At 35.5% G+C, this 105,412-nt stretch overlaps 2 protein-coding genes and 1 long non-coding RNA gene across 11 annotated transcripts in view; 1 reads left to right on the top strand and 2 right to left on the bottom strand.

Annotated features, from left to right (window-relative positions):
- LOC123547201 (uncharacterized) overlaps positions 1–5,584 on the bottom strand; it is an 8,312-nt gene extending 2,728 nt beyond the window's left edge. Inside the window, exons 1-2 of the mRNA XM_045334123.2 lie at positions 5,483–5,584; positions 1–2,259 (exon numbers count right to left, since the gene is read on the bottom strand). The exon at positions 1–2,259 is cut by the window's left edge and continues 78 nt beyond it. Of these exons, the coding sequence (XP_045190058.2) occupies positions 166–2,244 (2,079 nt within the window). The 5' untranslated portion in view covers positions 2,245–2,259; positions 5,483–5,584 and the 3' untranslated portion in view covers positions 1–165. The remainder of the gene's footprint in view (positions 2,260–5,482) is intronic.
- A 14,029-nt stretch (positions 5,585–19,613) lies between these two features.
- LOC123547202 (probable tRNA(His) guanylyltransferase) lies at positions 19,614–77,379 on the top strand. 9 transcript variants are annotated; one of them, XM_045334127.2, is made up of 8 exons: positions 19,614–19,776; positions 36,775–36,866; positions 38,492–38,677; positions 53,461–53,637; positions 57,482–57,651; positions 69,649–69,737; positions 71,167–71,277; positions 75,258–77,379. In XM_045334127.2, exons 3-8 carry the CDS (start codon positions 38,574–38,576, stop codon positions 75,483–75,485), a joined length of 879 nt encoding a protein of 292 aa, XP_045190062.2. In that variant the 5' UTR covers positions 19,614–19,776; positions 36,775–36,866; positions 38,492–38,573; the 3' UTR covers positions 75,486–77,379. The 9 variants fall into 9 exon arrangements, with proteins under 9 accessions (XP_045190062.2, XP_045190059.2, XP_053407447.1 ...); XM_045334124.2 differs by having other exon boundaries at positions 38,535–38,677; XM_053551468.1 differs by lacking the exon at positions 19,614–19,776 and adding an exon at positions 30,653–30,683 and having other exon boundaries at positions 38,535–38,677.
- A 17,673-nt stretch (positions 77,380–95,052) lies between these two features.
- LOC123548008 (uncharacterized) lies at positions 95,053–97,987 on the bottom strand. Its single transcript, XR_006685790.2, has 3 exons — positions 97,169–97,987; positions 96,652–96,793; positions 95,053–95,498 (listed from the first exon to the last, which is right to left on the bottom strand). It is a non-coding gene; the product is annotated as an uncharacterized LOC123548008 (long non-coding RNA).
- Between the last annotated feature and the right edge of the window lie 7,425 nt (positions 97,988–105,412).

Here is a 105,412-nt window from a genome sequence, read left to right on the forward strand (position 1 = left end):
TTTGATGATGGGGACCTTGCCCTGTCGGTTGATGTCCGCCTGACATTCGTTGATTTATTGACTTTGGTATGCTTGAAACACTTGCTGGAATATTTGAAAGATTGTTGCCAGTTGGCAAACTGAAAAGACCCCTGATATCAGTGTTTGCCCCAACGGTTATATGGCCTACTGGTTTACCAACAACACCAACAATGTCATGGCTATGACCTCCGGGTACGGTATGACCGTGTCCCCGCCGTCCGGGCATGGTATGGCCATGTCCTGCTGGCAAAACCTTCCCTGCATGAGGTATGTCGACTCCTGAATGAGTAGATGATGAAGTTGAGGAGGATTTTTGTAAAGAGTGTGATGTGAAGTAGAAGTTGATGATGCCGTATGAGACTCGGCTAATTGTGAGGCGCCTCCGTTGCCTGAGAAACCAGCAAATTCTGTCAAATGCTGAGCTTGAGCAGTATCGAGAAAATATATCTCGGGAGTAGCAGCATTTGCAATCCCAACATCAGCATTGCCGCTCGATAACGCAGATGACGTAGACCCTCCGTTCAATGCCCCAGTAGAACCAACATTGCCAAGAATAGAATCAAGTAATTGTGCATCTACAGTTTGGCCTGACTGCAAAGCTTTTTCTAATTTTGCGAAAGCATTTTTGTCTAAAGTAAGAACGTCAACATTGGGTCCGAGATTATTTAAGTTTGCTCCCGATACAGCACCTGATGTAGCTGTCAGATCAACGACACCTCCCTGCGCGTTAAAAGCTTCAGGTATTGCTTTTGCTGCTACATCTGCAAGAGTGTTCCTTTTATTCGCTGAACTGTCAATAATAACTAAATCATGAGAACTACTAACTCCTCCTAAGTTAGAAGCTGAGTTTATAGCGTTTCCATTCAAATTAGACGCAGCTGTTGCAGCATTAGCGAAAGTATTAGCATTAACATCAGTAGCTGCAGCAGAGGCAGCAGCAGCTGGCACAGCTGATCCTAGACGCCCAGCACCAGCAGAGACTAAGCTAGATGCACCGGCACCTAGTTTGACAGTTTGATTAGGATCATTGGCTCCAGTGCTTTCCCCAATATGACTTAAATCGATAAGGGACCCTCCTAACCCTGCGTCATGCTTTGATCCTGTTCCCGGTCTTGAATTTACATCAGCTTTTAAATTTGGTCGGCTATTCTTTGGCTTTTTGCCGATCGGAGTCGTTACACTTGATATATGAGAGATATTTTTTCTGCTTCTCATACTCTCTTTCCTTATGCTCAATTGTTCTGAATGAGTTCCAGTATTGCTTTTGTCCAGCAAATTTGATGACAGCGACTCCGTTCCAATGTTTTTGTTTGACGAAATGACTGTTGATTTAGAAAAGTCAATAGTTTTACCAGACAGTCCTTTAGCATTGTTTTTCTGTCCTCTTCGTTTAATTGATTGTCTTTTAACTGATCCACCTACGTTCCTCGTCCGAACTGAATTTCTCTTAATCTGACGACGTTTTCCAGAATCTATGACCTCCCGAAGACGAGGCAAATTTTCATTGTTTCTTGTATTAATACTTTTAATATTATTATTGTTATTGTAAACATCACCTCCACTGGCAATATAATCCAAACTTCCTCCGTTTAAGGCAGAACGGTCTGGGCTGTGTTGTCTCTGACCAGGAATGTTCGGAACGTTAGAATTTGATCTGTAGTAATTATTATCATATCGACTTCTTGGAACGCTTTCATAACCTGCGAGATACCGTTCGCGGTTAAATGGGCTTAATCGCCTCAATTTTCGTTCATATCCGTAGGGATTGTATACCTTTGGGAAATTAATATTATTTTGTCGTTTGATAAGGAGAACACGTCTGGGTTTTTTGTAAAGCTTTTTATGTGACAATGGTTTCATTATTGGCAGCAAACGTTTGGGATGTGGAAATGGACGAAGGACTTTTGGGGATATCGGTTGAACATATTTATGAGGAGGTAGATACTTTCGCGGATGAAATCTTTCATGCATTAACTCCGGTGGAAACATTGGGCCTGGTGGATCCAGCAGATGCGGTGAAGGCATATGGAACGGTCCATGAATCGGAGGACCATACATTGGTGGAGGCCCAAGGATCATGGGCGGTCCATGTATCGGAGGACCAAGGAAATGTGGCTTCATCGGATGTCCATGATGACTGAATGACGGGAGGAACGATGCATCGGCGTACCGCTGAATACTTAGTATTTCCAGAAATATTGCCAAGCAGGATATGATCATCATGCAGCCTTGTTCCGTCTGTAAAGGTAAAATGGAAGATAATTTTAAGGCCAGAAATCTTTTTTATTTCAATTACTGTAACTTTCATTCGTTTACAGGTACATGCATATGTTATATCGTGTTTCCTACGTTTGTATTTCTCTGTTCTAAAATATAACTTCTTGAATAAAGTCCATACAATGATTATCAAGTATTTTATGGTATTTTTAGGAAATATTTAGGTTAAACCAGTTAAAATCTGAGTTGTATTCTTATATGGATTACACTTTCATCTTGCTTTAAACCTAACAATTTATAATTTTAAAACATATAAAACTAACCAAAAGCAATAACCGTTTGTCGTATTCCGAGATCACAATTCTTTCTTATGACATTTTAAAAGAGAATCTTCATGGTAATAAAAGTCTATACGCATTTTTTATTCAAAGTATCGAAAGAAACTAAAACATAACATGCAGTGATTGCTGGTCCTTTCCGGTCAAGCAGTCAATTCAATTCACTGTATATTAGAGTTCACGTTCAGTTTAAGCGGTGCTATAATGTGTTTGTGGCGTCGCACATTTCATTACCTCTTATCAACAGTCTTAAACACACCGAGCCATTCATGTCACGGTATAATAGAGTGAGGAGTCACTTATCAACCATCTCAGACAAACTCAGACATACATTCAGGTCATTTTGTAATAGAATTCAAGTTAAACAGTGGTACGAAATGTGGGACAAGTCGCACATTTCATTACCTCATATAAGATGACTGCCAACAAAAATGCTTACAGATATCTGATATGACAAATGACAGACGTTATTCATGATTGTATGCATTATGCCCAAAATTCTCTTTTTTATTGTTATTTCTGTCATAGTTGGCATATTTCAATAAAACGCTTTTAAAAGATCATTGTCAGACATACATTCAGGTCATTTTGTAATAGAATTCAAGTTAAACAGTGGTACGAAGTGTGGGAGAAGTCGCACATTTCATTACCTCATATAAGATGACTGCCAACAAAAATGCTTACAGATATCTGATATGACAAATGACAGACGTTATTCATGATTGTATGCATTATGCACAAAATTCTCTTTTTTATTGTTATTTCCGTCATAGTTGGCATATTTCAATAAAACGCTTTTAAAAGATCATTGTATTAAAAAAAACAACAGAATAAAAATTGTACTCAGGCGTAAATAAATTGAGCCGTAATATTTAAAATAGGATAGCCTTAAATTAAAAATAACTTAAAGGAGTGCAATTTGGTGCTGGCAAATAGTGTCATCTGTAGGATAAACAAGAGCTGTCGGAGGACAGCAACGCTCGACTATTCAACAGCCTTGTCAATTGAATGAATATAAAAGTCGTAAAAGGGACATAATTTTGTAAAATTGCAAAACAGGGTTATGGAACCTGTACAATGCATATCAGCTTATGACAATGGACAAGTGTGTGAAGTTTCAATCCTTTCCCATTTGTAGGTACTGAGATATCAGCTTACATACAAACACTTAACCAAAAAAAAAAACTTAATCAATAACAGCTAAGTCGAAAAGGGGGCATAATTTTATCAAAATGCAAAGTAGAGTTATGGAACCTATGCACTGCATGTCAGATCATGACAATTAACAAATGTGTGAAGTTTCAATCTATTCCCGTTGGTGGGTACGGAAATACCAAGTCGAAAATTTCCAAGTCGAAAAAGGGGCATAATTTTGTTAAAAAGCAAAATAGAGTTATGAAACCTGTGCAGTGTAAGTCAGTTTATCACAGTTTATAATTAAGTGTGTGAAGTTTCAATCCATTCCCACAATTGTTGCTGAGATACCAGCTTATATACAAAAACTTTTTAACCAAATCGTCATTAGTGACGACACACATCTGACAAGAATTTATACATTTTATGGAACATATTGACGAAAGTTCCATTTCAGTTTAACTAAATGGAGTTGAAATGAACATACTTGGTTTGACTACCTTCGATTCAACACATTTTAGGAGTACTGCAGTCATTATGGATTTCCTGATTACGTGGCATTATTTTACTGTAACTTTTACGGCTCAGTGCATCTTCTTTCCGATTGCTTATCTTTGTTCTGTTTTAGTAAATTACTAATTAAATACACTGTGACAAAAAATAACAAGTATATATGGAGTAAGAATAATTGTTAAGTTCACCAGTGTATGAACTGTGCAATGCCAAATGAGAAAATAACGTTAGGTTATAGACATCATCAAATAAACTGGAGATAATTCTTGAGTTTTACAGTTTAAATTACCAATAGAATTTTGTAAGCACAAATTAAGATTTCAGTAATGTAAAATTACATGTAATCATATGTATTGTTTTCCGCGATTTGAAAACACATTTATATATAGGAATTGGAAACCATTTTGTACTAACGTCATTGATAATGGCCTTCAATGTACATTTACGAAGTTTCTGTAAAATTTATCCAATTTAACTTTTTGGCTCTGTATTTTTTCCTGTGTAAATTGGTACATCGCAAATATAGAATATCTATTACTGTACATGTATACATTATATCGTTCATGGTAGCGGTATTTTATGTATGATTCGTCATTATTGTACATTACTTGCGGAACCATCTAACGTTTGAGGTAGTTAATTTCATAGGACATTTTGATAAAAATATTTTCTCGGGTGTGATATCACAATTAATGAATTTCTGTATTTAATAAGTATTAATATATTGATTAAAAGACTTTTATTACATTACAATCCTAATCATAAAGTCTCCGTACATGACAATAGTTTGAGATTATGGTATGTAAATCATCATCACCGATACAGTTTACAATAATCTTAAAGTTTATTTTATAAACATTTTAGCGCTATGTCTTTTTTTAAGATTAACAACGACGTAACGGTTCAAACATACGATAAATACATGAAAACATCAACCAGATATCGATACGAACACAAACAAACACGTAACATTGAATCTCTTTACAAGGATTATGATAATAATTGTACTTTACCTATGACGAGCTGTAGTATTCCATATGATGACAAGTAATCAAATTAGAAATCATTTAAGGAATTATTCCAGTTGAAATGCTTCTTTTTAGACAATTAACGTGAAATAAGTGTAGAAATGATTGTAATATCACTAAGATTACATCATTGCAGAATATGTCTATATAAAATAGTTACATCATTTCAAAGATTTCTTTTTTTTTCTTGCAATTTACAACAATTCAAAATATTTATACTTCAGAAAATACCTTTGCAGCTTGTTATTCCAAAGCAGAAGCGCCGCCGACCCTGTATACCTGAAAAATGGCTGATGGTAAGACGCGCGTGCTGGTGTTAATTCAAGTTAGATTCCTTCAACCGTAACGTAAATTACAATTGGACAAGTAAGTTTATTTAAAACAATGGCATTGTGACCTAAACAGCCATAAATTATGTTTGTGGTTTATCATATATGAATAAGAACGCTTATTATGTTCATAGTGCGTAAGACAGCAATTAATTATCACAGCATCCGTGTCAGTTTATCAACAATATGATTCAGTATTTCAGTACAGGAGAACAGAAACAGCACTATACTTTACTCATTGACCTGCCAATTAAGTAACTTTTTATTGATTTCGCGTTCTAATTTTCGCATTTTAATTATTTTCGGTTTAACATTCAATAGTTATTAATATTTAATATTCATAATGCAAACTGTTAACACTTTCTTTAGACCTAAAACACTAAACCTTTACTTCTGAAATGTTTCAATAAAATCAGTGGAAATATCCTTTGGATGCATAGAATTCAACCAAGCAACATAATAGCACAAAAGACTCGGTTTGACTGTATCTTCTTACAGATTTTATTGACTGAGTCTGTTCGTGAGAGGTAATGAAATTTCCAACAACCCTCACGCCGCCATAGCAGCGGCTAAAGCGGAATGCTATTATAGTAAAAAGGAATGTATCCCATGATCTCAAAGGACCAGAAAAAAAATAACACCACTGAGTTCAAGAACAGGAATCAAATCAATGCTGAAGATATAATTGCTAACATTATTCAGGTTATATTTTTGCAAAAATGCTGTTGGTAACGTAGTCAGCGACGATGTTACTATTACAATTTTACTAATTTTGTTGGGCAGGAATGACGATGCAATTTTAAATGAATGTTGATATATGATAAGAGGACTGGACCCAGCATTTATCATTTCTCAGTGATATCTTGTAACCAATGAAGTTTACATATCACTAGAAAAGAAAAAGCGTCGATGTATTCAAATGCTTACTAGTATGTTGAGCAAGGGTGAATGTTGCCTATGCCTCCGCCTATTTTTGTTGACATTCAAGTACTATGTTCTTATCTTTGACGATCCAACAAATGAATAACAGTTAGTCCTTTGTGAGAGCAAAGATTCTGCAAAAACGTGTGGTTCATGAACCAAAAAATGTCGCATCTGTTTAGTGAGCCGGCGTGATAAGTCCAAAAACACAGAATTTTTATGACATTGAGGAAATCTATCGACCTCTTTGTACGGTTATTTTTTTTTTTTTTTTTTGCAATTTCATTCTGTCATCAAAAATGTTGACGGGCTTTATTGCATTGGGCCAAGCCTTTTTGTCAGGGAAGTAGGTAAATAGATTCATTCTGCCTCATACGTATCGTATACAGTCTATCATAATTTGAAATGGTAGCGTAATATTGCAGATGCCGTACGGCGGCTATAAAAGGTCACCTCGAACAATGGGCTCGGGTGTTTTACGTTTTCTGGTCCTTTTGAGTCCATTCAATTGTTCTGTAATATAAAACCGGTGCTAGGGGGTATGAAGCGATGGTAGGCTTTAGGAGTATTGCACATTTCATTATTTCTCTTGATCACACTCATTCAAACATAGTGTGCTATTATTTTGCTTGTTTGCGTTCTGTGCTTCGAATGGATTTTCTTGCAAATTTTATTAAACTCGTTTAAAGGTCCAATACTAAGGAAAGTGAACATTTTAATTTCTTTTAAAAAGCACAGAAACTATTTCATTTTATTGGAAAATGAAAGTTGGTATGTAGAAATTTAAAATATATAGCAGTATATGTACAATTATTTTTCTATGAAGTATGAAGAAAGTTAAAAAGACCTGGGGGGTCATTCTGTCGATTCATTGAAATTTCAACATAATACACATACATTTCTTTGAGATCCAAAGACCTTCTGTAAATTTTGACCTGCCAATCTTCATTATTTAGTGTCTTGCAGAAGTCTATGCACTGGCTATGAAAAAAATTGCCAACTCACTTTCTCTTAGTAATGGACCTTTAATGGCTAACTTGAGAATATTTTACATTTACAAAAATAAATTCAAATTATTTGAAAGATGATATTAATAAAAAGAGTCATGATATGATAGACTGTGCCGTTTTTAAAAGTATGTTGACTTATTTTCATGTTAAATTGTGCCGAAATAGTATGTCGACTTATTACAAAGGGGTCCCACATTATGTAAATTACAGGAAAATGTGATAAAATTATTATCAGGCCAACATCTTTATTAGATTGTATCTTCCTACTTCATAGCCTTCATTGCCTGATTGATGAAAACGCTTATATATGGCAAAAGATTCCAGTCTAAATATCCGCAATAATAAAAGTCACTTTTATAGATCGTCATTTGTACCATTATGAAGGACCAAACATCTTATAAACGTCTACGAATGTACTACAGGGCCGTAAGTCTGTTACCATTTATTAGCAAGTAATGCATGCAGTGTTTTACGGACAATCGGCCTAAATAGTACTTAGACGGGAATGACGTATTGGCCGGCGAGCAGACCGGTTTTAGGAGAAAGATCACATCTTTGTTTTAAAATGGATCTTCCGTGTTCACAGCGTATGTTAATTATCAAGTACTTTGACTTTTCTGACAAGTAAAGCTTCTTTTTAAAAAAACGGTACCGGCGGAAAAGCGTACTTCACTGTTTAGAGCACCTGTCAACATTTAATTTAATGCAATAAAGTTACGATCTGGTTTGATTGTATGATCGGACAACATTTCGAAGACAATTTTCTCTACCATCAGTAATGACTTTGCGGTTTTGAACTAAAAGGAATAAAAGTGTTCATATTGCTTTATGCGTATAACATTGTGATAATTGCTTAAACGGAAGGCGATCTGCAATGTATGTTAAACGTCTTACACGTCTGGTGTAAACGTTGGCGTGGCATCATAAAAACTGACAAATACAGGTACACACACTTCAGAAAAGGTAACATTTCATAAACTGGTCAGATATATACATTATACATTATAGAGAGTGCTGAAACCTAAAAGTACAAGGTGTTACATTTCGTTATAACGGTGATTTCTTCACAAATGCGGAGACTCTAGATAATGTTCATCAATTTAAGAAAACTAGACGGTACATTGAGAACGCCTATAGAACACCTGTCAATCAAGTCCTGTTGAAGACGAATGTAATTTTCTGATAAGCTGTACATTCTATAGGGATATAAGATTGATATATTCAATGATCAATTAAGCAATGATAACTTTATAATATTTGAATTATTGAATGAAAACTACAAGCTGGTACGTAGATCTGATATTAAACAATTTTCTTTGTAAAGTCACAGAAGAAAAGTAGTACATATAACACTAGAGATTTTTTTTCAAGAAAAACGTATGTCTCCCACAACTTAATGCGCAGAAATTGTAAAATACCGCAAAATAAGGACCATAACTCCAGTGAAAATCACTGAACCATAATATTCCAACAATACAACTAACCACCCGTGAAGCTTAGTGAAATTCAGCCTAACAGCAAGTAGTGTAAACGCTTTGAAATATAACAAATCAAGGCCAAAAGTCCACTGGAAATCACTGCTATACATATGCATTACTTTGCTTGGCACTGATAACTCTGATAAGGTTTGGTGGAAATCTGCCCAATGGTGTTAGAGAATTGCCAAATTATCATAAAATTTGACATATAAAGGGACATAACTCCGCCGAAAATCACTGAACCAGATTATGCACATGACATGCACAACTAGGCTTGGCAGTGGTCACTTCTGCGAAGTTTGGTGTAAATCAGCCTGGTAGTGTCGGAGGAGTTGCGTGTACAAACTTTGTGAAATACAGACAGACTTACAGACTAACAGACAGATGGACAACATCAAATCAATATGTCTCCCCCACTATATATTTAAACATAGATAGATGATAACGAACCGTATGATATAAATTTGAAGTAGTATTATTTTCAGTACATATGTGGGTATGTTATATGTATTAACATCTATGAATAAACTAGAGGTAATCGATTACTTTTTAGACTTTTATATACATTTACATTCATGGTCTTGTGGTTATTGATTCCATCTGTTAATAATTTGTTCCTTAACAAAAGTATGATTTGCAAATGATATCATGCATGTTTTATGTATGATGATACATTATGTATGATACTGAAAGAATTGATTATCATTGATTATTAATTAAGTAGTTTTTGAAAATAATGTTCTTTTCATGTGACATTATGTATGTTTTCTGTAGTGCACTTCCTGGAACATGCCATGAATATACTACCACTTTAGATTCCCTACAGTTTACCGGGTTGTAGTGATGAATATAGCCAGTCTATCACTCTGATCCGTGACATTCCGTGCAAAGCATGGTTGTAAATTATCTAAAACATGTATACTGCTGAATATTGTGCAAATTAAACCAACTAGAGCTAACGCGGTCTCAATCAAATCGTGTCTGCAATTTGCCTTGTCCGCGGTGCTTCCGATGTTTTGTTAATATATGATGTTATTATTAAGTTATTAAGTGGATCCACTTCAGGAATTTTACAAAAGCAGTTGATAATTTTAGGTTTTTATTTACCAATAGCATCTTTTAACGATGTTTCAGCAAATAACTTTTTTTTATTTACACTACACTTTTTTCTTTGACTTTTATGCCCCCAGAGGTTGGCATATTAAGATCGCTTTGTCCGTCCGTCCGGCCATCCGGCCGTAACTTTTTAAAATCTTGTCCGGGCTGTAACTCTGCCATCCATGAAGGAATTTTGAAATAATTTGGCATGAATATTATCCTTAATGAGATGACGTTTCACGTGTAATACTCAAACCCTTAGCTACAAGGTCAAGGTCACACTTAGAAGTCAAACGTTAATTCGGTCTGTTTCGTGTCCGGTTCGTAGCTTTGCCATTCATCAAGAGGTTTTGAAATTACTTAGCATTACTGTTTATCATAATGAGACGATGTGTCATGGGCAAGACTTATATACCTCTAGCTCCAAGGTCAATGTCAGACTTATGAGTTCAAATGTGAACATGGCATAAATATCAACCATAATCAGACAGTGTCATGTACAAGACCCAGATCCCTTTCTCAAAGGTCATACTTAGAAGTAATACGTTAACAGGATCTTTTTCGTGTCCGGTGTATAACTCTGTTATCCATGAAGGGATTGTGAAACAACTTGGCATAAATGTGTACCATAACGAGGCAATGTGTTACGTGCAAGACCTAGACCTCTAGCTCAAAGATCAAGTTTACACTTAGAAGTCAAGTCAAAGGTTAATAGGGTCTGTTTCATGTTCTGTTCGTAACTCTATCATTCATCAAGGAATTTCGAAATTACTTGGCATAATCCTCATAACGTGTCACGCATAACAACCAGACCACTACTTCTGAGGTCAAGGTCATATTTAGAGGTCAACGGTTTACCTTGTGTAATACCTATATTGAAATGACGTGTCAGACACAAGCCCAAGACCCCTAGCTTTAAAATCAAAGTCACAATTAGAAGACAAATGTTAACATTGTATGTTTCTTGTCCAGTCAATTACTCTGCAATTCATCAAAAATTACTTGTCACAATTCTTCCTTACGATGAGTTGGTGTGTCATGCTCAAGACCCAGACCCTAGCCCCAAGGTCAAGGTTACCTTCAGAGAGCCTTTTTATCTGGTCCCAAAATGAGTCATACATACACTATTCTGGCATATTTTGGGCAGACAACTGTCGCATTCATGGGCCACTTCGGGCAATTTTGTCACTAATAGTGCCAGCTCCCTTTTAAGCTTCAATTCTAAATGCTTAGCATATTTTGAGAGTTATATATATATGTATTTCCCCTACAGAATGTCAAGGTCAGTAGTGGCTATTGTCAAGTTAACTTAAAGACACGTCACAAAATAACTGTAATCATTTCTGTTTACCAATCTGGCTTAAGTACACCTCCTATTACGCTACGCTTAGGATCTGAAGACGTGCTGTTGATAGTCTCATTCTGTCAACATTTCCACTAGCCAATCAGTATACGCTTACTTACAACATTTTGTAAGCTTTAAAAATGTATATTTAGCCTATATTTTTTCATGTATAATTTAGCAACGTTTGACATGCCATATCAGGGAGTTATTAATAAATAAATAAAAACCTAAAATTATAAAATGTTTTTGTTAAAATTCACGAAATAGATATATGCTTAATAACTTAATAATAACATAATATATTAAGCCGCATTAGCTCCAATGGGTCAATACTATAACCCAGCGCTGAGTTAACAAACTGTAGGGAATCTAAAGTGGTAGTATATTCATGGCATGTTGAACTGGGATATGGAATTCAGCCCCCCCCCCCCCCCCGCCTCACCGCCTCCCCAAAGTGTTAAGTTTTCTACGGCACAAAAAAGCATTCTATTCCCTCACAATTCTAACTGAATAATACACGACTAGAACATGTTACTTCGGCAAAATACCTTTGCGTTGATATTTCAAACGATATCTCGTGGGAGAAATATGTCAACTAAAATATATCAAACCCAAGGTTTCTTTCGCAGGAATAATATAAAGGTCATCTCAAAACCTCTTAAGTCTATTGTTTGCCAACCCCTAGTCAGACCACAAAGACGGACAGCATGATAGGCTATACGTCATACTTTGGCTGCATATCCAGTGTCATTTACTCTTAAATGGCGAATGTTAGCTTTACTGTGTGTAGAGCTCTTATGTATCATTGAAGGTTATCTCACCTCCTTAACAATGGGTTCAGGAACTATCATCAACTGTCCTACAGGTTTATCACTGCAATCACTCACTATTATAAATATAAATCCTTCCTCACTAGGATTATAGTCCTAAGGAATAGTCTCTTACCTGCTTTTCCCACCATCCCATCATGTTGCTGTTACCAACATTGAAGATGCCTTATCATAACCTGGTTTTTCATTCCTTTCCTTTTTTATTACTTGTAGCAATATTTGTGGCTTGGTGCACACAAAAGTGTTTGGGTCCGTATGAATGATTGTACAGTAAAGGGAGACCGATAAGTAGATCTCGCGTAATGAAATGAAATTGTATTAGCGAATTACATTCGGTTTTCCTTAGGTTTTTTTTTTTTTTTTTAAAATGACGATAGTTCTAATTATACATTATACACAAAATACTACTATTATGTTGTTCGATCGTTTTAGATTTAGGCTGATCACTACCAAATCAAATGTAGGCCTACATTGGTCACAAGTAGTCCAAACATAAATTGTCCTAATCTGTCTTCCTTTCCTCGTGCTCGTTCTGAATAGCATCATGCTTCCTCTTGCACTTCTGAATTTTAGTATGTATGTGTAGCATCAGCACGCGTCCTTGTCGAATGCTAGATAAAATGGTGGCGTATGAACATTAAGTATCGGAAAGAGACACAGGAGAATTTTTTAGGGTTTTATTGTGAATTGTAGCTTTCTTATATTAAAGTTAACCCCCTTTTTTCTTTTTTCTTTACCTATTTTAGCTATATACATATAGGTCTTTAGGAAAATATGAGTCTCTGAAAATCTAACATACTAGAAAATGTAAAAAAAATGTGGTAAGTGGTTTTTACATGAACTACTTTTATAAAGAACAGCCAGATTTAGTGGTGTTCAGCCGTAAGAAAAACTATTCGCTCAACCGTGGACGGATAGCTCAGTGGTTTGCACACTGGCCTTCCAATCCTGAGGTCGGGGGTTCGATCCCCGGCAGCTACTCGGGAATTTTCAGAAACGCTTTTCAGTGTTTCCCACTCAACTAGAGGTGTACTGGTCAGGAACCCAGGCAATCCTTGCGTGTATCAGTGCTATACACTGGGCACGTTAAAGAACCAGGCTGTCTATTCGCAACGAGTAGGCTAAGTTAGCTGGACAAGCCTGTATCTGATTTCTGATCTCTCTGTCGTGGGGGCTTTGTCTCACTCTGTCCCTCTGGTCAGATCGCTCTGTGTCTGTACTAGTAGAGGATGAATTATGCACCCTGCATATGTGGCTGCATTTGAACTATGTAAAGCGCCTTTGAACGTGAAATTGATCATGAAAAGGGCGCTATATAAATCTGGTATAATAATAATAATAATAATAATAATAATAACAGGCATACACCACTAAATAGCTGGTTTTCTTCATTCTTTATCAAGTTGAGAAACTTCCAATGGCTTGAGCACACGCCAGGACTGTAACTTACATTTTCTTGAAGAACATTGTTACAGCTGATCAAATAAAGATCAATAGGAAAGTGGGTTTCATGTTTGATACAAGAAAAATAATTTCAGCCAAACATATACACTGTAAAATCAGCTAAAAGATGAGGGCCAAATTTGAAGTGATGGTGTCTGATCTAAGTTTCCAGGACAAATTCTCAAATGCAATTATTTCATTGTAGAAATGATACCTAACTGTTTTAGCATATATCTATCATGTGATTTCAACCCAAAATTCAATGAAAATAGGGACAATAGCTCTGTAGAGCATAAAAAATGAGAACTGTCTGAATCCACCATTATGCTAGTAATTTTTCTGTAATTCTGGTTGATGGTTGTTCTTCATTAACCTTTTTTTATAATGCAATTTTAGACTGGAACATTTTGCTGCATAAGATTAGAAACAATAAAAATGTTTGTATGAATTTCTTTAAATGGAAACAATATCGTATCTGATAAATTCTATGAAACAGAAAGAAACATCAGATTTTATATTTTATTAATTTTTGAACACTATATTATTTAAGCAATATGAATTGTTTAGAAAGTATATCTAACGACACACAATTTGGTTTTATGGATAATAGGGGTACAGTTGATTGCATTTTTATTTTTCATTGTATAATACAAAAATTTGGAATAGTAGATTGAAATTGTATTGTTGTTTTAGTGACTGTGAGAAATGTTTTGACATAATCATTTATGCACAAAAGTTAAACTTGTTAAGTTGGGAATTATCTTTAAATTTCTAAATATCATAAATCCTTGTATGCTTTTGTTTACTCTTTATAAAATTGCCATGTAGTGTTAGTAGTGGTATTTCAGATTTTTTAAGTCTTTTTTATGCAATCATTGGATCGAAACATGCCTTTTTATCCTATTTTTTAATGATATTAGCGATAGCACTGATTTTAGGAATCTTACGGAAACGGATATAAACCAGTTGTCGTTATATGTACTACTTTTTGTAGATGATATGGCAATATTTACAACAGATAAGTGTAATGTACAAGTACAATTTAATAGTATTTATATGTATTCTAGAAGATGAGTTCTGTAATTAAATGTTAATATGAAATTAGGTGCTACCTAAAAGGCAAAGCTCCCTTGAAAAATCACCAGTGCCCCGTAAAAATTAAAGAAGTGGTGTTACTGCAATGGCTGCAAATATCTCGAATTATGGATCCGTTTTATGAAGTTTATGTTCTATTATTGTCTACAATTAACTGTATTAATGATAATCCATAATTTCTGAATTCAATAAATGGTGTATAAGCTTGTTATGTCTTAGACAGCATTAAAATTAAATCTCGACATGTGAACACTTGACAAATATTCTAAACAAAAGAAAGTACGGTACACATAAAGGCCTACAGCTGCAACAATGGATGGAGAGAAAAACGTATTTGAATAATTTCCGTTATTCATATTGAAACATACTGTATCAACAATTTTACATAAATTATTATCATAGTTCTAAACCAATCACTAATAAAAAATGCTTCAAATTTAAAAGTTTGGCCTGTGAATATTTTGACCTAATAGAATCTCATTAGGCCTATAGGCATACAGACACTAAAAAGAAATATGGCGCGAAAAAAAATGGTAGTCGCATAATGGCGGATACATATAGTCCTCAGTTTTTTGCTCTGCAGAGCTATTTTCCTTATTTTCTTTGCATTTTTTTTTACTAAAATCACATGATAGATCTATGCTTGACATGTAGGTAGCATTTTCATAATGAAATAACAACATGACAAAATTTTTCATGGAAACGTAGATCATACACCACCAGTATAATTTGGGGTCTCATTTTTAGCTGATTTTGCAGTTTGTGTGTTTGACTGAAATTATTTTTCTTGCAACAAACATGACCCCCACTTTTTAGTTAGCACTGACAATATTCTTCAAGAAAATGTAAGATACAGACATTTAAAATGGGTCCTGATGTGTAAATAGGTCAGTTTTATTTAGAATAAAGAACATAACCTATAGCCTAATTAAAGAAATTGTGTCTCGTTTCTACGAAAGACCCGTGGTGACATTTCAACTTCATTATTTCACGATTTCTGCTTCATGATATCACGATTTCCACTTCATGAATTCACGAATTCACGATTTCTGCTTCCTGATTTCACGAGTTCCACTTCATGATTTCACGATTTCCATTTCATGAATTCACGATTTCACGAAAAAACTTCACGATTTCTTGATTTCAAGATTTCATGATTTCACGATTTCTTGATTTCACGATTTCCACTTCATGAATTCACGATTTCACGATTTCTGCTTCCTGAATTCACGATTTCCACTTCATGAATTCACGATTTCCAATTTCCACTTCATGAATTCACGATTTCCACTTCATGAATTCACGATTTCACGATTTCCACTTCACGAATTCACGATATCACAATGATGAAATCGTGAATTCATGAAGTTGAAATTGTGAAATCGTGAATTCGTGAAGTGGAAATCGTGAACTCGTGAAGTGGAAATCGTGAATTCGTGAAGTGGAAATCGTGAATTCGTGAAGTGGAGATCGTGAAATCGTGAAATCATGAAGTAAAATTGTGAAATCGAGAATTCGTGAAGTGGAAATCGTGAATTCATGAAGTGGAAATCGTGAAATTGTGAATTCGTGAAGTGGAAATCGTGAATTCAGGAAGCAGAAATCGTGAAATCGTGAATTCATGAAGTGGAAATCGTGAAGTTTTTTCGTGAATTCGTGAAATCGTGAATTCATGAAGCGGAAATCGTGAAATCGTGAATTCAAGAAGTGGAAATCGTGAATTCAGGAAGCAGAAATCGTGAAATCGTGAATTCATGAAGTGGAAATCGTGAAATCATGAAATCGTGAAGTTTTTTCGTGAAATCGTGAAATCGTGAATTCATGAAGTGGAAATCGTGAAATCGTGAATTCATGAAGTGGAAATCGTGAAATCAGGAAGCAGAAATCGTGAATTTGTGAATTCATGAAGTGGAAATCGTGAAATCATGAAGCAGAAATCGTGAAATAATGAAGTTGAAATGTCACCACGGGTCTTTCGTACGTTTCGGCTAAATGTTTAGAAATGAAGGCCTAATGTAAATATTTTATGTTCCAACTCCAACGTTTAAAGAAATCAGAATTTACGTAATCCTGGGATCATAGACAATACCTATTGTGATTCTTTTTAATGTCATTTTTGTCAAATTACGTTCTTTTTGGAAGGAAGAATGGGACCAAATTTCTGCCAAAAATTCTGCTATGGTCTGGTATGGGAGAATGACAAACATCCATTTACATATACAATGTTTGTTTTAAATTCAAAAGACATACCATTTATAAAAAATACTGATTAGAATTTTACTCAGACAAAAAGGACTATTTGAGGTTAATCCCCTGTTTAATTTACTGAACTGCTAAAAATCTAGGGCTTTTGGAGGTTAATCTATTAGCTCCATTTTAATGTTTATTCTCATTTGTATAGCCAACAGTTTTTTTCCAAGTGTAAAACTCTGGTCAGTGATTCTTAGAGCGTGGATGCAATATATGTTAAAGGGTAGAAGAGCAATGTGTGCTTTTCCAAAATTCGATGTCTGTTAATTTGGACCCCAAAACTTTTTTAGAGTTATATCTACTGTACAGGCAGTAAACATTGGAACCTGACAACAAAACAAAACATTTGTTTAAATTTTACATGAATGATTTTGTTACAATATTTGAAAAATTCTTGATAAATACAATAAACAAATAAAACTAGTGTAATAAAAAAAAAGGAAAAAAAGTTCGGTGCTGATAGGGAACGAACTCCCGACCTCTCGAGTGTAAGGTGGACACGTTACTTTTACGCCAAAGTGAATCTGTAACGTCATACCCGATAATTATATGTATATATAAAAAAAATTCGGTTACGGCAGCGGGATGAAAATTGTTTCACATTGAGATTTATTTATTACAGTTTTTTTCTTCTACGTAGACAATATGTTCGACGCTAATTTCTTATCATCAAACACGCTTTAACAGTGTTATTCAATGTTCATAGCTTTTATAATCCGTAAACAGCAAGTGTCTACTGACCCCGTTATATGCATAGTCTACTGGAAGAAAACCGAACAGCACCGATTCCAATAAATACCACGAGTTTTCAACTCGATAGTATACACTATATCTGTTTTCTTTTTCACACGTCTAACCGTAATGCGACGCTATCGGCGCCGCTTCGCGGCTAATAAAACCAAGATTTGCGTTTTTGTAAAACGTTGACTGAATCACAATTTTGAATGGTACAGATTAAACTTTCGCTGTTTGAAAGGCTTGTAGTCCCTATTTTGTTATATGGATCGGAAGTGTGGGAAATAATTTTAGAGACATTGATGCTCCACATATTAAGTTTTGTAAGCAAATATAAGGGGTAAGACAGCAAGCTACAATTGTTGCTGGATTTAGGTGAATTAGGGCGGTATCCTTCTCAGTTTTCTCTGCTGAAAGAGCCCTAAAATATTGGATCAAAATAAAACGAAATGAAACTTCTACATGTATATCTAGAAAATGTAGTCAAATTGATAGAAATGGATTGGAAAGGTGTATCAAGGATATACTTAATACGCTAGGTTTAAACTGTTGTTGGGTTTAACGTCGCACCTACACAATTATAGGTCATATGGCGACTTTCCAGCTTTCATGGTAGAGGAAGACCCCAGCTGCCCCTTCGTGCACTATTTCATCACGAGCGGGCACCTGGGTAGAACCACCGACCTTCCGTAAGCCAGCTTGATGGCTTCCTCACATGAAGAATTCAACGCCCCGAGTGAGGCTCGAACCCACATCGATGAGGGGCAAGTGATTTGAAGTCAGCGACCTTAACCACCCGGCCACGGAGGCCCCTTCGCTAGGTTTAAATAATTCTGATATGGATATTCGCTACAAAGAGGAATAAGGGATCAATATGTAAAAGAATGGCAAATGACCATATATAAATGCTACACTTAAAGTAAAATATTATGCAAATTACAAGAATAAATTTTAATTTGAAAGTTACTGGGTAATATAAAACGACTGTTTAAGTAAATTGTTTACTAGATTTCGTATATCAGCACATAACTTTGACATTGAAACCGGGCGTTTTTATTGTATTGAAAGGAATGGTAGAATATGCCAATTGTGTAATAATTGAAATGTTGAAACGACTTACATAGTATCATTTTTCATTTATTTATTTGTTAGATATATATGCAAATACGAAGAAAGTTTTGAATATTACTTGGCCTGCTCTTCAAATTTAATGATATTGTTAGTTAAAAAAAGAGGTAATGCAATACAAAATTGCTATGTACATAAAATGCATCCGAATTTAGACAAAATGTTCTTAACAATATGTAAGCTGTATTATTTATGAATAATAATTTATCCTTATGAATATGCTTGTGTGTCTTATGTGACTATATATGTGATGTATTACATGGTATTTAAGTTATTGTTAGTTTTGATATGCTGATTTTGTCTTTGCCATATCACACTTTTGTATCATATTTAAATGGCCAATGGCGTTGTATGTATATAGATGCCAATTGCCGAATAAAGTTGAGTTGAGTTGAGTGATACTTTTTATGTCAGTCAAACGGCAGCATGTCAATACATCGAGCAGCTGTTCGGACGGAGTAGGGGCTATGACTATCAGTTTGGAAGATATTCCATAGTGTTGACCTGTCCGACAAAAATCTACTTTTCTTGGTGTTTTTTTTGTGGTTTAAGAACATAAGGCTAGTAATCCCTGGCTATGTGTTACAGCTCTCAGAAGATCGGTAATTTTAGAACATATAGCGCACATTTTTTACTACTGCACAGCCTGGAGCTGTAACCGGATGTGTGATGATAACGAAATTTAAAACCTATTCGCTAATGGTTTTGAATGTAAACATTGCGCAAAGTTTCATGCTTCGAAGTTTATTTTATAAATTTCATCATACATTTCATACATATCTTCATTATTTCGAAATAGTATGATAACACATTAAACACAAATTCTAACAGAAATACTTTTACTTAATGTAAAGTAATGTCAGGTAAGAAATGATGATTTTTTTATATATTTTCGCGAGGCGAACAAATTATTGATAATTTATTTTGTGTGAATTATTTAAAGATGTGTTTATGCCTCGTAGATCTTTATTTTTCATAAAAAAGTATGGAGGTGTGTAGCCAGTGTGTATAAGGTTTGGACCCGAAACTCTTGACTGGTATTAGAAAAGTCCAAATAATACTAATAGGACATTTTGAGACAGCCTGATTACTTCAGACCAATATCGGGGCCCATTAGGTATCCTAGACTCTAGAGATGGGACATGGGTTGGAAATCTCCAACCGATTATCGGTTGGAATCGGTTAGCAAACCGATGCGATGTATCAGACAAATAATCGGTTGAATGTTATTTATTTTCATACTTGTTTATTCAGATAGTCATGTCTTTAAAGTGACAGTTTTACTTGCAATTCATATGCTCTTTTGAAAAATAAAGAACTACCATTGATCAGCTGTTTTAAAGCTTGTTCCTGGTAAACAGAAACTTGTTTAGTAATGACTAATTAGTTGTAGACAGGGAAACAACAATTGCAATCTGGTTTATATGTGTCATAGACTCATAGTTGTCATTTGACGGTTGACTGGTATACCTGTACCTGTAACATATCTAGCATAAGCAAGTTAGTACAAATATTTCAGTCTTTCTCTGGCTGATAAAAATAGTGATTGTAGAAAATCATTAAATGAATTCAGTTATTTTTCGGTAATACTTTTCATTTTGGTTATCATAGCCTGACACTACTGAGTGGCACCATGTTCCAACTACTTGTTGCTATGGCATATAACAATGTCATGAAGCTTGATAAAAAATGATCAGATAAAAATCAGAGTTTAATGTACACTGGTCAGCGATACTGGGTAAACGGAATTTTGGCAGAAAAAAATCATGACAACTCAATGACAACTGCAACTGCATAAAAATACCAAAGTTCTTTCCATTGAAATTACATCGTGGACACGGAAATTTGACGGCATTAGTGTCCAGTTTCAACAGATAAATTCCCTCGGACATACCGTTGTAAAATACAAAAATTTATCAAAGTTTCGCTAATTGTTTTTGCCCCACTTTTATTGACACTATGGACGCCGCCATGTTAACAGCTGATCCTAACTGTAAGATGTTAAATCCATTTTCATTGGATAACTGAAACGAAATACTAACGTTTGATTGTCGGCATACTTCTGTTTTATCCGTTATGCATGCAGGTAGTCCATATTTCGGATATTTCTAGGTAAACATAAATTCTCCCGCACCGTATTTCCCTTCGGAAACCTTCGTTCATACCCTTGTAGATTCGTACCCGCTATCGACTCTGAGAAAACATAATCGATTATTGGAATCGGTTGGACTTTTCTAGCCGTCAATCGATTATATCTGCTAATCGGCCCATCACTACGAGACTCACCTATTTAGATTCACATTACTGGCAACATGACTGCGCTTTAACATACAGTAACATACGTGACTCTGTATGATCCTGCATGTGCAATTACCTTTTATGCATTGAAGCCTACCATCAACATCTTATTCTAAACAACTGTCACTTGTCAGAAATCAAATGTTAACAACAACTAGTGTGACCGGCCATATTTTTTTTCTAACACACCTATTTCAACGCATCTTCTTACATGATATTTGTTATAAATCATTTGATTGGCTTATTATTTATGCAATCACACATTCACTGTAAGTCCTGTGCTACACCATAACTGTGATGGATGCTGCAGTAAAACTTGAAACAACAGCAGGTGCAAGTAGATAATAAATATTTAGGCCAAATGATAAATAAATCTGAAAACATTGAAACATTTATGAACATAAGTGGCCAAGAACATTTTATGATAACTCTGCTTTTTTAAGTAAACACTGTCTAATGGTTTTTTTTGTTTCATTTTTCTGGACTGCATGGTTTACAGAGGAATAATTGTCACATTTATTTTGGTATAAATTGAAGGGCATAGTATGAATGCATTGATATATAATGCGTACACCTTCCAAAACAGTGTATAAAATAGTACACAGGGCTCAAATTTTGCACTCGCTAAGATTGCGAGTAGATTAAAACGTCACATGAATTGTTTTGGGAGTACAAATAATAGTTGAAATTCCGCCATTTTTGTTAATGTTTGCAGATTCCGTTTCGTTTTAGGATGAGGCAACAGTATTAATATTAAAACACTATTTTTAAGGGTATTGTAACAATTGAAAGTCTAAATCTGCAAGTAGATTTTCAGATTAAGCAAGTAAGAGCTACTTGTTAAAATTTGCAAGTGGTCAAAAAAGTTAGAGCCCTGAGTACACATGCTTAACTTTGATAGCACCGGAGGTGGACTGCAGACGTAAAACAAGATTTTCATCATTTTTAGTTCATCTGTTTTTTGAAAAAAAAAGATGAGTTATTGTCATCATTTGATCGGCGTTGGCAGATTTCCTGGTTAAGTTTTGCGTTCAGGTTAACTTTTCTCCTTAATATACAGAGACAAAAAATTCAGATGAGCGTCTGCACCCACAAGGCGGTGCTCTTGTTTTAATCTAAGCATCCACATGGACGTTTTTATAATGGATGAAAATCTGCATTAGTAAAAACCTTAAAAATCATGTACAACTACAAGGTAAAATAAACTTGATAAATATCTTCAAATCCCGAACTTTCGAGATTGTTTCCAGGTGAAATGAACCGTGATGTTTTTCTGTCAAACCACTGTGTAACTACGTCATCAGAAAAGCCAACTAATTGAAAACGAGGTCAATAACTTATATGGTTCAGGCAATATTACGCAAGGACCATAACTCTAGCACCATTATTTCAAGAATTTTCTCCCCTTTTTACTTAGGTTAAAGTTTTGTGCACTTTCACTCTATCTCAGTTATTACTAAATGGCTTTGATTCAAACTCAAAGTAGTTGTTCCACATCATCACCCACATCATATGACACAAGGTGCATCACTCTTGCACCAATTTTTCATGAATTATGCCCCTTTTTGCTTAGAATTATACTTATTTAATGTTTTGATACACTTTATCTTTATCCCTTTTATTACTTAATACTTTTGACACAGACTCAAGCTATTGTCTAATATCTTCATCCACATTGGAGTCATTAAACACTCCAGTGACAGCTCCAGCTTCCTTAGATGTGTCCAGTTTCATTATCCAGCATCGAAATAGTCAAGCACGCTGTCTCCTGTGACAGCTCTTGTTTGTTTTCAGTCTTCACGAAAAACTTTTCAAAGTACTAGCCAGCCGGACTACTAACATAGCAGAAATTACTAGCCCGAAAGGAATTTTGGTAGTCCGAACAGTAAATTATTAAAGGTGTATTTTTTATTTGTTTGGTGTCATTTTTAAACTCTGTGTGATATTGTTTGATATTGCTTATTGCATTTTTATTATACATATGCAACATAACTGCAAAACAAGCTTCTTTTCTTTTTATTTTGGTTCATTATACATTTTATTCACAAGAGAACATTTCAAGCATCGAGTTGATATAATCCTCACTCATGTCACACTCTGACTCATCTGATGGTAAGAGTTTTATTCATGAAATGTTATTCCTTACCCATGATATTTGATTAAACATACATTTGTAAGTTTTTTTTTTATCTGACCCCTTTTATATATAATTAGATAGATGTGTATATTTTAGTTGAAACATTTGTTTACTTTACTTTTCTATTTTAGTAAAGGTCACGCTAGGTTAAACAGACTGGTTTTCCTTCTGCTTCTCGATATGGATAATTCAGCGCAAGGAACGCTCAACCAGTCTATTTCCGCTGGTGCGCGTAATATCTACACTCATCAAATACTGTGCGCTAGTAGAAAACTCAGGCTATGGATTTTTTTTTTTTTTGGTAATTTTATACGTATTCTCTCGATTTTTTTACTAGCCTCTCGGACTAGTCACCTAGAGACAAATACTAGTCCGATCTAGGTTTTTACTAGCCTCGGGCTTCGGACTAGTGGCCAAATTCGAAGACTGTGTTTTGCTGGGTAAATTTGAAAACTGTCAAAGTAAATGTACTTTTTGATGCCATGTCATCCATAACTGCAGTTTCATTAGTGATGGCACAATTTCTAGATATGAAAATTATGTGTTGATACTGAAAATATTGACGGATATTCAATTTTGACTTGACAGAGCTGAAAAATCAGTAAATAATACATTGTACTTTGAATTTGATCAATACGATAGGTGCAAACTGTACTGTTATCATTTGGGATTTACTAATATTATTCTATGTTTGTAAAACTATACTGAAAAGAAAATGACTGAAAAAAGTTGCAGATGAAGTTGTGAAAACACATTTATTCAGGGAATGCCTAAGAAGTCCAACTGTCATCTTGTAGAATAGCTGTGTTATTTCAGTATTATCAGAATGATTTGCACGTAGTTCATGTGGGAGGAAAAATTGGTCACTAGGTTGTGGTGGGTCTTTAAAGGTTACCTTTTTGAAACTGTTACGGCTAAGTGAATTTTAACTTGTTACGGCTAAGTGAATTTTAACTTCTGATTATTATCGCTGTAATGTTTTATTATAATAAAATAATTATTAAACATTGTGCCTGAATTTTGTTTAAATCTGTTAATAAAAAAAAACCAAACAGGTTTGGAGTTAGAAAAATTGTTGAGTATTGCACATAGCATCCCCATAAAACTCAGGTTTTGACATACCTCGTAACCTTGTGGCAGATGTTTCTCCAGTTAGAGTATTCATTTTCTATCTTGTTTTATGTAAACAGATCTTTGTTTCTCACTTCTGGATACTTTCAATAGTGATGCGGACTTAAAGGCATGTTACATATAATTTGATTGTCACTGAATACCACTATGGAACACACTGGTACATTATGTGAATATTCTGTCAAATTTTCATTATTAGGTATAAAATGTACTTTTGACCAGGATCATTATGTATATGGGGGAGACGTATTGTTTTTGCCTTCACCGTCTGTCCGTCCGTCCGCATTTCACAGGAGTGATCAGTACCAAGCCTAGTTGTGCATATTGCCGACACTTTCTGCTTTGCTGAACAAAATGGCCACCAGAGCTAAAGATGGAAAAAACTTGTCCGGCTTTAACAGGTCAAACTGCTGGCTGAATTTCGACGAAACTTCACAGGAATGATTAGTACCAACCCTAGTTGTGCATATTGCTGGCACGTTCTGCTTCGCTGCACAAAATGGCCACCAGAGCTAAAAATAGAAAAATCTTGTCTGGCTTTCACAGGTCAAACTGCTGGCAGGATTTCGATGAAACTTCACAGGAGTGATCAGTACTAGGGATTTTTCTAGACCTCTAAAAAGGGCAGGGTGCTGCTAAAAAGGGGCAGGGGGCATTTTGCGCGTTGCGCACCTGTATCTACAAAAATCATAAGGTAGATTTCCATGGTTTTGGTTATAATGTCTACATTGTAAGTTACTACATTGTAGGTTAAACTACAATCTTTATGCAGAACTTAACATTTTATGGTATTTCTAATCAAGAAAACTTGCAAGACAAAAATAATGTATGTAAACATAAAACAAACTGCATGTATTTATTAATGATAAGCGTGTTATATAGACAAACAGGTATAATGGTTTTTCTGACATTCAAATTCATTGCAAGTCTTTCTGGTGCAAATTTGAATATTTTAATAAATGTCATTATACATTCATTATATTACTGAACGTACCGTTGATACTCGTGTATAATGCAGAGTTTTTTTATCCCCGGGACCATCCCCCGAATCGTGGGTGCATATTATACACAGGTATAGACAATTATCCAACTTCAAAATAACTTTGTTTACAATTTTCGCCATTTCAGTAAAGGGAAACTACTCTTCGCGCTAACTGTCTACGCTAAAATCTGAGATTGCCGTTACGTTCTGTAAAAGATCGAGTGGTTTATTTTCTTTTAAACAAAATTAATTTCATATAAATTTAATAGTATTTTGATGAAAGAAATATAAAAAATCATAGATATTCTGATACTAATTAAAGATCGACTATTATCTTTAACCAAGATCAAACTGTGAACAACAAAACTGACACGAGATGTCACGCTAATTGCCGATAATTGGCCATTAATCGGCATTTAATAAGCAGCAGACTTTGTTCAAAAATATTTTTTTCTCCCTTTTTATTCTGTTTTGCAGTTTGCTTTAATTGCAGACCTATCTAATTGTTGTTTGTTACGATTCGGTCGGTCGTCTTTACATACCACATACTGCATACATGCCTCGGGCAAATACACAGCACCTGTGTATAGTCAGCGCGTGTCATAACTGTGTATCAGTTGACAGTTATTTGGGACGATATTTTGACAGATGACTGACGGGCTGTTTGTTTAGAAATAATTAATTAATGGTCAAAGGAGCGGTGCTAAAAGGGCAAAGGGGCGCTGAAGAAAGGCAAAAGGGCGGCGATTTCGGGCAGAAGGGCGGCGCTAAAAAAGGGCAGGGCGCTATGCCCTGCTATTCCGCTCTAGAAAAATCCCTACCAGTAACAAGCGTAGTTGTGCATAGCACTGACGCATTCCGCTTCGCTGCACAAAATGGCCGCCAGAGCTAAAGGTATATATAGAGGGGAGACATGTTTTTGTGACAAAAACACCTTCTAGTTTCCCTATGATGTTCAAAAATTGTTGGAAGTTATTTGTAATACATGTTTAGTGAATTATAGTCTTCAGAAGATCTCAAACAAATGTCCCAACCATAACGGTTTTTGTCCTAACCATAACGGTTTTTGTCCCAACCATAACGGTTTTTGTCCTAAGCGTAACAGTCATAATTGTTTAGTTTTAAAAATGTCTGCTTGAACTTGTAGCATACATGTAAAGGCTTAGCTTAATCAAACTTTTTTTAAAATCCCTAAATTACCAAGTTTTCAAAACAAAACAAAACTTTTGGTTGCTAATGTTCAATTTTAAGGTGATAGCTGGATTTTAATGTTTTCTTTAAGTTTCAGAAAATTTATGTTTCAAATTCATACTAAAACTGTGTCATATAATCAAGAAAATAGTTACAACTCAAAACAGGGCTGTATGTTTGCATTTATTTTCACAGAAGTAAATGTTAGAATGTAAGTAAAACTGATATTTGTGATATTTTTATTGGTTTTCTAACTCTTTTATCATAAGTTCCTTCCAAAACGTAACAGGTTGTCTATCAAAACCCTTAAATTTTTTGAAACTATAAAGTAAACTGCACAAAATGAACAAAGTTCAGTTTGAACAGATCAGCTTAATTTTTTGACAAAATGTCACATTTTATTTGCTCTAGGCCTTATATGGTTCATTCAGTTAGTAATATGGTTTAGGCAGTAAGTTGTACGGTTAAGCAATAAGTTTAATGATTTAGGCACTAAGTTGTACGGTGCAGGCAATAAGTTGTATAGTATGGGCAATAAATTATATGGTTCAGGCAATAAGTTGTATGTTTATATTGTTCAGGCAATAAGTAATATGGTTGTATTGTTCAGGCAATAAGTTAAAATATGGTTCAGGCAATAAGTAATATGGTTGTATTGTTCAGGCAGTAAGTTCTATTGTTCAGGCAGTAAGTTCTATGGTTCAGGCAATAAGTAATATGGTTGTATTTTTCAGGCAATAAGTTAAAATATGGTTCAGGCAATAAGTAATACGGTTGTATTGTTAAAACAGTAAGTTATATGATTCAGGCAATTCTTAAGGCAGTAAGTTGTATAGTTCAGACAATAAGTAATATGGTTGTATTGTTCAGGCAATAAGTTATATGGTTGTATTGTTCAGGCAATAAGTTATATGGTTAGGGCAATAAGTTGTATGGTTGTATTGTTTAGGCAATAAGTAATATGGTTGTATTCTTCAGGCAGTAAGTTATATGGTTCAGGCAATAAGTAATATGGTTGTATTGTTAAAACAGTAAGTTATATGGTTCAGGCAATTCTTAAGGCAATAAGCTATATATACTTCAGACAATAAGTAACATGGTTGTATTGTTAAGGCAATATTTTATATGGTTCAGGCAATAAGTAATGTGGTTGTATTGTTCAGGCAATAAGTTGTATGGTTCAAGTAATACCTTTATCATTGTATTGTTCAGGCAGCAAGTTATATGGTTCAGGCAATAAGTAATATGGTTGTATTGTTCAGGCAATAACTTACAGGGTGTCCACTGGGCAGTTTTTTTTTCGGCCACTTAAATTTTTTAAAGAAAATGTTGCGTGCAGCAGAGGGTCAATAATGTCGAACATTTTAGGTTTTACAACCCTGAAAAAAAACACACTTCCCGTTGTAGTGAAACAGACCGCTATACAGGTTTATCTCGTATGTTTTTCTTACACAAATTTAAAATTGTTAACTGTGGAAAAAAATTTTTTTCGCCAAAAAAGGAATTGGCAAGTAGCAGCGGAAACCGTGACTTATATGGTTCAGGCAATAAATAATATGGTTGTATTGTTCAGGCAATAAGTTATATGGTTCAGGCAATAAGTAATATGGTTGTATTGTTCAGGCAATAACTTATATGGTTGAGGCAGTAAATAATATGGTTTTATGTGCTCCACTATTCGGAGAATAGGGGGGCTATTCTACTCGCCTCGGCGTTGGCGTCGGCGTTACCTTTCTTGGTTAAAGTTTTTCGGCAACCTTTGTTTTTCTGTCATATCTCTGTTACTATTGCTTATATCTTACTGTAACTTCACATAAACATTGACCAGTATACAAACAAAGTATGTGTAGGGGCTGATCCGATTATACCCAAGGTCAAGGTCACCAGGGTGTTATACTTAGGTTATTTTTAAGGTTAAAGTTTTTCGGCAACCTTTGTTTTTCTGTCATATCTTTGTTACTATTGCTTATATCTTACTGTAACTTAACATAAAGATTGTCCAGTATACAAACAAAGTATGTGTAGGGGCTGAGCCCATTATACCCAAGGTCAAAGTCACCAAGGTGTTATACTTAGGTTATTTTTAAGGTTAAAGTTTTCCGGCAACCTTTGTTTTTCTGTCATATCTTTGTTACTATTGCTTATATCTTACTGTAACTTCACATAAACATTGTCCAGCATACAAAGTATGCGCAGGGGCTGGGCCCATTATACCCAAGGTCAAGGTCAAGGAGTTGTTATACTTGGAATTATTTTCATGGTAAATTTTTTCGAAAGCTTCGTTTATAGACATATCTTTGGTACTTTAAAAGATAATGACTTGAAATTAAAAATATTTATAATCATCATCTGCATGTGTGGTTACAAACCCCATAACTCTAATTGTATTTTTGACTGAATTATGCCCCTTTTATACTTACCGGTAAAGTGGTCTTTTTGCAATCTTCGCTTTCTGGATATAACTTCAATTCAATATAAGATAAAGACTTGAAACTTAAAATGTATCTTTATCATCATCATCTGCATGTGTGGTAACAATCCCCATAACTCTGATTTGTATTTTTGACCAAATTATGCCCCTTTCATACTTAAATTTTTAACAAACTTCATTTTCTGGACATAACTTGGGTACATGTACTATATAAGATAATGACTTGAAACTCAAAATATATCTTTACCATTATCATCTGCATGTGTGGTAACAATCCCAATAACTCTAATTTGTGTTCTTGACAGAATTTTGGAATTATGCCACTTGGTGTATCTTCCTTTTAAAGTAGAGGTCTCTTATTGACACATATATTCATTTTACTGTCAAATCCCCGAATAGTGGAGCGCGCTGTCTTAGGTACAGCTCTTGTTGTTTAGGTAATAAGTTGTATGGTTGTATTGTTCAGGCAATGATTGATATGGTTCAAGCAATGAGTGATATGGTTCAGGCAATAAGTTATATGGTTCAGGCAATAAGTAATATGGTTCAGGCAATAAATAGTATGGTTGTATTGTTCAGGCAATAAGTTATATGGTTCAGGCAATAAGTTGTATGGTTGTATTGTTCAGGCAATAAGTTATATAATGCAGGCAATGAGTGATATGTTTCGGGCAATAACTTATATTGTTCAGGCAATAAGTTGTATGGTTATATTGTTCAGGCAATAAGTTATATGGTTCAGGCAATAAGTTATATTGTTCAGGCAATAAGTTATATGGTTGTTTTGTTCAGGCAATAAGGTGTTTGGGTGTATTGTTCTGGCAATAATTTGTATGGATGTATGTTTGGGAAATAAGTTGTATGGGTGTATGTTTGGGCAATAAGTTGTATGGTTGTATTGTTCAGGCAATAAATTATATGGATATACTGTTCAGGCAGTAAGTTGTAATTAGGCAGGATAAGTGAGTATATGAGATTTCATTGCTACTAATGGTGTATGTTTTTATGCTGTTGAAATTATAAGCAGTGTAAGATTTCAAAAAATTCTGTTTTCAGCTAATTAGCCATTCATTTCTGTTATGAATAAAACATCAAGTCTTTTCAACGAAACTGGCAAATATTATTGATAATTATCAATGTGTATAGATTTTTTGGTAAGGTATTTGTAACCTTGAAGTTTTCAATATAGAACATTAAATACTTAATTAAGCTTTGACACTTTTTCAATAATAACTACAACATTTAGGATTTTGAATTATTGAGATTGCAGCCTTATAAAAGGTTGTAAAACAAATTTGGCACAAAAAGTATTACCTTTTTTTTCTTTAAGTGTATGTATTAAATATTCTGTTAGTTTGAGCTTGCCAAAAACGTTAAGGTTCTCAATATATAGTTTATGTAAAAGAAGTGCTGGAGGCTAATTAAATTTTGTAGTTTTGTGGTCGAACGCTATTTTAGATGAAATTGCGATACCCGAGATAGTCTGGCAATAAACGGATCATAGAAGTTTGATCTATCAATTAAGTCTTGAGAAATGGCCAAAAATTACAATTCAAGGTGTATATTAAAATTTTTGACAAGGAGTTGTAATTTTTTGCAGGTAGGTTAAAGAACTAATATTTGAACGCCTGTTTCTATAGGGTGCGGAAATCTTAAGTTAGCTGATATTGCAATTTTTTTTATCGTGATTTAAAACTTTTAATGTTTAAAATTTAAACATTAATGTATTGAGATAGGATATTAAAAACTTTTGTTATTTATTGTGTGTCTCACGCGTGGAGATGAATCCTTAGGTAAACACAGCTTTCGTTCTTCACTTCTACTTAATTTTCTTGTTTGATCTTTCTTACGCATTTGCTGATTTAGCCTTTTGACTTTTTATGATTTAAGACCAAAATTACTACTTTGCCTGTAGGGATTGTAAATTATAAATGTTAATAACTTAATTTGTTTTTAAATCTAAGATTTTTGTAAATAAATTGAAAGATCGGTCTGGTTAAAGTTTTTTTTAAAACAATTAGATTGGTCAATGTTTGTATGCATGCTGTGTTGACAATATTGTATCTTTTCATGTGGGTTTGCGGTTTATTAAAGGGTGAAAAAATGTTTTAACTTGATAGATTTAGGTACTCCCACAATTTCAGAAAACAATTGTGACATTAATTAACATTAAATGTCATTTTAAAAAAATCTTTGTAGGTAGTTCAACTTCTTATAATAAGAATAAGTTTACCTAATTTCAAATGTCATTTTACTGGATAAAAAGTGAAATTGAATTGGGAAAAGCTAGAAAAAATCAGATATTTAACCTTTAGCCTGTATGTCTGTGCAGGCTGATCATGGTCTGCACTGTTCGCTATTCAGTCAGAAAAAATTTTCAGTGAACACCCCTTTGAATAATAAGTAGTACTGCCCAAACTGCATGATGGATCAGTCCATTTTAGAAATTTAACAGGGTAAAGGATAAGTCTGAAATGAAGTAACAATTGAAATTAAAAATAACGAAAGTTTATGCTATTAATATTTTATTTATATAATTGAAAATATGAAGAATACTAACTTGTAAAATTTTCGTTGTTTTACATTACATGTATGGGTATTAATGGTGGGGTTTGCGGGGGTGGATATAGATTGTAACCCATGTCTGTCCACTCATAGATCTGTCCATCCGTACCAGACAGAATCTTCAGTATATATTAGTAACTATTAGACTACTGGAATATCCAGTTCATACTCGTTAAGTTAAAGGAATAAGGAAGAACAGTGTTCTTGAAGGTTTGAAAATGGTCGGATTTTTCTAAATTAAAGCTGGTCCAGATGTAACAGTCACGTGGCAAATCATTGAAACAATGGGAAATCAGGACTTAATTTAAAATTGGTTCCTGTCTCGATGTACTTAGCTGGCACCTGTGCAGATTAGTGCTCTTGTTTTATTCATTCCATTGACCACAAAGTTTTAGAAGACCACTCAAAAATGTTAGAACAATTAAGTTTAGGACGCCAGTGGGTTTTGTGCTTGCATTTTTTTCAGAGAGGGGAATGGGACTGCACTTTGCTCTAAAAACAGACAAAAGAACTCTTGACATGGATGAAATATACTGCTTCATGTTTGTCAAACTTCTTTATCATTATTAATATATAAAGTGGAATTGGCTGTAACTGTTGCAATGTTTCTTAACTGATTTGTGGAAATGCTGCACATTTTAACAAATCATTTATAATAATACTCTATTGCATAGTATAAGGGATCAGTACGCAGTAGGTTTGGAAAATTTAATTTTGCGGTCTATATTTGATATTGTGTCATATCAGAGCTGTGTATTTACCCACTTTGATATTTAAAGACATTGGTCAATATTTTATTTTCTTCAAAAAGTTTAAGAAAATATTGGAATGTTAAAATTTTGAATACTGTGGAATTAAGAGTTGATTTTACTAAGAGTGTAGGCCTGTGGTCTTTAAGATAAAGACGTTATTTACATTTAAACAGGACACGTTAATCTCATTATCTATGCTTAACTTTATGTGTAATTTTTGACCAGTAACTTTCATGCAAGCAAAATTAATGGTTTATATTTCATTATATTGTCCATTTTTGAGCTGCACTTGATTTAATGGGGATCATAAAAAGTTTTACAGTGTTCTTATATAAATCAAGTACTTGACCTAAACTAAAAAAAAAACAAATTTGAAAGTTAATTATGGTGTAAGGAGAAGGCTTGAACTACTCACAGTAAATTCTCTCAAGTTTAAAGAAAAAAAGGGCTGTAACCAAATAGAAGTTTTATAAAAGGTGAGCTTTTTACTATGTTCATTTTGCCGTTTTTTTGTTAGTTTTACTATTGCTACATTTAACAGAACTTTCTGTGTCTTAAATTAGCTTGACTGTTGGAAGAAAAGTCAGAGCAGATTCACTTACCAGAATGTGCCGTCTGTGACCTGCTGTCCATTAGCAATTTCTTGTCCACTCTGTAACACTTGAACCCCTTAAGTATTTGGAAGAAACTTGACACAAATGTTCACCACACCAAGACTACGTGCAAAGCACATGTTTTGAATGGCTCGCTTCAAGGTCAAGGTCACACTTAGGGGTCAAAGGTCTTATGACTTATTTTGTGTCCGCTCTGTAACTTTTGAACTGCTTGAAGGATTTTGAAGAAACTTGGCACAAATAATAACCACATTGAGACGATGTGCAGAGCGCATGTTTCATACGGCTCCCTTTAAGGTCAAGGTCAAACTTAGGGTCAAAGGTCATATGACTTTGTTTCATGTCCACACTGTAACTTTTGAACTGCTTGAAGGATTTTAAAGAAACTTGGCACAAATGTTCGCCACATTGAGACGACATGCAGAATGCATGTTTGGGATGGCTCGCTTCAAGATACCTTCAGCATATATTGCTCTGCATTGCGGTTATCTTGTTCTGGTCTAGACTGGTACTTGGGGAAACCATTTATTATAATAAGTAAATTAACCAGCAATGAACACAATATCAGCCTCAAAGGGGACTCAATGAACCCAGATAGCTCGCATTATAGTTCTACCTGCTGTCCACTATGCTAGTGACTTCCTGCTATTCCTGTAAACTCAAATGTCCACAGTTTCAATCCAGTTCAAAAAATGATGGTAGGGTTACATCAGCATGAAGCAGAAATGCACATAATATTGTCAGAACTTTCATGCCTACTAAATACTTTTGCAGAGTCATATATCATACAATATTGCCATCAGTCTTATAACTTGTCTGTAAGACACATTTTAAAATAGCCAGTCATGCTGCCCTTTTGACAGCTGTTGTTTAAATTTCAAAATCTTTGACAAATCTGAAGGTGTGCCTAATGTTATGCTGTTGGAAAAAGTTTCAATTTCAACCCTAAATGGAATAAAGACAGATAAACAAGGTATACATTGTCAGATGTAAGCATGTTTATGCTAATTGCGCAACCACAGAATGCATTTACAAAAACAAATCAAACTGCAGGTAACCTTAAAGATACAGGGTTGAACTTTTCTATAAACAATCAACAGTCATTCCATTGTTTACATCTAGACAATACACAAAATACATTGACATATAATTGACATATATGAAGTGAAATGAAAAAAAAAAATTTAAATTTATAGGCGATTCGTTGAAATGTGTTTTGAAAAAGGAAAGGGCATCCTTGAATGTGCAGGAAGCTAGGATCAAGAGGCCGGCGACTGACCTTTATTTGCATGCAATTTAAATGTGTGATTTGAAGTAGATTTTGACAAGAATTTATTTACCCTTGATAAATATCATATGACAATGCTCCAGGGTGAGCTTTATGTATAGGCGGATATAATTATAGAGTCTGTCATCCATTATTCGTCATTAACAGTTTAACCTAAATATCTCTACCTCCGAAACTAAAGTTCAGAAATACACTAATGGTCTGTAACATCCTGGCAAGGTCCTCTCCCATGCTTGTTCAAATGGGGGCACTTTGTTCTTAAGAGTGTCCACTAAAGCTAAAAAAAATCAAACAGGTTCTTCTCATTAACCATTTGATGGATCTTCCTAAAACTTGCTCAGTGTAGCATCATTATAAGGTCCTCTTCTTTGTGTTCAGATGGAGGTACGTAGCCCTTTCTTGGGGCCACTACAGCTAAAATTAAAAATACTTTTTAACAACTTTTTATCATGAAGCGCTTGAAGGGTTTTCATCAGATTTGGTTCTGTAGCATTCTTATAAAATCTTCTGTTAAATTATTTAAATGGGCACAATTGACCAAGGGGCCATCACAGCTAAAACAGAAATATATCTTTAATTTACATCTTATCTGGTTGAATCTGTTGCAGGATCTTCATTAAACTTAGTCTGTAGCATTTCTTGTAAGGTCCTCTCAAATTTGTTCTAATTGGGGAACCTGATCTGTTTTATGTTTTTATGCCCCCTCACCACATTTATGTGGGGGGCATATAGCGTTGCTGCTGTCTGTCAGTATGTCCTGAAATATTAGCCTGATTTGCTTCAAATTTTCACAGATGAACAAGCTTGATGTGCAGATGACCTTAAAGGAAGGATTCTTTTCTCTGACTATTTTACTGCAGTTATGGCCCTTTGATAGTTTTTGCTATATGGAATATAGAGAAAAATCTTGTTTGTCCAATTCCTCCCACACTTATAATTAGCCTGATTTGCTTCAAACTTCCACAGATGAACAAGCTTGGTGTGCAGATGACCATAAAGGACAGAATTTTTTCTGTAAATATTTTTACTACAGTTATGGCCCTTTGATAATTTTTGCTATATAGAGGATGGCACAGTATGTGGGGGCATCCGTGTCCTATAGACACAATTCTAGTTTATATTAACCAACATTTATGATTCATTGTGTCATACATATATTTAAAGTCAAATTGTTGAAGTCAGATGAGCGACTTTAAGGCCATTCATCTCAGGGCCATCATGCCCCTCTTGTTTTCCTTTTTTAGCATGTTCAGTTTCTATGAAATTGTCATGCAAATTGTGCAGTGCGACTTCTTCAAAACTGAAAGGTTCAATAATATTATAGATGATCATTATTGTAACAGTAATAAAATTCTGATTAATTAGCATAATTTATGGTTATCTTAGATCTTCAAATTGTTCATTTGTATTCACAAATGTAAAATTAATGTTATTACTTTTCGATCAAACAGTCTCCTTGAAAAGATAGTATTATTTGAAATGTGATATAGAAAAACAGAGTGTAAAATTTGTATATTGAAAAACAGATAAGAATTTGATTTGATTGAAAATGGTTTATTTATGATAATTGAGTCGTTTTTGATTTTATATGGGCCGTTTATTTTGAACTTAATGATTTGGGGGACATATACTTGAGATAAAAAAGATCAATTTTCTAATAAGGATTTTTGTGACGTTGAAGGTATTTTCTTTTAATATACATTTAGATTGAACTGTAAAATATTGAAAACCCTAAAGGTAAAGTAAAGTTTCTTGTTTAACGTGAGTAGTCAACGAAATCCCGGCATCTGGAATGGATGAACTCCCCATTATCTGAATTTTTGGATTAAAATGCCTAATAATAATATAATTTTTTCACTTTAGAAATTGTAATTTCATCTGAAAAATTCTGTTGTCATCTTAAAAATTGCAGTTTTATCATAAAAATTCAATTTGTATTTTCTTAAAAATTGATGAGAAAACCAACATAGTGGGTTTGCGACCAGCATGGATCCAGATCCGCGCAGTCTGGTCAGGATCCATGCTGTTCGCTATCAATGCCTATTCTCTTTCATCAAATCAAACATATGAGCCACGCCATGAGAAAACCAACATAGTGGCTTTGCGACCAGCATGGATCCAGACCAGCCTGCGCATCTGCGCAGTCTGGTCAGGATCCATACTGTTCGCTTTCAAAGTCTATTGCAATTAGAGAAGCCGTTAGCGAACAGCATGGATCCTGACCAGACTGCGCGAACGCGCAGGCTGGTCTGGATCCATGATGGTCGCAAAACCACTATGTTGGTTTTCCCATGGCATGGCTCATTTCATCATTGTAATTGATGTTATAGTAATTTTAAAGGTTTTATTAAACCAGTTGAAAGGTGAGTAATGTTTGCATTGGTTGAGCAGGTCATGTGGAGGATTCCTTGCCAGATATCAGTTGGTATATCAGTCTGGACCATTTTAAATTTTTGTTTTGTCTATTTTCAGTTAAGGCATTGTTTATCCCTACAAGCAGGGCAGACTAATCTGTAGGGCTGAAGGCGGATTGCAGGATTTTGACGGATAGCCAAGCAGAACAGGTTACAGAATATGTTACATGATTATATTTTATAGGCTGTTTTAATAGCTTTTTTTAAAAACTTTTTTGGCCAGCTTTATGCACACCTTGCTCAAGTTGATACATGTACCTTGTATCCATTGTCCATTGGCATCACTGTCAAATTTACATTCAGCTTGCAGGAGATCATAGATTTTGATTAATTTTTACAAAACTCAGAGTATTGTTGTAATTAATGCATATATTATGAAAAGGCTGGCTTGGAAGATTGGGTTTTACCTGAATGCGTTGTCTCTTAAAATAAAGTCTTTATTGTACCCCCCGACAACAAAGTTGTAAGGGGGGGTATACTGGTTTCAGGTTGTCTGTCTGTCCGTCTGTCCATCTGTCCTTCTGTCTGTCTGTCTGTCCGTCTGTCCGTAGACGCAATCTTGTGCGCTCCATCTCTCCTTATCCCCTTGACAGAATTTAATGAAACTTCACACAAGTGATCAGTACCAACAGTAGTTGTGCATGGGGCATGTTAGGTTCTTTTAGAAAAAAAATTTGCAGAGTTATGGGACTTTGTTTTTTTGTTACTATACTATATACATAGACACAATCTTGTGCGCACCATCTCTCCTCATCCCCTTGACACAATTTAATGAAACTTCACACAAGTGATCAGTACCAACAGTAGTTGTGCATGGGGCATGTTAGGTTCTTTTAGAAAAAAAATTTGCAGAGTTATGGGACTTTGTTTTTTTGTTACTATACTATATACATAGACACAATCTTGTGCGCACCATCTCTCCTGATCACCTTGACACAATTTAATGAAACTTCACACAAGTGATCAGTATCAACAGTAGTTGTGCATGGGGCATGTTAGGTTCTTTCATGAAAAAAATTTGCAGAGTTATGGGACTTTGATTTTTTGTTACTATACTATATACATAGACACATTCTTGTGCGCACCATCTCTCCTCATCCCCTTGACACAATTTAATGAAACTTCACACAAGTGATCAGTATCAACAGTAGTTGTGCATGGGGCATGTTAGGTTCTTTCAGCGACAAAAATTTCAGAGTTATGGGACTTTGTTTCTTGTTAACATACTATGTACATGTACATACAGTCTGCATATGCAATCTTGTGCATGCCTAATCTACCAAACCCTTACACACAATTTAATGAAACCTCACACAAGTGATCAGTACCAACCCTAGTTGTGCATGGTGCATGTTACATTCTTTTAGATAAATATTCTGCATAGTTATGGGACTTTGTTTTTTGTTACTTTACTGTATACATACAGTCTATATACATACAGTCCACATAATTATGCAATCTTGTGTGCGTCAAATTGCAATGTACTGTGTCAGTGCATGCGGGGGGTACATTCATCACCTTTAGTGATAGCTCTAGTTATTATTATTATTATTATTATTATTATTATAGTATTTCTCTCAATACAGTCTCATAAAACTTCAAAATTTGGTCATCTGGAACCCAAAGACGGTCCCTAGACTGGTCGATAGCACAAATTGTGGGGACCAGCAATTTTTATGAGGAGTCATTTAAAAAACAGATATTTACAATATTATATAATATATTATTTGTTTAGGTTTCAAGAACAAGACATCATACTATTGTCCTTATTCCAGATCACCCCACCACTTCCATATTCAGGTTTCATCCATTTTCCAGATTCAGCACACTGGTAATGCAAACTTAAGGTTATACAGCATGGCAAAGAGCAAGTTTGAGTATGTTAAGCAGTTTGAATCAGAGGACAAACTATTGCCGAACTGTTGGATCGTGGTTAGAATCGATGGAAAAGGATTTCACAGGTAACGATAAAGAAGCAAAGGGACGGCTTTTGTACTTAAATTTTCTAATAAGAATTATGAAAAAGAATTTATAGATATATTATATTACCTGTTATTCATAATGTTTGTAAGGGGGCCTCCATGGCCGAGCGGTTAAGGTCGCTGACTTAAACCACTTGCCTTTCACCAGTGTGGGTTTGAGCCTTGCTCGGGGAGTTGAAATCTTCATGTGAGGAAGCCATCCAGCTGGCTTATGGAAGGTTGGAAGCCTGCCCATAAAATGATGCAGAGGGGCAGCTGAGGATTCATGGACACAAATGCTGGACAGTCGCAATTGACCTATACTGTCTTGTGTTGTAGTGATGTTAAACCCAACAAAAAGAAAAGAATTTAGTGTGATGATCAGACTCATGTTTAAAAGTATTTGTCTGACAGATGAATTAAGTTTTCTGATTCCTAAGAGAAAGCAGGCCAAAATACTTGACATATTAGGAATATCTACCCATTTTCAGCTAAAATTACAAAAAAGAAAATTCTGTTATGATCAGGCTTAAATGACCACTATTCCTTATTGGTCATTAGGTCAAACGTCAAGGTTACATAAACTTGAGCCTGAAAATTACACACTCATTTACCTGTGCCAGGTTATCATTTGGAGATTATGTATTATACGAACAGATCTTGTTGTGCTTTTTTGGCAAATAGGGAGAACTTCCTCGGCTATTGAGACCACCTCGGTATTCTAGTGTTAGAGCGCCCTCTTCAAGTGTGGGAGGTCATGGGTTCGACTCCTGGCCACGTCATACCAAAGACGTTAAAAAAAATGGTACTAGTAGCTTCCTCCCTATTGCTCAGCATTAAGAGGATATTGCTAGGACTGGTCAGTGCGGTTTCAGTACAATGTGACTGGGTGGGGTATCGTGTCACATGTCTACGACGTGATATTCCAGTGAGGCAGCACTGTAAAGTTGGGCATTGTGCTCACTGCTACAAGTAGATACTGTCCTTTATTTGACTGAAAAATGGTTGAAAAAGATGTTAAACACACACACACACACACACACACACACACACACACTCCTCGGCTGTTGATTTGTAATTAAAGTAAACTAATAATTGGACAAGCACATTAGAGGTATTGTAATGAATCGTTAGACTATAATTTATGTAATATCTAATACTTAAATCATATTCAGAAGTAAATTAAATGTTATGATGTCTGTTACAATCAGTTATCTTCATGAATTAAATTTATTAAGTGCAAAAAGTAAGTTTTACTGTTCTTAATTGATTTTTCCCTTATTAAAGGCACATAAACATTTAAAGCTGTCAGTAATGTTAAGCTATTTGAATTAATCATGATTGTTTTTTAAGAGTGCAATGTTAAAGCAGTGTCAAATGATATATCCGATGCAGCCAAGTCATGGAGTTCAGTCTGTCAAGGTTTAAAATGTCTTGTTAACATAATTTACAACTGAATATGACTTGTCAGTAAATGTACCTTTTACACATTTACAGGACAGCTTACGATCTATTTGATAGATTGAATATCTTACCCCACATAAGTGTACTGATTGCCATAAGGAAACTAGATGACATTTTAAATTCGAAAAAGACTGATTTATGATGAAAACTGTCAAAATTTCATTACCATAAAAGTCTAATATCATTTTTGAACTGGCTTAAGAGGACATCAGATCTGTAGTTTCTATTTCATCTTTTCTGTGTCATCAGTTTTGACTGTAGAGGTCAGATTGAGTTCCTGTTCTATCTTTAAAGCTGTAGAGGTCAGCCAGAGTTTCTGTTTTATCTGTTTTGACCGAAGAGGTCAGCCAGTTTTTCTATTTCATCTTGAGTTTCTGTTTCATGTGTTCTAGCTGAAGGGGTATCTTATCTGTGAAATACCTGTAAAGGTCAGCCTGAGCAGCTTCCATAACCTGTTCAAGTTGAAGAGATCAGCCTAAGTTCCCATGTCTTCTGTGAACTGGTTAAAGGGTCAGTTTGAGCTTTCATTTCATGTCATTTGGCTGTTGAGGTCCGCCTGAGTTTTCATTTCATGTGTTTTGGCTGAAGAGGTTAGCCTGAGTTTCCATTTCATCTTTTCTGGCTCAAGAGGTTAACCGGAGTCCATTTTTAGCTTACTGGAGCACAAAGTGCTAGGGGTGAGCTGTCATGATCAATAACATGTTGGTCGCCTGTCTGTTCACAGCTTTTTTTTAGATGACATCTCTTCTGAAACTTCCAGTCAAAATTGCACCAAACTTTGTCTGTAGCATCCTTGCATGATCCTCTATCACATTTGTTCAAACGTTTTATGTTTTCCCCTTTCAGGGCCACCAGAGCTTCTTCTCATGGACCACTTCATTGATATTCATCAAACTTGGTCTGTATCATCATTGTAAGATCCTCTCCAAAGTTTTTTCAAATGGTGGTGACTTGGCCCTTTTCAGGGGACACTAGTACTAAGCATAGAAATCTGTGTGATAAGTTCTTCTTCCAATTTTGATCAAATGGTGGCAGCTGGCCTTGTTTAGGGGCCACTAAGATAAAAATAGAAATACTTTTCAACAGCTTTTCTCATGAACCGCTTGATCTTGGATCTTCATCAAACTTAATTTGTAGCATCATTGTAAGGCCTTTTTCTAAATTTGTTCAAATTGGGGAGTTTGATCTCTTTTATGGGGGTGGGGGTCACTAGTGCTAAAACTAGAAATAGTCCATTAAACTTCTTCTCATGAGGAGGCCTCCATGACCTTGCGGTTAAGGTAGCTGACCTCAAATCACTTGCCCCTCATTGATGTGGGTTCGAGCCTCACTCAAGGTGTTGAATTCTTCATGACTGTGAGGAAGCCATCCAGCTGGCTAACTGAAGGTCGGTGGTTCTACCCAGGTGCCCGCTCATGATGAAATAATGCACGGAGGGGCACTTGGGGTCTTCCTCCACCATCAAAGCTGGAAAGTCACCATAGGACCTATAATTGTGTCGGTGTGACCTTTAACCCAACAAAATGAATAAATCTTGAACCTTTCGATGGACCTTCTTCAAACTTGGTCTTTAGCATCATTGTAAGATCCACTCCAAAATTTATTCAAATGGGAGCACATGACCTATTTTAGGTGCTGCTAAAAGTAAAAATAGATTTACTTTTTAACAGCTTCTTCTCATTAATGGCTTCATATATCTTCATCGAGCTTGGTATATGACATTATTGTAAGGTCCTTCCCCAGACTTGTTCAAATGGTTGCACTGACCCTCTTTTAGGGGCCACTAGAGCTAAAGATAGAAATACCTGTAACGAAACTTCCTTTCGTTTAGCCCTGGATTCGTCTTCATCAAACTTGGTTCATAGCATCATTATAAAGTCCTCTCTCAATTTTGTTCTGACTTTTCCAAAATGGGTTAGCTTGAGCTTCCGTGACATTTGTTCTGACTGAAGAGGTTGGCCTGAGTTTCCATGACCCGTGTTTTAGCCAAAGAGGTCAGCCTGAGTTTTCATTTCATCTGTTCTAATATTTTCAAAATTGAGTTTGAGTTTCCAGGACAATGACATGTGTTCTAGCCAAAGAGGTGTTCTGACTGAAGAGGTCAATCTTTGTTTCAGTGTCATCAGTTCTGTTCAGACATTTTAAAAAATGAGCTTGATTTCCCTTGACATTTGTTTTTGTTGAAGAGGACAGTCAGTTTCCATGTCATTAGTTCTGACAGTAATTCAAAGTTATCGGTCCTGACTGAACAGGTCACTGTATACTTTTGAGTATTAAATGTCCACCTTCATTGTTGAAACTATTAACAGTGAGTTTTTGTGATTCCAGTTAATTATGCAGACTCCAAAGTCAGAGCATTCCATTGGTCATTCCAAGGGGGGTATTCGATCTACTCCTTACCACCGAAACAAAATGGCGGCCAAAACTGAAAATGTGAGTTTTTCTTACTTTTTTTCTTTTTCAAGGATATCTAGACAATAACACATGTCTATCAACCTGCTCCACTGTTTTCTCTATCAACCGGTACCTTTCACTTTGGAAACAGTGCTGTAATTTGTCTGGAATGCTGGTCATGAGATTCGAATCGATGGAAAATCCTCCGTTAAACACGGGATAAGGAATAGTGCGATTAGCAAAAATGGTCTTTGTTCCTAATATACCGCAGGTTGTAAGCTATTTTTCTGACTGAGAGGAATATTTCCACATACTTATCTAATACTGTTCGTTTTGTGCAGATCACAGTTCGTATTTTCAAAAAAAACACAATTTTTGTCCGATGGTAAGGAACAGTGTGCGAAATCAGAGGATAAGGTGCAGTGCAATTTTTTCAAACGGATTTTACAGTTTTCTTTCATCGTTTCTGAGATAACCAGTTGACATTTCTCTATCATGTAATAACTGAAGGGGTCGGATTGAGGAGAAGAACAGTAACATAATCCCCGAATGAACATATTACCAGACAAGATATGTCAGTAGGTAAGCACACTTGACTTTTTCAGTGATTATCGATTAAACAAAACTGTTGTTCTCTGTTCTTCGTGGTGTCTTATATCACTTTTGGCCTAGATATTTGGCCAATCAAACATTTTATAGGAACTTATATTTGGCCATTCAAATGCTAAATAGGTAGGGAGCAAATGTAACCGATTTTTCCATTGTTAAATATACAAAGCAACCAATTTCCTCTTCAGAAGATATACTACAAAGTTTGATTTCCACTTCAGAAGCTTTTCACGAAATATAAACAAGAACGATTCTTCTGGAAATTACAAATCGGTTAGGTCTCTTGGTAGACTTTTATGATTATTCATGACGGCTAAGAACCGTTGCTTTTTATTTCACAATCTCATTTGCATATTTAAAGTGAAACTCTGACCATCTTACTGTAATTCGTGTAGTAGCAATTTTCAGTTGCTGTGCATTTCCATGTGTAAAATGAATGATATTTCCGCATAAGTATTTGGTTGTCGTGCTTTTGAAATATATAAACCAGGCATTCGGAACAGGACAATGCTCTATTCTGTATGCTAAAACATACTAGTACGGTAATCCAATCTCATTTGAAAGACTTCCAAGTAGGATGTCTCGTTATCAGCCTGCATGAAAAAAGTGAAAAATGTAAACATTTTCATAAACATGGCTATAATTAAGGGGACTCGGATTCAGTCTTCATTTAAAAATGCAAAAGGAATTATTCACCCAAAATCACTAGTGACGCGCATGTGTATGTTACTGTTTACTATCTTATTCACAAATCAATAGAAGAGTAATTCGTCTCCATGTCATATAGCACTAAGCTTGTTTGATTTTTATACCGAATCTTTGACTGTTACCTTTGTCTGTTAGTAATTTATGAAGCTTCAAACTACCGTAAACAATACATACGTTACTGTCGCCAGCTCATTTTTATGTTTAATGAACGTTCTTGTAGTTAAAATTCATCAGTAGTCAACGAAATCACATATTTTTATGAAGTAACATAGGAAGTTATTTTATAATCAAACATAGATACAAATTTTTCCGGACTCCTTTGGTATCAGTCATCATTTAAAATGATGCCAAAGAATATGATAATGTGTTTGCCGTTTCTGGGTAGAATAAACATTCACACATGTCTGTTTGTAAATTATATAACTATTATGCTTGCTCATTCATGCTATTAATTCGGGTTACATTTTATACCATATCAGCGTGGAAAACCTTGCCCAAAAGCGTATATAACAGATTGATACATCCGTTACCGTATTGTAGAAATATCACAATTTAATTCATTTTTTTAATGCTCTTAAAGACGAAGATCATTGTCATATCTGATAGCTGATTACCCTTTAGGCAACAAATATCTATCTATGAATATTTTTTATGAGCATCAAAGAAGGAAATGATACATACGTGATCGATACATACGTTACTGTAATATTTAAAACTAACTCCTACGTCAGCATACGTCAACAGTGACGCAGGGTTTCATGTTTACAAGCTTTTTAGGTCGCCAACTTTTAATTTTGATAACCTTTTATCACGTACACATTGTAAACAAATTCAGTTTTGAGAATTGTATGCTATAGATATGATAAGAGAATAATATCACACCGTAATAAATTTTCATATCTAATAATTTTTAAATATAGAATATGTTTATTATTTTCAAATGAAATCATTACATGTATATTAATGTATATAAAAGTAAAGATACAGTGTTTACGAGTGATACATACGTATCCAATAGTAACGTATGTATAATTTCAAATAAAAAAAAACATTTCTTTTTTTGTGGCATTCGTAATGTAGTAATACAATAATTTAAATATCATGCTCGGAATATACAGGATATGAATAGATAGGAAAGTATTTTCGCATTATGTTCAAAACGGGTGCCATTATTTATCTCCAAAGTTGATTTGACAATGTAATTCAAATTCCATTTGATCTGTAATTCATTTACATCAATACTAATGCTTCAATTCAGTCGTACAGGATGGATTTTATATCGTTTCGTAGAATTTTGACAATTACATAACGCAGATTCTTACTTTTGTACAGCAGGAGGTTACATGCCAGTGTAATTGTGCAGTAACGTATGTATTTGCTTTGAAAAAAAGCTATTTGTTACCGCGATATTGTTTATTCTTCTTTTCTGCAATTCACATGATATGCATAACTGCCTTGATAGTGATTAAACATCTTAAAACATTTCCTTTATTATAGTTTTGGACCAATATACTAGAAATTTAGAACGTACATAAATTTCAGGGCAGTATCATAGATGATTGAATTCAAATGAGAATACACTATTGCCCATAAACAGTAATACAAAATTTAATGTGATCGAAACATATTCAAAGGGCATATAAAAGATTTTATTGAATTAACGAAAAGTGGTATCGGTAAATACATTGTATATGCATAATTTACTTAACTGGTACATACGTTACCTTGAGCATACTCATCGATTTGTGTTATGTATGATGAAAATATGATAGAATGTTCTCAAAGTTGTTAGAATGACTGTAAATATTCCAGGACTTTTCCTTCAGACAAAACTATTGTTTGTATTACGTTTAAATTACATAGAAAAAAAAGAAAAAACTGGTTTAGTTCACTCTGAATGTTTAAATAAAATTTGATTTCAATTCATCTTGTTAGTTTGATATACGAAGCCGGAAAAAATAAATGCAGTTTGTATAATCAGTATGTAGCTAAAATGCTGGTATATTTTCAGCTATTCTACTAAACATACCGACACAGTCAACCACGCAACTGTTCCCGAAAACAGTTTGTTTTTTAAACACTGGTGTAGTCACGTATGTATTTTGAAAACCCTCAAGGAAAAAGTGGTGATGTTTTTTAATGTATCATAACTTTCTTCAGAGAAAATTTTCATGGTTGTTTTTTTTTTGTGTTTAATCTAGGTATCTTTTATTTTGGAAATGAAAACACCTCACTTGTATACCTCATTTTTTTTCCAGATTTTTTACGACCTATATGCGCCTAATTTGTAATTTTGGGTGAATTACTTCCCCAAAAAAGCTTTTAAAATGTTTGAATTATTATATACCATTAGGAGAAAGGCTTCTGGAAAATAAGGTTTAGTCCTTTTCATAAATAGATGTCAGCAGTAGTGTTTTCAAATCATAATAGTAAGATTTAGATTCGTTTATTTATAAAGCTTATGGAACTAGATGTGTTGATAAACGTATTTTATGATACTGCTTTCACCCCTGAAATTAACATGTATGCTTTAACACATAGTGGGAACTCCAGAAACATTAGAAGCATAAGCACCACTTGCCAAAACACAAATGTAAAAGCACATAGTGTAAACACTCCTATACCAAAAAGAAATTTACAGATAGTTAAATGTTGGCAAGGGATACTATATTAAATACTTGCTAAACTTTTGGCTTTCAGTACATCACGTGTCTGATAGACAGGCAGATACCTTTTAAATCTTACTACATTGAGCAAGAAATAGTTATAAATGATCACCAAAATATTATTTTAACAGAATTTTACTTGATTGTCTCTGAAAAGAGCGAAGGAAAAAGTCGCTTGAAGAAGTGAACTGCACCTTATCCTCTTATTTTCGTACACTGTTCCTTACCATCAGACAAAAAACTGTGTAATTTAAAATTACGACTTTTAATCGGCTCCAGACTAACCATGAAGGAAATATATATTGATTTTTACTTCTAATCAAAAAAATAGCTCACAGCTGTTTGAATAATTAGGAAAAAAAGACCATTTTTGCTAATCGCACTATTCCTTATCCCGTGTTTAACGGAGGATTTTCCATCAATTCAAATCCCATGACCAGCATTCCAGACAAATTACAGCACTGTTTCCAAAGTTAAAGGTACCGATAGATAGAGAAAACAGTGGAGCAGGTTGATAGCCATGTGTAATGGTCTAGAAATCCTTAAAAAAGATAAAAAGTAAGAAAAACTCACATTTTCAGTTTTGGCCGCCATTTTGTTTCGGAGGTAAAGAGTAGATCGAATACCCCCCTTGTCATTCTGCTCTACTGTTCCTGCTTATTTACATATAACAATCAAAGCCTTGAGATGTCTGGTGGTTGCGGGTTTTGCTATAGTTATTTTCATTTTAAATGCCAATCTATAAATATACATGTATAAGAAACAAATACTAATGTGCCTCATATCTAAGATAAACTCTGCCTGACCTTACATGAACAGCTGGAAGTCAGTGATGTAACCATGGGCTGGAATACCTAATCATTGACAGATCTTATATAATCTAAATGGCCAGTGTGAATGGATAGAGGATGAATAAGAACTTCTTTATCATTGATAATTCATCCGCATTGTTCATGAATGGGACTACTTTGTGTAGCACATGAACAAATTCCTTTGGATGTGATTTGGAATCAAATAAAGATACTACATGATTGTCAGAAATACACTTAACTTTGGTAGCGGGATAAACCCACAACCAAAAATATTGTCACTATAAGATGCTTGCATTTTATTGGATGATTTTCGTGGAATGCGTGCATTGTGACTCAACATCAGAATGCTCTCTCTTCAGATTGAGAAATGTTTTGTTGTGTAAGCAGTTTATAATGTCAAATATATGCAGATCAATTATTATTAGACACTGCAAATGAGAGAGGAAACTAAAATGCAAATATTATAAGTGAGTCATGAGTTTGAAATACACGGATATATTGAAAAGTATGTGTGGGAGTCTGTCACCTCACACTTCATTGAAACTGCAAATGTTTAGAGAGGCTCGAGAGTGTACCCAAATTTTGCAGGGTACACCGATTTTACCTGATCTGTACTCCCTTCAATAGGGCTAGTTGCATGTGCATCAGTTTTGTACATCTTCTGGACAAGCTGAATAGTCGGATTGAAATATCACAGCGTATTTCAGTGCACTTATCTCTCGATCTGGATAGCCCTATGTTGTATGAATCGAGCTTACCTTTAGACATAAAATGAGAGCAATGTTATTGGAACAGTATGACATAGAAAGTGTTTTCTTTGTCTATGTCAGCGTTATTTTTATCATCAGTTGTATTGCTATATACAGGCTTATATTTTGCTTCATGTTGTAAAACATGCAAATTTTATTAAATTTTGCAGTTTTGTCCTATAAAGGGACATATTTCACTTGTAAGATATAAATAGACTGACAAGTAATTTTATTATGCTTATTTTATATGATGAACATGTTTCACTTTTAAATTAGTGACTTTTCTTTTAACTTATATTTTTTTTTGCGATTAATATATTCTGACGTTATATAGATCAAAGTCGAAACCAGCAAAGTGACTGTTTGTCTACTGCTAAATTTATGATAATGGATGCTAAGGTGTAAATGTGTAAATGAAAATACATGATAATGATTTGTTTTCATTTAATTGAATGCAAGCTTCTTCACTGTTGCCGTTTTATTATTGTCCTTAAATAATAAAAGTTATATTGGATTATACCTGCTGCATTACTTTGAAATGTCTTGCTCATACATACAGAGACTGGTAGTGACTTCTTATCTCAGAAGTAGGTCATTGGTTCAAGTCTGTTTCAGGTTATGTAGGAGTCTGTATTCATCAATGTTTCAAGTTTTAGACTGAAGAACTATAACTCTTCAGTTTGTCAGACTCAAGAACCATAACTCTTCAGTTTGTCAGACTCAAGAACCACAACTCTTCAGTTTGTCAGACTCAAGAACCATAACTCTTCAGTTTGTCATAGCATTATTGAAAGATAATTCATATTGCACACAGTATATAGCAGCAGAATGCGCAGTTTCAGTAAAATCTGTGCTACTTTAAAGGCACTCAGACCTCCAGATTTTGGCTTAAAATCTTTCTTTAAAACTAAATTTTGGTCATATTATTAACATTAGAACATCAGCTTTTGTTAGCTCGACTATTCGAAGAATAGGGGAGCTATCCTTCTCGCCCCGGCGTCGGCGTTAGCGTGAGCGTCACACAAATGTTAAAGTTTGCGTACCACCCCAAATATTTCCAAAGTCCATTGAGATATTGTTTTCATATTTTGCATACTTGTTTACCATCATGACCCCAGTCTGTAAAAAGGAGGAGGCAACTCTATCAAGCATTTTGACTGAATTATGGCCCCTTTTCGACTTAGAATAATGTTAAAGTTTGCGTACCACCCCAAATATTTTCAATATTTGAGTTGCGCCATGAGAAAACCTACATAGCAGGCTGGTCTGGATCCATGCTGGTCGCAAACCCACTATGTTGGTTTTCTTGTGGCACGGCTCAAATGTTGATGATGGATGTTTAAAGAGGTGAACAAGTGTTAGAATAATTGACTTTTAATTGTCTTTTTTATATTTTTTTCTGTCTGCAAGTTTTATTCTGCAATAAATTAACAGGGACAAACAAATAAAATTCAGTTTTTGAATGGGTTACCTGTTTGTTTGATGAATAAAGTAATAAGAAAACAATCAGACATTCATGAGCTCATTAATTTTTTTAAATTTTTTATTCTGGTTTAAAGTTGACTTGTAACTGTTATTCCAAATGCAGATCTGTAACCTGGGGGACAAGTGATTTTATTAGAAGTTGAATGTACTCATTGTGTTTTGACTTAATCAATTGTGGCAATGATGTCACTTAAATGTCTACTTAAGCATTTTTATGCCCAAAGAAATTTTTGGGGAGGCCTGCACTCAGATTTGCCCTTGTCCATAATTATGTCTTTGTGTCTGTCCGAGCCCACGGATGAACATTTGTTGGGTATAGAGAACAATAGGTAACGGTAAATTCTATTAATTCCGTAGTGTTTATTGGGTACTTTTTGTAGCATATTGGGTACTTTTTAACAAAAGAAATACCCAATAAAGGTCCATCTGTAGGAACGTCCATCAGGATGTTCTTCCATACAGATTTGTGTTGCGCAGACTTGAAAAAGGTATTTGACCTACAGTCATGAAATTGTGCAGGAAATATAATTCAACATGTGAAGTTGTGCAGTGGCACACTCCTGGTGTTTTGTTTGTGATTTCACTCCACCAAGACCAGAGTTATGGCCTTTGACTTTAGTTAAAAATATGGATGAAGGGCCTAAAAGTTTGTGTCTCAGGTATGTCTAAAAGTATTTAACCTTGAGTCATGAAACTTAATTGAGCCGTGCCATGGGAAAACCAACATAGTGGGTTTGCGACCAGCATGGATCCAGACCAGCCTGCGCATCCGCGCAGTCTGGTCAGGCTCCATGCTGTTCGCTAACAGTGTCTCCAATTCCAATAGGCTTTAAAAGCGAACAGCATGGAGCCTGACCAGACTGTGCGGATGCGCAGGCTGGTCTGGATCCATGCTGGTCGCAAACCCACTATGTTGGTTTTCTCATGGCACGGCTCAATTATGGAATGTAACAAATGTTTGGCATAATTATATCTAAAAAAAACCATTTGACCTAGGGTCATGAAAGCATAAGAATATACACAGAAGGACAGTAATTCTATACATGTGCCCTCTAAAACAATATGTCTGAAATATTGCCCACTGGGGCACCTGCATGGGGTCACCTTCCTACACCAAAAACTGGAAATTTGCCATATATTGTATTGGTGTGACTTTAAACCAAATAAAAGTAAAAAGAAATAAAGTAAAGGTCATTGAAGGTTATTGTCAACCTTGAAACATTCTTGCTTCTGAAAAAATAACCCTTTATAAAATTAAAGTATGACATAATTTTATTGTAAAAGAATTTTTGTGCAGCACTTGCACACATGGTATTAGTTCCTTGGATGTAAAACTGCAGAATTCCCATTGTTCAAGATATAGCATTTTGTATTATTGTTTAAACATAATTGAGCTGTGCCATGAGAAAACCAACATAGTGGCTTTGCGACCAGCATGGATCCAGACCAGCCTGCACATCCGCGCAGTCTGGTCAGGATCCATGCTGTTCGCTTTCAAAGCCTATTGCAATTAGAGAAACTGTTAGCAAACAGCATGGATCCTGACCAGACTGCATGGATGCGCAGGCTGGTCTGGATCCATGCTGGTCGCAAAGCCACTGTGTTGGATTTCTCATGGCACGGCACATAATGTTTTTGATATGCTATGATGAGATGCAAAATCATATCACTGGTGTTAAAGATTAAGAATGTGTAATTTAAACATGATTTAATATAAAACATGTATTATGTATAATTGATACTTCTGTCAAAATCTGTAAGAAGAGCCAATACCAAAGGTAAAATTTAGCTGAAACAAAATACTCAAAAATTTTGTCATTTCAACAAAAACTATTTCAGGCTACAAGTTAGAAAGTTTTGAAGTTAATTAATTAACCCATCTTAAACATTAAATGGAGTTTTTCTTAATTTTGACATAGAATGACAGATATGGTCATGAAAATTTAGCCAAAAGATGGTAATAACTGTGTCAAAGACTTTTAATGAGAACAAGACCGTGTAAACTGACAAATTCTGACAAGAAAATATCTGTTTACAACTTAATGTGTTTCTTTGTGTTTTTGATAATGATATTCTCTGTTTATAGTAGTGTATTTGTAGTTGATCCAGGTGTTAGATGTCTGTATTCTGTAACAACTGTATAAATAGTTGGATACTGGCATACATGTGTATGTTAACTATGTAGTTGCCGCAAGCTGCCTGCTTGGGTGACTCCTAAGAAGAAGTTTTGTGATTTTAAGAATGAGTGTAGTGCAAGATACAGAAGATGCTTTAGTTACAGAAGCATCCCTGGTCCTTGAGTGTGCCAGGTGCAAATCACTTATACATGAGATGATATATAAGATATATAAGAAAATATACAGTAAAATTCCTACTTACGACCACGCCGAAATTACGACCGCACCGCTAATACGACCGATTTTTGCAAAGAACGGAATATTTCTTTCTTAAAACCAATGGTCGTTTGTCCGAAAATGTGACCAGACCGCTAATCCACTAATGTGACCACCAGTTTCAGAACTGTTTGATTTTTTCACACTTAATTAATCACCGCAATTAGGACCACTCAAATTTTTCTGTATGTTACCGCGAATCGCCGCGGGAATTAACACGTGCCACATCGTGTTAACACGTTCAGCGTGTATATTGTGTATTTATCCGTTAATTGCTAACAAGTCTTTTAAACGTTACCAAAACAACGTATCAAACTGTTTGATTGTCTGAAATTGTTATTTAAAGATGTTTTACATCGCTATTTTAACATAAGAAATTATTGAAATAATTAATTTGTTTGTAATTAGACGAATGCCCGCTGATCGAATTGACTGGATTAAAACGGATTTAATTAGATCTAAACAGTGTTTGTTTGTTATTACTAATGTAAATACGTTTGGGATTTCAGCGGAGAATGAAGTTTGAAAAGGTTTGATATTGTTGTAATTGTCTTTAATTGAACAAAATTCAAATCATTATCAGTTAAGTGCGTCCTTAAATAATACACAGTTTGATCCGTAATTCTTTGATTAATTGTGATATTAAAAATCATGTCTTATTATTGGTTATAAGATAATAGTATATATAGAAATTAAAGAAAATAAAGCTATATATAAATTGAACACTGTGTTTGTCATTATTGCGTCTTGATTGTATTCCAGTGTGTTATTATCTGCCAGACCTTCCCTTGTCCACTAATCAGACCAGACCGCTAATAAGACCAGTTTTATAAAGAACCATGGGTGGTCTTAAGGACGTATGCTAGAATTTGGTGCGAAAATTTTCCTAATAACAGAATTTCTTCAAACTTTGGATATTGAAGGACAATCATCTAAGAAACAAAAAAATGCAATAAAAATCATAGGTCACCGGTATCGAAAAAGAGTTATCTGCCCTTGAAAATGGCATTTCCCCCAAAAATGACGTTTTCAAGGGCAGATAACTCTTTTTCAAATCCGGTGACCTATGATTTTTATTGCATTTTTTTGTTTCTTAGATGATTGTCCTTCAATATCCAAAGTTTGAAGAAATTCTGCTATTGGGAAAATTTTCGCCCATCTCATATACAGGGAATTCTAGCGTACGCCTTTAATAGCGGAATTCTACTGTATATGTTAGTAAGTTTAGTTAGAGGTGAACGGTATTGGACTTGCGGCCCCAGGTTAAGGCATCCAGCTCCTGGCAACTGAACCACTATGTTAGTAGCTCTTGCAGAGTGCAGATCTTATGGATCATGGAGTTGTGAGTTTGAGTATTAGCTCTGACGATTTGATAATTGAGAAAGTTGACAACTTTGCTCAGTAAGACTTTGTAAAGTATTTAGAAAGTCAAAAGAAATTTGTTTTGAACGGCATGTATTGTGACAGTCTAGCAATCTTGTTTACAGTTTTATTATTTTACAGGTTTTCTGATGTGCACAACTATATAAAGCCAAACGATGATCGAGCACTAGACTTGATGTCAAAAGCGGCTGAAACTGTGATGGAGGAGTTTAAAGACATTGTCCTAGCGTACGGTCAGAGTGATGAATACAGCTTTGTATTTAAAAAGACAACGAATGTCTACAATAGAAGGGCAAGGTATATTGCATCATTATTGCTTTAAGTGAAAAGTCATTTGAGTCAAATTGCTTTAAGAAATTGTGAGTAGCCAAACTCACTGCAGGAAGTACCTCTCCTTGTATGGTACATTAAACACATGATGAAAGTCAAATATCTGTCGTCAAGAAATTTAAATTTTCAAATTTAAGTTTATTGCAGAAAGAGATGTTGTCTAAATGTTGCTTATTTGTTTCCTGTTCCTTGTGAAAATCGTAGATAATATGTACATACTTGAATTGTTAGAACTTCTCTTAAATTACACAGTGCAGTCTTTAGTACACAGAAGGTGATGTTATTACACAGAGGTGATTTTTTGTACATGAAAGATTGTCTTTAGTACACAGGTGATCTTTAGTACACAGATCATGGTCTTTAGTACACAAAAGGTGTCTTTAATACACAGAAGGTGGTCTTTAGTACACCAAAGGTGATCTTTAGTACACACAGAAGGTGATCTTTAGTACACTGTGATCTTTAGTACACATAAGGTGATCTTTAGTACACAAAAGTTAATTTAACTGTTTATGATCAAAGGAATATGTTATATTTGTTTATTGGTGTGAGGTACGTTCAATGGCAGTTATTGTTTGACAGACAATTAATTGCAGCTGTTTGATAAGATTTAATTATAAATTGATATGTTTTTGACTTTCTTAGAAGGCAGCTAATTTTGGAATTCTTTATTAAGGTAAACACACAGATATTAATTGCACATTTTTGATGAGGTTTAATTAAACATTGATATGCTTTTAACTTTCCAAGAAGGTAGCTATTTTGACATCCTTTATATAGGTGAACGGTTATTTCACATTATTCCATTCCATTAATTCAGACATGAATATTAATTGGAGGTTAAAAATACACCTTAGTAACCTTCATTCGTTTACATTTAGATAAAAAACAACATCTGTACCATTATTTATTACATTCTCGTTTCTATTCCTCGTTAAGTTACAATGGAACCAGGAAATGTCAATATTTTTCCACACACTGATGCCTGAATTTCATATCGGGTGCATGATGTAATTTATTGTGTGTTGTTGCATTGTAGATATACATGTATGTAATAGTTATTACTAGTATCCTTGCATCGGCAAATAGGCACTTGTTCTTTAGCAGAAGAATATTGCCCACCTAATCAGAAGTTGAAAGTCTTTAAGGCAAATTTATGGGCTCTGTCTCTAAACTGGTTATGAAACAGACATTTGCTTAATATATTAATGGTAGTAGACATGTAGTGACACTCAGCAAGTGCAGATCTACGGATAGCGGGGTCGTGAGTTCGATCCCCATGCGGGGCATATGTTCTCCATGACGATTTGATAGAAGACATTGTGTCTGAACTCATTCGTTCTGCACCTCTGATTCATGTGGGGAAGTTGACAGTTACTTGCGGAGAACAGGTTTGTACTGTACAGAATCCAGGAACACAGGTTAGGTTAACTGCCAACTGAAATATTGTTGAAAAATGGCGTTAAACCCAAAACAAACAAACAAACCAAACTCAGCAATTTCAGTGCAATTACACATTCTATATATCCTGCTTCGGCATTCTTCAGCTCTCACAAGAACATGGATTTCCATATCTGTCAGGGAAATTCTGAAATGGTAATTGGAAAAAAAGTAATTTAATTACAATTGCAGGTTGTCAGTATGGTTCTAATTCCTTAAGTAGTTCTTTTATACTATATTTAGCCCACCATCATCAGATGGTCCATCCGTCCGTCCGTTAACAATTTCTCGTTATCGCATCTCCTCACAAACTACCAGGGGGATTTTGACCAAACTTTGTCAGAATGATGTATTGGTACCCTAGTTGTGTCCCCTTGAAAATCAGACTGGTTCAACAATTTTTGAGTGAGTTATGGCCCTTTGTTTATTTTTATAATTTACATAGATTTATATAGGGAAAAACTTTAAAAATCTTCTTGTTCAAAACAACAGAACCTGGGGCTTTGATATTTGGTATGAAGCATCATCTAGTGGTCCTCTACCAAGATTATTCAGATTATTTCCCTGGGGTCAAGTATGGCGCCGCCCAGGGGGTCACATGGTTTATATAGACTTATATAGGGAAAAATTTCAAAAAACCTCTTGTCCAAAACCACAGGGCCTAGGGCTTTGATATTTTGTATGTGACATCATCTAGTGGTCTTCTACTAAGATTGTTCAAATTATCCCCCTAGGATCAAATATGGCCCTGCCCCGAGGGTCACATGGTTTCTATAGACTTATATAGGGAAAAACTTTGAAAATCTTCTTGTCCAAACCACAAATCTTAGGGCTTTGATATTTGTAATGTAGCATCATCTAGTGGTTCTCTACCAAGTTTGTTCAAATTATCCCCCTAAGGTCAATATGGCCCCGCCCTGGGGGTCACATAGTTCATATAGACTTATGTAGGGAAAAGCTTTAAAAATCTTCTTGTCAATAACCTACAACATTCAAATTTGGACCACAAGTATGGTTTTAAGTGGCAAGATGAACCTTGACATGGGTTGACCTTGTTTTTGACCTAGTGACCTACTTTCACGTTTCTGTAGCTACAGCCTTCAAATTTGGACCACATGCATAGTTTTGTGCACCGAAAAAACTGACCTTGAAATTGACCTAGTGACCTACTTACACATTTTTGAAGGTACAGGCTTCAAATTTGGACCACATGCATAGTTTAGTGTTCCTTAATAAAATTTGACCTTGATTTTGACCTAGTGACCTACTTTCACATTTCTCAAGCTACAGCCTTCAAATTTGGACCACTTGCATAGTTTTGTGTACCGAAATGAATTTTGACCTTAAGATTGACCTATTGACCTACTTTCACATTTCTGTAGCTACAGGCTTAAAAATTTAGACCACATGCATAGGACTGTGTACCGAAACAAACTTTGACCTTGACATTGACCTAGTGACCTACTTTCACATTTTTGAAGGTACAGGCTTCAAATTTGGACCACATGCATAGATTTGTGTTCTGAAGTGGAATTTGACCTTGACTTTGACCTAGTGACCTACTTTCACATTTCTGAAGCTACAGCCTTCAAATTTTGACCACTTGCATAGTTTTGTGTACCGAAATGAACTTTGACCTTAAGATTGACCTAGTGGCCTACTTTCAGATTTCTCAAGCTACAGCCTTCAAACTTGATGCACATGCATAGTTTTGTGTACAAAGAACTTTGTCCTTGAATTTGATCTTAACTGACCTACTTTCACATTTTCAAGCTACAGCTTTCAAATTTGGACCACATGCATGGACCACATGCACAGTACGGAAATGAAATTTGACCTTGAGCTAGTCAATAAGTCTTGAAATTTGGAACACTCAAAAATGGTACATTGGTGGGCGCCAAGATCACTCTGTGATCTCTTGTTAAGTTAACTCTATAATCTAGAAGGCAGAGTAATTGAGCAGCCACTTGTGAAGTCTGGTATCCATAATTGAATTACATTTTTATCTGGCATTTATAAAAACAACAAAAAGACAAATTTTCGTTTTATTTCTGTACCCATTTAATACACTAAAAAAGTCATAACATAAAAAAAGTTCAGGGAAATGTATAGAGTATATTTTAATAAGAAAGGGCGTAATATATTTGATAATTTCTCTGTGAAATTATTACAGTATAGTCCACCATTTTATAGCAGTCAACACCCCAAAAAAAAAAAACCCACATAATCTTAAAATGAATTTACAGTTTGTATACATAAAAGTAATTATAATATCTAGTTTTCACAAAATGATAAAAAATGCTTAATTAGCAAATAAAATACTCCTGTTAAATATTTTGAATATTACTTTAAAAGTCTGTTTTTATTTCAGTAAACTAGCAACGAATGTGGTGAGCCTGTTTGCTTCATCTTTTGTGTATTTCTGGCCGAGGTATTTTGGGACTACTATGATGCAATATCCACCAGCATTTGACTCCAGAACTGTTCTATATCCAACAGATAAAAATCTCCGTGACTACCTCAGTTGGAGACAAGCAGATTGTAAGTATATTTTAAGGAAGCGGACAGGTTATGATAATCGTCAGTTTTCGTTTTGATGCTAGTAGTCTGTTAACTATATTTACTGATGATATGGCCATATGGGAAGCTATGTGCTTATATGGGTTACATGTACTCTTAACAATGTCAAAATAGCATACGAGATTGGCAAGAATACACTATCATATTGAAATTGTTGATTATCAACTACTGTCCAAGTGAAGAGTATATGGAGAGCTATCCTACCAGTCCTGGTGACAATGACCGCGTCCACCTCGGTTGAACTTTTGATACTCTTTTACTTTATCTATGTTATTACTTGATGGATTTTCTTCAAACTTAAAACAGTTATTCCTCATCATCACCCTGATCATGTGTCTTAAGGGCCGTAATTCTTGTAGCAATATTTCATGAATTATCCCCATTTTTATGTAGAATTTCAGTTTAAAGTTTTGGTGCACTTTCATGCTATCTCTGTTATTACTAAATTGGTTCGATTGAAACTTAAAGCAGCTGTAAATAATTCCATATCACTCTCACATCATATGACACAAGTTTCAGGAAATAAACCCGCTTTTACATAGAATTTAATGTCTAATTGTGATGCTCTACCTCACATATTACTCAATAGATTTGGTTCAAGCTTAAAGTAGTTGTTTCACATTATAAGTCACATGATATGGCACATGGTGCATTTCTCTTGCAGAAATGTTCCATGAGTTATGTCCCTTTTATAGTTAGTTAATATTTGGATAAACTTTCACTTTATTGAGAGCACATTTGACTCAAACTATTTTCCAATATTGTTATCTACATTGGAATCATTAAACACTCCGTTGATAGCTCCAGCTTCCTCAGATGTGCCTAGTTTCACTACTGTAAGTGTACTTATATTAGCGCAGCTAAATTTTAGAGCAAACGTCTTAAATTGAATAGTTTCGACTTATTAGCGCGTACTTGTATTAGCACAGTATCAGCAGCGCTAAAATAACCAATTGGCGGTATCTAAAACACCAATTTCCGATGAAATAGGGAACAGCCCGAAACATTCAAGAATGAATCCTATTCACGCAAACTGGCTTATTACTGCCCATCAGAATGTGAAAAACTCGACAATACTAAATGGCTGGCGGCTGACTGGTATTCGTAATGAAATCGACATGGCCTGCAAATAAACATGCATAGGTCTACAGTATGACATAAAATCTAAATTTGTTTAGATCATGTTACTCTGTATACTGTAAATTTGTACATGTATACAGTGTAGAATGGTGATAATTGTTTGTTTTCAAATTCACGCTTGATTTTCAAAGCAGTAAAATGGTATGGTGACACTCGTAATTAGCGCCACCAGACAAACTGGCGATCCGATCTACTCCGAAGGAACTTGAAACTTGATAAAAATGCAACTTAATTTACAAAAATAAATGACTTTTTTTACTGATGTTCAAACAGCAAAACATTCAGCAGAATATTAGTTAGGAATGCAGTTATTGTCATATTTACACACTACATATGTATTTCTCTTTGTTCTGTTGCATTGTAATTACGATATTTACAATACGATAAATGTTACTAATTATTAGGAAAACCTTTCATTTCAGTCTAATATTAGCGCTAGACATGAATTAGCGCATGCCCGATCATGTAATAGCGCGAAAATTAGTACTCCGCTAATATTAATACACTTACAGTATTCTAGCATTGAAATAGTCGAGCACACTGTCTCCAGTGACAGCTGTTGTCAAGACTTTCCAGTCATGCTAGAAGCAGTCAGAATTTAAGCATTATTATAAGGGTCTCCAGAATGGGTAGTCAGAACCATTTTTTGTTTCAAGAGAAGCTTTTATTGTTTCAATTTTATGGTCTTAAGATATATTATTCTTTAGAGCGTTAAAGTTCTTGAAAAAACTTTTTTCACAAACATGACTCTTTTATGCTAACTTGTTTATAAGATACCCAAATACTAGGTCAGCCGAGTGTTTTGACATAATGAAATACTGTTGAAAAAGTAATTGAAACAATATAAAGAGTAACATATTCTTTGTTTCTCATCCGTAAGTTGAAATTGTCATCAGGACTTTAGTAGCTGACAGATAATTGACCAGTTTTTAGCCCACCATCATCAGATGGTGGGCAATTCAAATCACTCTGCGTCCGTGGTTAGTCCGTCCGTCCGTGCGTCAGTCCGTCCGTTAACAATTTCTTGTTATCGCATCTCCTCAGAAACTACTGGGGGGATTTTGACCAAACTTTGTCAGAATGATGTATTGGTACCCTAGTTGTGTCCCCCTGAAAATCAGACTGGTTCAACAATTTTTATGCCCCCGAAGGGAGGCATATAGTTTTTAGCTCATCTGATTTTTTGAAAAAAAATGATGAGTTATTGTCATCACTTGAGCGGTTGTCGGCGTCGGCGTCGGCGTTGCCTGGTTAAGTTTTATGTTTAGGTCAGCTTTTCTCCTAAACTATCAAAGCTATTGCTTTGAAACTTGGAAGACTTGTTCACCATCATAAGCTGACCCTGTATAGCAAGAAACATAACTCCATCTTGCTTTTTTGCAAGATTTATGGCCCCTTTTGTACTTAGAAAATATCAGATTTCTTGGTTAAGTTTTATGTTTAGGTCAACTTTTCTCCTAAACTATCAAAGCTATTGCTTTGAAACTTGGAATACTTGTTCACCATCATAAGCAGACCCTGTACATCAAGAAACATAACTCCATCTTGCTTTTTGCAAGAATTATTGCCCCTTTTGGACTTAGAAAATCAGTTTTCTTGGTTAAGTTTTATGTTTAGGTCAGCTTTTATCCTAAACTATCAAAGCTATTGCTTTGAAACTTGCAACACTTGTTCACCATCATAAGCTGACCCTGTACAGCAAGAAACATAACTCCATCCTGCTTTTTGCAAGATTTATGGCCCCTTTTGGACTTAGAAAATATCAGATTTCTTGGTTAAGTTTTGTGTTTAGGTCAACTTTTTCTCTTAAACTATCAAAGCTATTGCTTTGAAACTTGCAACACTTGTTCACCATCATAAGCTGACCCTGTACAGCAAGCAACATAACTCCATCCTGCTTTTTGCAATAACTATTGCCCCTTTTGGACTTAGAAAATCATTTTCTTGGTTGAGTATTATGTTTAAGGCAACTTTTCTCATAAACTATCAAAGCTATTGCTTTAAACTTGCAACAGTTTTTCACAATCATAAGTGGACACTGTACATCAAGAAACATAACTCTATCCTGCTTTTTGCAAGAATGATGGCCCTTTTTAGACTTAGAAAATCATGGGTAGGACAATATTTCTATTATACAAAAAAAAATCAGATGAGCGTCAGCACCCGCAAGGCGGTGCTCTTGTTGAACTGTCTGTTCGTCTGTCGGTCTGTCAGTCTGTTGGTCTGTCAGTCTGTCCGCAATTTTCGTGTCCGGTCCATATCTTTGTCATCGATGGATGGATTTTCAAATAACTTGGCATGAACGTGTACCACAGTAAGACGACGTGTCGCGCGCAAGACCCAGGTCCGTAGCTCAAAGGTCAAGGTCACACTTAGACGTTAAAGGATAGTGCATTGATGGGCATGTCCGGTCCATATCTTTTTCATCCATGGATGGATTTTCAAATAACTTGGCATGAATGTGTACCACAGTAAAACGACGTGTCGCGCGCAAGACCCAGGTCCGTAGCTCAAAGGTCAAGGTCACACTTAGACGTTAAAGGATAGTGCATTGATGGGCGTGTCCGGTCCATATCTTTGTCATCCATGGATGGATTTTCAAATAACTTGGCATGAATGTGTACCACAGTAAGATGACGTGTCGCGCGCAAGACCCAGGTCCGTAGCTCAAAGGTCCTAAACTCTAACATCGGCCATAACTATTCATTCAAAGTGCCATCGGGGGCATGTGTCATCCTATGGAGACAGCTCTTGTTTAGTGAGTTATGGCCCTTTGTTTATTTCTATAATTTATATAGATTTATATAGGGAAAAACTTTGAAAATCTTCTTGTCCAAAGCCACAGAGCCTAGGGCTTTGATATTTGGTATGAAGCATCATCTAGTGGTCCTCTCCCAAGATGATTCAAGTTGTTTCCCTGGGGTCTAATATGGCGCCACCCCGGGGGTCACATGGTTTATATAGACATATATAGGGAAAAACTTTGAAAAACCTCTTGTCCAAAACCACAGGGCCTAGGGCTTTGATATTTTGTATGTGACATCATCTATAGGTCTTCTACTAAGATTGTTCAAATTATTCCCCTAGGGTCAAATATGGGCCCCGCCCGGGGGTCACATGGTTTACATAGACTTATATAGGGAAAAACCTTGAAAATCTTCTTGTCCAAACCATAAAGCCTAGGGCTTTGATATTTGTAATGTAGCATCATCTAGTGGTTCTCTACCAAGTTTGTTCAAATTATCCTCCTAGGGTCAAATATGGCCCCGCCCTGGGGGTCACATGGTTCATATAGACTTATATAGGGAAAAGCTTTTAAAATCTTCGTGTCAGTAACCTACAACATTCAAATTTGAACCACATGACTGTATGGTTTTGAGTGGCAAGATGAACCTTGACATAAGTTGACCTTGATTTTGACCTAGTGACCTACTTTCACATTTCTGTAGCTACAGCCTTCAGATTTGGACCACATGCATTAAAAAAACGTTGACCTTGACATTGACCTAGTGACCTACTATCACATTTTTGAAGGTACAGGCTTCAAATTTGGACCACATGCAAAGTTTTGTGTTCCAAAATGAAATTTGACCTTGATTTTGACCTAGTGACCTACTTTCACATTTCTCAAGCTACAGCTGTCAAATTTGGACCGCATAGTTTTGTGTACCAAAACAAACTTTGACCTTGACATTGACCTAGTGACCTACTTTCACATTTTTGAAGGTACAGGCTTCAAATTTGGACCACATGCATAGTTCTGTGTTCCTAAATAATATTTGACCTTGATTTTGACCTAGTGACCTACTTTCACATTTCTCAAGCTACAGCCTTCAAATTTGGACCACTTGCATAGTTTTGTGTACAGAAATGAACTTAGACCTTAAGATTGACCTATTGACCTACTTTCACATTTCTGTAGCTACAGGCTTCAAATTTGGACCACATGCATAGGATTGTGTACCGAAACAAACTTTGACCTTGACATTGACCTAGTGACCTACGTTAACATTTTTGAAGGTACAGGCTTCAAATTTGGACCACATGCATAGATTTGTGTTCTGAAGTGGAATTTGACCTTGACTTTGACCTAGTGACCTACTTTCACATTTTTGAAGCTACAGCCTTCAAATTTGGACCACTTTCGTAGTTTTGTGTACCGAAATAAACTTTGACTTTAAGATTGACCTAGTGACCTACTTTCAAATTTCTCAAACTACAGCCTTCAAACTTGATACACATGCATAGTTTTGTGTACAAAGAACTTTGTCCTTGAAATTGATCTAGTGACCTACTTTCACATTTCTCAAGCTACAGCTTTCAAATTTGGACCACATGCATGGACCACATGCACAGTGTTGTGTACGGAAATGAAATTTGACCTTGAGTTAGTCAATAAGTCTTGAAATTTGGAACAATCAAAAATGGCACATTGGTGGGTGCCAAGATCACTCTGTGATCTCTTGTTGTGTAATGCATTGTTTGGCTTCTAGTTCTCTTTTACATGAAAAATTAATTTGGTCACTTGGTTTCCTCTGTAAACAAACAGGCAAGTGTATATGAATTTTTGTGAATGAAATCTGTACCAAAAATTTTTTATGAGCTTGGTGTCAACCTAAAAACAGAAATAAAGTTGAGTAATGGTTTTATTATGCTGTTTATGCACTGTTCTTCTGATAAATGGAACACTGGTCATTATAATAATGTGTAGTGCAAAAAGGGAAGGGTCATGTCAGAATGACTTAGATAATTTTCTTGCATCTTGTTACAAATTTCAGCTAATGTCATATGGCTCTTGGTGCAGAAAGGCCGCAGGTAACCCTTCTAGTGTTAAAGGTAGATATCAGAGAGATATACAGAATGCTGGTTTGTGGGGATGTAATTTCAAGCAGTCTGAGGATGTGCCCCGTGGGAAAAAAGATTGACATGTATACCTAAAATGGAGCAATCTGACTTATATTTGAACATACACGTTTGACACAATACCATCTTTAAAATTAGAAATAAGAAACAACACTTTGAGCTATTAATATTGACTGTTGTTCACCCGTTCTCATAAGCAATAATGTAAATGCTATAGGTATGTCTTTTAGCTCACCAGAGCCAAAGGCTCAGGGTGAGCTATTCTGATCAGTCACCGTCCGGCGCCTGTCGTCCGTCGTCCGTCGCCCGTTGTCTGTCATCCGTAAACTTTTACTTTAAATGACATCTCCTCATAAACCGCTAGGCAAATTTCATCCAAACTTCACAGAAATGTTCCTTGGTTGGAGCTCTACAAATTTTTTTCAAAGAATTGAATTCCATGCAGAACTCTGGTTGCCATGGCAACAGGAAGGAAAAAGTTTAAAAATCTTCTTCTCAAAAACCAGAAGCCCTAGAGCTTTGATATTTGTTGTGAAGCATTGCCTAGTGGACCTCTACCAAATTTGTTCAAATCATGACCCCAGGGTCAAAATTGACCCCGGCCCAGGGGTCACTTGATTTTACATAGGAAAATCTTAAAAAATCTTCTTCTCAAAAACCAGAAGCCCTAGAGCTTAGATATTTCACATGTAGCATTGCCTAATGGACCTCTACTAAAATTGTTCAAATTATGACCACGTGGTCAAAATTGACCCCGCCCCAGAGGTCACATGATTTTACATATGAAAATCTTCAAAAATGTTCTAAAAATAAACCAGAAGGGTTAGAGCTTAGATATTTCACATGAAGAATTGCCTAGTGGACCTCTACAAAATTTGTTCAATCATGACCCCTGGGGTCAAAATTGACCCCGCCCCAGGGGTCACTTGATTTTACATAGGACAATCTTCAAAAATTTTCTAAAAATAAACCAGAAGGCCTAGAGCTTAGATATTTCACGTGTAGCATTGCCTAGTGGACCTCTACAAAATTTGTTCAAATTATGACCCCCGGGGTCAAAATTGACCCCGCCCCAGAGGTCACTTGATTTTACATAGGAAAATCTTCAAAAGATTTCTAAAAATAAACCAGAAGGGTTAGATCTTAGATATTTGATGTGTAGCATTGCCTAGTAGACTTCTACAAAATTTGTTCAAATCATGACCTCCGGGTTCAAATTGACCCCTCCCCATGTGGTTACTTGATTGTACATAGAAAAATCTTCAAAATTTTCTAAAAATAAACCAGAAGGCCTAGAGCTTAGATATTTCACGTGTAGTATTGCCTAGTGGACCTCTACAAAATTTGTTCAAATCATGACCCCTGGGGTCAAATTGACCCCGCACCATGGGGTTACTTGATTGTACACAGAAAAATCTTCAAAATTTTCTAAAAATAAACCAGAAGGCCTAGAGCTTAGATATTTGACATGTAGCATTGCCTAGTGGACCTCTACAAAAGTTGTTCAAATCTTGACCCCCCCAGGGTCAAATTGACCCAGCCCCAGGGGTTACTTGATTGTACATAGGGAAATCTTCATAAATTTGCTAAAAATAAACCAGAAGGCCTAGATCTTAGATATTTGATGTGTTACATTGCCTAGTAGACTCTACAAACTTTGTTCAAATCATGACCCCCCGGGGTAAAATTGGCCCCGCCCCAAGTGTTACTTGATTGTACATCAGAAAATCTTCCAAAAAATTTCTAAAAATCATCAGTTTGACATTTGAAACTTGTAGCTCATATTACTCTGGTGAGACTGGATCTGCCCCGCTGCCCTTGAACCAGCATATGGAGATAGGCCTATGCATGAAACTTCCTCCTAGTTCTCTAAGTAAGAAAATCAGAACTCTGGGCAAAAATTTAAATAGTATAATTGTATAGGGCATACTTATAACCAGTCATTGCCCTTAAGAAGCCTGCCATTGATAAATGTTTGAAAAAAGAGTTCTGCCGATTGAGGAGACATGCTCCTATTAAGCCACTCAATTTATTGTATGAAAATTTATTATTTTGGCCAAATCATTTCTTTCATTCGAATATGAATTTGTAGATTCCGCTAGATAAGTTCCTTGGCATAAACCCTTACCCTGCTAAATTTCTATAATGAACTTGTCCATCTTTTAATTCGGACAGTACCATTAACTGTTGAAAGGGGTGCTTATCAAAAAGATACTGACTGAATAGATGTGCAGGCTGATCATGATCTACACTGGTCACAAAGGCAGATTGATCTTGTCCAGCATGATAAGGGTTAAATTTACTGGTAGTGGCTTGATGCAACAACAGTTTCCGCAAAAATTAGCCTCAGTGAATATTGATGATTTCACAGAAATGTTTCCTTATGTTATTATGTCACACTTCATTTCCGAGCAATACCTGGAGAACCATTTGACCTAGAACCTTCAAACTTCATAGTATTTTAGGGCTGCTGGAGTAGACGACCCCTATTGTTTTTGGGGTCACTCCGTCGAAGGTCAAGGTCACAGGGGCCTGAAAATTGAAAACCATTTCCGATCAATAACTAGAGAACCACTTGACCCAGAATGTTGAAACTTCATAGGATGATTGGTCATGAAGAGTAGATGACCCCTATTGATTTTGGGGTCACTCCTTCAAAGGTCAAGGTCACAGGGGCCTGAATATTGAAAACCATTTCCGATCAGTAACTAGAGAACCACTTGACCCAGAATGTTGAAACTTCATAGGATGATTGATCATGCAGAGTAGATGACCCCTGTTATTTTTGGGGTCACTCTGTCAAAGGTCAAGGTCTCAGGGGCCTGAACATTGAAAACCATTTCTGATCAATAACTAGAGAACCACTTGACCCAGAATGTTGAAACTTCATAGGATGATTGGTCATGAAGAGTAGATGACCCCTATTGATTTTGGGGTCACTCGGTCAAAGGTCAAGGTCACGGGGGCCTGAACATTGAAAACCATTTCCGATCAAAAACTTGAGAACCACTTGACCCAGAATGTTGAAACTTCATAGGATGATTGGTCATGAAGAGTAGATGACCCCTATTGTTTTTGGGGTCACTCTGTCAAAGGTCAAGGTCACAGGGGCCTGAACATTGAAAACCATTTCCGATCAATAACTGGAGAACCACTTGACCCAGAATGTTGAAACTTCATAGGATGATTGGTCTAGATGACCCCTATTGTTTTTGGGGTCACTCCTTCAAAGGTCAAGGTCACAGGGGCCTGAACATTGAAAACCATTTCCAATCAATAACTTGAGTACCACTTGACCCAGAATGTTGAAACTTCATAGGATGATTGTACATGCAAAGTAGATGACCCCTATTGATTCTGGAGTCACTCCGTTAAAGGTCAAGGTCACAGGGGCCTGAACATTGAAAACCATTTCCGGTCAGTAACTTGAGAACCACTCGACCCACAATGCTGAAACTAAATAGGATAATTGTTCATGCAGAATAAATGACCCTTTTGTTTTTGGGGTCACTCCGTTAAAGGTCTGAACATTGATAACCATTTCCGATCAATAACTTCAGAACCTCTTGATCCAGAATGTTGAAACTTCATAGGATGATTGAACATGCAGAGTAGGTCACTCTGTTAAAGATCAAGGTCACAGGAGCCTGAACATGGAAAACAATTTCCAATCAATAACTTGAGAACCACTTGACCCAGAATGTTGAAACTTCATAGGATGATTGAACATGCAGAGTAGATGATCCCTATTGATTTTGGGGTCAGTCTATTAAAGGTCAAGGTCACAGGGGCCTGGTCATGTAAAATCATTTCTGGAGAACCACTTGACCTAGAGTTTATTTTGAGGTCACTTGATCAAAGGTCAAGGTCACAGGAGCCTGAACATGGAAAACAATTTCCGATCAATAACTTGAGAACCACTTTACCCAGAATGTTGAAACTTCATAGGATTGAACATGCAGAGTAGATGATCCCTATTGATTTTGGGGTCAGTCTATTAAAGGTCAAGGTCATGTAAAATCATTTCTGGAGAATAACTTGAGAACCACTTGACCTAGAATGTTGAAACTTAATAGGATGATTGGACATGTACAGTAAATGACCCCTATTTATTTTGAGATCACTTGATCAAAGGTCAAGGTCACAGGAGCCTGAACAGTGACTTGAGAACCACTAGGCCAATAGTGTTGAAATTTAGTGGGATGACTGGACATGCCAAGTAGATGATCCCTATTGCAGCCAACCATCAGTATCTCTTTGACTTTCGCTTCTGACCCCTATTGACTTCTTGCCTGTAGGACTTTGCATTGGGGGAGACGTGCTTTTTTACAAAAGAAATTTCTAGTTACTTGATGGATTTCTTCAAAATGTGTATGTGTATTAAAATACATATAAGATTTTCCTAGCAAATCGTTCAACAGCTGTAAGCATAATATTATCTGTATTATAGATTTGTAAGGGGACAAAAATCACACAGTTGGGGGTAGGGCTGGCACTATAGGGTCCGGTTCAACTTCATTAACTTTTAAATTAGAGCTGGATTCTGATTTACAAAAAACATAATTTTTGTTGCATAAATGAGGAATTTTATATTCATTTTCCAATCATTATTTATACAAAGTCATAATCACTTAATTATGACCCCCTTTGAAGAAGGAGGGGTACATTGTTTTGAAGATGTCGGTATGTCTGTTGGTCGGTCGGTATGTAGACCAATCCGTTTCCGGATGATAACTCAAGAATGCTTTGGCCTAGGATCATGAAAGTTGATAGGGAGATTGATCATGACCAGCAGATGACCCCTATTGATTTTGAGATCAATAGGTCAAAGGTCAAGGTCACAGTCACACGGAACAGTTAAACAGTTTCCGGATGATAACTCAAGAATGCTTCAGCCTAAAATCATGAAAGTTGACAGGAAGATTGGTCATGTCCAGCAGATGACCCCTATGGATTTTAAGGTCAGTAGGTCAGAGGTCAAGGTCACAGTGATCCTGAACAGTTAAACCGTTTCCGGAAGGTAACTCAAGAATGCTTGGGCCTAGGATCATGAAAATTGATGCGGAGGTTGATCATGACCAACAGATGACTCCTATTGATTTTGAGGTCAGTAGGTCAAAGGTCAAGGTCACAGTGACCCAGAACAGTTATATGGTTTCCGGACGATAACTTGAGAGTGCTTGGGCCTAGGATACTGAAACTTGATTGGGAGGTTGATCATGATCAGCAGATGACCCCTATTGATGTTGAGGTCAATAGGTCTAAGGTCAAGGTAACAGTGACCCAGAACAGTTAAACGGTTTCTGGATGATAACTCAAGAATGCTTGGGCCTAGGATCATGAAACTTGATTGGGTGGTTGATCATGACCAGGAGATGACCTCTATTTATTTTAAGATCAATAGGTCAAAGGTCAAGGTCACATTTACTCAGAACAGCAGAACTTTTGTATACAATGACCAAATAATTTCTGTTCATTGTGCAATTACTGAATGCATCAAGGGGGAGCATTTCGTGTTCTACGAGCTCTTGTTAACATACAGATGAAAAATAATGGCCACAGAACCTATTGTATATGAATTCTTGACTTCAACAAAGCAAACACTGTTGTGTGTTTTTTTTGTTTTTTTTTTTGTTTTTAAGATTCTAGGATATCCTTGTTAAAGTAAAACTGGGTTTTGACAAGTAAGTAATTGCAAATGAAGTAAGCAATGTATCTAATATAGGATATGCTTTAATTTATGCCAGATGATGACTTCCCAGTTCGTAGCATTATATAGGAATAGGTTTTGCCAGTGTGTAATTTGAAAGTAATGTTCAAGTTTCACTAAAATACCCCACATATGTTGTCAAAAATAATTGAACTTGAATGTTATGTCATGGACAAGTATTTGAACTTTTCTAAAAATAATTTACAAACTTAATGTTAATCCTTTGATATGTTGTTATATTTTAGGTCACATAAACAACCTGTATAACACATGTTTTTGGAAGCTTATACAAGAAAAGGGTCTGACCCCAGCAGAGTCGCAGGAAAGATTGAAGGTAAATGAATGTCAAAGGCAAGATCATTGCCTACGGCTTTGTTTAAATATACAAAATATGTACAAATTCCTGTTTTAGTTATTTTCCCATTTTAAAGGTGGATGTAGTTTTGATGTTTTCAATCCAGAGCCGTATAGAGAAACACCACTTGCTTTAGAATTGCTGGTTCGAGCACCAGAGATGACTTTTTAAATTAGCAAACAGCCAATGGAATAAATGCTGCCAGCTCTTTATAGATGTCGTAAATTTTAAACCACTCTGGCCATGCCCATCCATCTGGCATACTAAAGGTCAGTAGTTCTACCCAAGTGCTTGCCTGAAGGAACAGTGGTGCTCTTCCTCCACAACCAAAAGCTAGAAAGTCGCCATATATGCATTTCGTGCAATGCAACTATTTACATCGCTCATGTTAAAAATCCTGATGAAACGTTATTTAAGGTGAAGCTTTTCTGTGTCACTGTTTTGAAAGCTTGTTTACATATTTTACATATGATCAGACAAGAATGATGCATTTAAATGGATGTTGCACAAGGGGAGGTATGCATTTTAGCCACCATTAGCATAAGATTTGATCTCTTTGAAGATTTTTAACCTTACAGTTCGTAAGTACACAAGAACGTGACAAAATTGGATACCTATGTAATTAAAAAGCATTAAAACGAAGAAGAAAATTAAACTGCCATTGAATGTAATGCATTGCTGGTGTTGTTTAAAGTGTATAATGTAGACATTTAGTCTCCACATACTGTAAACAAGCCTTGATATTATTGAAATCTTACCCTGCTAAATTTCTTTGAGGAACTTGTCCATCTTTCAATTTGGACTGTACCATTAACTGTTAAAAGGGGTGCTTAGTAATAAGATAATGATTGAATGGCCGACAGTGCAGATCATGATCAGACTGCATGGATGTGCAGGCTGATCAAGATCTACACTGGTTGCAAAGGCACAATCAAATGAAAACTTCAAAACTTGAATTCATTCTTTAAATATCCATAGCACAAAAGACTTACCACAAGTTGGCTAAAACACATATTTTAGTTTTCTTTAAAATGTGGCTTATTTGGGATAAATTAGAACATGCTCTTAATACAGGCGTCACTGTGGGATAGATATAAGTTTTACACTTGAGAGTAGTGTCTTAGTTCAAACATCATTTTTAGATGTACAATCTCCAAAATCAATGCCCTTCATTGGAACCACTGCCTTACCCTTGCATGATCGTAAGAGGCGACTAATAGGGTCTTAACACTTGGTTTTGCTGTAACTCTGTGATTCCAGCAGGTATGCAGATTTTGATTCCATACCTCATGTTTTTATTTCGATGTAAATGAGATATGAAACCAAAATTAGTCCTGTTTGGCGCCATATAACCTATACTGTGTTGGTGCGCCGTAAAACCCAAATAAATAGATAAATCATTTTACAGGGGACAATGTCCAGTGACAAAAATGAGTTATTGTTTAAGGAGTTTGAAATCAACTACAATAATCTACATGCTCTACACAGAAAAGGAACAATTCTCATAAGGGCAACTAAGGTAAGAATTAAAGAGATAATAGTGTTGTTATAACAGTACCTTGATATGATATATCGTTTTTGGCTGGAGTGGATTTTGCCAGTCCATTAGGCACTTGTGCTGAATGTGATCCACTGTGGCAGAATCCATGACAGCCAAATGCATTATTGCAGATCAAGGTACTGCTTTAATGTCCATTTTATTATATACATATACCTATTTCTTCTGTTACAATACCTAAAACAGGCTGTAATTTTAGACAAATTAGGCTGAAAACTTGTTTGAAATGGCGAACGTCTTGGCACACAGAACATTGCAACTAAAACCAGTAGTCCCATCATTGCATATTTTTCCAGATTTGATCAGAGTTGAATAAAGGGTTTTATATTTGAGCCGCGCCATGAGAAAACCAACATAGTGGGTTTGCGACCAGCATGGATCGAGACCAGCCTGCGCATCCGCGCAGTCTTGTCAGGATCCATGCTGTTCGCTTTCAAAGCCTATTGGAATTAGAGAAACTGTTAACGAACAGCATGGATCCTGACCAGACTGCGCGGATGTGCAGGCTGGTCTCGATCCATGCTGGTCGCAAACCCACTATGTTGGTTTTCTCATGGCGCAGCTCATTTATTAGTGAAATACAGGCTGCGCGGATGTGCAGGCTGGTCTCGATCCATGCTGGTCGCAAACCCACTATGTTGGTTTTCTCATGGCGCAGCTCATTTGTTAGTGAAATACAGGCTGTATTTCAGACGGAAAATTTGTAGGCATATAATCAAGTTTGTTCTTGTACACCAGACAGGGATATCTGGTGTTTTCACCGGTGGTAGAAAACTTCATCTTACACACAATATTTAAGTACATTAGCAAGTTTAGGCTATTAATAATGAACACATACATATGTCTTATTAATAATAACTGGTCAGATTTTATTGATATGGCAGGTTACAAAGAAATTTACTGTGAAATGTTTATTTTTTGTTTGATTATTCAAAGAATAAGGAGGGCTATTACAATTGCCACTCGCAAAGTTGTTCACTTTGGTTTAACTTTTTATAAAGTTTATTATCTTCTTCATTGCTTACATTATTCAGTTGAAATTTTATATACTTGCTCTTAATGAAAATGTTCATCAGTCTGATAAGTTGTGTAACTCTACCTGCAATGTTTCCAGGATTATGCCCCAGTTTAACTTTGAAATTTTTAGCTCGACTATTCAAAGAATAGTCTAGCTATTCTACTCACCCTGGCGTCGGCGTCGGCGTCGGTGTCACACCTTGGTTAAGTTTTTGCATGCAAGTACATACAGCTATCATTTAAAGGCATATAGCTTTGAAACTTATTTATTCTTTTTCTAGGTCAATTACCAACCTCACTGGGTCAAGTTCCTTAACTCTAACATGTATTTTGAGCAAATTATGTCCCCTTTTGGACTTAGAAAATTCTGGTTAAAGTTTTACATGCAAGTTACTATCTCCAAAACTAATGCAGATATTGAATTGAAACTTCACATGTGTCTTCGGGGTTATAAAACTAGTTGATAGCACCAAGTCCCATAACTCTGACCTTCATTTTGGCCAAATTATGCCCCCTTTTGGACTTAGAAAATTCTGGTTAAAGTTTTGCGTGCAAGTACATACAGCTATTACTAAAAGGCATATAGATTTGAAACTTATTTTTTCTTTTTCTAGATCAATTACCTACCTCACTGGGTCAAGTCCAATAACTCTGACATGTATTTTGGCCAAATTATGCCCCCTTTTGGACTCAGAAAATCCTGGTTAAAGTTTTACATGCAAGTAACTCTCTCCAAATCTACTACAGATATTAAATTGAAACTTCACATGTGTCTTCCGGGTTATAAAACTAGTTGATAGCACCAAGTCCCATAACTCTGACATGTATTTTGGGCAAATTATGCCCCCTTTTGGACTTAGAAAATCCTGGTTAAAGTTTTGCGTGCAAGTACATACAGCTATTACCAAAAGACATATAGCTTTGAAACTTATTTATTCTTTTTCTAGGTCAATTACCAACCTCACTGGGTCAAGTTCCATAACTCTTAACATGTATTTTGAGCAAATTATGCCCCCTTTTGGACTTAGAAAATTCTGGTTGAAGTTTTACATGCAAGTTACTATCCCTAAAACTAATGCAGATATTGAATTGAAACTTAACATGTTTCTTCGGGGTTATAAAACTAGTTGAAAGCATCAAGTCCCATAACTCTGATATGTATTTTGGTCAAATTATGTCCCCTTTCGAACTTACAACTCTTTTGATATTTAACATTTTGGGTAATAATTTCCTGCTTCTGTGACAATATTTCGAATAGTCGAGCTTGGCTGTCTTACGGACAGCTCTTGTTTGTTAAAGTTCTTATAAAGACCAATGTCTTCTTCATTACTTAAGGATTTCAGTTGAAACTAAATGTACTTGCCCATAGTGACAATGTACATTAGTGTGACAAAAGGAATAAGGTCAGTAATTCGGTCGAAAATGTGCTTCCGTGGTGTAGTCGAAAGAAGTCCATAATAAATAGATCCTAATTTTCCCATTTTTTGCGCAAATTCGTGTAGAACGAGTGCTTTAATCACCATTTTTCACTACTAGAATACATTCTGCATGAAATGAGACGGTTTTCATGTTCATACACCCCACATGGCAAGTTTTGCAGATCGAAACCGGAAGTAGGTGTTTATTGCGCGGACAAGAGCAAATATGCACCATTTTTAGGGTAGCAGACCACAACTGACTGGCATTTCACTAGGAACTACATAACCCCCTATTTTCTTTTCATTTTTTCGTTAATTTGTGATAGAACTTTCATGAAAAATAGGTGTAGGAAAAAGTGATGTTCTCTAAAGATACGTACGTAAAGACGATCTGAAGTTGTCGTTTTTTATATGAAACAAAGAAGGATTTGAATTACTGACCTTTAACCAAAATGTGTTACTGGCAGTATTTCTGGAGTTACTCCCCTTTTTAACATGGAAATTTCGTTTTTCAAAGATTACAATGTAATAATGATAACAATAATAATAATAACTTTATGTAAAGAGGATAACATATTTGACCAGTCTAACATATGGTCTTCTAACATAGTAATGTAAAAATTTATCTCAAGTATGTAACATAAGACAGTGAAGTGAAAGACATGAATAAAAATAACATAATAACAAATTCATCCTTATTGTGGTGTTTTTAGCCATGATCGCAGACACAATGTTAATTCTTGACATTTAACTATCAGCTAAAAACATAAAGTTATGGTGTCAGATACCATAAATATTACATGATTGAAATATCAAGTATCTTGGACTTAGAAAATCTTAAAATCTTGGTGGAAGTTTTGAATACAGATTGCTCTCATTGAATTGGAAGTTTATAAAAGTTATTGAGGTGGATAAAACCTGATGAAAGATGCCATAGCTCTAAACTGTACTTGGCTAAGGTATGCTCCTTTTTGGACTTGGAAAACAAAGGTTAAAGTTTTGCATGGAAATCATTATATCCAGAACTAATGCAGATACTTGGTTGAAACTTCTCACAGATGCTTGGTGTAATTGAACAAAATAATAGCATCAAGTCCTATAACTCTTACTTGAGTTTGGATGGTATACCTTTTTTAGTTAGAAAATCAATTTTACTGACAAGCCTTTAAATAGTTGAGTGTTCTGTCATAAGACAGGTCTTGTTTGGACCTGGAATTTTAGACAAAACACCTATTTCACAGCGATATGGTTTCATGGATTACAGCCTTTGAAGGTAAAATGAAGGAGAATTTCATTTGTTTATGGGAGTAGTTCGTGAATTGACAAAACCATGAAACCAACAAAAACTAGTGCCCCACTGATATTACTGATTTTACAGTTTCCATCTTTCTCAGCGATTGTAAAAACATGCTTGCCCGGCATGAACACGAAGCTGTGAATTAAGAGGCAAGGATAAATAATTATGTATTGTCACCTTTTCACATTTTATTAATTTTATTTCAACAGGGCATTGAAAATGGTGATCTTGACCTATCACTTCAACTTCACCTCTCAGGGTCATCAACAAGCAGAAGTCAGAGTGCACGAGGTCACGGGCGTGGAATGGACTCGAGGAGAAGCCCACAAATGAGTAGAAAATTAACCAGGCCTAATATAGATAGACTTCATGTTGATTTGATAGGAGAACAGTTTTGGACTGATTATCCAGATATTTTAAATCCACCTAAAAGATAGAAGACAAATTAAATCCACCTGAAAGATAGAAGACAAATTAAATCCACCTAAAAGTTAGAAGACAAAAAAGCATTAGAGGACCTAGTACAGTCTTTAAATCAACTAATGGCAAGGTTGCATTACGAGACTGATTTCAAAGCTCCTAACGTATCTCAGGATCCAGGGTAGAATGTTAACAGACAAAAGGATTGTAATATTTAAAAAATGACCACATTACTGTATGAGCCGCACCATGAGAAAACCAACATAGTGGCTTTGCGGCCAGCATGGATCCAGACCAGCCTGCGCATCCGCGCAGTCTGGTCAGGATCCATGTTGTTCGCTAACTGTTTCTCTATTTGCAATAGACTTTGAAAGCGAACAGTATGGATTCTGACCAGACTGCACGAATGCACAGGCTGGTCTGGATCCATGCTGGTCGCAAAGCCACTATGTTTGTTTTCTCATGGCGCAGCTCATATGTTTGATTTGATGAAAGAGTTATTTGAGCTTACTTGATTTGAAGTTATTTTCAGTTTACTGTTGGCTTGCGTTTGATAAAATATTGATTTGATGGAAGGTTTTGACTGTGATATTTATGCATATGTAATGTGTATTTTATATGTCAGGATTAAGTTATGTTGTCTTGTAAAGTAAGAGTTGTATACATCAATGTAATAGTGTTTATATCCTTTTGCCAGGATCTTTTTACTACATACAGGCCTTGAAAATATTTATAAATTTAGAAATACTAAGAGGTAAGATGTACTTTAGCGCCACCATTGCTAAATCTGCAAGAGGTCAAAAATGATTCCTTTTCATTCAAAATGGAGAACAAGAGAGAAAATTTTGTTGCATTTAAAACTATCCATCTTGTTAAGTTTTTAAGAAGTTGCTTGCTTTTGAATGTTTTTTACATTTTACAATTTGCAGTTTGGGAAACGTTTTATGGGGTGAATAAGTGAGGTTTGTTAGTCTATTGAAGCTGAATATTTATATTGGTGTCAGTGCTATACTTTTAATTCTAATTTGACAAGCCATGTCTGGTTTTAATAATACATGATAACGGTGAGTCGATGACCACATGGACATACATATACAGGGACCATTCGATTGGTGCTACTATTTTTATCTTCAAAATAATATGGAGCAGAAGCATGTTTTAATTTATTTAAACATGTAAATTGGATTTACGCAGCATGGAATCATTCACTGAGGTTATGTCCTGATGAAATTATTCAACTGAACATGCAGCCTCTTCAACCTTTACCATGCTAAATTTCTAAAATGGACTAGTCATCAAATTAATTTGGGTGGTACCACTACTTATCCAAAGGTATGTTAACTGAAAATTTACTGACTGAATAGCAAACAGTGCAGACCATGGTCAGCCTGCATAGACGTGCAGGCTGATCTTGGTCTGCTCTGGGTGCAAAGGCAAAGGCAGAACCATTTGCCGCCACCAGCAGGCTAAAGGTTAATGTGTTTAGATTTATTGAAACACCCTTCTGCTATATGAATCTTCATAAATGTATATATGTTTCGGCCTTTGCTACCAGTGCAAGATGATCCTCACAGGTCTGCACTGTTCGCTATTCAGTCAGTAAATTTTTACTTAGCCTCTAGTAATAAATGGTATTGCCTAAATTGAATGATGGACCGATGTTAGCTGGTTAAATGTTAAATGAAATTGTGCTCAGTCCGTTGCAATTCAAGATACTTAGTTTCAGCTGTAGTTTTAATGAATTGGTTAAGTTATTATATACTTTTATTTAGGTTCCACTTGGCCAGTAATAGAAGCCTCACTCTGTAAATATGTATCATTAAAAAAACCTCAGAAATGCAATCAAAATTTTGTTACATGTGACTGTATTGTAACAATGCAATATTATATCAATAAATGTTATATGATGTATCCAGTTTTTATGTTCCTCTCAGTTCCCCGTGTTGGAAATATTTGATAATTATTATTAGCTCACCTGAGCCAAAGGCTCAGGGTGAGCTATTGTGATCACTCACCGTCCGGCGTCTCTCCGTCCGTAAACTTTTACTTTAAACGACATCTCCTCATAAACCACTAGGCCAATTTCATCCAGACTTCACAGGAATGTTCCATGGGTGAAGCTCTATAAAAATTGTTCAAAGGATTGAACATGCAGAACTCTGGTTGCCATGGCAACCTAAAGGAAAAACTTTAAAAATCTTCTTCTCAAAAACCAGAAGCCCTAGAGCTTAGATATTTGGTGTGAAGCATTGCCTAGTGGACCTCTACCAAGTTTGTTCAAATCATGACCCCGGGGTCAAAATTGACCCCACCCCAGGGGTCATATGATTTTACATAGGAAAATCTTAAAAAATCTTCTTCTCAAAAACCAGAAGCCCTAGAGCTTATATATTTGACATGTAGCATTGCCTAGTGGACCTCTACTAAAGTTTTTCAAATCATGACCCCGGGTCAAAATTGACCCCACCCCAGGGGTCACTTGATTTTACATAGATTTCTATAGGAAAATCTTCAAATTTTTTTTAAAAATAAACCAGAAGGCCTAGAGCTTAGATATTTGACATGTAGCATTGCCTAGTGGACCTCTACTAAAGTTGTTCAAATCATGACCCCCGCCCAAGGGGTCACTTGATTTTACATAGATTTCTATAGGAAAATCTTCAAAATTTTTTTAAGAATAAACCAGAAGGCCTAGAGCTTAGATATTTGACTTGTAGCATTGCCTAGTGGACCTCTACAAAATTTATTCAAATCATGACCCCCGGGGTCAAAATTGACACCGCCCCAGGTGTCACTTGATTTTACATAGGAATATCTTCAAAAATTTTCTAAAAATAAACCAGAAGGCCTAGATCTTAGATATTTTACTTGTAGCATTGCCTGGTAGACTTCTACAAAATTTGTTCAAATCATGACCCCTGGGGTCAAATTGACCCTGCCCCAGGGGTTACTTGATTGTACATAGAAAAATCTTCAAAATTTTCGTAAGATAAACCAGAAGGCCTAGAGCTTAGATATTTGACATGTAGCATTGCCTAGTGGACCTCTTCAAAATTTGTTCAAATCTTGACACCCGGGTTAAAATTGACCCAGCCCCAGGGGTTACTTGATTGTACATAGGGAAATCTTCATAAATTTGCTAAAAATAAACCAGAAGGCCTAGAACTTAGATATTTGATATGTAACATTGCCTAATAGACTTCTACAAACTTTGTTCAAATCATGACCCCCGGGTTAAAATTGACCCCGCCCCAGCGGTAACTTAATTGTACATAGGAAAATCTTCAAAAAATTTCTAAAACTAAACCAGAAGGCCTAGAGCTTACATATTGACATGTAGCATTGCCTAGAGGACCTCTACAAAATTTGTTCAAATCATGACCCCCGGCATCAAATTGGCCCGCCCCTGGGGTTACTTGATTGTACATAGGAAAGTCTTCCAAAAAATGTCTAGAAATAAACTAGAAGACCTAGAGCTTAGATATTTGGTGTGTAGCATTGCCTAGTGGATCTCTACCAAGTTTGTTCAAATCATGAACCTGGGGTCAAGCTTAAATGCAAATCTTCATAGCAACCATTTAACCAGGTGAGCGATATAGGGTCATCATGGCCCTCTTGTAATTATTTGTAATAGTTGAATTTAAAAGAAAACAATTTGGACTAAGTAAATTAATCAAGGTCTGGGTCAGACACTGCTTTCAGCATGATTGTTTTCTCCCACAAACCTTGTTTACAACTGACTTACAACCTACCTTTTGCATACTGATAGCTTTTTAGCTCACCAGAGCCAAAGGCTCAGGGTGAGCTATTGTGATTGTTCACCATCCGGCGTCCATCGTCTGGCGTCCATTGTCCGTCCGTAAACTTTTACTTTAAACGACATCTCCTCATAAACCGCTTGGCCAATTTCATCCAACTTTACAGGAATGTTTCTTGGGTGAAGCTCTACAAAAATTGTTCAAAGAATTGAATTCCATGCAGATCTCTGGTTGCCATGGCAACCGAAAGGAAAAACTTTAAAAAATCTTCTTCTCAAAAACCAGAAGTCTAGAGCTTAGATATTTGGTGTGAAGCATTCCCTAGTGGACCTCTAACAAGTTTGTTCAAATCTTGACCCCGGGGTCAAAATTGACCCCACCCCAGGGGTCATATGATTTTACATAGGAAAATCTTAAAAAATCTTCTTCTCAAAAACCAGAAGCCCAAGAGCTTAGATATTTGACATGTAGCATTGCCTAGTGGACCTCTACTAAAGTTGTTCAAATCATGACCCCGGGGTCAAAATTGACCCTGCCCCAGGGGTCACTTGATTTTACATAGATTTCTATAGGAAAATCTTCAAATTTTTTTAAAAAATAAACCAGAAGGCCTAGAGCTTAGATATTTGACATGTAGCATTGACTAGTGGACCTCTCCAAAATTTGTTCAAATCATGACCCCCAGGATCAAAATTGACCCCACCCCAGGGGTCATTTGATTTTACTTAGGAAAATCTTCAAAAATTTTCTAAAAATAAACCAGAAGGCCTAGAGTTTAGATATGTCACATGTAGCATTGCCCAGTGGACCTCTACAAAATTTGTTCAAACATGACCCCTGGGGTCACTTGATTTTACATAGGAAAATCTTCAAAAATTTTTTTAAATGAACCAGAAGGCCTAGAGCTTAGATACATGTATTTGACTTGTAGCATTGCCTAGTAGACTTCTACAAAATTTGTTCAAATCATGACCCCCGGGGTCAAATTGACCCCGCCCCATGGGGTTACTTGATTGTACATAGAAAAATCTTCAAAATTTTCTAAAAATAAACCAAAAGGCCTAGAGCTTAGATATTTGACATGTAGCATTGCCTAGTGGACCTCTACAAAATTTGTTCAAACATGACCCCCCAGGGTCAAATTGACCCAGCCCCAGGGGTTACTTGATTGTACATAGGGAAATCTTCATAAACTTGCTAAAAATAAACCAGAAGGCCTAGTTCTTAGATATTTGATATGTAACATTGCCTAGTAGACTTCTACAAACTTGGTTCAAATCATGACCCCCGGGGTAAAATTGGCCCCGCCCCAGGGGTTACTTGATTGTACATCAGAAAATCTTCCAAAAATTTTCTAAAAATCATCAGTTCGACATTTGAAAGATGTAGCTCATATTACTGAGGTGAGCAATCCAGGGTCATCATGACCCTCTTGTTTTTGAATGACATTTGTCAGTAATGATGATTGTCCTCTTGAGATTAAAAAGGCTTCATAATGTTTCTGTTTCAAAACTTAAAGGCATATTCCTTAGTTTTTAGCTCACCTGAGCCAAAGGCTCATGGTGAGCTTTTGTGACCGCTCAATGTCCGGCGTCCGTCGTGCGTCGTCCGTCCATCAACATTTCCTAAAAAAATCTTCTTCTTGAAAACCACTTGGCAGAATTACACCAAACTTCACAGGAATGATCCTTGGGTGGCCCCCTTTCAAAATTGTTCAAAGAATTTTATTCCATGCAGAACTCTGGTTGCCATGGCAACCGAAAGGAAAAACTTTAAAAATCTTCTTGTCCAAAACCACAGGGCCTAGGGCTTTGATATCTGGTGTGTAGCATCATCTAGAGGTCCTCTACCAAAATTATTCAAATTATCCCCCTAGTGTCAAATATGGCCCCGCCCCAGGGGTCACATGGTTTATATAGACTTATATAGGGAAAACTTTGAAAATCTTCTTGTACAAAACCACATTGCCTAGGGCTTTGATATTTGGTATGTAGCATCATCTATTGGTCCTCTACCAAGATTGTCCAAATTATCTCCCTAGGGTCAAATATGGCCTCACCCCGGGGGTCACATGGTTTATATAGACTTATATAGGGAAAACTTTGAAAATCTTCTTGTACAAAACCACATGGCCTAGGGCTTTGATATTTGGTATGTATCATTATCTAGTGGTCCTCTACCAAGATTGTTCAAATTATCCCTCTAGGGTCAAATATGGCCCCGCCCCGGGGGTCCCAAGTTTTACATAGACTTATATAAGAAAAAAAGTTAAAAAATCTTCTTGTCTGAAACCACAACACTTAGACCTTTGACATTTGGTTTGTAGCATTGTCTTATGGTCCTCAATCAAAGTTGTTCAAATTGTACCCCTTGGGTGAAAAGAGGCTCTGCCCTGGGGGTGCCAAGTTTTATATAGACTTATATAGGAAAAAGCTTTAAAAATTTTCTTGTCTGAAACCATACGACCTAGGCTTTCGATATTTGGTATGATGAATTGTCTAGTAGTCCTCTACCAAAATTATTCAAATTATGCCCCTGGGGTTAAAAGAGGCTATTATGTGAGTTATATAGGAAAAAATACTTAAAAATCATCTTATCCTATTTCCAAGACTGTTTAATTATAATTACCTGATGACCCCAAGTAATATGATGTCACTTGACTGTGACCTTGACCTACTGACCTACTTTCTTGTTTTTTAAGATACAGCCTTGAAATTTTGATGACATACTCTGTTTTGCACACAGATCGTAAAACTGAATTTCATTGACCATGAATGTGACCTTCTGACTTTCTTTATATTTTATCATCAGTTTGACATTTGAAACATGTAGCTCATATTACTCAGGTGAGTGATCCAGAGTCATCATGACCCTCTTGTTTGATTAAGGTAGTGAACCAGTTTTGACACGGCAATTTCCATGTGATTATGATTCAGCATTTCTTTGAAAGTAATGTAGCTTGATGCACACATGGCTTTCCATGAAAAACAAAGAATCCCAAAATGCGGAGAATACGAATTTGCGTATTGTCATTATAGGTCTGGTGCTTGAAATTTTCACTATTTTCAGCCTTTTTAAGACAGCATAGCCCCCTAGAATATACTGATGGCAAAATACTCTCTTAAAACTTTGACAGAAGGAAATATGTGTCATCTCTATAGCTCACTTATTTGAAGAATAAGTGGAGCTATTGGACTCGCCCGTGCCGCACCGTCATTATTATTAGTCCTGCTTTGGGTAAGATTATTTATGTAACTTCTCAGTACCCACTAGTGGGAATGGATTGAAGCTTCACACATTAATTTACTGCGATAAACTGACTTATATTGCACAAGTTACATAAATCTGTTTTTCATTTTTAGCTCATCTGATTTTTTGAAAACAAATGATGAGTTATTGTCATCACTTGAGCGGTTGTCGGTGTCGGCGTCGGCGTCTGCGTCGGCTTTGCCTGGTTAAGTTTTATGTTTAGGTCAGCTTTTCTCCTAAACTATCAAAGCTATTGCTTTGAAACTTGGAATACTTGTTCACCATCATAAGTTGACCCTGTATAGCAAGAAACATAACTCCATTTTGCTTTTTGCAAGATTTATGGCCCCTTTTGTACTTAGAAAATATCAGATTTCTTGGTTAAGTTTTATGTTTAGGTCAACTTTTCTCCTAAACTATCAAAGCTATTGCTTTGAAACTTGGAATATTTGTTCACCATCATAAGCAGACCCTGTACATCAAGAAACATAACTCCATCTTGCTTTTTGCAAGAATTATTGCCCCTTTTGGACTTAGAAAATCAGTTTTCTTGGTTAAGTTTTATGTTTAGGTCAGCTTTTATCCTAAACTATCAAAGCTATTCCTTTAAAACTTGCAACACTTGTTCACAACCATAAGCTGACCCTGTACAGCAAGAAACATAACTCCATCCTGCTTTTGGCAAGATTTATGGCCCCTTTTGGACATAGAAAATATCAGATTTCTTGGTTAAGTTTTATGTTTAGGTCAACTTTTTCTCTTAAACTATCAAAGCTATTGCTTTAAAACTTGCAACTCTTGTTCACCATCATAAGCTGACCCTGTACAGCAAGCAACATAACTCCATCCTGCTTTTTGCAATAATTATTGCCCCTTTTGGACTTAGAAAAATCATTTTCTTGGTTGAATATTATTTTTAAGTCAACTTTTCTCATAAACTATCAAAGCTATTGCTTTAAAACTTGCAACAGTTTTTTCACCATCATAAGTGGACACTGTACATCAAGAAACATAACTCTATCCTGCTTTTTGCAAGAGTGATGGCCCTTTTTAGACTTAGAAAATCATGGGTAGGACAATATTTCTATTATACAAAAAAAATCAGATGAGCGTCAGCACCCGCAAGGCGGTTCCATAACTCTGCTTTGCATGTTAACAAAATTATGCCCCTTTTTCTACTTTAAATTTATATTAATTCAATTGACAACTTGAAGGCTGTTGAATAGTCGAGCGTTGCTGTCCTCTGACAGTTCTTGTATTTCTGCCTCCAATTCATGACTTAAAGTTATCAAGTTAATGCTGATGAAGAAACCAGGAACAACTGACAGTTATATTACATGTAATTGTAACTGTAATACTCGTGTACAAGTGTTTCAAACCTAAAAGAGTACATCAAAGGGAGACAAATGCTATGAATAATGCAAGAATATATGCATGCATTGTAGAAACTATTCATTATACTTAAATGTACCTCATTTTAGTAGAGTTAGTATTTTGCATTGCTCCTGAAGCTCCAAAGTTTGGTGATCCTTGATGTCTTGATTAAGAAATAATAAATATGTTCCTATATTTTATCAGTTAATGAAAATTGGCAGGATTAGGATGCGTAATAAATAAATCACGAGAGCGTAGCACGAGTGATTTAATTATTCGCATCTGAATAACTGCTCATATCTTATAAACTGATGAAATTGTTGGAACATCTTTATTATTTCGATTCTAACAATGCAAATTGTTCGCATTTTACAGTACTACATTTTCAGCGTAATATGTCATTCGGGTCATATGCTGTTAAGTTTACCCCCATAGTTAGAAAGTGTATAGATATTTGTTTCTTTTTTATCAGAATTTTGAGAAGTATTTATAAACTAGAAATCCTACAGCTTGCAAATTATATATGAACAGAATAATCAAATTAGGTTAGTTGACCCTGTGCTTAACTTTTGTATGATGTCACATCATTATGACGGCAAACTTTATTTTGTACATTTATGACATCACCGCTGAATCATAATTGAGCTAATTTAATTCGCTTGTAGAGATCAAAACTTGTTTTACGGCCCTACACATAAATCAGTATGATTTTTTATCATAATTATGTTTTTGAAATGTTGTTTTCAACAGTTTAGTCCTGAAATAATTCATAATTATGCAATGGAACAGAAGCAGAATCTCTTATGTTACAATCATAGGGGGGAAAATGTATCAGCCAATCAAATATCGAAGATACATATATAGGCGATTTCGCTATATGTTTATATGTTTGAATAAGGTTTCCAATCAATCACTGGAGATAATTAACCTTTAGCCAGCTGGCGGCAAGAGATTCTGCTTTTGCCGCCGAACTTTGAACACTTTTTTATCATAACAGTCTGTATCTGTCGGCAAGAGTAAATAACTTTGTCAAGTATTCTGGCCCTTTTTGGACTTGGAAATTGGTTCAGTTTTCATAAAATTCCATGTTTTGTTAAAACTATTTGACATGTGGCTTTGAAACTTCAAACACTTGTTTATTATAACAGTCTCTATCCCTAGGCAAGAGTGCATAACTCTGTCAAGTATTTTGGCTGAATTATGGCCCTTTTCAGACTTGGAAATTGGTTCAATTTTTGTACAAGTTCATGCTTTGTCAAAACTATTTGACAAGTGGCTTTGAAACTTTGAACTTTGTTCATTGTCATGATCTCCATCTGTAGTAAAGGGTATGTAACTATGGCAAAGATATTTGGTTGAATTTTGGCCCTTTTTAGCTCCACTATTCGGAGAATAGGGGGGCTGTACTACTCGCCCCGGCGTCGGTGGCGGCGGCGGCGTGACCCTTCTTGGTTAAAGTTTTTCGGCAACCTTTGTTTTTCTGTCATATCTTTGTTACTATTGCTTATATCTTACTGTAACTTCAGATAAACATTGTCCAGTATACAAACAATGTATGTATAGGGGCTGAGACCATTATACCCAAGGTCAAGGTCACCAAGGTGTTATACATAAGTTATTTTTAAGGTTAAAGTTTTTCAACAACCTTTGTTTTTCTGTCATATCTTTGTTACTATTGCTTATATCTTACTGTAACTTCACATAAACATTGTCCAGTATAGAAACAAAGTATGTATAGGGGCTGAGCCCATTATACCCAAGGTCAAGGTCACCAAGGTGTTATACTTAGGTTATTTTAAAGGTTAAAGTTTTTCGGCAACCTTTGTTTTTCTGTCATATCTTTGTTACTATTGCTTATATCTTACTGTAACTTCACGTAAACATTGTCCAGTATAGAAACAAAGAATATGTAGGGGCTGAGCCCATTATACCCAAGGTCAAGGTCACCAAGGTGTTATACTTAGGTTATTTTAAAGGTTAAAGTTTTTCGGCAACCTTTGTTTTTCTGTCATAACTTTGTTACTGTTGCTTATATCTTACTGTAACTTTACATATAACCATTGTCCAGCATACAAACAAAGTATGTATAGGGACTGGGCCCATTATACCCAAGGTCAAGGTCACCAAGGTCTTGTACTTAGAATTATTTTCATGTTAAATTTTTTCGAAAGCTTCGTTTATAGACATGTCTTTGGTACTTTAAAAGATAATGATTTGAAATTAAAAGTATTTGTTTATAATCATCTGCATGTGTGGCTCGTAACATACCCCATAACTCTTATTGTTTTTTGACAGAGTTATGCCCCTTTTGTTCATAAACATTTTTGCAATCTTCGCTTTCTGGATATTACTTTAATGCAATATAAGATAAAGACTTGAAACTTAAAATGTATCTTTATCGTCATCATTTGCATGTGTGGTAACAATCCCCATAACTCTGATTTGTATTTTTGACCGAATTATGCCCCTTTTATACTTAAATTTCGACAAACTTCGTTTTCTGGACATAACTTTGGTACTATATAAGATAATGACTTGAAGCTCAAAATATATCTTTATCACCATCATCTGCATGTGTTGTAACAATCCTAATAACTAAAATTTGTGTATTTGATGGAATTATGCCCCTTTGTGTATCTTCCTTTTAAAGTAGAGGTATCTTATTCAGACATATATTCATTTTACTGTCAAATCCCCGAATAGTGGAGCGCGCTGTCTTACGGACAGCTCTTGGTGGTCTTGGAAATTAGTTCAATTTTTCGTACCAGTCCATATTTTGTCTAAACTATTTGACATATGGCTTTGAAACTATGACCACTTGTTTAACGTCATAGTCTCCATATGTAGGCAAGACTACCGAACTAGGACAAGGATTTTGGCTCAGTTACGGCCCTTTTTGACATTGAAATTAGTTAAGTTTAGGTACCATTCCATATGTTGTCTAGATTGTTTGATATATGGCTTTGAAACTTTGAATACTTGCTTTCCATCATGTTCTCTGTGTGTAGGCAAGAGTACATAACTTTTCTACTCTCATTATTTGAGATAGACCATTCAAAAATTAACTAGGAACCCATACTTACACCAATTCTTCCTATAGTCGAGCACATTGTCAACAGACAGCTCTTCTGATCACTCGATGTTCGGCGTCCGTCGTCTGTCTGTCTCTCTGTCTGTCCATCAACATTTAGCTTGTGTATGCGATAAAGGCTGTATTTTTCAACTGATCTTCATGAAATTTGTTCAGAATGATTACCTTGATGTAATCTAGGCCGAGTTCAAAAATGTGTCATCTGGGGTCAAAAATTAGGTCACTAGGTCAAATCAAAGAAAAACCTTGTGAATGCGATAGAGGCTGTAATTTTCAATTAATCTTCATGAATTATGGTCAGAATGATTACCTTGATGAAATCTAGGCCGAGTTCGAAAATGGGTCATCTGGGGTCAAAAAGTAGGTCACTAGGTCAAATCAAAGAAAAACGTTGTGTATGCGATAGAGGCTGTATTTTTCAATTAATCTTCATGCATTTTGGTCAGAATGATTACCTTGATGAAACCTAGGCCGAGTTCGAAAATGGGCCATCTGGGGTCAAAAAGTAGGTCATTAGGTCAAATAAAAGAAAAACTTTGTGTATGCAATAGAGGCTAAATTTTTCAATTGATCTTCATGAAATTAAGTCAGAATGATTGCCTTGTTGAAATCTAGGTCAAGTTTGAATATGGGTCATCTTGGGTCAAAAATTAAGTCACAAGTTAAAATCAAAGAAAAACCTTTTGTATGCGATAAAGGCTGTATTTTTCATTATGAAATTTGGTCAGAATGATTGCCTTGATAAAATCTAGGTTGAGTTTGATTATTGGTCATCTGGGGTCAAAAAGTAGGTCACTATGTCAAATCAAAGAAAAACCTTGTGTATGCAATAGAGGCTGTATTTTTCAATTGATCTTCATGAAATTTAGTCAGAATGATTGCCGTGATGAAATCTAGGTCAAGTTCGAATATTGGTCATCTGGGGTCAAAAAGTAGGTCACTAGGTCAAATCAAAGGAAAACCTTGTGTATGCGATAGAGGCTGTTTTTTTTCAATTGATCTTCCTGAAAGTAAGTCAGAATGATTACCTTGAAGTCTAGGTAGAATTTGAATATGGGTCATCTGTAGTCAAAATGTAGATCACTAGGTTAAATCAAAGAAAACCATCGGGTATGTGATAGAGGCTGTATTTTTCAACTGATCTTGATGAAATTTTGTCAGAATGATAGTCTTGATAAAATTTAGGTCATGTTCGAATATGGGTCATTTGGGTTCAAAAACTAGGTCACTAGGTCAAATCAAAGAAAAACCTTGTGTATGCGATAGAGGCTGTATTTTTCAATTGATCATGAAATTTGGTCAGAATAATAGCCTTGATGAAATCTAGGTCAGTTCGAATATGGGTCATCTGTTGTCAAAAACTAGGTCACTAGGTCAAATCAAAGAAAATACTTGTTTTTGCTCCAATTTTAATGATAATTGGTCAGAATATTTGTTTCCATGAAATCACTAGGTCAAACATGTTTACACTGTTATAGTGTATTATGGTATGTTTCTCAGGTGAGCGACCTAGGGCCATCTTGGCCCTCTTGTTTATATAGTAGAGGACCCTCATGGATGGAAGGGAGGAGGATAGTATGCCAAAATTCAGTGTGTTACAGGAACAGTGAATCTATTAAAGATTTCTAGTCTATGACAGAGATGGACCCTGGTATTTAGCTCACCTGAGCTCAAAATGCTTGAGGTAATCTGTTATAACTGCATGTGGCAGGCAAGTGAGTTATTGTTTTCGGTCTACCAGCTCATCTGATGATAAACAAATTTGCACATTTCATAGCTATAGCTCTGACTGATTTTAGCTTACCTGTGTGAGCTATTGTGATCCATCATACACCCAGCATCAAACATCTGTCCGTCCATCTGACCATCCATCCACACTTTTCTTCAGATGACATCTCTGAAACTACTGGTCAGAATTGCACTAAACTTGGTCTGTAACATTCTTGTATTGTCTTATATCAATTTTGTTCCATCTTTGTCCCTTTTAGGGACCATGAGAGCTAAAAATAGAAAACCTATAATAATAACTCTCCTAAACAAATTGATGGATATTCATCAAACTTGGTCTGTGCCATCATTTTAAGGTCCTCTCCCTATTTTGTTCAAATGGGGGAGTGTGGGGGGGGGGGGGGGGGGGGGGGGGGTGGACTTGGTCCCTTTCAGGGGGCTTTAGAGCTAATAATAGAAATACCTTTAAACAACTTCTTTTCACGAACTGTTTGGTAGATCTTCATTAGATTTGATCTGTTAATTCAAACAGGGAATCTTGGCCTCATTTTTAGGGGCCACTTGATAAAAATCGAAATACCTTTAAACAACTTCTTCTCATGAATGGTTTGATAGATCTTCATCAGACTTGACCTGTAGCATCATTTTAAAGTCTTTCTAATTTTTTAGCTCGACTATTCAAAAAATAGATAGAGCTGTTTGACTCACCCATGCGTTGGCGTCCGCGTCTGCATCTGTCTTCGGAGTCTGCGTCCTGATTCAGTTAAGTTTTTGTATGTAAGCAGGGTATCTCAGTAACCACTTGTGGGAATGGATTGAAACTTCACACACTTATTCACTGTGATAAACTGACCTACATTGCACAGGTTCCATAACTCTATTTTGCTTTTTTACAAAATTATGTCCTCTTTTCGACTTAGAAATTCTTGGTTAAGGTTTTGTATGTAAGCTGGTATCTCAGTAACGACTTGCGGGAATGGATTGAAACTTCACACACTTATTCACTGTGATAAACTGACCTACATTGCACAGGTTCCATAACTCTATTTTGCTTTTTTACAAAATTATGTCCCCTTTTCGACTTAGAAATTCTTGGTTAAGGTTTTGTATGTAAACTGGTATCTCAGTACACACTAATGGGAATGGATTGAAACTTCACACGCTTGTTCACTGTCATGATCTGACATGCACTGTGTAGGTCCCATACCTCTACTTTGCAATTTTTTCAAAATTATCAAAATTATGCCCCTTTTTCGACTTAGCAGTTTTTGGTTAAGTTTTTGTATGTAAGCTGGTATTTCATTATCTACTTATGGGAAAGGATTGAAACTTCACGCACTTGTTCACTTTATGAGCTGATAAGCACTGTGAAGGTTTCATAAGCCTTTTTCCCATTTTTACAAAATTATGCCCCTTTTTCGACTTTTGTATTCATTCAATTGACAAGGCTGTTGAATAGTCGAGCGTTGCTGTCCTCCGACAGCTCTTGTTTTGATTTAGCAGTTCTTAGTTAAGTTTTTGTATGTAAGCTGATATCTTAGTACCCACTAATGGGAATGGATTGAAACTTCACATAGTTGTTCACTGTCATGATCTGACATGCGTTGCACAGGTTCAATAACTCTGCTTTGCATTTTTACAAAATTATGCCGCTCTTTTGACTTAGCAGTTTTGTGTAAAGTTTTTGTGTGTAAGGTAGTATCTCAGTACCCACTAATGGGAATGGATTAAAACTTTACACAATTGACCATTGTCATTAGCTGATATACCTTGTACAGGTTCCATTACACTGTTTTGCAATTTTACAGAATTATGCCCCTTTTTCAACTTTTACATTCATTCAATTGACAGAGCTGTTGAATAGTCGAGCTTTGGTGTCCTCCGACAGCTCTTGTTTTTCAAATGGAGCCACTAGAGCTAAATCTTTTTCTGAAGAATGGCTTGATGGATCCTCATTGAATTTAATAGAAGCATTGTAAGGGTCTCTTCCAAACTTGTTTAATTGGCGGCACCACTTTTATTAGCCTTAAAGTTAAATATAGAAATATCTTTAAACAACTTCTCACAAACCGCTGGATCCATCATCACCAAACTTGATCTGTAGCATAATGATACGGTCTTCTCCTAATTTTATGCAAACTGGGGCTCATGACCCCTTTTTAGGGGTCGCTAGAGGTGAAATAGAACCATTCCAACGAGACCTTTCAAAACACCTTCAGCCTGCTCCTATTGTCTGTGTGTGTGTTTCCACCCGGGGTGGCAATTTTAAATATGTAAGAAGCAAAATAAATATTATGGTGTCTGAATTGTTTATCATCATTCACACTAATTTATGTAACCAACATCTATCGCCTCTTGGACTTTTGACATCTGTTGCAAAGTCTTTAGCCTGTTTAAGCTCTGAAACTCGGGTGAGAGATCTCAGGGCTATCATGGCCCTCTTGTTGAGAAATTGTTGACCTCAACAAAAATCTTAACCAACACAACACCAACACTCTTAGATTTATTTTAAAAAATAAGAAGAGCTAAAATGTCTTAACCATAAATCTAGTGTTGTAAACTTTCTGGACATAATAAAAAAAATGGTTACAGGCATTTGGAGAATTTCATAAAGCGTAATGTTTGGGGATGTTAGGTCAAGGCGGAAAACATTGTTATAAATACAACCATTCTATCGCTACTGTGGGGGTTTTACAAGTATCTATTGTTTTCCAGTATGTATATAAATGTTATGTCTTTAAACTGGTACATATAATTCAGTTGAATGTGCTGAACATAACTATCAACATCGTGGGAAGGTTCATATTGTTGGAATTGTTTATCCTACTGCTTTGCCACATCAAAGATAGAAACAACATTATCGCTTTTGTATATCAAGGAAGATGGCAAAAATCTCCAAGAAATGGTCTAAGAATTTAATTTCACACACACACAAAAAAAACCAAACAATTATCAGCCAGTCCCGTAGGCGAGGTAATGATTGAATTTCTTCTTCTTTTTTTTTCATTCCAGGCAACATACAGTCAGACTATTACTTTGATGTTGTACACAGATTATTAAACTGTTTCAAAGAACTGTAAAATGCTTTTCTGAAATTGCTTGCGGTATATATTTCACGTCATTTAGAATATGTCCCAGTTTAAAATTAGGGAATAAACGATAAGGACACAAAACATACTTCATGGTTACTATATTAACTCTAACAGCAAGATACACAAAGAGAAGACACTGTCCAATCGAGTCTTTCTCTTTGACTATCCATACGTCATACTTTATATTTAGCTGTCCGTTCAAAATAGAAAATGGCATGGCAATATAAACCCTGTCAAACGCATGATGAAATTAAAACTGAAAGGATATGGAGGGAATGATCCGAGCTTTAAATATCAATTTAATGAACTGTATTTCTTTCAAGGATTGAGGGCTAGCCGGTATGTGTAATGTGTCTATTAAACAGTTATTGTATGTTGATGAGGCGAATATCCAAGTTCATGAATATCACCTTGGTCAAGCCTATAAACGGGGGTATTTACCAGTATCATCATACACTAAATACATTGTTTTTCACTTTATGACAGGCGTGTGGTTTGTATCTTATTTACTGTTTCATCGCCTGAGATTAAACAGTTTAGCTAGCGCAAAAACAATTTCCGCCCTTTCCGTAGATTTCCAGGAATTGAACGGGTCATGTGACCGAATTCCAAGAACTAAACTGAGCGTGTGTATTAAAGGTAGAAAATCAGTACTTGCATTCTTTCGCGCTCGACACTTTAAAAGAGGTAATATCTCTGACCATTTATATTTATTTTTATTATATCTTATTAAAATTTTGATGTAAATGCTCATAAAAACAATGTAAAACCCAACCCTCCCGCCACAGTTCATTTGCTCTCCAGATTTTCTATGTATTTAAGTGTACATAGTTCTAAGTTTATATCACATATTTGACGTCGCGGGAGTGTAATAAAGCCATTACATAGTCAAAGCACTGAAAGTGCTGACAGCAAGGGGCTCATTGCAGATCTTAGATGTCAGTTGGACTAATGTATACACGCCGTAATACCAGCCTATTAAGTACCACCATTAAAGTCAGATACATTAAAAAATCCTCTTTGTTTTGTTGGTTTCATGCCAGATTTCAACAGAATTTCAGTAAGGACCAGTAGACTGTGAGTCACGACTCGTGACAACTTTCTCACATAACCAGGCCAATGGCCAAGTGTACGTCATTGGTGTGAGTAACATAGATGGCTCCGCAGAGCTGAACGCAGTTGAAGGAGATATCAATATCTTACTTTAGTCCATGATCTTGTCTAACTGTTGAATGTTGACAATTATCACCGCTGTTGAGGTGGCAAGACCATGACTAAGACATAATCACTCGTAATTAGAAACTTAAAAAAAATAGATTTACATAAAAGCTATCCGACAAAATCAACCCTTATACTTTCTGTATAATAACAACGAGGAGATGACTACTCAATAATTAAAATCTCAACAACTTGCTTCTAGTGGCTTGGCAAAATGGCGGAGACACTTCAGAACAGGATTCCCGGAAAATTGTTCACGAAAGGATTTTTTTTACAAATCCGAAACTTGCACCGAAAAACAAATGGCCCGTATTGGCGTATTTGTTATATATATTGTATTAATATTGGCTAATTGTATAATTATTTCAAAACAATAACTCTATTTTTGGTATTTATTCTATCACTAGGGGCAAGATTATAAATATATATATATTTTTTTTTAATTTTAGATTTGAAACTGATTCCATTTGTAGTCTGTTCCACTGAACTGTCTTAGCAATACAGAGTCAGTTCTGGGGACAAGGGACAGTAAATTTGAAAATTCCACAAATCTGCGCTGATACCAGTGCGATTTTTTTTTATAAAAATTCCAATTTTGAGAAATTCCCGGGAAGTGTTGAGCGGATGTATTGCAAATACTTAGCGCTTCATCGTGTGACATTTTCAGATTGCCGATTCCGTTGTTTCTGTGATAAAAACGAGTAAAACTCTGGTGTCAGGACACTAAATTTTGAGGCAAAAATGGCCAAAAATGCACACCTTGCGCGACCTGTATCGCATTATCTGCAAATGACTGACCTAAAACATATGTATATTTTTAAAGCATGTGACCAGACGAAAATAATGGTGGGAAGAAACGTTCTCATAACCGTTTGCTTTTTCCGCAAATTTGAGCTGAATCTGGATGGATGGATGGATGACCGTTTCAGTAACACTTGACTTTTTAGAAGCCTTGACACTAAAAATGTAAAAAAATGATAAAGAAAATAGAAATTAACAAGAATTTAGGGGGCAACATTTTTAAGTAACAGAACCTTATCCTGTTACGATGCTTAATGAGGTAACAGATCACAAGTTGAAAAAGCGGCATAACTTTGTATAAAAGCATAATAGAGTTATGGGACCTCTGTGTTGCATGTCACATCATCACAGTGAATGAGTGTGTAAATGTTCAGTCCATTTACATTAGTGGTTACTGAGATACCAGCTTACCAGAAAGTTCTTAGTCGAAAAAGGGAGATGTAATAAATGGAACCTACAAGCTGCATGTCAGATCATCACAGTGCACAAATGTGTGAAGGTTCAATTCATTCACATTAGTGGATACTGAGGTACCATTTTACATATATAATACAACGCTGTAATATTGTATTTTAAAGAAATTGCATTTATAATAATAAGAAAGACACTTATTGTGTACATGGAAAAATAACATGAAAGTGACATGTATCTATCTCAACCCAATAAAATGATAATCTCCAAAATAACGTGGTCGTATACCTTGTAAAAACTAGCATTGTGTCCATAGGACAAGGTTGCCCCCCACATAATGCGCCATCCTTTATGGTCATATTCAGGTAAGGTTGTGCATCTGAGCAACTTTGAATCTATTCCTTCAAAAGGTGTATGAGGAGTTGAACACACCAAATGTCTTCATTCTGGGCTAGTTTATGATTTTAAGTAAGGGCCATAATTCTTTAAAAAAATAGCCACAGAAAAAGTCCGTTCTTTATGGTCATCTTGACATCAAAAATCTTCAACTGTGAAACTTTCAAGCATATCCATTCAGCAGCGTTTGAGGAGCTGGGCACACAAGACTTTTCGCTATATTCTATACAGCAAAACTATCAAAGGGCTATAACTGTGACATGAAATAGTCACAGCAAAAGTTCCTTCCTTTATGGTCATCTGCACATCAAGCTTGTTCATGAAGCAAATCAGGCTAATAGTGCGGGAGAAGTTGGACACACACGATTTTATGACGTACGCTCGGACGGACAGCAGCAACGCTGTATGCTCCCGGCATAAAAACAAGAACGGGCACCATTTGATGAGGAAAGTGCATTTATTAAGAAACTGACAGATAAATAAAGCTGGGACAACAGGTTAATCATCGGCTATAATTACATGTATTATCCGAAGATGAAGGTCACAAGGAAGGTCGCTATTTTTTTTCTGTTAGCTTTTTTAATGTTTAGAAAGTCATTCCTAAAAAGAGGTACAAAACTGAAACAATGTGTCTGATCAGTCTGCGCTTCTTTTGCGCCCTTTTTAGTTTCAGATCGGAGCATACAGAAGGTGAAACATGGTTTATAGTGTAAAATACATAGTGTAAAATACATAATGTAAAGTACATTTGTACTATGAAATGTGTTACAATTGATTAAATGAAAACAATATCATCTTCAGTAACCTTGCAGTTGAATAGACTAAACAATATCGAAATGACATTTTTAAAGTGCTATCAAAGTATATCATATTTTATAAAGAAAAGCAGACAGGAACTCCTCTTGCAGAAATCTGAAAAAAAGAAGAATAAATATATTGAAAAACGAGGATATTTCCTCATTTTTAAGTAATGTCGGAGTTTTCTGAAGTTCTTCACATAACATTTGTCAATTAAGGATTCACCAATCTTACTCTTGTGAATGTGATAGTACAATCAACCCTGTGTTAAAGACCACCTCTGAAGAGAGACCACCTGGCTCTAAAGATCCCATGCTTTGTTTCCCATTCTGACATTAACAGTGTATCTTAACCAGTGAATAAAGACCACCTCCCAATAAAGACCACATTTTGACTCTTCCAAGGGTGGTCTTTAAAGACAGGTTGACTGTATATTAGTTGCTTTATTTTAATACTGTCACATTATATAGTTTTATTCGTGTACTGCAAAGCGCTTTTGGTTTAAGAATACTTACTACTATTATTACCATTATTATTGTTACCACTGTCATAGTTATCATTTTTATTATTAGACAGAAATAGCACAAAACGAACTAACTCAGATACAATGTACTACAAATATCATGCAGAGAATGTTGCTTATTATACATTGTTTTTGCAAAAAAAGGTGAAAAATGTTGAGTAATTCATACTGAATGACAGCTCTATATTGGTTTACAAGTGTAACGTTTTAGTGCCACACAAATCCCGTCGGTGAAAAGCTAGCTCATCACCAAAGGTGATTTATCGCTCTTATATACTGTCATCTTACTCCAATGACAACTGACAGGTTTGCGAATTTGCATATTAATGGAATTACTTCCCTTTATGCATTCAGTAATCGTTACATTACTTTCCCCTCCGAGAAATCTCGTCTCGAGATTTGGCCTAGGAAATTCATGGGTAAGGCAACTTCAGTCCGGCAGTTGACTTCATCCCACCGCTGCCACCATTTGTAACGTTTCAGTGCCACACAAATCCCGTCAGTGAAAAGCTAGCTCATCACCAAAGGTGATTTATCGCTCTTATATACTGTCATCTTACTCCAATGACAACTGACAGGTTTGCAAATTTGCATTTTAATGGCATTACTTCCCTTTATGCATTCAGTAATCGTTACACAAGTTTTACATTTCAGTCTACATATGTTCTATATTGTTTAATATACTAAAACTCTTGCCATATGATGTTGCTTTTTCGTCATTTTTGATCATATTAAGTTACTTACCAGCTATTCAGAACTCTTGATTCTCAACAACAGGGGTCTTCCGTGATAACTGTGATACCATTTTCTCTCAGCGTTTCGTTGTCTGTTAGAGTAGTTGACCGACGGAAGAACTGTGACAGTATCAGGGATAGAAGCACTGGAACTGAAACAGACCATGAGAAATTAAAGATTTTTTTTAAAATCATGAATATGTTTTATGCCTGACTGAAAAAATAATAAATATTAAGTGTAGCATAGCAACGACAGAAATATATTTCTGTTCCACATGATACGGTAGCAGCACTTCCTCAAAGACTAGGTTGTCATGGTAACACTTTATTTTTGAGGTTTACATAACAAAAAGTTTGTTGTTTTACCGTTGTTATTCAATTTACCTCTGCAAATACACAAGATACGAAAATAGTTCGTTAAAACCTGTGAAAATAGAAGATACCGGTGTATGTGAAGTGCAATGTAGAAGTATTCCGCGAAAACAATACAAATACGTAAAAGACAAACACTAGGCGTTGGTACTTACACACGCTGTCAACCTTCTTATAGATGACAGGAACAGGGACTACTTTTCCTTCTTTCTTGTAGTACATGTCGTCCCAGTCATAGTGAGGGTACCTAGAGCTGATCTGCATACCGATCGTCAGGCCCACAGACATCACAATGCAGACGACAATAAGTGTGATGCACCTCATGTTTCACCTGGGTAAAATAGAAAAGAAATGTGAATATAGAAACTGTGAGAAGTGCGGTCGTGCGGCGATAAACTTTACAGTTTTTTATTGGTGCTGAAAAGCCACCCACAGGCACTCTTTACAAACTACTGTATTTGTTTATATACTAAGTAGTCAACTGACTTGAAAAATCTTTTCAAGGTTCAAACAATGAGCGCTTAATGGCAAGTGATTTTAAATCAAAGACCTCTCCCACACGGTCGAGAAATCTCATAAGGAAGTGAACGTTTAATTTACACTATGTTGTATAATTTGTATGCCCTGCTGTTACCAAAAATCTTTAATACGGAACGTAGGGCCCTGAAACTTATATCATACTTCATACTGCTACTTATAAACGAAAGAATTATTCTGAAAGTTACCACGAAGTCGTCAGTGATTCAAACAACGTTCAGAGGTAAGTGGGCGACTATACGTACACTATTAATTAAGACAGAAATGAAACAGAATTTGATTTCGCACAAGTATCATAAATATGACAAATCGCCAATTCCAAAGTCCAATAACCTTACTACAAAGTCCGATAATTGTACTCCTAAGTCCGATAATCGTACACCAACGCCCAACAATCGTACTCCAAAGCCCGATAATCCTCGTCCAAAGTCCAATAGCCACACTCCAAAGTCCGATAATCGTACTCCAAAGTCCGATAATCTTACTCCTAAGTCCGATAATTTTATTCCAAAATCTGATAATCTTACTTATTCTAGGTTAATAATAATAACAACACTTTTAATAATTCAAATGTATAGTTAATAAGAATTTTTAGGTGATACTGTATTCCTTCAGACCTCGGGCTAAAATTTGAATATTGACCGGCAAGCCATTCAGTAAGTGTATTATTTTATAAGGTTATTTAACGGTGTTGAGTAAAATACTGCACCCACACACCCACTAAAAAATAACTTCGTCAATGTTTTAACCGAAACCATGATCATCGGATAGGAAATGTTCTAACTTAGAAACTGATGAATCGGAAGAGTTGTCCCGTCCAGTACGAAAAAAGTATGGATACTTTGGACTCTAGTCCAATACGAGAAAAATATTGCCTTTCTGGATTGTAGGTTTCGGACATTGTCGGACTGAATAAATTTTTAATCGCACAGTACAATACTGGTTTCTATTGTACCGTCACGTGACAAAAATAATTTATGTAGGTATGAAATAATAATACATATTTACTCAACAGCTACAATATTTAACTATATGTTTTTAAATGTTTTGGTTCACAAAATTTTATGTCTGTTTAACTTGGTAATATACATTTTAAAAATGTACAAACGTTCATTTCGATAAAGTAAGTTATTGATAAATTGTGACAAATATTATTCTGCAGAAGAATGATGGACCCGGGCCACAAAAATAGCAGTAGATGTTATAATATAGTCATCCATATATATTTGGTTTTACCACTTTTTTGGTGAATACACGGGTTGATTTTGGTTTTTCGTTCTATGTTTTTAAACTAATAATTCATTTACAGAAATTATCTATGGACACGCTCATTTTGATTTCTGTAAAAAAAATCTAATAAATAAAAAAAAAAAAAAAAAAAAAAAAAAGGTAGAAACTGAAAAAGAAAATAATACGTATTTATTGAAATAGTTTTATGTGTTAAAAGATATATAAGTAAAGGGTGTTTTACGTTTACTGTTTCAATAAAATATATAAAAGTTTATATATTACAGAGAATCTGATTGCTAAATATGTTGAGAGTTTATTTTATCAGATTAAAAAAATAATAAAATGTATATTTAAAAGACTTGAATAAGTAAAATAGATTCTTACCTTGAGAGTATGACCTTTGATATGAAAGTTTGGTTTAAGCAACGTCTCGAGAAAAATACCGGAAAACATTATAAAAATTCAATATCTTCCGAAAGTACGTAACGATAGAAACGTCAATATTTTGACATAAGTGTCGGACATATTTGACAGATTTAAATTAAATGACGTAACCGGTTTATTTACAGGTGGCGATTTGACTTAAGCTTGTCTTTCAGTTTACATTTTCAGACTGAAGCAGGTATGTACTCTGTATATTATATCTATTTTTAAGATATTTTTTTCTTATTAATAGTATATTAATATATATTGGTGTTTTATTTCCATACTGAGTATTTAAAGATATTCAATGGCTGTGTTTCACTAAAATACTTTATATATTTATTTCTTATCAGTTATATCTAACTTTACTAAATATTTAAATTAATTATGTGTGTAGAGCTGCATTCATAATTAACTGTCATGCAATTTTTAAAAAAAAAATGGAAGTTTTTTTATCGGTAGAACACATTTATACTGTGTTCAGCTATACATGTTTATAGCGTATACTATTTTGTTAACCTAATGCATAGTACTGTTTATAAACATAAACTTTTTTAATTTTATGTTTACATGAGCTATTTTTAGGATTGAAATTTGGGTCTGGTATACCTTTAAAGGTTGTCAATCGCATTCAGGTACATTTCATGACATTGTTCGATTTTCGTACTTATTTGAGAAGGAAAAAGTACCCATTACAAAGAGTTAGATCTCTAATAAAATAGGTATGTTTTATTGATTTTTATAAAATTTTGTAACTTATTAAACACGAAATTTTGTAAAAGGCTGAGTATTTCTTGTCATTTAAATTTTACATTTGTATATGGTAGTTACTTCATCTGAACCAAAAGACACGATTTAAAATAGTATATAGCTTCTAAATTGACTTTTTCTTCCAAATTTACCTGCAAACAAAATAGACAAAGGGAGGTTATAATTTTTTTTCAAACTTGCCATCCACGTTAGAATGACTCTATCTTGGTTGCACAACTAAGAGAGGAAAATCAAATTTTGAAAATGCTTCCAATGAAATGAATCATATACGAAGCACTACATGAACAAATTAATTGTAAATGAGAAGATGTTAAAGTTTCAAACAAACCAGTTACTTGGTCAATATCTGATTAATCACCTTAACCTTTAGCCTGCTAAATTTCTAAAATGGACTGGTCCATCATTCAGTTTGGGTCATACCATTTATTACTAGTATTCAAAGGGGTGTTCACTGAAAATTTACTGACTGAATAGCGAACGGTGCAGACCATGATCAGACGGCACGGATGTGCAGGCTGATCTTGGTCTGCACTGGTCGCAAAGGCAGAATCACTTGCCGCCAGCAGGCTAAAGGCTAAAACAAAAAAAAAAGATAGTGCTTAGAACAAACTTAATGAAATAAGGCGATTGAAGGTCAAATAGATTGGTAATTGTTAATTTTGTCTTAGACACGATCATTCATCATTGCTTATAGACAATGTACTTCCAAAATTCCGAAATTGCACGCGTGTTGTATTTAAGGCAAAAAAAGTGCATCTACTCTACGAAAAAGCAGACACCTATAGTTCTTCTAAACTTGCATTTTTACACACACAAAAAATCAAGTTCAGTGTAGGTAAATATTAAGATACGCAGAAGTTTTAAGTTTGTCCTGAAATTTTCTCCATTTTTAAACTATTTTTGATACTAATACGAAGAAAATATTAAGTAGCTTAAGCTTATACTGGGCCTGTTTACACGTGGACGTGTTGTAGCTGAAAAATCGTTAAATCCAACTTCTAGCAAACGAACTGGTCGCAAAGTATCTCAGTGTAATACTTAAAATGTACTTAGTGCTGTGTAAGAAAATATTTTTTGTAGATATTTGAGTCATCAACGTTTATAAGCGATATATTTTTTTTTCAGGACACTTCAAGATGAGGTTGCTGCACGTACTGATGCTGGTAGCTGCTGTATACGTCATGAACGTGTCCTGTCAGGTCGAACCTGTGGTTGTTGAAGTTCCTGGCATCTTTGGCAAGTACGGAGGTTACATTGGTAAGTTGTGTTTCAATTTGGGAAGTACCTTGTAGAGCTTGCTGTTTCAAATTGTACAGTATTTCTAGCAGTTCTGAATGTTGTCATACATTAATGACACGTTATAGTATTTTTGTGTTAACTTTTGTTTCGTAGCATGTTCTTAAAATATAATTTTACGGCTATTGAACAAAATTCATAATATTTACATTACATTACGTTAGATACGTATGTAATAAAAATGTTATTATCTTTGCTTAGGGAAATATTCACTCGTTCTTTAGCGGAAAAATATTGCTCTCCTAAAGTCGCGCAATATTTCCGCTGCAGAACTCGTGCATATTTCCCAATACAAAGCTAATGACCTATAAATATACACATTTTGTGTCACTACAGGATGACTATTATAATTATTAATTATTGGGTTTGTTCGTGACCTTCCACAGAAATATGTGGAGTCAATATGATGAATGGAGGCCGAGGCGTCAGCCGAGTCCCCATATTTTTCATATTGACCCCACGTTTGTCCATAGAGGATAAAGTACAAACCCTAAAATTGATTTGTTTTATCAATCGCTTACTTTTAAGCCTAGAACGGCATGAAAGTCTACTGACCCTCCACAGAAATATAGGCGGTCACCACGTGACCACCGATACTACAATCTTATAGAAGGTAAAACAGTAATATTTGACAAGATACCAGACTATAATACTGTTTCTGTAATTATCAAAATATATTTAATCGGACAAGGGCAAAGACGTAAATTTAATTATATGTGTAAAGTTCTATGGTACTGCACAAACGCTGTCTACATCAGGTGTTTAACATGACAACCCTAATTCCACAAGACCAGTCTGAGGCGCTCGCGAATCTTAATTCGCTAGTGAGCTGATACTGGGGTAGTTTAATACATCTGGGATAATTTTCTTCTACCCCCGGAGGTAAATTTTGCCATTTCATAGAGAGTTTGGAATTGTATGGATGTCGTGCTACTTTATATTAACAATTTATTCATTTTGTGATACTAGTATCTTCAAATCTTTAATTTTGTATTATGATATCCTAGATATATTTTAACATATCACAAAATCATGTATTGATATAAATGAGTCATTTAAGGATTTCGGAAAATATTTATGATTTTTATGATATCTTAATTTGATTTATGGACATTAAGAATTCATACACAATAGTTCTATTGCACAATTTTAGCTTATCTATTGATATATAGCCCGCCTGCTTACCTCAATAGGGAGAGCGCAGATCTACGGATCGTAGGATCGTAAGTTCGATCCCCGGGCGGGGCGTATGTTCTCCGTGACGACTTTATATATTATATAAGTATACAGAGAAAGCTGATCGCGATTGCATATTTGCATTACAATTTTCGGACTATTCAAGTATGAATATTCAAACATTTTCAGTTGCATTAGTCATCCTACTGACGTCATATCTCAATAATCTTGACGACGATGTTGTAAAAATCAACATGGGTGGTGATACCATGACGATGAGCAGCAACGGAAACGGTCCAACACCCACAGGTTGATTTCATCAACGTGAGTTTCCTTTTTATTGTTACTGGGAAAACATTGAAATATTCTCTATTTTTAGTTTATACTAATTTATTTTAGCCCGATTGTGATGAAAGCTTTAAAAAAACTTACTTGAACCACTCTCGAGTCCGCTTCCTGGAAAAACCAGTACTGGTGTCATATCTCTTTTTTATTGCAGCGGCCGGAAGTGGATGATTTTACAGTATGCAATTTCTAATATATGTTTCTTTCATTTTATGGAACATCTTTGAACGATGGTATAAAATACAGTTATTGGAAGCGTTAACAGCCTTAAATCTAAGCAGGGATATAAGGGCCAGTTATTTTGCTTTGGGGGACAAGTTTGCCGTGCATACATCTACTTCTCGAATCAATTTCTTTCATGCCAGGCAATTAAAGGAACTACAGCTATGCAATTGGTACAGCCATTCTTTAACTGGCTTGGGGCCCAACAAACCGGGACAGTTCCAGTTTTTGTCGATAAATTTCTGCTAACTCCTCCCTCTATTGTTATTCTATTCATACCAAGGTCAAGTGCTCACAAGCAGTATCACAAACAAAAGGCACGTGATCTATTGTGTAAACTAGGTCAATCGTATTTGAGAGTCCCGACTGGACTTTCTGTTTTATGTAAACATTAGTGATTGACAGTTTTGGATCCGTCCATTGGAATGGCTGCCAGTTGGAATTGAACCTTTCACCCTCCGTTCCCGAGCTAATGCCTCATGTAATAAATGTATAACTCCCAAGTCTGGACCCGACTTAATCAACATAAGAACGGCAAATATTCAAGTTGCTATAACTTTATTTATTTATCAAATAACCAAGGCGTACGAGTGATTTATCGCCTGATATATCACGGCTCAGAATTCACATGAGCAGGAATCGAAATCCTGAGTTGTTAAATATCTTAGCATCTGAATGATAAAAAGTGTTAAATCAGACGCTGCTAAAGCATGCTTAAAGGCCTTGATGGTTTTCATTTTTACGTGGTCGCAAAATTTTATGCTAGAATTCATTTATCCAAGTAGTAATGAACATGGGACGTCATACGGCATTTTGACGTCATAACTGACGTCATAATGTTCTCTTACCAGCCCATGCATCAAACTTTGTTTACAGCAGGATTTACATAGCTTGACCTTTTTCTGTTTATTAACTGGCAATCAAATTGAACCATGTTAGAATATAGGATTGGACTATTTTTTTCTTGGTGTTAATAAATGGGAAAACACGTGAATGAAGGGGCTTTATGTTTAAAATGTGTGCGTTAAAGTCAGGATTTACATGTGGATGCGACCGGCAGGTACAAATATAATTCTTATAGTTACAAGTAAACATGTTTTCGCACTAATTTTTTCATTTTTTTCTAATGACTTTGCTCTTCGGACCAAAGATTTAGAAAATAGCGTTTTGTCAGACCATGAGAATAGTACATTAAAAGTGATGAAAATTTTCAGAGCTGCCTGTAGCTACAATGCTCATCCCTGCATTTTGATTGTGTTAATTTGAAATAACATACTTTAAACATGAATGACTGCGGACCCTAGACGAATAGATGTTTTAGCCCAGACTTCCTGTCACCAAACCCCCGTAGGTACCCGGGTATCCTATTATATTATGCGTCACAGAATAACATGTATTCAATAGCGGATAGCTTTGTTATCATAAACCATGGCCATACTGTCTGCTGAAACGAAACCAGGGGAGGCAGTTCAGAAAATTTTCGAATGTTTACGAAGGATGACGTCTCTGTTTATGTTAGCTTAGCCAGTTAAACATATACATGGAAATAAAATGCATACGACTTTGATACATTGCATTGTTGTTTTGGTCGGGTATCGGGTACTAAATATGTCACCGGATTCTCCTAAAACTACTCTCCCTACGGGTACCAGGGCACTCGACCATGTCCTTGTCCACATTAAATGTGCATTTTCTTTGGCAAAGCTAGAAGCACTAAACTTATTCCTCGTTTTGATATAAGATATTACAATCTTATGCTAGTCCTAACTTACAAGTGCTGTTTAAATTCTCAATACCAAAGCAGTTTGAATATTTATAAGAAAGTGCCAGGGAATTTGTAAAACACGTCAAGTTTGTACAAGCAAGTTATGGAAATCGTGACATGTTTTACTAGTATCATATATAAGAAGTAAACCAGAGAAAAATAAACGAAGACAAAAGTCCAAGAAGAAAAGCCACTTTCAAACAACGCAGCCACCAGTACAGTACAGAACATATTTTCCCCATAATTCCGCTCTGCCCAACATTCAGTTTTTTTTTTAATCTTATTATTATAATGGATTTTATCGCTTAAAATGCATGAATATTTCAGCATATATAAAAGCTTTAAACGATATTTGGAAAACGTACAAGCAAGATGTGTGAGATGATTTTTAGAGTGTAGACAAACAATGTGTTCGAGTGCATCCACCACATTAAATTTCATTACATAAGTCACTTGCAGAGATGATTTATTCTTTAAAATCAAAAATCGACTTCCCAGAACTGTTTTGTATACACATGCAGTTAAATTATATTGTTGTGTAATTTGTAAATGCAAGGGCATGTGCTTTTAAAAAAAAAAACCCAAACAATTTGCTGTCGATTTGCTTCTATAAGAAATATTAGATGAAACAATA

Source organism: Mercenaria mercenaria, chromosome 9, assembly GCF_021730395.1.
Source record: "Mercenaria mercenaria strain notata chromosome 9, MADL_Memer_1, whole genome shotgun sequence".
NCBI lineage: Eukaryota > Metazoa > Mollusca > Bivalvia > Venerida > Veneridae > Mercenaria > Mercenaria mercenaria.

Coding starts and splice junctions, on each gene's coding strand:
- LOC123547202 (XM_045334127.2), top strand. CDS start 38,574: ATGGCAAAGAGCAAGTTTGAGTATGTTAAGCAGTTTGAATCAGAGGAC. Junction 53,638..57,481: donor GTCTACAATAGAAGGGCAAG/GTATATTGCATC, acceptor TTTTTATTTCAG/TAAACTAGCAACGAATGTGG. Junction 69,738..71,166: donor AGTCGCAGGAAAGATTGAAG/GTAAATGAATGT, acceptor ATCATTTTACAG/GGGACAATGTCCAGTGACAA.